This window comes from Nannobrachium achirus, assembly GCF_963921795.1.
Source record: "Nannobrachium achirus genome assembly, chromosome: 22".
Lineage (NCBI taxonomy): Eukaryota > Metazoa > Chordata > Actinopteri > Myctophiformes > Myctophidae > Nannobrachium > Nannobrachium achirus.
Window position 1 is genome coordinate 19928873 of NC_137829.1, and position 144179 is coordinate 20073051.

At 42.7% G+C, this 144179-nt stretch overlaps 6 protein-coding genes across 12 annotated transcripts; 4 read left to right on the forward strand and 2 right to left on the reverse strand.

The window, feature by feature from the left end:
* Window positions 1-12948: 12948 nt before the first annotated feature.
* Window positions 12949-24222, forward strand: hao2 (hydroxyacid oxidase 2 (long chain)). Of its 3 annotated transcripts, none has more exons than XM_080753101.1 (8): window positions 12949-13150; window positions 14457-14624; window positions 16134-16285; window positions 17356-17639; window positions 18672-18893; window positions 21804-21962; window positions 22728-22797; window positions 23565-24222. In XM_080753101.1, the coding sequence occupies exons 2-8, from the start codon at window positions 14494-14496 to the stop codon at window positions 23618-23620; spliced, it is 1074 nt and encodes a 357-aa protein (XP_080609227.1). In that variant the 5' UTR covers window positions 12949-13150; window positions 14457-14493; the 3' UTR covers window positions 23621-24222. The 3 variants fall into 3 exon arrangements, with proteins under 3 accessions (XP_080609227.1, XP_080609226.1, XP_080609228.1); XM_080753100.1 differs by having other exon boundaries at window positions 12992-13150; window positions 14472-14624; XM_080753102.1 differs by having other exon boundaries at window positions 13083-13150; window positions 14476-14624.
* An 828-nt stretch (window positions 24223-25050) lies between these two features.
* Window positions 25051-40116, forward strand: LOC308308007 (kelch-like protein 9). 2 transcript variants are annotated; one of them, XM_080753359.1, is made up of 14 exons: window positions 25051-25511; window positions 26330-26386; window positions 26763-26893; window positions 27498-27670; window positions 28320-28452; window positions 30434-30499; window positions 31677-31873; window positions 32832-32907; window positions 33350-33597; window positions 34018-34330; window positions 35498-35677; window positions 36171-36284; window positions 39052-39275; window positions 39710-40116. In XM_080753359.1, exons 1-14 carry the CDS (start codon window positions 25492-25494, stop codon window positions 39980-39982), a joined length of 2205 nt encoding a protein of 734 aa, XP_080609485.1. In that variant the 5' UTR covers window positions 25051-25491; the 3' UTR covers window positions 39983-40116. The 2 variants fall into 2 exon arrangements, with proteins under 2 accessions (XP_080609485.1, XP_080609486.1); XM_080753360.1 differs by lacking the exon at window positions 30434-30499.
* Window positions 40117-45785: 5669 nt separating this feature from the next.
* On the forward strand, window positions 45786-55789 carry hsd3b1 (hydroxy-delta-5-steroid dehydrogenase, 3 beta- and steroid delta-isomerase 1). The gene is made up of 5 exons (XM_080752518.1): window positions 45786-46351; window positions 46684-46848; window positions 51723-51916; window positions 54146-54349; window positions 54752-55789. Exons 1-5 carry the CDS (start codon window positions 46201-46203, stop codon window positions 55163-55165), a joined length of 1128 nt encoding a protein of 375 aa, XP_080608644.1. The 5' UTR covers window positions 45786-46200; the 3' UTR covers window positions 55166-55789.
* A 4339-nt stretch (window positions 55790-60128) lies between these two features.
* Window positions 60129-79225, forward strand: pla1a (phospholipase A1 member A). Of its 2 annotated transcripts, none has more exons than XM_080753659.1 (11): window positions 60129-60525; window positions 62453-62678; window positions 63319-63496; window positions 65540-65648; window positions 67181-67282; window positions 68643-68735; window positions 68986-69174; window positions 74251-74340; window positions 74640-74745; window positions 77429-77584; window positions 78355-79225. In XM_080753659.1, exons 1-11 carry the CDS (start codon window positions 60459-60461, stop codon window positions 78443-78445), a joined length of 1407 nt encoding a protein of 468 aa, XP_080609785.1. In that variant the 5' UTR covers window positions 60129-60458; the 3' UTR covers window positions 78446-79225. The 2 variants fall into 2 exon arrangements, with proteins under 2 accessions (XP_080609785.1, XP_080609786.1); XM_080753660.1 differs by having other exon boundaries at window positions 69004-69174.
* Window positions 79226-82796: 3571 nt separating this feature from the next.
* On the reverse strand, window positions 82797-88916 carry popdc2 (popeye domain cAMP effector 2; the record flags this gene model as incomplete). The annotated part of the gene is made up of 4 exons (XM_080752738.1): window positions 82797-82879; window positions 84562-85105; window positions 86895-87003; window positions 88432-88916. The coding sequence occupies 4 exons, from the start codon at window positions 88914-88916 to the stop codon at window positions 82797-82799; spliced, it is 1221 nt and encodes a 406-aa protein (XP_080608864.1).
* Window positions 88917-91205: 2289 nt separating this feature from the next.
* cox17 (cytochrome c oxidase copper chaperone COX17) lies at window positions 91206-94369 on the reverse strand. Of its 3 annotated transcripts, none has more exons than XM_080753283.1 (4): window positions 94278-94369; window positions 93711-93851; window positions 92768-92869; window positions 91206-91401 (listed from the first exon to the last, which is right to left on the reverse strand). In XM_080753283.1, exons 2-3 carry the CDS (start codon window positions 93830-93832, stop codon window positions 92785-92787), a joined length of 207 nt encoding a protein of 68 aa, XP_080609409.1. In that variant the 5' UTR covers window positions 93833-93851; window positions 94278-94369; the 3' UTR covers window positions 91206-91401; window positions 92768-92784. The 3 variants fall into 3 exon arrangements, with proteins under 3 accessions (XP_080609409.1, XP_080609407.1, XP_080609408.1); XM_080753281.1 differs by having other exon boundaries at window positions 92751-92869; XM_080753282.1 differs by having other exon boundaries at window positions 92751-92869; window positions 93711-93847; window positions 94278-94332.
* Between the last annotated feature and the right edge of the window lie 49810 nt (window positions 94370-144179).

Below are 144179 nucleotides of genomic sequence, written 5' to 3' on the forward strand. Positions count from 1 at the left end.
CCAACCAATATAATGTGTTTACGAGCAGGATTGTGGACCCCTAGCATTCCTATTCTGGGGCAAAACATTAGGCAAAAACAGATCGGCATGTGATGTTGTGGGGGAAAAGGAAGGGGCTTAATCCGTCCCTGGGATTGAGCTGTTAGGGCGCTGGGCTCCCCGGTGTGAAAGAGAGCAAAGGCAGGGGGAAGAGCGCATCACAGCTCAGTTGACTTTCCCTGGTGCATGAAATGAAAAGGTAAAATAGGTAGTTTGAAAACAAGCAACAAGTTAAAGAGTGCTTTAACGCTGGGCCAATCTCATAAACAGAATACTGAGGCACGGCACGCTTACGGACTAGCATGACCTCACACCTCACAATTCACAACAATTGGTAGAAAGACATCTATGACCGTGAGTCATACAAGCCTGTCACAGTGTGTGCGTGCGTACGTGTGTGTGTGTGTGTGTGTGTGTGTGTGTGTGTGTGTGTGTGTGTGTGTGTGTGTGTGTGTGTGTGTGTGTGTGTGTGTGTGTTTTTGCTGGGGGACACAAGGAAACAACATCCCCCCGTTGTTGACACGAATTACACCATCAGTCCCTCCTTGTTTTGTGTGTGTGTGTGTGTGTGTGTGTGTGTGTGTGTGTGTGTGTGTGTGTGTGTGTGTGTGTGTGTGTGTGTGTGTGTGTGTGTGGGGTGACTTTTCCACAACACCATCCCATCCATCCATTGTTAAACGTGAAACAAACCGACCGCTGGCTGCGTAGCATGGATTGAATCATGAGAGGGCCTAAAATGGCGTGACTGCGGGCCGTGAGTTATGCTCAGATCTCTCCCAGACATCAAACGCGCTGGACGTCCATCAGTCAGGCGCTACACAACATTTTACAGCCATTGATGTGTTTCCTCGCTTCCCTCTCTCTGCTCTCTTGGCTCCAGGAACAATGGCTTCCACTGACACTGGAGGATACAACGCTTTACACACACTCAGGACAAGACATGTTAGTCATGTTCCCAACGAGCTATAGGAGGATCTTCAACACAGCAACGACATGGGAGTGACACACTTATTAACGGGAACGCATTATTACGCAATATTTTATGCTTTAACGATTGAAAAATAGCAGATCTACAAGCGTCGGTGCTGCGCTGCGAGCTTGTATATCTGCTATTTTTCAATAGCTAAAGTATCAAATAATTCCAGGTTTTAATGGGGTAAAGTAAAGAGCTTCACTTTGTCAAGTTGGAGCAAATGTGTGCTTATAGCAAAAAATACATTTTTTTGGTCTAATAAGGAGTGTGTGTGTGTGTGTGTGTGTGTGTGTGTGTGTGTGTGTGTGTGTGTGTGTGTGTGTGTGTGTGTGTGTGTGTGTGTGTGTGTGTGTGTGTGCGCGCGCGCGTGCGTGTGTGTGATATTGATTGATAAAACACTGGTCCATCATTTTGAGTATGTACATTTAGCCAACATATCCGGCAAACCAGCTACCAAACTCGCTGTATGATGGTGTCACGCAGCTAAAGTAGCCGATCTACAAACTCACTTGATTGATTGGCTTGTCGATGTACTATTTTCACACCAGGGTGAATTTGGTTAATTAATATACTGTATACTCACTGTGTGAACATTAGGTTCACTTAGCTTAGAGAGAGATGAAACAGGGACCCACACTACATATTGTATAAAATGATGTTCCAGACTAAACCTTTTCATAGATTTCATACAGTAGAGAGCTCCATAGACTTGTTAGACAGCACTGTCTATCATCAGAGTTAACACAACACTTGTTTGTTTACACATTATCTTTTCTATAAATATGTTGGATTCATGCTAATGGGTAACAACTTAAACCCTCGATACCAAAACCTCCATAACTAAACTCTTTGGCGAAAATAGACAATTTACCAAGCTCACGACGCCTCACCAGTGCGAGGCATTGGGAGCTTCTAGACAGGGCAGCCCCCCTGTAGTAACTCTGAGGACCCCCTAGGCCAGGGGTTTTCAAAGTGGGTGACGGGGCACCCTGGGGTGCCATGAGAGCAGTCCAGGGGTGCCGCGAGATAATTTGATAATAGTTGGAATTTATTTGGACATTAAAAAAATATATTTAGTAGCATTTATTAAAACTTGAAATACGATATTTTCAGTCAGTTCTATTATCTCAATGTTTTCCTTGCAACATAATCGCTAAAACATGCTATACATAATAAGGTGCCGGGAGTGAAAATTATGAGTATAATGTAGGGGTGCCTCGGATGAAAGATACATTTCTAAGGGTGCCTTGAGCCCAAAAAGTTTGGGAACCCGGTTGGCAGACCCCATGCATGGCCTCCGTTCAAATCTTGACGGACAGCCGACCGTCATGCTGGCTCAGAGCGTGCGGAGTGAAACAAACTAAACGTCTGAACGCGTTGAGACACGGCGTATATCAGCAGTATTTAGTCTGATAACCTAATTAGGCCTAGAATTATTGAATGCTTTAACCAGTGAAAAATAGCAGATATACAAGCTCACAGCGCGGCACCGAGTGCCGCGCTGCGAGCTTGTAGATCTGCTATTTTTTTTAAAGTCGTGAAAATGTGTGCAAATCTTTGAACCAATCTTTGGTATATGTATTTTCAAAGCGAACGTTTGTAACTCAAATGTTGCTTCTGGGTGGTCCCTAGAACTAAATATTTTGAGATGCGGGTCCGTGGCCAAATACATGTAATTTTGGGGGTCCTTCACATGAAAAGGTTTGAGAACCACTGACACAGTAGTCTCTCAAGAACAGACTAACCTTTTCTTTGACGATGGCTGGCCAGATTGCTGACATAGAAACATAGGTTTTTCAAAAAGTCTTAGAAGGATTCAAAAGACACTTATAGAATCGGGTCAAAATTCTAATTTTCACGATTTTTCAAAAATAGCAGATCTACAAGCTCGCAGCGCGGCACTCGGTGCCGCGCTGTGAGCTTGTATATCTGCTATTTTTCGATAGTTAAAGCGTAAAATAATAATACACAATAATGTGTACCCGTTCTAAACGGGATAATAAACCGAGGAGAGTGAGAGGTAGCAGTCAAGTCAGAGAGCGGGCCCCCTCTCTCGCCAGGGCACGATAACACCTTGGCAATTCAACACACATGTTGCTGTAGCCGCGCTAGCCGCACCGCAGCAGCCCCAGGCCAGGGCTTTTCAGCCCCGGCATGTGGAAGAGGTTTTTCACTCAGCTCAATGAAGGGCCCACCCTCCATCAGAAGGCCTGCATGGCCTCGGAGCGGCCCGGGAGCAGAGATCTAACTCTCTGATATTAGGCATCGGGTCCAGCAGTGGATTAACACAATTTGCACCTCCCCTCTCGGTGTAGGTAACAGAGCAGAGGAGGTGGGGCCCTTGCCAACGTGTGAGACTTGGACCCTAGACAGACCTATTCCCAGCCTTCACCTTTCACAGGCTTTTCAGTTAAAGGACAAATAAAACACAGTGCACGCACACACACACACACGCACGCACACACATACACGCACGCACGCACGCACGCACGCACGCACACAAACACACACTCACTCTACACGTACGTCTCGAGGAGGAGTCCGGTTTTGTTACTGAAAACATTACATTTACAAAGACTAAATTCAATTCAGAATGCCCCTAATGAAATAAGAGAGACGGGAATCTAATTTAACATCACTGCGCCCAACCTGCTGTTTTAAAATGCTTGAACAACTTCTCGGGGCGTTTTGTTACGTTCGTGGCGAGTTCACACAACTGTGGCACTGATACACTCGCCCCCCCCCCCCCCCCCCTTTATTTTCTCTTGCACTCTCGCTCACCGTCTAATCCGTCATTTTGTGTGTGTGTGTGTGTGTGTGTGTGTGTGTGTGTGTGTGTGTGTGTGTGTGTGTGGGTGTGTGTGTGTGTGTGGCGGGCAGGGGACCAAGCATAACAAGCCTTAAACAGAGTTATGATATGAAAGGTAGAGGGACATCTGTCTTTTATACAGATAGAGCCGTCATAACACCTGTCAGCGAACGCACACCATCTTTGACACGTTTGACACTTCCAGAGGGGAGAGCCTCGTGGTTGCCAGTGTTACCAGAGTTTGCGGGAGAAATAAGCAACCAGGTCTATGAAAACAAGTCCCCAAAAAAAAGCGACTATATGCCATACGAGCACTTTTAATATTTAATTATAATATATAATAATATAAATACAATTTATACACATCGGCTATTTGAAAATAGATGATCTATAAAAAGCTCACAACGCGTCGCATTGCAACACATGTTTGTTGAGCTGCAAAAAACAGTTTTTAAAATTTGGAAGAAAAAAGATCTGGTACAGTATGGGGGTCCCTGGCACAAAATATTTGTAAATGGGAGTGTCTGTGGACAAATATATATATTAATCTGGGGGTCCTTGACATGAAAATGTTTGAGTACCACTGGTTTAAACATTCAGGAAGCAAGCCCAAATAAGAGACTAAAAAAAAATGCAACCCGCAACTAACAAGCCCACCTGGCAACACTTCTTGGTGCATATTGGTTATTTGCACCACTCTGATCTCTATGTACATGATAATGTAGGCATAAGTGATATTATTTAGTTGCTGTCAGGGCAAAAACCTCTTATCTACATATTTGTTTTCATAAATTAACACCCTACTTGATCATACAACACGTCATGAGTGTCACAAAAGCATCAAAAGTAGCAAGCTTAAAACGCTGTTTTGTGTGACGCTGTAGTGTGATAAAGTACGGCATTCATTTATGGAAAAACACAAAAAGTTAAATATGGAGGTAAGAGGTTTCTGCCCGACAGCAACAATATACTTGTATCCACTTGAGTGAATGACAGGCACATGAATCAGGCAGCAGGGGGCACTGTGGGCCTGGTCCCCTCACAGTGGAATCAATTGATAAGACACTGCAGTGTTGCATTGATGAAACAGGGTTAGATTTCTTTTGACTGCCCTGTTTTCACTGTTTTTGCACAAAATATATTAAAAAAGTATATATATATATATATATATATATATATATATATATATATATTTATATATTTATATATATATAAAAGCATATCTCGATTATTCGATTAATCCAAGAAGTAATCTTACAAAGGTCTTGAAGTCCTTAAATTGTCACTTTAGAAATGTGCAGAAAGATAGCCTGTATCTCATACCAATACTAGACATTGGTTTGTTTACTGTTGTGAGGAAACAATGTTGCACCCCCCCTTTCCAAATCATGTGGGGAAACCGCTGGGGGTCCCGACCCAGAGGTTGAATACCACTGCACCGGGATAGTGGTTCTCAAACATTTCCATGCCATCGCCGCAGACCCACAGCTGAAAATATTTTGTGCCAGGGACCACCAGAAGAGGAGATTTGTGTTAAAATAAAATAGCAGATGTACAAGCTTGCAGACATACTGTAATCTATAAATATACAAAATGAATAGATTCTCATTTTTATGTATTTATGTATTTATTGTCACGCGTTCCTGGATAATACCGTATGTACTGTATGTTGTTATCCAAACGTCAAGTCATGACTGACAAGCTGAGCACATCTGTATGCCGAGTGAGCAGTCATCATGTGTTTAAATAAATGTGTGAAATGTACGATTTTCAACACTTTTACTTCTACTCCACTACAGCTCAGAGGAAAATATTGTACTTTTACTCCACTAGAATTATATGAAAACTTTAGTTACTAGTTACTTTGTAGATTTAGATTATTATTATAAAACGACTTTTCAAAAATAGCAGGTCTACAAGCTCGCAGCGCAGCACTTGGTGCCGCCCTGTGAGCTTGTATATCTGCTATTTTTCAATAGCTATATAATGAAGGCCCCTCCACCTTGGGCCCTAGTAACTCAGTCCCCCCCCCTTGTGACACACCTGGTTGAACAACAACCAAAGATCTCACATTCCATGAAAGAGCTCTTGTTCTTCTCTTTTTGAAAAGGAAGACTGTCTGTCGCCATATAAAATGTTATTTTACACTTGCAAAAGAATATTTGTCTCTTTTACACTCAGTCTAAATCCTTGATGTTTTATGTAAAGCACTTTAAATTGCCTTGCCGTTTAAAAATCTGCTATACAAATAAACTTGTGTTGCCTTGCCTAAAATGCCCTCTAGAAATTGTAACATTCAAGGATGTGGTCTGCAAAAGAAAAAAAAAATGCTTACACAAGCATTTCTATCTGCACCTGTGAAATGTGATTACACGTGCATTTCTATCAGTAAGAAGTTATGCCATATGAAATCTTTATTTATTATCTTTTATAACGATAGTAAATCGCTTTCATAGTTAAAGCTTTAAAACTGGGAAAGCATCTGTGTCATTTTAGATTTTAGCCATATTTTATACTTTGGCTATTCAAAAATACTAGATATATAAGCCAATAATAGCGCATCATTTCTTGCCCACTATGAGCTTGTAGATCTGCTATCATTTTTTTTCCAGAAGTTGTGTGCAAATCTTTGAATATATATTGTTTAAAGCAAACATTTTTTAACTCAAATCTTTGCTTCTCAGGGTCCCTGGAACAAAATATTTTGAGATGGGGTCGGCAGCCAAATGCATATCATTTCGTCCTTGACATGAAATAGTTTGAAGTAGAAATATGTTAGAACAGGATTTAGAAGATGGGTTGAATTAGCTATTGATGATGGTCTTGCCCGCCATCTAATGGCATATAGGAAAATAACTTGTTTGAGGGCAAACGTACTTGCTGAGCCCTTGGTGCCCTTTTTTGCAATCTCAGGGTTAAACTATCACTGCAGATTTTGCTGTGTTCTGCAGTGGGCTCTCTCTGTGAAAAAAAAGAGAAGAAAAAAGCCAGAGGGTGATCATTTATCATGATTAAGAGCTTGTGTTTGTTCAGTTCCATTCGGGCGTCACAGAAACTTAAAGAACAAAGTTTTAAGTATGAAACTGTGGACGGGAGATATTAATATCTACACCCCCCCAGAGTAGACCTCATCTGTTGAGAGCCAGTACACACACACGCACATGCACACGTGCACACACACACACGCACGCACGCACGCGCGCGCGCACACCATACATTCATTCACAGGCTCGCACACACACACAAAATATAGACACAGCTACGGTCTGTACATGCGTTGCCCCTGTCTGTACACACAGTAAAATCCCTGGCGGTTCATGTGCTCATTTGTAACTCAGAGACGTGTACAAATGGTCCCCGAAGGCCTACATTTTGTACACTCTCCGAGTTAAATTAACACTGAGAATTTGTGTAAACTCGCACGACAAACAATTGATGTGATGTGAGCGAGGTGTTACCATGCCCCCCCCCCCTGCTTTTATCACAAAGAGAAGGGCAGGGGGGCCCAGAGTGCTGACAGAGAGGCTTAGCTTAGCTTGTGTTCAGCCACTGTCTGACTGTGGGCGTATCAAAAGGTTTTTGCACCAAAAAGGGCTTGTCCCAATGGGAGGGTCGCAGGGCCCGGGCTAGCCCTCCCCGTCACTGTCCCAAATGCGTGCTAAACGCGTGTCATTTCAGAGGAGGGTCCTACAGTCACGTAGGCCGAACGAAACCACCACCGGTCAAGGTAAGAAGAGTCAACCCTTGATGGATTTCATCCCAAACGGTCACACAGTAACTGTGGCTCGATTCCTCTGTGGTCGGTGTGTATGTGTGTGTGTGTTGTGTGTTGTGTGTTGTGTGTGTGTGTGTGTGTGTGTGTGTGTGTGTGTGTGTGTGTGTGTGTGTGTGTGTGTGTGTGTGTTGCACAGCTGTCTTTTCTTTTTTTTTACCAGTTCAAATGGCAGCCATGTCATGACGATATCTCTGTTAAAAAAGTACTGTTGGGCAGAAACCTCCTATCTCCATGGTTTAACTTTTTGTGTTTTTTTGTCGTAAATCAAAGCCCTACTTGATCATACTACAGTGTCACACAGAAAGTATCCAAAATAGCAGAGCGAAGGCTTGTCGATTTTTGAATTTGAATTATGAAAGGTAAACGTTTTGGACATAATGAGGTTTCCACCCCACAGAGGTGATAACATTGATGATAAAATTGCTTCCAGTTCGACAAAGAGTTATCAAGGAAATTTTTTAATGTTGCTGAAGTGTTTGTGTTTGATTGATTGATTGATTGATTGATTGATTGATTGATTGATTGATTGAAGATTTTATTAGAGTTTGGCATAGGAAAAGGTACAGGACGGTACAGTTCACAGGTCAACTAAAAGGATAAACACCATAAGAAAGCTTTTCACTTGTTTAAATTTTCCAACTCATAAAACATTAAATGACAGACAAATAGAACACAGAACTATGCATTAACGTAGTACTGTGGGGTACTGTGTTATAATGTTCCATACTGAAATATAGATCTTGAGAAAGATATACAAACATAGATATTTTCTTGGATAAATAACAAGTGGCAGATATTCTAGAAGTTGGACAATGCCCTCTCAGCAGCCATTGAGTCAGTCTAAATGACTTACAACCATACAATTACAGCCTTGCTACACAAGACAATAACACATCCAACTGCAATTTGATTTAAAATATTACATGGAGAGATCATTTCATACCTGTGCTGACTGCTTCACTGACTATACACTAAACCCTGTACATGATAGTAGCTTAGTTTTATATTTTTAAACAGCATAATTGCCACAAATGAAACAAAGAAAAATACATTTAACTTTTTTTTATTATATTCTTTTTTGGTATTATATATTATTTAATATTCTATTATATAATATATTATTTAACCCTAAAAAGGGATGGTAAACATAAAATGTAAGAGGTAGCAGGTATTTTATACCTTTGCAGATATAAAATACATTTTAAGGCCAGGTATACTACAGGCAAACATAATGATTTATATATTGTTTCTTCAGTTTGTCAATTTAGATATTTTTTTTTACTTACTAATATATAAATGGTTATTGTTTTTAATGTTTTTATACACACACGTAAACAAGGCCTTCATGTATTGTTGGCATCTTAAAATCACAATGCATCTCTGTATCTCTGTATCTCTACAGTACATTTAAGAAATAATCTTGTCCAGTGTTTCTCAAAGTGGATTCCAGGGACTCTGGGTTCCTTTATGTCCTATAAATTGACCCATACAAGTCTGTAACTCTGAGTTAAGGGGAGACCTTGAGATTTGAGAAACACTGATCTAGTTTAAACTAAGCAGATTTAGTTTGGTTTAGTGATAGTCATGGCTTTTTACTTTGTTGTCGTGACAACGGAGTAGGAACACAAGTATTCAGATGTTTCATTCTGATAGGACACAGACATTTTGGCCTATGCTTGTACCTCCCCTTAAAATAATACGGTATATTAGACTCTTAAAATATGTGTACAATATATTTACATAATGTATACAATTTCTGAAAAATGCTATGTATGTACAGTATGTAGCAATGCTCACATAAATCCATATGCATATTTGTGTGTGGTATCTTTGGTGTGTACCAGAACTTCCCTCAGTGGTCACAAACACACACATGCACGTAAGCACACACACACACACAAAGGATTATACTTTGTACCTACTTCTGTAGACACTGCAGTTGAAGTTCCATTTGAAAAGAGAGCTTTCTTTTGGTATTGTACTGCCCTCAAGTGTTCAGATCTCAGAAGCTTTGGCACACATACAGTATACCACAGCCCAAACTCATTTTCATGAGTTCTGCAGGGGGAATATAATACAGCCATTCTGGGTTTGAAGTTCTAAAAGGGGACAGCGTGTTTTCATAATATTCCAAGATAATCCCCCTGGCTCAAACGCATCTTTATTAATATCCAAAGTAAATCATTAGAAATAGTTTCCCCTTCATTTTGTGCTGCTGCCAAGGTACAGGGTTATGAATTATGGTTCATTCAAGGCTACGGGCATGGGTCCTTAAGTGACCTTGGGTTTATTCTTAGCAGTAGAAATAGTAGTGTAAGTAGTCATGTGTAGACAGTAATAGTGATGTTAAAGCAGAAGAGGTACTGCAGTAAGAAGTACTACAGTAATGGAAATGTATAGAGGTTATTGTAACAGCAACAGAAGTTATAATTGTTTAGTATGTGAAACGTACATCACTGTGATGTCAGGAGAACCACTCTAACAGAATGGGTTTTCCGCTCTGATATCACGCTCTGACATCACTGTGATGTCAGGCGAACCACACTAACAGAATCCCTTATATGCCAATATATGGAGTTCCCTGATGTTCAATATTAAGCCCATATCTAACAGGACTTCATATGGGAATGCCCAAATATGGAGGCCACATCGGCCGCATACCACACTAACAGAATCCATATATGGCTCAGACAGATGGCCAAGACAGCCCATATCTGTGGGGTTGGTTCTACAGACAGGGATCTCCATGTATGGGCATAAAAGGGATTGTATGTATGATGTCAGATGTCATAGATAGACGTCATAGGACTTTCACAGAACGAATAACTGAGTAAGTATGTTTGGGCTCTCACAGCATATCTCCATATACAGCCAGATGGCCAAGACATGGTGCAACCTCACGAGGTCGCTTGTCGCCCTGAGGCGTCTTACTAGTAGTATTAACAGAGGAATTTCTTTGGTCATATTTCTTGCAGCAGCAGAAAGTGCTCTTATAAAATAGAAGTGAATGTTTCACTTACGGAAAAGTATCAATAATGCAATGTAATGTAATGTAAAATACAAGTAAAAGTCTGTAATTCTAAATGTATTACTTGAGTAAAAGTACAAAGGTTTTGGTATAAAATCGTCTATTTTCAAATGACCCATTATCTTTGTATGTATGTTTTGTAATAATAATCAATATCTACAAATGAACCAGTAACTAAAGTTTCCAAATAATTGTAGAGAAGTATAATATTTTGCCTCTGAGATGTAGTCAAGTAGAAGGAAAAGAACAGAAAATTGGAAATACTCCATTAAAGTAAGAATACTGCACAACTGTACTTGAGTACAGTACTTAGTTACTTTACACTGGTAATAGAACAAGCAATGTGATAGTATTAAAAGCAATTTAACCTCTTTGTCCTTTCTTCAGGTTATGACTCAACCAGGAGTGAAGTTCTGTTGAAAGAGAATGAGCATTACAAGTTGTAATCGGTGAGTACACTAGAGTGCTAGCGTATAGTACTGAATGTACAGTAGTTAACAAGGGGTTCCGCTGAATGCTTTGTTAATATTTGGAATTTATCAATATCACTTCAGTTTAAACACTTCGTATAAACGGACCAGTGTTGCACTGTACTTGGTGCAATCTTTTTTAGCCTACAGTATACCAAGTCTCTTCCCCAAAAATAGCAGATCTAAAAGCTTGTCGATGGGCTATCTTTGGTGAATGTTCCCCCCAGAATAGGGAACTGGGGTTTAAGTGGTTAAACCCCAGTTAAACCCAAAGTATAAAAGTTATATTCGATCTGTCCTAATGGAAACAGATATTCCGAGCTACTGTAAAGTAAGAATGTAATTCAGGGGTTGCCGTGGATTAAAAAGTTATTTAGTACAGTACATTTACAGCAGTACAATGTACAGAATTACTCTTACCAAATTAAATACCGTACATATATTTTACCATTATACAATATAATAGTAGAGATATATCGTAGAAGAAGTAAAGTTTTGACAACAAGGTCATATCCCCTCACATGAGAAATGATGATTGGCTTGTCTCCGTTTACAGTAAAATGGGTCTGTTGAATATACATAAATACAGTAAATATTGTATAGTATAACGCGTCATATAGTACTTTGGTCTCTTGTACATACAGTACATGTATATATACAGTATATTGTCATAGTATGACATGTCATACTAGGGTCTCATGTACATGCGTGCATCATGTGCTCATGGCTGTCATCCCCATCAGCACTTTCCAGCCCGGTGTAAACACAATAAGAGTAGGGTTCACGCACAGGTCACACACACACGCGCGCGCGCGCGTACACGTACACGTACACACACACACACACACACACACACACACACACACACACACACACACACACACACACACACACACACACACACACACACACACACACACACACACACACACACACACACACACACACACACACACACACACACACACACACACAGACAGACAGACAGACAGTTAGCGCTCATCTCTCTGAAGGTTTGATTCTGACCCACACAAAAGCTAAAACGGGGAACACGTAGGTTTCCATGGACACAAGCTTTTAATTCTGTTAAAAGGAATAATTACGAAAAGTAAAATGCAAAGTGTGTCTGCTTAACCGGTAAGTCGCTTCAAACTAAATCTCTTCTTTGTTGCCAAACATTCTGAAATGTGGCTGAAACCATTTGATCCAGTGTTGTTATGGGGCTTTCACTATGAATGAGAGGAAAGAGGCCGCACACTCTTCAGCCACGATGCAAATAATTTATTTACCAACGTTTCGACTGTTGCCAGTCTTCATCAGGGTTTAGAGGGGGCTTTCACTATACCTATCTTTCTTATCCATTCTTGATGTGGTAGGTTTTAGTTACTGTAGGCCTGGCTGTCATTGTTTAATGGCAATTATCGTTATAATTGTTTCCATGTTGAAATATTTTCACAGATTTCAAACATTTACCAAAATAGAGAGATAGGAGATCTACACGCTTACAACGTATCACAAAGTGACGCGTTGTAAGCTTGTAGATCAGCCATTTATGCTTTTGTAGTGTATAATGTATAAAATTATTAAATATGTAAATAATTTGTCAAATATGCCCTTTGCAATTTGTGATTATTAAGCTTAAAAAAAATCTAAGTTGTATTCATAATATGTTCTAATGTTTCAATTCCAAAAAGACAATTCAATTGTTGATCGCAATTAATCGTCAACTTATAAGTGTAATCGTGACAGCCCTAGTTTTAGTTGATTTGAGGTAAAGTTAATCAATAAAGGAGTTCAGAGTACATTCTTTCCACACAGCAGATGAACTTTTATCTTATGGCTCAAACTGACTGATTCACAAAGCTGCTCTAAGAAATTATTTTAGGAGGCAGGAGGCATTTGAAAATGTTTTAGACCAGAGTCCAGACCCAAGTGGTATATTGGTCTACATTGCACAACATATTCAAGTATTAAGCTTGGGAAACTCTTTGGCACTCTTCAGTTCTTTTGTACCACATATCTGGATTCTGGAACAAACCCAGACAGAAAACTGCAGGTCTGCTACAACTCTGTTCTTTTAAATCAAAGCTAAAAAACGTTCTGCCTTTTATTGAGGGTTATTCACTTGACTAATTTTATTGTTTTCAAATGTCATATTATTAATGTCCTTTGCTTATTTTTCTCAGCGTCTTCATGTCATAAAGCGTAATGTTTAATCTAAAGCACTTTGAATTGCTTGGTTGTTGAAATTTGAGCTAGAGCTAGACAAAAAAAAAGGCCTTGGTACTGTAAGTGCACCGTGCCGCTTTCCTTATATGCTACGCACCAAACCATCTTGAAGGACTTGTAGTTCATTCATGTATTGTTGATATATTCTTCAAAAGTACAGCTTTGTTGCCCAGGCTGACATAGGTTAATACTTAATCATTGTGGAGTTTGTGAACTAACATCCAATAGATAGTGTTCATGATGTGTAACACTGAAAAGAGATATTATTGTGCTCAGCAGTGTAATAATTCAACAGACTTTCTGAAGTTTCTCAGCAATGGTCGTAGATACAGTTCTTTGAAGCTATACTACAGGGTTCCCCAATTAGTTTTCCCCAAGGGCCGAATTTTGTCTAGGGTACCAAGCCGAGGGCCACAACAATTCAGGGGGCGATGGCGGTGTTCACGCTACTCCAGTGACAGTTCAGATATCGTCGTTGTCGGGTGAAAATCTTGTATGTCCAAAACAGCCGATCTACAAGCACACAACGCCTGGCGGTGCGAGGCATTGTGTGCTTGTAGATTTTTCTATTTTTTTTCTAGTTTTCACTACTTTTGTGCGACGGCCTTGTATGATTTGCGAAAGAACGTACAAATTTTGAGATATGAGATTTCCAGCCGACCGACAACGACGATATACTAGTGTTGTTGCTGCTCTTATACCGCGATTATTACTGGGGTTGGTGTGGGCCAGACAGTAGCCCCCCGTCTAAACTATGTAGAGTGGTTTGTCTGATCAGCTGTTTCTGCCAGTCTGTTAATGTAGCCTGTTCTTCTGACAATTATTGTCTGAATCCTGGCCGTATCTGTGCCTGTGTTCCGGCACTCTTGCCTGTTATGTCAGTGCAGCGCTTCTCAAAGTAGGGTATGGGGACCCCCAGTGGTCATCGAGGGGGTCCCAGGGGGGCCCTGGAACTAAATAGTTTGAGATGGGGGGGTCTGTGGCCAAATATCATTTTGGGGGTCCTTCACATGAAAGATTTTGAGCACCACTGACATAGAAACATAGGTTTTTCAAAAAACCTTAGAAGGATTTCAAATATGTAAAGACTAAAAGACTAAAGAGCACAAATGTTCACGATTTTTCAAAAATAGCCTGACTGTCCACAGAGAGGGTGGTCGCTGCGCCGAGATGTCAATGGTATGCCTCACAGACTTTGAAGAGTACGCAAAGGCACATCTGTCCAAGGCAACCTGGGATTACTACGCCGCGGGAGCAGACGAGTGCTGCACCAGGGATGATAATCTGGTGGCTTACAAACGGTACGGTAAAAAATGTATTTTAAGAAGGTACAGTAAACAGAAACACGTACAAATTAATACAGCAATACCATACAAAAAAGCACTTGAGAGAGCTGGAGATACTGTATCAAGATCTATTCACAAACAGTATGGAGTGTGTGGGCGCTCGTGCGTGTGTGTGCGCGTGCCTGCATCTGTTTCAAATACTTACCGTGTGTAATGTATTCGAGAAAAGATATGTTTACACTTTACAGGTAACTACTGACCGACTTTTGTATATTTGTAATAATATGTGAACACTGAACATACATTTCAAGCACATTTAGCAGAATAGTTCAAACCACTTGACCTGATGTATACTTTCATGGCAGTGTCTCAGACTCTGTAGGTCTGCTATTTCTGTTGCATTCTGCCATCGTATGACGGAGCATAGATTTAAGCATTAGATAGTTGCGGAGCGGTCTGAATGACCCTCAAACAGAACACATCTCAGCAGCAGGGTCATTCTGCTGATACAAAAAATGGTGAGGAATCGGTGCACAGCCAAGGACATAACAACTATTAGAGATACACAAGTTCAGGGACACGCTCACAGCATGATTCAAGGGCTTCAAGATTTCTAAACACATTATTCAACCATTTACGGTATATACACCCAGAATAAGTGTTCACTGCCCTACAAACTGACCGAAAACCAAAGTTTTAAAGGTGAATAAATCAAGTGTTCATTTAACTCATACATGGGCAACTGGCGGCCCCCACTTTCACTTAATGCGGCCCACAGGTTAATATTGGAATACTGATATATTATTGATTTAAGCTGTTCCAATTCCAAACATGCAAACATGACCCGCTCTAACTATAAATGCATTTGAAATGAATGCAGTGCGACACGCTTTGAGCTTGTAGATTGGCAATTTTTGCAACATTTGTGTGACTGTGACATAGAATGACAAAGTAGGGCATTAATTACGACTAATCCCATTAGTCTGAATCTGGTGAATGTTAACCTGGTGAAAAATACTATGCCTAAACCTAAACCTAACCCTAACCTCAGTAAAACTATGCCTAAACCTAACCCAAACCCTAACCTCAGTAAAACTATGCCTAAACCTAACCTTAAAACCTAACCCTAACCAAAGTAGGACTGATGAGATGTAGGGCAGTCCCTGGGGGGGTCTCCAAATTATTTTGGGGGGTCCCCAGATATTTTGCTAAATGTTAACTCTCACTCAACGGTAAACAGACCAGCATACAGTATAAGTCTATTAAGGGTATCTGCACATTTCTAAAGTTACAAATTAAGGACTTTAAAGACCTTTTTAGTACCTCTGGTCAAACATTGGTCAAATTGTCAATAGATCGAGTTAATCTAAATGTAATGCCAAGTCATGCAATTCCAAGTGCTTGCGCTGGGTGGGTGGGGGTCCCCAGTTCAAATATGATTCTTTTGGGGGTCGCGGCCTGAAAAGGTTGAGAACCACTGCTCTACCACTTCATGTTATCTGTTCTGTTCCCTCCCTGGTTCAGGATCCGTCTGAGGCCACGCATCCTGCGGGACGTGTCGGTGAGTGACACCAGGACCACAGTGCAGGGCACAGAGATCAGCTTCCCAGTGGGCATCGCGCCTACCGCCTTTCATTGTCTGGCCTGGCATGAAGGAGAGGTGGCCACAGCCAGGGGTGAGAGAGTGAGAGAGAGAGAGAGAGAGAGAGAGGGAGAGAGAGAGAGAGAGAGACCCTCCAGAAAAATGCATAATCAGCCAAATGCCGCAGATTATGCAGGGGTCACATATTTTCAAAAAGGCTGGATAATCGCATATTTCTGCCCGAATATTTCGGAACTACCAGCATATTTCACAGCAAAAAATCAAATAAACCCCAGCATATTTCGCATGTCACATATTTCACAACTTTTAGCATATTCTGCAACTTTACGCAATTTCACTGCATAAAATCACGTAATACCCTGCATATTTTGCAAAATCAAGGATTTCTGCCCGCATAATCAATGATTTTAGTCCGCATCTACGTTGCAGTATTGATACTTTTACTTGCAGTATGTGAGTACTTTTTCCACCACCAAAAGTCTACTAAAATGAACGTTGCACAGTATGACAGTATTCCAGTTCAGTGGCCTTGTAGTAAGTCCCCTCGACATATCAAGCTGCATCATGCTAAGGAGATAGGCTCCTGCCAGGGACGTGCTGGCCATTGGGAAAAGCGGGACAACTCCCGAACGGCCGGTTCATTCCCGGCCGGTCCAGGCCGGCCATTAGGAAAAAAATCAAAATAAAATGTCAGCAAAGCCCTGCTTCATCATATAAGGCCGTTGCACAAAAGTGAAAACAGCAGATCTACAAGCACACAACGCCTCGCGGTGCGAGGCGTTGTGTGCTTGTAGATCGGCTGTTTTCACTAGTTTAAATCATTTTTAAAATGATAAATACAAAACAAACTTTCCACCCGACAACGACGAAATATAACTCATGTACAGTAATTGGCCCACTGGGTTGTCACTTGTCATGATCTGAAATGGCAAATCTTTGAGTAGCAGCAGCGCTATAGCGCGCAATGAGGGCCTCTCCAACTCTTTTTCCCGGGCTGAATCAGGGGCCCAGCACGTCCCTGGCTCCTGCCATATGGGCCTCAGGGCTTGGCAAGGCTTACTTACAGTATGACAGTAACCCTCACTCAAACAAATCCCTTCCACTTAACCTATCCTATGCCCTCCACTCCCCTCCCTCAAACAGCCTCGGAGACGGTGAACACCTGCTACATCAGCAGCACCTACTCCACCTGCTCGGTGGAGGAGATCGTGGCGGCTGCGCCCAACGGCTACCGCTGGTTCCAGCTGTACGTGTACCGCGACCGGAAGCTGTCGGAGCAGATCGTGCACCGCGTGGAGGCGCTGGGCTACAAGGCGCTGGTGCTCACCGTCGACGTGCCCTACACCGGCAAGCGCCGCAACGACATCCGCAACCAGTTCAAGCTGCCGCCGCACCTCAAGGTCAAGAACTTTGACGGCATGTTCCAGGTATTGTGCTGCGTATAGGCCTGTCACAAATCAAGCAAATAAAAACCCAAGAAATTTAAATTGTATTATGTTCCAATGTTCCAACATCCAATAACACAATCGCAATTATTTGTGTGACAATTAATCGTCAACTTAAATGTGCAATCGTGACATCCCTAGTTAATGGAGCACTAAACATTTTACATTTTCTTTTTTTTTTAAAGATTTGTTTTTGGGCTTTTAGCCTTTATTGGATAGGACAGTAGACTGACAGGAAATGGGGGAGAGACAGGGAGTGACATGCGGCAAAGGTCGCCCGGATCGGGAATCGAACCGGCGACGCCCACAGGCATTGATGCCGAAATGGCAATGCCTATATGGTATGCGCCTGGTCCACTAGGCCACCAGGCGCACACATTTTCTTTTTCACTGATGTAAAAATATTTCTACTTTTACTCAACCACTTAAACCCACTGCCACTGGGCTCTATACTAGTAGGCACACACTCCTGTTTTCGTGCGATACCAAATAATATCGCAACTGAAAATACAGTAGTATCTACAATCTCACGTTGCGAGCTCATGATGCATTTCTAAGCAGGCAAGTGCACACATAGATATCAAAGGGGGCTTGAGCCCTTTAATCCTTCTGTAAAAAGTGCCCTCTCCAGACCATGAATGCGGTTTCTACAATGGTGAAAGAAACTCAAATGCCTCCTTTCCATGCCATACCTGAAGGCAGCATTCAAGAGTCCAAACTCTCCTGAACTTGAATGCAGCATCTTATGTTGAAAGAATTGCCCTCTCTATGTAGAAATCCATGCTGTATGCCACATCTCCAGTATTGACTTGATTATGCTTAGTTCAGTGTGGTATCAAGCACCAAAAAGCTCAAAGCTCACAATGCGTCGCAGCACAACGTGTCGTGAACTTGGAGGTCGGCTATATTTCCATGAAAAGGCCCTTTTAGAAATTTCAGCCCCTGCCTCTCTAACGTTCTCTGCACGTTCCTGTTTCTAAGCATTTCATCTGTCCTGCATGTCCCTGTAAAAAGCAAGAGGCAGCAAACGCAGAGGAGTACGGAATCCCTGCCAACACCCTGGACCCCTCCATCAGCTGGAAGGACGTCTACTGGCTGCAGTCTCTCACCCGGCTGCCCATCATCATCAAGGGCATCCTCACCAAGGAGGACGCCGAGCTAGCCGTGGAGCACGGGGTCCAGGGGATCATCGTGTCCAACCACGGAGGCCGGCAGCTGGACGGAGGACCCGCCACGGTCAGATAACCTCCTGGCAGTAGCACTACTCTTTCTTGCTTCTAAACCAGTGGTTCTCAACCTTTTCAGGCCGCGACCCCCAAAATAATCACATTCGAGCTGGGGACCCAGCTCTAAAGAGTTGAGGAATTTCATTTTGTATAATATGGTTCCATTTTGAAAATAGCCGATCTACATGCTCACAACGCCCGCATTGTGAGGCGTTGTGCGCATGTAGATCGGCTATTTTCACAATTTCAGCTTATAATATTTGACAATTTGGCCAATGTACATTTTGTCATTTAAAAGACCTTAAACTGTCACTTTAGAAATGTGCAGATAGATACCCTCTGTATACACTTAAACTTGATGTTGGTTTGTTTACTGTTGAGTGAGAGAACAATGTTGCACATTAAGTTAATCATCTAGGACCCCCCAAAATAATTTGGGGACCCCTCTGGGGGGGTCCCGGGCCGGCCCACAGGTTGAGAACCGTGGCCGTGACTATGCATGTAGATTGGCTATTTTAAGCACTTTTGCAACTGCTTGAAAAAATAAATATCCCATTTAGGCCTGCACACAAATCACTGTCACTTTAGATTTAAACCACTTTACCCATTATTTTATGCTATAACTATAAAAAGAATAGCAGATCTACTAGCTCACTCTGTGCCGCGCTGTGAGCTTGTATATCTGCTATTTTTGAAAAATCTTGAACATTTGTGTCTTTTAATATTTTTGACCCGATTCTATAAATGTCTTCTAAATCCTTCTTCTAACATGGTTCTCAAACTTTTTTATGTAAAAAAAAAAACAAATATATATATATATATATATATATATATATATATATATATATATATATATATATATATATATACACACACATATATATATATATATATATCTTACATCTTACATATAGTTATTGGAGAAGGGGTCCATGGAGTGCCAAATGGCGTATGCTCCCTATTCCCAGCAAACCACTAATCCTAGAGGTTCCACACTTGGCATATGTACTGATCAGTACTCTGCCAACGTTATAGGCACATTTGCCACTATCAATGTACTTACATTGGCGTACAGTTAATATAAAACGAAATTATTCAGGCGCTTTTTAGCCAGCTATTTTGCCCAATGCCCGCTAGGCCCACCCAACTGCGCATGTGCCAACAGCTGTCGTACTCTTCGCGTCACGTACTCATAGCACGTACTGCTCGCCTGATTATGGATCCCACTGGGAAAGATGGATGGAAACCGTTCTATTTATGCCCAGGCCGTAAGGCCTGAAGTGCACGATAAACGCAATGATTTATTGGGTTTTGGTGCACCTCGCGCGGTCCAAGTGACTACAACGGAGCGCTCCCTACGTCCGGTTCAGCCAATCACAAGCTTCAAAAATGAGTCCGGGCCGTGGTTATCCATCTTTCCCAGTACTGCTATGGTGCAGAGTTATCGTCACACAGACACAACCAGCAAACAGGACTGTACATTATATACATTTAAAAGTAAACACACTGTTCGCTCAGTTCAGCGTCGGCGATGCAATCTCTCGAAGTCAAATTCAAGAAACGACATCGCCTTTATAGGGACAGATCTTCCCGTGTAAAAACATGGGACGAAAAAAAAAGACATCCCTTGGCCGTCATAAACGCAAACACTATTTACGCGTGGTTAAAGCAGCAGCAGCAACAGCATCAACAACAGGTGATTATTTACTTAATTTTGTTCACTTTCTTTCAATACTTGCTGACAGATTGTGATGTTTATTTTTGCTTTATTCACTCTCATTTGTATGACTGTGCACGCGCGCACGCGCACGCGCGCCGACCACACGTGTGTATACTGTGTCGTGCTTCTAAATCCTGCTTGGCAGAAACAGTGAGACAACGAGAAACAATGTGCACGCACGTGTGTGCGTGCTGTTACTTTTACTCCATGTGTGTGTGTGTGTGTGTGTGTGTGTCATTCGTGTAAGTGTTGCATTTGTGCCTTTAGAGAGCGTGTGTGTGTGTGCGTGTGTGTGTGTGTGTGTGTGTGTGTGTGTGTGTGTGTGTGTGTGTGTGTGTGTAAAAAAACTGCATATTTAATGTTGAGCTATCCGAAATTTGTATTGCTTTGCTACCCTCTGGACTGTATCCATCTCTGGGTACAGGGGACTTTTACATAAGGGGCCAGGCCCCCGCAGGGGGCTTTTTTCTAGTATATATGTTACAGTATGTTCAAGAAACCAGTAAAAGTTGTCAAGGAGCACTCGTTTTGACGTTCACCACACACTAATCACCACCAGATGGCGACGTCAGCCACTGCTCTGCCATTCACCAGAGTGTATATAAGAGAGTTACGTCACGCTTTGAACTCGCCGCAGACCGGAAGTGTTTACTCTTTATTTACTAGCCTAGCCTAGCCTAGCCTAGCCTAGCCTAGCCATTAGCTCCATTGTAGTCACTTGGACAGGGCGTTTAACGTGCGCTTGCCCAGGCCGTAAAACGATTGCATTCACCACGGCTTCGTAACTCGCGCGGCGCTCCGCCGGCCGCGCGGCCCTGGCCCGCTCTTCGCGGCCACTCGCGCCTGCGGCGCTCGGGGGCGAAGAGCAGGACCAAGGTCCGCTGGCCTTCGCGCCGCTTGGGGCTTCGTGGACCCAGGGGGGCCTCGTAACTCGTTTGGGCTTCGTGGATACAGGGGGGCTTCGGTAGCCGCTCGCAGTGTCGTGGACAATAGAGCGGCGCACCGCCTGGAGTACGTTGTTGTGGCGACCGCTTGCTCCGCCCCGTGCCGCACCACGAGTGCTCCGCGTCTCGAATGTGCTGTTTCTCTAATATACTATGACATATATATATATGTGTGTGTGTGTGTGTGTGTGTGTGTGTGTGTGTGTGTGTGTGTGTGTGTGTGTGTGTGTGTGTGTGTGTGTGTGTGTGTTCACAGATAGATGCCCTGTCTGAGATCGTGGACACGGTACAGGGCCGGATCGAGGTGTACCTGGACGGAGGCATCAGGACAGGCAGTGACGTGCTGAAGGCCCTGGCCTTGGGAGCCAAGTGTGTGTTCATCGGCAGACCAGCCGTCTGGGGTCTGGCCTACAAGGTAACACAACCAGTGTGTGCGCGCTCACACTGCCCCTGTGCATTTTAGTTGTAAAATATTATTCCCCATCATATTCAACAAACTAGATAACAAAGATTTTTCAAAAACAGCAGATCTACAAGTTCATTGAGCAGCATGAAGTGACGCACTATGAGCTTGTATATCTGCTATTTTTGATGAATAGCCAAAGAAATATAAAATGACAGATTTTAATGGGTTAAATGGTAAATGGTGCATTTGTAGCGCCTTAATCGAAGGCGCTTTACATAGATTGTACATTACATTCATTCACCCATTCACACACCGATGGCAGAGGAAGCCATGCAAGGCACTAACCTGCTCACCCGGAAGCAACTACAGAGTCTTGCTCAAGGACTCTTCGACACTAACTCTAGGGGAGCCCGGGATCGAACTGGGAACCCTTCGGGAACCGTCTGTGTTCTAAGACGGCACCTCTACCCCTGAGCGACTGCCGCCCCAAGGATTAAGTAAGGTGTTCCATGATTTGGGAGCATAAATGTAGAAATCTGCATCTCTGACGTTATGTCATGTACAGCAAATCTAGCAGCCCTGCAGTAGGGAATCTAAGGGCTGGCGAAGGAACTCTCTGATTGCGAGGTCACAGAGAGTTAGCGGCCTAAACCCTTGCCTTGTGTCCCCCTTCTTGCACAAAAATTCCACCAAAATATCCTATCTACAAGCTCACAGCACATTGCGTAACATGTTCAAATCATTGCATCATCGTTTGTCTCCTTCTTGTTCCAGGGTGAAGAGGGAGTGCGAGAGGTGTTGCAGATCTTAAATGATGAGTTCCGCCTGTGCATGGCTTTGTCTGGTGAGTCATGTTAAATACAACACACACACACACACACACACACACACACACACACACACACACACACACACACACACACACACACACACACACACACACACACACACACACACACACACACACACACACACACACACACACACACACACGCGTGCTGTGCAACATGCAAAATGTGTGGCTTTGCGAGTCATAATCAATACAAACGCTGTGCAACGCGCACTTTCCTGCAAATTACGAGGACATTCGGTTCTGTTTGAAAGATATAAGGCAAGAAGGGATTTGAGAAATACCAATGGCTTTTACAGCCGTTCCAGGGAAACCACAAGGTTTTCACGTTTAAGCTATTTCCCCAAACAATGATGCTATAATATATCAATACACACTTCCAAATTCATGCCACGCTCCCTTGTGAGTGTAAGTGAACAGGTACATGAAAATTGCCTTTTTCTGCAAGTGTAATTTACATTTTAGATCTTGCTTTTCAGCGTCTCAATTTAATCTCCAAGGACACCATGACATGGAACATAGTACCGCAGCAGCTATTGCATTTGTGACTATCTATTCTACACAGTCTCTGTATGCAAATAGTTCAGGGGTACAGGGAGATATTTAGTGTCTTCCCAGGATTACAAAAATACATTATGCCAGATTTCAATCTACAACCTCAAATATTTTTAACAAAAAATAAATGCATAAATACACTAGTAGGTCACCCTATTGGTTATGTTTCAAATGATGATGTCTCTATCCGTACCATCTTCAAACAGGTTGCAGGAATGTGGCTGAGATCAACAGGAACCTCATTCAGTTCTCTAGACTCTGAGCCTGAGGCACCAGTAGAGGGCGACATTGAGTGAGAAGTAAAGTCCAATACTACAGAGACACTCAAAAACATTAAGAGCTATTCAGCTTAAAATCATTCAAATCAATCAGCTTTTATTGTTTTACCATTAAGCTGAGTTCCATGGATGAAAAGCTCATAAGATGGACACTACACGTGCAAGTCTTTGTAGCCAATAATCCACTATCTATCTTCATCAAAGAGTGCAAGAGTGTGAGAGTGAATAGAGAGGGCTGACATACTGTCTGTGAGGTGGGGGGGGGGGGGGGGGGGGTGATTTTGGTGGCATACTAAGTAAGTGAACAATAATGGATTTATTTTAGCTTTTTTTTTGCATTTTGATCAGAGAATATTGATAAGTACTGTATCACTAAATCCGTGGAACATTTTTATTTTAAGTGAACAATGATAGATTTATTTTTTCCTTTTTTTGCATTTTGATCAGAGAAAATTGATATGTACTGTATCACTAAATCTGTGGAACATTTGTATTTGATTGTAAAGGCTGTAATGATTGGTGACTTACAGCCTTTCAAAATGAATGCTGCAATGAGAGTGTTTGAATAAATGCCTGCTGACATAAAGTGTTGTTCTAGTGCTCCCTAATGTTTCTGGAGTCGCTGCCTCATACTGTACATCAGTGGTTCTCAACCTGTGGGTCGGGACCCCCAGGGGGGTCCCCAAACTATTTTGGGGGGTCCCCAGATGATTAACTTAATGTGCAACATTGTACCAAAAAAAAATTGTTAAAAAAAAAAAGAATAGCGAAAATAAGCAATCTATAAGCTCACTTAAGGTGTTTCATTGCGATTAAAATTGACCTACCAATGAATACAAAGTGATTTTTTTGTATTCATTCGCCGGTCAAAATGAGCCAGATAAAGTCATCACTGACAAGATGAGATGACAAGTGCATGTGCATTGTGCACACAGCCAATTTGACTAATTCAACTGCCACTTCCTTTTTACATTGAAACTCCCACCACAGTAAAAGGCCAAACCAGCCCGGCAGACTTCAATTCAGTTTTCTTTTATTAACAATGCTTTTGTAAGGGTGCCTGCATGGTGCCTCAGCCAGTGCACACTGCTTGAGCGTGAGGACCCGGGTTCGAATCAGACCCTGTCTTGCAGGTCTCTCCTCGATCTGCTCTTGGTTTCCTGTATATCTATCTAAACTGACCTGAAACGGAGCATAATAAATGCCAAAAAACGAACATAAAAAAAAATAATGCCTTTGACACTTTCAAAAGTTAGTCATTGGAGTTTGTCTTGCTGCATGTTTGAAGTAGTCAAAACACGAAAGAAAAATACAATGCAATACAAACAAACAACAACAACGCTGTCACAATCTTAACTCATCACACAGTTGAGGGCATGTGAGGGGAGAGCTCCGAGATGCAGAGAAGATAAAGGCGAGGCGGCAAGGAAGGAGAAGTGTAACGCAGGAAGTGAGAGTGAGGTGTTGGTTAAGACAAGAGAGTGAAACACCCTGACATGTTCATAGTTGCTCCGAAACCAGCTGCTGTTGCACTGCAGGAGACATCTTCTGTAGCTTTGTATTCTTGGTCTAGTATCTTGGTCTAGTAGTGTCATACTCTTCTAAGAGGTCTGGACTACTAACAGGCGGCATCTAGTGCAGCTTGATATTCATCTGGGAGGTCTAGGCTGCAGGAGACATCTACCATAGCTTCATATTCTTCTAAAAGGTCTGGACTACAGGTGGCATCTAGTGTAACTTCATATTCATCTGGGAGCTCTGGGCTGCAGGAGAACATAACCGTATAGCTTCATAATTCTGAGAGGTCTGGACTACCACGGCCCTCAGGCTGGAGGGGGGACTCAGAAGCAGTCTCATGAGGAGGATCTCTTCAAGGTGAGTTACAGTGCTGGACATTGTGTTAACCCATTTATCTGTGTCACCACTTTAACCATTATTTCAAGCTTTAACTATTAAAATATAGCAGATATACAAGCTCACAGCGCGGCACTGAGTGCCGATCTACAAGTTGACCTTGTAGATCTGCTATTTCCACTACTTTGACTTTTTTTTTTAAATATATGAACATTTTTCAACATGGAAACAATTATGGCGATTATGAAAAATAATCGCGATTAGACGATTATGTAATAATTGTGACAGCCCTACTCCTAATAATTAAAAAGAGAAAACATTTACGCAGCAGCAGAAATCACATTTGCCGAAATCATTAACTCAATGTGTCCCACCACCTCTGATGAGGACAGACCGTTAAACAACAACGTGATAAACTATTTCAATGAAAAACTCAGCTGCGCTCTCAATACAGTTGCCCCAATTAAAAATAAAGCAAAGAAGAAGAAAAAAAACATGGAATAATTATCATATTGACGACCTAAAGAAAGCATGTGGAGCAGCTGAAAGAAAATGGAGAAAAACCAGACTGTATATTCATTGCAATATTTTTAAAGAAACCATCATCACAACAACAGCATAAGAGATGCTCAAAGAGCATACTTTTCAAAGATCAAAGATCGGGCACTAAAAACGATTCAACACTTGTCCATAACTGCACCGTATGTGCACTGAACCCCCTAGAGGCCAAGGAAAAACCTTTGCCTTGCATTTTATTATTATTAAAGAACGTATGTCTGAGTCACACATACATTTGTACAAAAAGATTCAATACATTAAAAAAACATGTCTGCACTCAGGAATTCTCTCCGACGTGAGGCCAGTGGACAGCAGCCACAAGAGGCCAATCGCATGGGGTAAAGTGGTTACGCTTATTTGTCCCTTTTAACTTTTAATCCTGGTGTCCGTGTTTTGGGCTTGTCATTAATAGGCGAAAAAAAGGACGAAAATAGCTAATCTGCAAGCTCACAACACATTGCATCCCTATGCATTGTTAGCTAAAATGAATGCGTAGGACATAGCAACCGTGCTCTGTCTGAAAGGCGTTCATTTATTTTCAGAGAGATGTTTTCTGTCGTTAACTGAAGTAGGCACATGTTTTCTGATTACGTAACAGCTGCCACTGTCATATTTATTGGGGGATACAATATTGAATTTCATCTGATCGAGTATTCTCTCTATCTGGAATGTAAAAGGGTTGAATCAGAAAGCGTGATTGTTTGTCCTCTCCAGGGGAAGTGGGGATGACAGTGGTCCAGGCAGGCTCCACCGGAGGCTGTCCCGTCTGGGGAGCAGGGCCGCGAGACCCCCTGCCCAGCCTGACAGACCCCCAAACCAACCAGCCGACAGGCAGGCTCCCCAAGGTCTGTCTCCAACTGAGATCTAAGTCTATCGAGCTGTATGGACTGAAGTAGAACTATTACATTTCAAACATTTTTTTATTATTCTACAATAAATAAATAATGAAGTGACATTTGAGCATAATCCTTCCATGCACTTGCAGCAGTAGAGCAGAAACATTAATCTGACAACATAAAAAAAAGATGACCTTTGGTTTGTGTTGTGTAGTTAGGCCTACCTTGCCATGAACTTCATAACCTAGTGAGATTTCTCAATAGTTGCTCCGTTGATAAAAAAATATATTATAAGAGAAAATATTCTCCCCGACGATTTACATTGCATATTGAAACAGCTCTCAAAGTCACTCTTCTAGCACACAAACAAACACAACGTGGATTCTGACAATGTTGACATTTTTAAATAAAAATGTCAATTTCCTGTTGTTGAGTCATCTTTGACGCACAAAGTACAACGTTTTGACCAGAAAATGGTCAAAATGGTCATTCGCTGGTCAAAATGTTGTACTTACTCGGAGCAGCAGCAGGTGCCTGTGCGGACAGTTTTGAAAAATCTTGAGAGTGTTTTAAGACATATTCTTCTCTTCTCTTAATATTTATAATCCTGCAGAAGACAGACAACCTCCTCCTGCTGCTGGAGCCCCGCCCACGGGGCCCCCGGCCACCCATGGGCCCGTGGCGGGACCCCCAAAACCTCCAGCAACCTACATGAAGCCACATCTACCCCCAAGACCGCTGGCCAGGGTGTTCTGCAGCACTGAACACTGTGCAGATGTCCTGCAGGCATGTAATGCAGCAAAACAGTATTTAATACATTTCCAATTACAATTTAGGCATTTAGTAGGGTTAAACGTTAAGGGTACCCTAACGTTTTTAGGCCGCTACACCCCAATGATATTTGAACTGGGGAAACCCCACCCTGACAAGCACTTGGAATTGTAGGCAATTACATTTAATTTAATCTCTCAAGAACAGATTCTCTGATGCTAAGGAACAAAACAGAGATGACGATGGCTAGCCAGATTGCATTTAGTTTGACTCGGTTCCACGGATAAATATTGTGAAAATAGTACAAGCTCACAACGTAGCTGTGAGCCTTTAGATAGTCTATTTTCAAAATGTTTGCCTCTTTCTTGCGTAATACAGCATTTGACAATTTGGCCAATTCGGTATTAAAAACAGGGTCACATATACTGTAGTGTAGCGTGCAGAGAGAACAACGTGGGGCCTCAGAGAAACTAGGACACCGGGTAAACATCAAACCTTAAAGATGTTCTTCACATCTGTAGGGAAATGGTGGAGGTTTACTAGTGGCCAATGCAATGGACTATGCCATACTGTACTGTAAATATGGAAGTAACTTTACTGTAAACAAAGATGTATGTGCAGCTACTGATGACTAACTATGTGCACAATATCCTTTTTCCAAAAGGGCTTTGCTACGTTTCGGTTAGATGAAACTCTGTGTGACGTCATCTTGGTGCCTGGGGACAGCACTGACAAGTTTCCAGTACACAGAGTCATCATGGCCTCCGCCAGCGATTACTTCAAGGCCATGTTCACTGGTGAGTCACAGTATCCTTAAACCATTAAGACCTGAGGCTCATTCTACAAGTGTCTTCTAAACCCGTTGTTGCTAACAGTGGTGCTCTGCTCACACCTTTTCATGTCGAGGACCCCCAAAATGACATGCATGTGTATCATTTTTGTGATATTCTATCCATTACTTTTTCGATTAATCGATTAATCCAAGTGTTTTTTAAATAAAATATATCATTAAGTCTGATTAACCATTAGCCATAATTCATGCTTTGTTGTAAAACATGGCCATAATGGAGTTTTAACTCATTTCACAGCACAGTCATCTAGTGTCACAAGACGCTGCTATTTTTACATTCACTTAACATTAACATAAATACACAGTAAAAGACGAGAAGCAGCAACATTGTTAAGACTTCACCATCTGACTATGTGCCGCATTTAACTTCCTGTTTTTGGGGGTGGCAGCAGCTTGCACTTCATTGTGTAATCATCCACTGGCAGTGAAAGTACTAAAATGTTTTACTTAAGTAAAAGTATCAATACTGCAATGCAGAAATACTCAAGTACAAGTTACAAGTAGAAGTCCAGAATTCAAATAAAGTACTCATTATGCAGATTGTCCCATTTCACAAGTTTTCAAATGTATAAAAAATATTTGAAAATAGCAGATCTACAAGCTCACAATGCGTAGCATCGCGACTATTTTCAAATGTATATAGGGTTGAAGTGGTTAGTGTATGTTTTGTAATAATAATCAAAATATAACTTTAACTAACTCAAATATTACAAATGGGGTAAAAGTACACTATTTGCCTCTCGGATTTAGTGGAGTAGAAGTAAAAGTACTGGAAAGTAATACTTCAAATACTTAAAAATTGTACTTATGTACAGTACTTGAGTACATGTACTTAGTTACTTTCCACCAGTGGTTCTCAATCTCAACCCTTTGTGGGCTCATATTTCGACCAATCCTCAAGGACCGCTGGGATTTCAAACTGCCGGCCACGATGTCAGGAATGATTACAGTTTGATGCCATTTGTTATGCATGAATGACAAGCAGGTGCATAAACGTAGCCTAACAAAAGTTACTGCATTATATTTTGTATTGAAAACTATTTAAACTATTTAAAGAAGTAGGCTGGGGACTGCCCATAAGTCCGAAGGTTCACTTCATGTCACCCCAAGTAGATTAATTAGCCACATTACAAATCGCATATGGTATTTTGTATCCGTGGCTGCGTGCATAATCATTTTTTCAACATTGTTTTTCCATGGACCACTTGTTAATTATTCCATTAACCGCTAGTGGTTCGAGGACGGCTGGTTGAGAACCAAGTGTTGCTGAAATGTGAGGTGTGGAATCACAACTGTGCCGAGGTGCTGCTATACGTAGCACTGATGCTGCACTTGTTGTTATTGACGTGCACATTATTGCTATGACGATGCTTCTTGACACACCAGCACAAGATAAAGATCTTGAAATGATACAAATCACTGCTGTGATCTTTATCTCCAGGCCACAGGTATAGTGAAGGGGTTAGGGTTATACAGTACAATTTACAATTTAGGCATTTATCAGACACTCTTAATCCAGAGCGATTTACAATAATCAAGGTACATCAGATGCATTGAGATATCAATCTAGAAAAAAAATAACGTAGCACCTAATCAGTAAAATTGTTATATACCGGTAAAACCTAAAAAACACTATCTGGTCATTGAGGGTAGGTAAGTGCTACGGTAAGTGGAGTCTGAAGAGGTGAGTCTTCAGGCCACGGCAGAAGCTAGGGAGCGAGTCTGTTGTTCTAAGTGCGACAGTACCTCTGTATGTGTGTGTGTGCATGCGCACGTGCGGTGCATGGGCTAACCTCCCAAACTACTTGGTCAATTGCAGCCATATTTCGTGTTCCATGGTCAATGACTGAATATTCTTTAAATGGGCCAACGACCACTATGTCATTTTTGTGAACTCATAACCTCACACCCATGCACCGTCCCTACAGATGGCGGGACATGTGTCCATGAGGCTGTGAGTGGAACTAGCCAATCAGCTGCAAGCTATGCGTCTGGTATGGGATCTGCACTATACTATACACACACAACAGTTCGCTCCCGTCGGCCCCTGGCAGACAACTAAAAAAACAAAAAAAAAACAGCAAATCTCTTAGTTACACCAACGTTGATCTTGTAAAGTATAGTTTTATTCTTATTGGTGACGTTTCTAAACATTGCCATGGATGTTTAGACACATGCATGGAGAGAGAAAGAGAGTGGGAGTGAGAGAGACAGACATGCAGTCTGGTGCAAGCCTTGCATTTGATTAACACCAACACATACCCCTAAACCAGTGGTTTTCAACCAGTGATCCAGACTCCAGGGACCACCAGTGGTCCTTGAGGGGGTTACAGGTGGTCCCCAGCTAAATGATGGAGACCTAACCCTTGTAGATCTTTAACTCTTGAGAGCATAAAATGAAATCACAGGTCCATTGGTGGTTTAATTTTACGCTCACAAGAGTTAAATCATTGTTAAACATTGTTACTTAATTTACAAGAAGTCTACACAAATAAAGAACGTGGAAGAATTGTTATTTTTATCAACGTTTGCCAATGCAGCATGGAAATGTGGACGAAAACAACATATTCAAGTATTTGGTCTGAAATCTCATCAGATGATGGTCTGCGGCTCAAATACTGAAAAAATAATGGTCCTTGATATGAAAAAAGTTGAAAACCACTGCCCTAAACCCCCCAAATTACTCACGACTTAATGTCCGCAGACATTCAACTGTCTAAAGTTGGCTGAAGTGTGAGGAAGACATGAAAAGTGGTGTTATACATTTAGGGCATGGTGCCAAGTTCTTACTTCCTCTTGTTAGAGATTCACCAAGGGGGGAGGCCCAGCGACAACCCCCTCTAATAAAGTACATAATGTTTTGCTGGACAAATCATTTTTGTGTTGACCATATGTCTGTTATTGTCACTTACTGTACATATTCTTTATGATCACTTTGTCCACCGTTTGCAGACGTAGAGTTCAAAACTGTCAAGTGTGTGTCCTCAGTCCGCCCCTGCAACACAAGGAATTAACAATCAGCATCCTTTTATGTCACGTCAACAAAGCAAGCAGCACACACAGAAAACTGTGGAGGGAAGGGCATGCCTCATCATGGTGGAGATGTGCGCCCCACTGAGTGGGGCGCCCCACCTTACTAGTTATGCCTTTGTCTGGTTTTCTTCTGGCCAGGTGGTATGAGGGAGCAGGAGATGAGAGAGATCAAGCTGCACGGGGTCACAAAGACAGGCCTGAAGAACATCATAGACTTCATCTACACGTCCAGAGTCAACCTGAACATGAGCAACCTCCAGGACACCCTGGAAGCAGCCAACTTCCTGCAGGTCCTCCCGGTTCTGGGCTTCTGCAACCAACTGCTCAGCAGTGAGGTGAGACTAGAGATGTACCATTTGTTCCCCATCCCGACGATACCGATTTCGATACCCACACTAATAGGCCTGTCACAATTATTACATAATTGTCTAATCGCAATTATTTGACATTATCACAATTATTTTGACATAATCGTTTCCATGTTGAAAAATGTTCATATATTGCAAACATTTCTAAAAACTGCGGAAATCGCAGATCTACAAGCTAGAGCTTGTAGATCTGCCATTTCCACTATCAATGTTCTTTTTAAAGTATAAAGTTGTCAAATATGTCAGTCATTTCTTGGTATATTTAGGTTATGTGTCATATCTGCCATGTGCAACTTCAAAGCCTACAACCCAAACAGAAATGTAATTGTCAACGGCAAAAACACAATTAAATTGTTAATCGCAATTATTTGAGTGACAATTAATCATCTTGTAAAATGTCATAATTGTGACAGCCCTATGATACTAACTTGCGTATCGGTCAATACAGAGTACCGATCCGACACCGGTGTGTAAGTTAAAGAATGTCTAGGACATATAGTTCTCAAAGTGGGGCCCAGGGACTCCCAGGGTTCCTTGAGGGAGTTCTCCAAATGGACCCTTACAGGTCTGTAACTCCCGGACCGTATGGGGGTCCAGGGTTATGGGAGTCCTTAAAACCACTGCTCTAGGAATAAATAAATAAAATATATAAAACAGTATTCAAACTACAGAATAATTGATTACTGTAAATGACATATGTGATAAATTAGGCTATGTGGTATGGGAATGGCATGGACTGGCATAAAAAATTACATTTTATTCATTAAAAAATAGCTAACCATACTCTAATTAGTCAAAATCTATTATTATATATATTTTTTAATAATCAGCCTGCAGTTGCAGTTGCAGCCTTGGACCCAAATGTGTGTCCCACAGGCTTAATGTACTAAATGTCCTCCATTTCTGCATTTGTTTTATGGTGAAGATCACGGTTGAGAACTGTGTGGAGGTGGAGCGCATGGCTGCTGATTTGCAACTGGACGATCTGAAGGTGAATATAGGTGAGTAATATGAGATGACCCAATTTCATTCCTGGCAAGCAAAACACACAACACACGATACCTACTGATTATTACTGAACAAACCAGGAACAAGTTGTTTCATGCATTTATTAAAGTCTGACTTCTGATTGATTGATTGATTGATTTTATTTGGTGACATTAAAAAAGAGCACAAGAGCACTTTCCGAACATACACAGTCAATGCAATGACAGAGGATGAAAACACAATAAAGCCAGAGGATTTATAGGAAATTATAACATCTAACTAAAACATCCAAACCATCTAAGGCTCTCTTCAACAAAAAACACAAAACAACATGACGAACAACATCACAGCCACAATACATAACAGATATCAATACACTACGTAACATCAAACAATGCAATTTTCACACTTTCAAATTCAACCATCGTTGTCCATCATCTGAACTCTTATGTCCAGGCGACTTTGTGAGCCAGAATCTTGCCGCGTTGGTGCAGAGCGGGGGCTACTTACATCTGTCTGAGAGCTCTTTGGCGAGCGCGCTGTCCAGCGACTCTCTGAGGGGCTTCTCCGAGATGGAGCTGTACCGCATCGCCAGAGCCTGGCTGGACCACGACGCTCCCAAGAGGTCTAAGAGCGTCTACGCCCTGATGCGCCACATCCGCTTCCCTCTCATGAGCCCCACGGAGCTCATCCAGATCTCCCAGGTAGGGATGGAACAATATGAAAGTTTCATATCACGATTGTGACCAAAGAAATCGTGATTTACGATATTATCGCGATAATCAAAATCCATTATCCTGGGGCGGAACATTTGCCAAAAAATAGCACATCTACAAGCTCACGACGCGTTGTGAGATTGTAGATCGCCAATTATTTTGGCAAAGACATTGGTCAAGTATGTATATTTATTATAAGTACCTTTTAGCAATTGTAGGGGGTTTAAGTTGTACCGGATATCCAGCTTGGCAAATAAAAGGTGAATTGATCCCAGTCAGTGCATGAGGGAGGAAGATATCACAATAAATTCAATCCCCACGATACGAATACCGTGAAGTATGTTTTTTTTTTTTATCACGACAAACATCGATAATATCGCTTATCGTCCCATGCATCCCTACTCCCAGGAGGACGAGGAGGGAAGCAAAACGTCTGTGATGCGCGGGGACACGGCCTGCGTCAACCTCCTGCTGGAGGCCAGCAACTACCAGATGATGCCCTTCCTGCAGCCGCTGCTGCAGACGGAGCGCACGCGCATCCGCTCGGACGCCACCCACCTGCTGGCGCTGGGCGGCGTGATGAGGCAGCAGCTGGTGGTGAGCCGGGAGCTGAGGCTGTACGACGAGGACGGGGGTCACTGGAGGGCCCTGAAGCCCATGGAGGTGCCCCGCTATCAGCACGGCGTCGCTCTGCTGGGCGGATTCCTCTACATCGTTGGGGGTCAGTGAATGTTTTCCTAGTTTTTACCCCCTTTTCACCTCAATTGACCCTTTATCAAGTCCTGGTTGTGCCCCTCTTTGCACCCATTTGGTTGCTTTTTGTTGGTTGGACAAAAATCCAATGGTCTCTCCATCCACTACCATTGAAATAAGGTATTTTTCAGTTGCTTCATATTGACGTTCTGTGCATTCTTTTTTTTTTTAAGATTTGTTTTTGGGCTTTTTATGCCTTTATTTGATAGGACAGTAGACTGACAGGAAATGGGATGAGAGATGGGGAATGACATGTGGCAAAGGTCGTCCGGATCGGGAATCGAACCGGCGACGCCAGCAGGCATCATAGCCTAGTATGTGGTATGCGCCTTGACCACCAGGCCAGCGGGCGCCCCACGTTCTGTGTATTTAATTCTTATTTGAAACTTAGTCTCAGTAAAATGGAACATCTCAGGCGCAGAATGGTGAATGGACATATCAGGTTTTTGTTTTCTCCAAATGATGTTTTAGCAAATTCAACATAAACAACCATATAAGGCGGAACCAGGGCAGAACAAGGCAGAAAGAGCCTGCTGGTTGGTCAGTCATTGACCAACCAGAAGGATGACAAATGGTCAATTTAGTTGTTATGGCAATGAATTCCTCTCTCTACTTGCCGTTGCATCCTTATCCCCACTACTTCATGCAACCTCACCACTGAAAGATGCTGCCCCCAACCTGTAGGTGTATGTGCAGTGACAAATATCACCCTTCCTGCCCGGCTTCTCTCCTACGAACATGGGCCAATTATGTTCCTATATAGACCAAGACCAAGCTGTTCGTGAATCTAATGTCCATCTTTAGTCTAATTATAGTTGCTGAAGCTGGACCTAAAAGCTGAACAAACCCAGGGAGAGGAAGGACAAGTACACAGAGTGGGAAGTGATGGCCCAATCCTTATAGGGGAAGGGCAGCTCTGCTGCCATTATCTCTTGTATTTTAGTTTTCAACAACTTCTTATGACAAGAATTCTGCCATCCCAAACTTAGCAGATACGTAGGTTCAGTCCGATATGTCAAACTTCCTCTATTGGTATTGAATACAGTCCTAATCTGTTAAGGGGCAGTACGGCTACGAGAAAAGGAGAAATTAGTTTTTATAATAGACATGTGTTTGTGTGTCTATCCCTTCATAGGCCAGATCACCTATGACACCAAAGGTAAGACAGCAGTGGACACCGCCTACCGCTACGACCCTCGCTTTGACAAGTGGCTTCAGATCGCTCCCCTCAACGAGAAGAGGACCTTCTTCCACCTCTGCGCTCTGAAAGGGAAGCTCTATGCAGTCGGAGGAAGGAACGCCTCGGGAGAGACTGGTGAGGCTGATATTTTACTGCCTCTGTTAAATTTAGGCCTAGAATTATTTAACTTTTGAAAAATAGCAGATATACAAGCTCACAGCGCGGCACCGAGTGCCGCGCTGCGAGCTTGTAGATGTGCTATTTCTTTTTTTAAATCGTGATTTCTTTTTGCAAGTCGTTGGATATATCTTTTTAAAAGGGAACATTTGTAACTCAAATATATGCTTTTGGGTGGTCCCTGGAACAACATATTTTGAGATGGAGGTCCGTGGCCAAATACATGTAATTTTGGGGGTCCTTGACATAAAAAAGTTTGAGAACCATTGATTTAGATGACATTTATATAATCGGGTCAAAAATAGCAGATCTACAAGCTCGCAGCACGGCACTCTGTGACACAGATTTGCGTTCAGGCCTAATAAGCTTGACTGTTTTGTTCATCCAGCATTTCTTTGCAGTGTACTGTGCAATTTTATACATTACATTGTGTCTTTCTCTATGCTTTCAGACACGGTAGAGTGCTACAACCTGAGGAAGAATGAGTGGACGTTTGCAACAAACATGGTGGAGCCGCATTACGGCCATGCAGGGGCAGTCCACGGGGACCTTATGTATGTCTCAGGTACTGTAAGACCTTTTTTTAGGGGATAACACTGAAACGGCCTTCCTTATTTTAAGGGAATGCCACAAAATGGTCTAAGGAAAGTCCCATAAATGAGGTGGTTCTCAAAATTGGGTTCCGGGGGGGTCCCCAGGAAAATGTGTTAATATAAAATCAGTTTAGCCACTTTAAACCTATATACATACATATGCTATCTGAAAATAGCTGATCCACAAGCTCACAACCTGTCACAACTTGCCGTGACTCGTGAGCCTGTAGATCAGCTATATAAAAAATAATATTTTTAAAACATTTAACAACGTCTTGTATTCGGGTCCCCCCAATTTTCAGATGGGGGTCCGCAGCCAAATACAATACACATTAATTTGAGGGTCCTTAACGTGAAAACAGTTTCAGAACCACAGTCCACACACTGGTCTAAGGAAAGTCCCGTAAATGTTTTGCCGTGTGTAACAGCTATTCCCCGCAGTCAGTTCAGAGAGCTGCAGGGGCAGATCGTAACAGCGCTCATGCCTTAAGGTAGTGACTTTCACCACATAGAGCCTGCGTTGTTGTCCTACTTCAACCCACTTCCTGTTCAGCTGCAGACTCTTGCACGTGGTCCCTTTCAGCTTTTTAAATTCTACGAGTTGTTTCATAGCAACCGTGGATGAGAAAACTAGCTCTAGTCACAAGGGTTTCTTTGCCGTGCAACGACCAAGACACAGGAAACACAAAGACCTGCGGTCGAAGTGGGTCAGAGTGAGACAGAGACCTTTCGAACAATGCTAAACCGCAGCTCTCAGAAGTGTGGTTCGGTTTCAGTTTTGCTTGCATGGCATGCCAGCGAACATCTCACAGAAACAACAAGGCTAAATACATATGCACCATCATTGACATTTAACTGGAATAGTACCTCCTTTTTTACCATTATTACATGATGACAAATATTTATTTGATTCCTTTAGCCACTATTTAAACTAAGTCTGCATGGAAAGAATAGCTTTCATACAATATCGTTGCTTTTTATGTCTGTATATCAATGCCCTACTTTGTCACGCAAGAGTGGCACCAAAAGTAGCAAAAATAACTATTTTCGTAATTTCGGAACAATTTTGAAAGTCAAACTGAAAGTGGTGAAGTGTGTCTGCGGGTTCTATAAATATTTAACCAATGAAACAAGAGCTTGTTTGTGAGACTAAATAATAACTACATCGGATCCTTTAGTTCTTCATTCCATTTCATGAAAAGTCATGTTTTTTTTTGTTTTTTTTTATGGACACAGTACGAGATTGACAGCGACAACCTCATAATGCTTCATTTGTTATTTGGTTATTAGCAAGTGAACCTGTCAAATTGTTGAGACAAATAAACTGATTCGGAACAAACAGCAACCAGATATCTAACATATAATTTTCCGAATGTCTGTCTGTCTGTCTGAGTGTCTGTCTGAAACCGCGTTTCTCCTCAGTGGCTGGAGCAATTGATCTGAAATCGGATCACCATCAGCATATGAACACACCTGACATAACTGTGAAGCCCGTTTGTCACTTTCACAAATCGTATGCTGTATAATTGCATTTTTATGGTGTATCTATATCTATTTAGCCTACAGTACCTTTTGTGACCACACATGTTAAGGGAGGGGCGCTGTTGTTCAGGCCATGCACAATCACACACAAACCCACACACACACACACACACACACACGGGGGGGGGGGGGGGGGGGGGTGGTTCTGGCCCTGTTACAGATGTTGTCCAAAATCATGCAGATCGGTACACAGTATCTCTGTAGCCGTTAAATGGAACGGGTATTTCTTACATTGATGCTCCTACATATTAGCATGCAAGCACCAGTTAAAGTTACTTTCCATCCCTCATATACTGTGTGCACAGTGTACATCCCATAATCCACACACTGCACATCATTTCGGAGCTCATATCTTTGACCGGGTAAGGGCTAGTACAAATAATTAACCAAAACCCCAAATCATTTGTATTTGTTGGGTAGTGGTGGGTGTAGGGTTCAGTTTGATAAAGAGTAGCTGATCGATTCACTTATGCACAAATAAAACAAAGAAAGAGCAGATCCTGGAGATGAATGTTGTGTTACAATAGCCATGCTGTCTACAGCTTGCAGCTTGCAACACCTGACCACTTCCTTCCCCTTCCAAACCAAAACCAAACCCACCCTTTGTGTTTCTTGTCAGAGAGTCTTACAATTTGTGTTAGGAGTAAGAACCGTTTCTGGGCCACTGTCTCAAAGTCAGAGCCTCCCACAGACAGACACAGTGACACACACTCACTTTTTCCCTCTATCCACTTCAATTTCTACTGTTTGTTAGTTAGTTTGTTTTTTTGTTTGCTTGTGTATTTTTACGGTCACAGCAAAGTTGTTCCATTACGGTTGGTCAGTGGTTGCCAGTAACTAAACATTTACTTGATGAGCATTGTACATTTCTGAGCGTCATCCTTTACATGCGTATTTGTATTTTTGGATATGTATGACTTTGACTTCACTACTTTTCAAAGACACATATTGCACCTTTGACTCCTTAATTAACCATTTAAGACATATTTAAAATAGTGAAAATAGCAAATCTACAATCGCACTACGCGTCACAATGCATGTGACACTGACCTTTCAATCATGTTTGTGGTGAACAACAGAACTTGGTTTTACTCCTCCCAATTCCGTGTCACTTCGCACCGCGTTTCAAGGATTTTTGCCCATGTTTTTTTTCTGGAGGGTCTAACATGAGCTCACTGACCCTTGTCTGCCTCCCAGGGGGCATCACCAGGGACACCTTCCAGAAGGAGCTGTGGTGCTACGACCCCGTGGCCGAAGCCTGGAGCCAGCGGGCCGACATGGTGGAGCTCCGCGGCCTCCACTGCATGTGCACGGTGGGCGACCGCCTCTACGTCATAGGCGGCAACCACTTCAAGGGAGCAACCGACTACGACGACGTGCTGGGCTGCGAGTACTACAGCCCCGAGACGGACCAGTGGACGGTGTGTAATGGAATTTTTTGAAGTTACTATAAGTAGGTTAAACAGATCAGGAAGATGCAGGACTGCAATGCCAGGATTCAAACTTCATACTTTATTGTAGATTTCATCACAGAAGAGAGACTTGTGCCTCCCTCCAGAGCTTCCCTCATCTGCCCCCCACACCCATGTCCCACACACATTTATACAATACTGTAGGCAGGAGATGTATAGAGAGGTAACAACAGATGGTCACTCCTTACATGGTGTTTATTCAATAGTTACAAACACACACAGTCGGCATTTTTTTTTAAATAGGTTTGTGTGAGTCGGCTGTTTGTAAAGAGTGTGTTCGGGTGATGATGTCAACCCTGCAGAGGGGTTTAAGTTGCATCTACTAATAATACATTTAATAAATCAATACCACGATGATTGTTAAATTATTTTTTCCACCACAGGTGGTGGCGCCCATGCCGCGGGGCCAGAGCGACGTGGGCATCACCGTGTTCGAGGGCATGGTCTACGTGGTGGGCGGCTACTCGTGGAACAGCCGGTGCATGGTGGACGCCGTGCAGCGGTACGACCCAGAGCAGGACACGTGGGACAGGGTCTTCAACGTCCTGGAGCCCCTGGGAGGGATCCGGGCAGTCACCATGACCGTGCACGTACCCGAGGGCTCGGTGGACGATGCCCAGATACCCGAGGGCCTGCTGCCCACGTCCAAGGACTGACTGAGAGAGAGCGTGCACGCACGGAAAACGCCCTGTCGCAAATTTTCATATACTGTCCACTATTTTACTATTCAGGAAATAAAAAATATATGTTTCAATGGATTCATCGCAAGCTCTTGTTAAAGGAGTAGTTCACCCCAAAATGACTTTTTTTCTATTGATTACTCATCCCCTGGAGACTTGAGTTCAATAATATTTTTGTATTTTTTGTTGCATTCCTAAGACAAAATTCAGATTTTAGTAAATTTACCCCCATTGATTTCGGATGGGGACCCAAATACATTTGGGTCTCCATCCGGAATCAATGGGGGTACATCTATTGTAATCAAATTATTGCCTTAGGAATGCGACAAATACAAAACAATATTATTGAACCCAAGTCTCCATGGCGTGAGTAATCAATAGAAGGAAAAAAAAATTGGGGGTGAACTACTCCTTTAATACTGTAATTGTGATTGGTTAGATATAATAGATATTTATAAAGTTTTTAAGATTTAACCACTTTCAAACTGGCATCCCTTGGGCCTGTAAAAACTGTACATATTGGAATAGTGATCTATCAGTCTTCTTACTGACACCTAGAAAATGTAATACTGACATATGACAACATGAATATGAAACAAAAGAACAGGCGACAATAAAATCAGAAAAATAGTCCTAACGTTTGCTCACAGCTGTGACATGGACCACAATTTCTGTCAAAAGCATTAATCAATCTCCTAATGTTGTCCTAGGTTCATCTTCCGTTGCTTTTATTTTGTTATCGCATTGTTCCCAAGTAATGGGTATAGCTGCAGACAACCATGGAGTAGGAACACAGTCGTGTCTGTCAAGTCCAGTGTGCGTTAGGGCATTCACGAATAGTGATTTTTAGTATTCGAATTATTCGACCTCAAAGTGTTCGAATAGTCGAATATTCGACAGGACTGGCCAAACTGTCAAATATTTAGTAAGCAAGAGACGAACATTGTGAAAATAGCCGATCTACATGCTATTTTCACAATATTTATCTGCGGAACCGAGTCACATTAAATGTAATACCTACAATTCCAAGTGCTTGTCAGGGTGGGGGTGCCCAGTTCAAATATGTTTATTTTGGGGGTCAGGGCCTAAAAAGGTTTGAGAACCCCTGGTATAGAGCATTAACACATTCATCCACCAGGGGCATTGACAACTCATTCTTATGACTTCCTATCTAGCCAAACTTTATAAACTATATATTTTTTTAAAGAAAAAAAAAGGCGAATATTCGACTTCGATGAACAACGTCGAATAGTGACTTTGATATTCGAATATTCGAATGTTTGGTGAATGCCCTAGTGTGCGTATCGACACAAGAAGGTGGTTTGAAAGAATCTGTGACAGGTTTTCATTTGGAAATTCCAAAGCTTGTGAAAAATGCTCTTTTCTTTTTCTACTTCCGTCTCGTTTTTATCGCTGACTGTATGTGCATTTTTGTAATAGATTATAACTCATTCTCTGTACGTAACTTGAACGCAGTGTTGTCATGTCTGCTTATTATATGCGACGTTGGCTTTGTTTTTCTATAGCCTGGTCAACCCAATGTGATTTCAAGGGAAGGGTGGTTTACCAGGCTATATATTTTTTTTTGTAAAGTCGTCTACGGACCCCCATTTGAAAATATGTTGTGCCAGGGACCCCCTACCTGATTTGTGTGTTTTAATAACAGATCCACGATCCAAACATGGGTCACACTGACACACTCCCGACCCACTATTTGGGAAACAGCGCCATAGAGAATCTATAGGGTAATGTCAAGAAGAGGGTGACAGATAACAATGCAGATGAGCTGAAGGCTGCAAATCAAAGCAATCTGGGCTTCCGTAACACCTCAACAGAGCCACAGGCTGATGGGCAAACATGCCACACCATGCCAACCATGCCATGCCATATTGATGCAGTCATTTGTTCGAAAGGAGCCCTGACCGAGTACTCAGTACCTACATGAACATACTTTTCCGAAGGTACACATTTCTGTAATATAAATCTTGTTTCTTTTACAGATTTTATGTAATATAAAATATATATATACTGGATTTTTTATATTATATATAGTATATATTTTATATTTGTATGCTGTATTCATCCAGATTAAAACCAAAAAAAGTCTTGAAATATTTCACTGTGTGTGTGTGTGTGTGTGTGTGTGTGTGTGTGTGTGTGTGTGTGTGTGTGTGTGTGTGGGAGGGGGGGGGGGGGGGGGGTGAAAAGTGGGCGGAATTAGAATAATCTAATGCTGAAAGAAGCCTTGGGCTGCCATCCTTCCAGATAAGACGACAGAATGTCCTGAAACCACGGTGTACAAACACAGACATGCACGGCACACAGCTGCAGCAGCAAGTGATGCAACGATGTCCTTGGACCCGCAATATCTGACGAGCACTTCATTAAGTGTCTACCAATGCTTTCATTAGCCAGTGTTTATAGTGTGATAAAAGTGTCTGCCTGGCATTATTTCAACCTCTTGAACCCCATTGCCCCCGCCGGTGGGGGCAAAAGGTGTTGACCTCTGAACAGCTGTCAATAAATGTCAATAAATCAATAGAGACCAAATAAAAGTACAATTTCATTGTTGATTATTGTTACAGTGGTCCTACAGTATAGTAATCAGCTGCCATTGTACTTTTCATCCATACATTACTCATATTACAGTATTATTACTACTTATTGTTACTCGTTTTTATCATTTTTCACCCTATACTTTAACATTACTAATATTACAGCACTACTCTCACTAAAACATCTGTAGAGTTTACATAGTTTGGAATATATTCATACAATTTTGCCTATCAATTGATGACACCTTGGTGAACAATTTCTCTATTCAATATTTATGTTTTCAATGAGGTCTTGAGGCTCATTCACTATTCAGAAGGCAAATTTTCCATAGGCGGAGGTCTTTTTCAATCCTCTTTTCCTAGCTAAATAATCACAGCAGGACAATTTGGTAAGAGAAATGTGATGTTTTACACTGCATTTGTGAATTTTCAGGGGTTAGCTGACATTTGGTGGGACAAGATTAGCCACAATCATTGTAGTTTTGTGTCCACAACTGTTCCAATTTGGGCATACATTTTAGGCGGATTTCTCCCCTGGACCCCCCTGGGGCTTAAGGAGGAAGGATCACAGTTTTGCAAGGAGAAACAAGGAAGTATTCTCCCCCTAGCGTTGTTTTATGGTATCACAGGTTAAAGAGAGAGAAACAGAGAAACATAGAGAGGGGGGGGGGGGGGGGGGGGAGGAGAGAGAGAACAGCCCTATGTGTAGATATATTTGATTAGATGATAATAATAGTTACAGCAAGGACTTGACAGTAAAGAGTAAATGCAATGCAAATTGTATTTACCTGTACTTTGAATTTATACTTCGAAGTCAGAGACGGTAATACAAATTGCAAATAATAGCTGATCTACAAACTCAATGTTCTGCAAATCCCCTGAAGATCTGTTGTCTTGCCAAAGGCAGAAAGTGTGAAGTTTTGAAATGGCACATCTGTATCTAACCGGACAAAATAGAGTAAACACCAACGCAGTTTATTCACCAGTAAGACTCCCTAATCGGGAGATAAGCGACCGTCACGTCGCATACACAAACTTTAGAAGGCAATGGGAATATGGGAAATGGGACAGACAGATCCATGTTGATGACATGACTCTAGAGATAGTATGTACCATTCTGCGTGATTTTAGGCCAAAATCTGTAGGAGCAGTCCAAAAAAATCGGCGCTGGAAGAGGGCCATGTGAGAAATCAGGGGCGGAGGTTGTGATTTGCCATCCAAGGAGTGTGTGCAAAGTTTGGCTTCGATACGGCCAACAGAGGCAGAGATAAGAGTAGGGGCAACAGTGTGACGTGGCATGACAGACAGACAGACAGAGGACGGACGGACAGACAGCCGGTGGAGCTTTTCATAGTAACTTGCGACCTGACGGTCGCAACAAACAGGTGTTTCAGGTGTTGTGCTGAAAGTCGATGAAAAAAATAAAAGTTTTACTGAACCCAAGATGCTTGGATAGAAAGTCAAGCAAGGATGCAATATCCTGTACATCTGCACAGCACTACTGTAGGCCTATACGCAAACTGAAACGGATCAACAAAATGTTCCTGTTTTATCAGTTTCTCAAAGGACTTCATGGTGAGGGAGGACAGGGCAACTGACGTGCAGTCATTCAGGGCCTTTGGGTGTGTGTGTGTGTGTGTGTGTGTGTGTGTGCGTGCGTGCGTGCGTGCGTGCGTGCGTGCGTGCACACAGACTGTATGGATCTTTACTCTCCTCTCAGTGTGATGTTCAGAAACATTTGACTAAAATAAACCAGTGGTTCATTAGGTTAGCCGTCCAGGTTTCATTTGTGTTTGGGATAAACATGTCTGTCATTAATTCTGACCATCGGCCTCTAGTTGGGAGGGACAATGACCATGACCAACTGTGATTCATCACCACTAAGACTAAGGGGAAGGGAAACACACTTGACCTTGACACGTCACATCTTTGGCGGACAGTTATTTTTTATCGGCTGCTTGTCGTCAAACCAATCTGGGAACCCATCGTAAAAAAAGAGAGAAAAAAAGCATGTGCGTTCCTCAGGAGTGTAGGGCTGCAATCCATAGTTTTTTGGGGCATTATCGTATCGTTTTATCAGTTTTTTAAATATATACACTATATATATATATATATATATATATATATATATATATATATATATATATCAACGAATTAACGCAAAAAAATATAATTCGAATGGATTTTGAATTAGCGACTATATTAGTCTGATTAACCACAATTTTTAACTTTGTAGTACCACAGCGTTGTACAATAATTTCTAGAATACTCGATCTACAAGCTCACAACAAATTCTAAAATGTTTCCCAAAAATCGATTAACCCTACATCTACAAGATCATGCGTTGTGAGCTTGTAGAACTGCTATTTTAGACAAATGTTTGCTCCAAGATAGGGACATATAGAGTTCCTGTGGTTAATTTATTATTTATAATAGATTAAATCAATTAATATGATTAACTATTGCACACCTAATATTCACTCAAACACTGTCTGTACTCAAGTACAGTTTGTAACTCTCAAGTCGCTGAGTACATCTCGTTTTTTTATGATAGCTTATAAAACGGCTACACCAGATTCCAAAACAAAGTTGTAAAATATCTCCATCCTTGTAAAGACACTCTATGTTATATTTCAAAGCCACTATCCTCTTTTTATCCTTCAATACATTTATCTTCTATTGGCATTTACGAGTCACTTTGAAGAAAAAGGGCTGAAGCATACAATCTGTTCATAATAAGCAACAGACAGGAAGCCAAAACTGTTGGTGTCTTTCGTCAAACCAATAAATCAGGGTGGTTAAATTCTATATTTTCTATATTTTGTTCAAGGCCAAGAGATTGTTACAGTATGTATGAACTCACCATGTGTTATGTTTTTTTACCCAGTATTTTAGAAGATTCTGTCTATACAAATATTAAATCTTACATTGTGACTGTAAATTAAACATTATCATAAGTACTTTTCATTTGCATACAAGGCTACAGTATTGTGTGTAGTAGATCCGGCTCAACTCTCTATCATTGTGCAGCTGTTTCATTTAGAAGCATGCTGTTATCTCAGTGTATTTCATGGGTAAAGGGCAAAGGCTCTGTGTACTTATTCCAATGCTGGCTGTCCTTGGGAGATAGCAGAATTAAAAATGTTTCCGCTCCCCTCCCCTCCGGTGTCTGACTCTGACTCCTCAATGCATCACATTCCATCTTGGCGTGGCAGAGCCCATCCTGTCATTCACACTTTCCCTCAGAGCTGAAAGGATTGTTGCTGTTTTTTTGTTTTTGTTTCCAAAGTGGAATCCAAACTAATCTGTGACTTATAAAAAGAATAAGGTCTTATCGCAGCGCCACAGACACGCAGAAGCTTATCCAAGCTTATCCATCTTCAAAAGCAATTCTTTTGCTATTCGGAAAAATCTGTGTTTGGGTCCGCTTCTACGCTTTGACCTTGTCAGGTCTTTTCAGGGCTCCGATATGATTTGTACATTGAACATTTCAAGCTCAAGGTGATATTTTTTTATAGCTTTCATAGCTAAAACGACAGTGGTGAAAAGGGGCAGGCAGAGACAAAGAAGGACAGAACAGAAGGCAGAAGAAACCGAGGGAGGTTGTGAGCTACTGTACTAAAACTTAGTTAGTCAGCCATGTCTCTGAGCGGCGAGGTGTGCTTGGTGACGGGGGCCTGTGGATTCCTGGGACAGAGGCTTGTCAAACTCCTGCTGGAGGAAGAGAGACTGGCAGAGATCCGTTTACTGGACAAACAAGTAACACCCGAACATGTCAAGACTCTGGAAGGTAAATAAATCATAAATAAAACGTTTCTTTTCAATTATCATTCACTAATCTTAGGAAACTAACTAACCTTAACTAACTAAACTTGGGGCGCCTGATGGAGGGGAAAGAAACTGGTTGGAATAACGTGTTACAAAATCATGGGATAAAAATGATTAGAGAACTAACTAACTTTAAGCTCAGGTCCATTTGGTCACTCTGAGAGTTATGGACGTTGAAATGAACTAACTAAACTTAACCTCAGGTCAATTTGGTCATTCTCACAGTTATGGGGGTCCTTTAAATAAAAAGAACCACTGGAGTCTATATTGCTGTATATTTGATGTGTTTGTCAGACTGTACAGTGGAGACCAAGGTGAGCGTGTTTGAAGGTGACATCAGAGACAGTGACGTACTGAAGAAAGCGTGTCGGGGAGCGTCAATCGTCTTCCACATTGCATCTCTCATCGACGTCACCGGGGCTGTGGACTACAGCGAGCTCTACGGGGTCAACGTCAAAGGTAGGGCCTGTCTGAAAATGTTACAACTTTTAAAACATGTTTCCAGAAACACACACTCGCCTCTTCACCTAGAAGACTGCAGCGTCGCGGGGTTTGACCCCGACTGCCTTTGCTGCGTGTCGCTCACCATCTTTCTCTTTCCATTTCCTGTCTCAGGAGCTCAGAGGGAGTAAACAGAGTATAGACTATTGAGGTCATGAGTCCCAGGCCTTCTTGTGTTGTTTAGGGGTAATGAACTGTATGTACTTGATTACTGCACAACTAACCTCGCATCACCAGACTTTCCACCTCGGAGGAAAGCCTGGTGTTCGTTTTAAACGGGCTGTGTGATCAGGCAGAAAAAGCGGCGTCGCTTTGTTTTGTTTTTCCCCAATCCCTATTTAAATGCTCGAGAAGTGTAGTCTTGCCAGTCGCTACGAGTTGGACTAAAAGATGGATATGCCAAATGAACCTTTCCAAAATAAGCAAAACTAAATCAAGGGGTTTATTGCATAGGCCCTAAAATTATGCCCTTGAGCTGGGAGAATTATTTGGGGTTAAAACTGTTTCCGGTTCCCGTTTTATGTATTTGGCCATGTACCCCCAGCTGAAAATATTTTGTACCAGGGACCTCCATAGAAGATTAATGTTAAATAAACAATTTCATATTTCTTCTAATTCACAACGTGTCAAATCGCGGCATGTTTTGAACTTGGCTATTTTATGTGCTTAGGGTTAAAGGAGTAGTTCACCCCAAAATGTTTTTTTTCCTATTGATTACTCATGCCATGGAGACTTGAGTTCAATAATATATATATATATATATATATATATATATATATATATATATATATATTTTTTTTTTTTTTTTTTGTATATTTCACATTCCCAAGACAAAAAAATGATTATAGTAAATGTACCCCCAAATAAATTTGGGTCCCCATCCGGAATCAATGGGAGTACGTTTATTGTAATGAAATTATTGCCTTAGGAATTCGACTAAAACTAAAAATCGAACCTCTGTTCGAAGTGGAGCTGTGTGTGTGTGTGTGTGTGTGTGTGTGTGTGTGTGTGTGTGTGTGTGTGTGTGTGTGTGTGTGTGTGTGTGTGTGTGTGTGTGTATTGCAGTTGATGCTCAGGGCAGGCTAGACTCAACAGCACCTCTCTGGTCACCCAGGGTACTACATACAGGCTACATACAGACCCACCCACCCACAAACATACCTACAAACATACCTACACACACGGCCACGTATAGGGAGCTTGTGTTCCACACAGCTCCAAAAATATTGTTGAACTCAAGTCTCCATGGCATGAGTAATCAATAGAAAAAAAGTCATTTTGGGGGTGAACTACTCCTTAAAGTGGTTAAACTGCCTTTGATGCTATCATACTCATTTTGTTGGGGACCCCCTGGAGCACCCTTAGGACCCCACTATGAGAAGCACTGCTGTACAGTATAGGATGCTACAGTATATTGAAACTTGTATGCGAAGTGCGTGATCAGTTGTACCTCTAGTGAAATGCTGTCACTGATTGTAAGGTAAAAAAAATATGTAGAGTAATGACAATGTATATGACCTATTTATGTGGGGAAACTGGACACAACTGTGTCTGCGAGGCTGCGTGCATGCGATAACAACCTTTTCACCTGAGTTTCATTGTCACATCACAGTTTTTTTTTTGCATGTGTAAATCAGTGGATGAAATGTGTTTTTGTGCAAGCTTCATCATTTCGTTGTTTTCCAGGAAAGAAAGAAAAGGGAGGGGGTGGGGGAAGAGAGAGAGAGAGAGAGAGCGCAAGGGGAATATCTACTAATCTATACAGTCCCAATGCTAGTACCAATGAATGTCCTATATCTATTTTTAGTAGTGGAGCGAGTGCTTAAGTTGCTCCTTTGAGCAGACAGACAAATATATAAAAAGTCTGCGTCACGGCAACCACACTTGCAAATTAATTCTGTCCTTGTCCCTTTTATGCCCATATATGGAGATCCTTGATGTCATCAATATTAAGCCCATATCTGTACATGCCCATATATGGACATATTATGTCGTCTTACTGTGTGATACAGTGTTATAAGCAGATTATAATGCCTTATAAATATGTTTATAATGCATCATAGACATCGGACGCATAGCAAGTGTTTTCAACATGAATACAGGTCAAGTATTTTGGGGTATTTTGTATTAAATATATATATATAATGGCAAAACAAGTTGTTGCAAGACACTATTGAGCCGAGACTTGAAGGTGACATAATTATTTGTGTTAAGAAGTTAAGATTGCCCACAAAGTTAATCACTTCGTATTGATGTCTGTGGAAACGCATTGTTTACAGTTTAGGGCATTTTAGATAACTAGTCCTTACCCGTTCAAAGATATGAGCTCCAAAATGATGTGCAGTGTGTGGGTTATGGGATGTGCACTGTGCACACAGTATATGAGGGATGGAAAGTAACTTTAACTGGTGCTTGCATGATGTACTGTAGGAGCATCAATGTAAGAAACCCGTTTCGTTTAATGGCTACAGAGATACTGCCCCCCCCCCCCCCCCCCCCCAGCCCGCCCGCCCACCCGCCTGCACACCCGCCTGCCTGCCTGCCTGCCTGCCTGCCTGCCTGCCTGCCTGCCTGCCTGCCTACACACACACACACACACACACACACACACACACACACACACACACACACACACACACACACACACACACACACACACACACACACACACACACACACACACACAGCTGGTTAAACATTTTGCCTCGTGCTAGATGCAGAATAGATGTGCCTCAAGCTAGATGCAGAATAGATAGTAGATACACCATAAAAATGCTAATATACAGCATACGATCTGTGAAAGTGACAAACGGGCTTCACAGTTATGTCAGGTGTGTTCATATGCTTATGGTGATGCGATTTCAGATCAATTGCTCCAGCCACTGAGGAGAAACGCTGTGACAGACACTCAGACACTCAGACATTCGCAAAATTATAGTATAGATGGAGGTGAGGTTACTTGGGATGTGTGGTCTGTAGCTTGGCTTAACACAAGGAAAACAAAAACAATGTATGTTGCAATGCCTTTTCTCCGGCCTGCAGTAGCCTATTGCAGTGGTTCTCAACCTTTTCAGGCCGCGACCCCCAAAACTCTAAGTGCCCTGACGAGCACTTAGAGTTGAGGCATTAGATTTTGTATAACACGGATCTATTGTGAAAATAGCCGATCTACATGCTCACAACGCCTCGTGTTGCGTTGTGAGCATGTAGATCGGCTATTTTCACAATTTCCACCAATGACAATGTTGGCCAATGTTTAATTTTTCATTTTAGAGGTATTAAAAAGTCCTTAAATTGTCACTTTAGAAATGTGCATATATGTACCCTCTACTTGAACTTTATGTTGGTTTGTTTACTGTTGAGGGAGAAAACAATGTTGCACATTAAGTTAATCATCTGGGGACCCCCCAAAATAATTTGGGGACCCCCTGGGGGTCCCGACCCACAGGTTGAGAACCACTGGCCTATTGCATTGTTGTTGCTTGTTGTTTAGTGTGTAGTGTGGAATTTGGGTATCCAGGTTTTCTCTAACAGAAGGAGCTGTACAGACATGAGTGTATATTGTAATGAGCTTTTATGTGGCCAATGGGAGCAGCTATCAGACGTTCAAGGAGATTAATGGGATAATCTCTCTAAATGTTAGTAAAACAAAAGAGATCATCGTTGACTTTAGGAAGTCTAAAGTCAATCACAGTCCCTTAACCATAAATGGTTCACCTGTAGACATAGTGGACAGTTTCAAATTCCTGGGTGTTCACATAACAAACTCACTCACATGGTCTCAAAACAGCGAAGGTATCCTTATGAAAGCGCAGCAGCGATTGTACTTTCTGAGGCGCCTCAGGAGATTTGGCCTGAGCACCAAGGCTCTTGTTAATTTCTATCGCTGTACCATAGAAAGTGTTTTGACAGGATGCATCACAGTGTGGTTTGGTAACGTGACTGTTCAAGACAGTACACAGTTACAGAGAATTGTGAAGAGAGCAGCCAAAATCATTGGCACAGAATTACCACAGCTACACACAATCTATAACACACGCTGTAAGAAAAAGACAGAGAACATCTTAAAGGACAGCTGTCATCCCGCCCATTCCCTGTTCTATCTCCTCCCATCCAAAAAACTTTACCAGAGCATCAAATCTCACACCACCCGTTTCAGTAATAGTTTTTATGCTCAAGCAATCAGGATGCTTAACGAAGAGATGGAAGCGAGACGTAGGTAGTCATGTGCAATATACGCAGTTTTTAAACTGTACACTGTTACACTGTATGGTTGTTTTGTTGTTTTTGGGTTGTCCTGGGTGACCTGTTGTTGTCTTGTTTTTTTGTGTGTAATAAGGCTGAGAGTGCTCTTGGCACAAGCATTTCATTGTATGTCTATACCTGTATGGATATGCATTTGACTAATAAACCTGAACCTGAACCTGAACCTAATTAATTTGATTTGATTCATTTGAAATCCATTATTTACAGGGTTACAGCAGTTACAAAATAAAGCAGATTAACACAATAAAGTCCTGAGACTTTTTTCATACAAATAAATCATCAATTGAAAATGCGGTATCATATCTCCACGACCACGCGTAGGGAGATTATCGTAACCCTCCGAAAGAAAACTAGATCACACCATAATGTAGTACATACATGAAAACTAGCAGTCCACTAACGTTCCCTAGATGCACTCTCTCTCTCCAGATTACACCATGAGCATTTTGTCTACCGTACCTACAGTACGTGTGACGGGAGTATGAACGTGCATGCACACAGTGTGTGTGTGTGTGTTCCAAAGACACTGAGAGTGTGTTTTTTCCACGTGTGTCATATTCTCCCAGGGACACAGCTCCTGCTGGAGGCGTGCATACAGGAGAACGTGGTCTCCTTCATCTACACCAGCAGCATCGAGGTGGCTGGACCCAACCCCAACGGAGACCCCGTCATCGTTGGCGACGAGGACACGGCCTACGCCTGCTCCCTGAAGTTCCCCTACAGCAGGACCAAGAAGGAGGCGGAGCAGCTCACCCTGAAGGCCAGTGCTCATAATTTCCTTCGAAACGAAAACTAAATAAAAACTATGATGACTAAAACTAACACTAATATATTGACAATATCATCAATAAATAAACTAGACTAAAATGTTAGGGAGGGACTAGTGGAGAAGAGATCCAGTAGAACTAAGGCCATGGCTACACAGAGCTGGATATTTCATACCGGTATATCCCGGTTTTTCAGATATCCACATAGAAAAATATCTAGGTCCACACGACAAAGATATCTAGGTCTAACAAGCACACACACACAGTACAGTCTTCAGAGATATCCGGGTTCCAGGTCTACACGGATCCAGTGAATCGGATATTTTTCAATGTCTTCACTTATTTATCCGGTTTAAAAATATCCAGCTTCGCGGCCGAAATATCCAGCTTCATGTGGCTGCAAGCCCCAACAGCACAAAAAAATGTCTAGCTTCAGAAATATCCAGCTCTGTGTAGCCATGGCCTTAAGAGACAAGTCATTTTATGTTTGGTTGATCTTGGTTGTTGAAAATAGCAGATCTACCATCTCACAGCTGCGATGCATTATGAGATTGTAAATCGTCTATTTTCAGCAAGCAAGTGTAAAATGAGCCAATAGAATCAACTGTAGATTAATAATAAGAATTAGACTAAAACTAAATTACATTTTATTCATAAGACTATGACTAAGACTAAATAAAAATGAACACTGCTGCAGGTGTGGTGGCAGAAATGTATACAACTGTCACCATTATGTGCTTAAAGACAAAACTATGCTGTTCTAACAGATATGAGATTTCCATTAGGAGTTTGCCCACTCTAGGCCATGTTCACACCTGTTTGTAGCCTGTCAGGATAACTGTTTCTGTTTATCAGAAAGCTCTCGATTTTGTTGTTAATAAATATACTGTTTCATATTCACTCTACATTTGTGGAAATTAATTTCTATACTGAAGTAGGGTTAATTTAGGCCTAGAATTATTGAATGCTTTAACCAGTGAAAAATAGCAGATAAGCTCACAGCACGGCACCGAGTGCCGCGCTGCGAGCTTGTAGATCTGCTATTTTTGAAAAAGTTGTGAAAATGTGTGCAAATCTTTGAATATATGTATTTTCAAAGCAAACGTTTGTAACTCAAATTTTGATTCTGGGTGGTCCCTGGAACTAAATATTTTGAGATGGGGGTCCGTGGCCAAATAAATATCATTTTGGGGGTCCTTAACATGAAAAGGTTTGAGAACCACTGACATAGTTGTCTCTCAAGAACAGACTAACTGAGCTCCAGTTAAGTGAAAAGGACCTTTTCTTTGACAATGGCTCGCCAGATTGCTGACGTAGAAACATAGGGTTTTTCAAATAAACCTTAGAAGGATTCAAAAAACACTTAAAGCTATACTGTGTAAGCAGTGGTGCAGTGGTGATTCAATGTTTGGGGGGTCGCGAACGTCGCTCAACACCAACTATACAGGTCTATTGATATACAAATAGGCTCGTTTCTTTGTTAAAAAAGTTGTCGAGGTGTGAACTTGGGGGGGTGCGAGACCCTGGCTCAAAAAAGATATGGGTCGTCGGGGGCGCGCGACCCAAGACCACGGCAACACTGTGTGTAAGTTGCTCAACTAGTGGTCAGTAGCGTTATAGCAAACCGCGGTCGCGTCTGCTTTTTTCGGCCGTTTTCGCCGCGGACCGGGCCTTCAGACCCCCGCGTCCGCCTCGCCTCGCCGAGACCTATCCATAGAGGTCTTTCGTGTCCCTCTACGAGCCTCGGTTGGGGAGCTACATGCTAAACTCCTAGCCCAGTGTAAACACTGCAGTGTATTTCCTGAAGAGCTCGGCAGTGTATGATCTGGGCTTTGATTGGCCGGTAGGGAGACACGTGTACAGAATGATGCATATGATGTAATTTTGCCAGGAAAAACAGCCCCGGTCACGGCCACCAGGGCTCAGTAGAACACATATAAAGAAAAGGCTTTGGGAGCTGAAATGAACAGAGTGCACTGGGTGTTCTAAAACTTTAGCGATTTAATAATTAGGACAATTTTAAGATTTGTTTTATTAAAAAAGTTACATAGTATAGCTTTAATGAATCGGGCCAAAATTCTAATTTTCACGATTTGAAAAAAATAGCAGCCGCGCTGTGAGCTTGTATATCTGCTACATTGTATTTTTCAATAGTTAAAGCATAAAATAATGATACACAATAATGTGTACCTGTTCTAAATGGGTTAATTTCTACTACACAGGCTCATGGCGAGGTCCTCCAGAACGGAGGCCGGCTGGCCACCTGCGCCCTCAGGCCCATGTACATCTTCGGAGAGGGCTGCCGCTTCCTCCTGCGCCACATGACGGACGGGATCCGAAACCAACACGTCCTGTACCGGACGTCGGCCCCGGAGGCCCGCGTCAACCCGGTGTACGTGGGCAACGTGGCGCTGGCGCACCTCCAGGTAGGGATGGGACAATAAGCGATATTATCGTTTATCGTGTTGAAAAAACACTCACGATAATCGTATCGCTGAGATTTAATTGATGGTGAAATTGTCCTCCGTCTGGGATCAATTCACCTTTTATTTGCCGAGCTGCATATCCGGTACCATTTAACCCCTCTATAATTGGTAAAACGTACTATGATACGCACTTGATACAGTCTTTTTTTCACTCTCTACCAAATCTCTTTGCCAAAAAATAGCCAATCTATGCTTTGCGAAGCGTTGTGAGCTTGTAGATCTGCAGTTTTTCTGCAAATGTTCCGCCCCATGATAATGGATGTTGGGGTTGGGGATATTTTGATTATTGCGTAAAAATCGTGAAATGAAATGTTCATATCGTCCCATCCCTACCTCCTCCAGGCGGCCCGCGGCCTCAGAGACGCCCAGAGGAGGTCCAGGATAGGCGGTCATTTCTACTACATCGCCGACGACACGCCGCCGGTCAGCTACTGCGACTTCAACCACGTCATGATGTCGCCGCTGGGATTCCGCATCCAGGACAAGCACGTGCTGCCCCTCCCACTCCTCTACCTGATCTGCTTCCTGATGGAGGCGCTGCGCCTGCTGCTCCGCCCCTTCGTGCGCATCGCCCCGCCCCTGAACCGCCAGCTCCTGGTCATGCTGAACACGCCCTTCAGCTTCTCCTACCAGAAGGCTCGCAGGGAGCTGGGCTACGCCCCCAGGTTCACCTGGGAGGAGGCCCACAGGCGCACCGTGGACTGGCTGGCCTCTGAGCTACCCAAGGAGAGGGAGAAAATATGGGCTAAAGCCTGATTTATGTTCTGTAGTACACTGGTTCTCAACCTTTTCAGGCCGCAACCCCCAAAATAATCATATTTTAACTGGGGACACCCCCCCCCCCCCCCACCCTGACAAGCAGAGTTGAGGCATTACATTTTGTAGATCGGCTATTTTCCCAATTTCTGCCTCGAGCGTGTTGATACGCTCTTTGAGGGAAGCAACACTGTCATGCTATGAGGTATTTAATTTTTAGTAATTACAACTCCACAAAATGCAAGATTCTCATCTATATCTCTGGTCTTTTTAGATGATTCCCTAATGGAAAAACAGCAAACAGCAAGAGATTTTAGTGTCTGGATTTGTAGTTGGGATGAGCCTTTCTGTAATGGGATGGGACCATTTTTATCAGGAGGCTAGCCTGCTGACATGATGAGAGCACAGTGTAGGGCTTTATTTAATGGTTTATGCAGACCATGGTTAACTGATTGGCCCAAGATTAGGATTTAGAATGCAATCTCTTAGTCTTGATGGAATAATTGTTATAATCTTTTTCTAACCCATGTACAGTAAGGAGGGATTGGGTTGCACTGTAGTGATTTTAATACGTAGCATACGGTAGGCTATGTGTGGGCAAAAGTTATAACAACTTGTAACTGATGTATTTTGCTCTGTTGAATGTTCCTTTGTGTAAACTGAAACCTGAATACACTGATGACAACTCATTTTCAAGAATAACAAATTAAACTGTGTGAAGAAAATAGCATTTCTTTCTCTTTAGAAAACAAATACATTTCAAGTCAATTGTCAATCCACCTTGCACAAGTCTAAAGTGAACCAAAACATTTTAGACTGGAAACTAGAAGGGCGCAGCCGCCAGGCCTACATCGCAGGGGTCAGCAATGTGTCCGATTTACTATGACACTATGGCACATTAGTGATGACCCCTGCTACTGGGGCACAATGCAAGTCGTGAATACATGCCCAACCGTTTGAGATGATAAATACATACTTAAAGGGGAACTAGGCAAGTCTGTTTTGTATACAAACACAATCCACCCTCCCATCTATGACAGGCATCAAACTGGTAGTTGTTTTTTATGCTTTCATTGATTAGAGAGATCACTAAAGAACACTTGACACTTATGTCCCAATCAATTACATCAGTGCACAACCCCTCTGAAGTTCAAAGGGAGCAATTAAAAGCTCTGACCAGCTACATCCCCCTAAGGGATGAATGTCAACAAAAACAGTGGAACAGAACCGAAATACATCCAGGGAGATGTGTCTTTCTGCAAGGAAACAGCCAGCACAATAAGGTATTGACTGAAGAAGGGACTGCTAAAAATGTTACAGTATATACATACTGTATATATTAAAAAGTTCTTAAAGTTATCTAGTTTCCCTTTAGGTTTATGGTTGAGCTTCATCAGACACAACATGGTGAGCTCCTAAACACACACATACACTACCACACACACTGTACTGTATATACAAACAAACAGAAAGAAAGAGGCCAGTTGACAGTAAGTCCGGAGTCCAGCAGACAAACAACCATTGAACACCAGTGAGGTCATACCAGTTGAAGAGCTCCAGACGAATCGCGTGTCACCACACAGACACCAGCTAAACCCAAGACTGGCCAAGGAGCAAAGGAAAGGCTTGAAGCTTGAAAAGGAATGCTGTGGTTTGTGTGGCTTTACAGGAAAGTAAATGCAATAGCCGGGCAGATAACAGAAATAATCGTTCACTTGCGGATACAAGCACCAAAATTGGCACACATACTCCTTAGGGATTGCTCTTTTCATAAAACCATCTGGCCAAATCAAATTTCAAGATGGCGGCCATTTTTCAAGATGGCCGCCATAAAATACCATAGACCTGTCCTATTTGAATGATCTTGGTGTCAAATCATACATTTTTCACTATGTAGAATCCAAATTTGGACCCATGGACTTACTCACTGGCTTCCTTGTACCATATATCAGTCCCGGAATCCTAATATTCTGCTAAATTAGAGGTTTGTGTTATGTCTGACTCGGATAAAATGGGTGGTAGTGTATATCTTAGTATTGTTAGAGGTTTATAGTGTGTGTGTGTGTGTGTGTGTGTGTGTGTGTGTGTGTGTGTGTGTGTGTGTGTGTGTGTGTGTGTGTGTGTGTGTGTGTGGGGGGGGGGGGGGGGGGGGGAATGTAGTAATGTAGTAACTCAACAGAGCGGATTTCAATGCACAGCGGCTGACGCGGCTAAAATGCATGGTAGATATAATAGCGCCGTGGGATCACTCTTTGTCTAGTCTCTATTCTTCGACCTTTTCGACTTGGGTAACCCTGCCAGGAGTACAGGAGTACAAGACTCCTGCCGACATAGCTCTGGGGGTCATGGAGACACGCAAACTGCCTCACCACGATAAGGTGATGATCCCGTCGAGGCAGGAGGTAGTTTTTTTTTTGTCTTTTCTTTTTTTTTTTTCTTTTCTAGGGCCTAGGCAGTATAGTACAATAGTATAGTAGGCCTATACTACAACGCTTCTAAACCTCGCACCTGCAGCTGCACAGTGCCGTGCAGGTCAGACCAAAGTGGTAGCATTTGCATCGACTGCAGCATTCCAACTTGCATCCACACTTGGTCAGCTGCTGGCAACTCTCTGCAATGGGTGGGAGCTCAGTCCAATCAATCTGCCACAGATCTCCTTTCTTGGTCCAGCCCCAGTTGTCAGGAGTCTGCATTTCTGGTTGACATACTGTTGACTGACTCCAGATGCAGGCCGCTTGATAGGAAGCGCGCTTCACATGTTGCTTCAGTGCTGCTTGCGTTGGAGGAATGGCTTCGTATGGCCTCTGCTTCCGAGCAAACAAGTCCAACCTCGCATCATTGACACCTTCAGCTGTGCTCGATCGGTCGTACATCATGACCACAAACTTCTCTTCATCATCCACTACAGGTGGGTAATGGCTGAGTTTGCTGAAGACACCAGAAGCCTCATCACAAACATTCCAGGTTTGCCACGCAGACTTCTTCCCCTTTACGCGGAATGCTGAAACAACATCGCAGCCAGTGAAGGCATGGAAGAAGAGCATCCCTTTGCTCTTTTCTGCAAGAGTGCAACACAGGTCATGAACAGAATCCACTTTAAGTTCTGTCTTTGGCCAAAGGCAACCCACTGCCCAGCCCTGAGGCTCATAGGGCAGGAGTCTATGTCCTGTTTCTGTGAGGCTGCTTGATGTACATTAAGTACCCCTAGTGGACATGATAATAGTTTGTCACAGGGACATACCCCAATCCAGCCTTTGATGCTGAGGTCATAGATTCAAGATGTATGACAAGGTCCATATATGGAGTTCCCTGATCTAACAGGACTTCATATGGGAATGCCCATATATGGAGGACACATTGGCCACATACCACACTAACAGAATCCATATATGGCCAAGACAGATGGCCAAGACAGCCCATATCTGTGTGACTGGTTCTACAGACAGGGATCTCCATGTATGGGCATAAAAGGGTATGTTGTCAGTTGTCATGGACATCATAGTACTTTCACATAACAAATAACTGAGTAAGCATGTTTGGGCTCTCACAGCATATCTCCATATACAGTACATGGACCTCCATATATGGGTACCAGGGGGTCTCCATATATGGGTAAACAGCCGTTTGGATGGCCCCCTGTAGTAACGCTGAGGACACCTGGGGGTCCCGGACCCTGTGGAAGACCCCTGGTATTAGCTACAGAGCCCAGGTACAGGTACAAAAGCTTTTATGCTTCAAGTATGATCTAATTGTTCTGGAGCAGGAGCAGAGCAAGGACTGTACTGAGATAGGCTCAGGGGTCATTCCGGGGGTCCCAGGTGAGGAGAGACCCCCACCAAAAGTCATAAAGGTTATTCTGGCTGCTTCAAAAGTGCAATATATGAACTTAGAATGTTTTAAAACCTTCAAAACAACTCTAATATTATGAGAATTGGACATTAACTGGCTGACATACTGTTCTGCAAGGTCCTAACATAGATGACCCCCCAGAAAGGGGGCTGGGGTCAGGAAAATCTGACACCCATCATTTTCTGACAGTTTGGTCCCTATAAATGCCAAAGCAGTAAAAAAATACATTTTAGCAAATAAATCCTTAGAAGTACACTTCTTATCACACTAGGTAGTAACTCCGAGGACCCCCAGGGGTCCCGAAGCCCCTGTGGAAGACCCCTGGTATTTGTTACTACTTTTTTTTTGTTTTCAGAAAAAAAGTTTATGCTTCAATTATGATCTAATATGACATTGTTCTGGAGCAGGAGCAGAGCGAGTACTGAGATAGGCTCAGGGGTCCATCTGGGGGGGTCCCAGGTGAGGAAAGACCCCAACCAAAAGTCAGAAAGCTTATTCTGGCTGCTTCAAAAGTGTAATAAATGAACTCAGAATGTTTTAAAACCTACAAAACAACCCTAATATTAAGAAAATTGGACATTAACTGGCTGGCGTACTGTTCTGGCATGCAGGTCCCAAACTAGATGACCCCCAGAAAGGGGGTGGGGGTCCGGAAAAGTTGACACCCATCATTTTCTCATAGTTTGGACTCTATAGAACCAGGATCTGCAAAAAGATCAATTTTAGCACAACAATCCTACGGGAGCTGTTTTTTGGACGCATCGCACCACACTATTAGCAGAATATTAAGATTCCGGGACTGATATATGGTACAAGGAAGCCATTGAGTAAGTCCATGGGTCCAAATTTGGATTCTACATAGTGATAAATGTATGATTTGACACCAAAATGATTCAAATAGGACAAGTCTATGGGATTTTATTGCGGAATGCAAGATTACTGTATATTCAATGGCGGCCATCATGAAAATTGGCCGCCATCTTGATTTTTTTTTTGGCCAGATGGTTTTCTGAAAAGAGCAATGCCTAAGGAGTATGTGTGCCAATTTTGGTGCTTGTATCCGCAAGTGAACGATTCACCTGTAATATGCACTTTATCTGCCTCGCTACAACCAACCCGGCCAATAACATCATTACAAACAGGAGCTGCCTGCGACAAAGCTGCGTGTGAAAATAACCTCCCGCTGTTATTTACTTAATGGCTTTACACAGATTCCTAACCTGCTAGTGCCAACTGTTGGCCAGGGTAATAGAACTGAATAATCTTTCCCAGAGGTACCACAATGTTCCATAGAGCTGGGATTTGCACCAGCCAAGAGGTCCATTCACCAATCCAGAACTAAGCAGTTAACGCTGCTGAGCAGCTAAGCACCGCTAAGCACTGCTGAAACCTCACTCAGCCAGCGCGGCTCTCCTCATTTCAGCATTCTACCCGTCTTAAGACAATGTCTTGGGAACTGAGAAAGATTTTCCTCAGCCTTCTTCTGACCATCTACATCACATCAGTGGTGGGTAAGTAGCATAATCCTCACTCTGGTAAAGACTTAAAAGCAGGTAGCCTATTTCTTTTTTTGCTTTGGTTAATGATTACTGTCCATTGAGAGCCTTTAAGTAAATTAATGTAAAGGGATACATTAAGTCTCAGTGACACAAAGTAATAACTATTTCAAAATGGTTCAAAAGGGCATGCGTACAAGTGGCAAAATACATTTTCAGACACATTAAGCCCATTCCCAAGATGCACCGTTATCTTTCATGGGAAGATGTGACTTATGGGAGCTAGTGTTACTGAAAATAGTGATAAAGAAATCGCTGGCTTATTGAGTCTAAAAAGACATATTTAGCCACTTGTACACATGCCCCCACCCACTGAAATCAAAATGGCTAAAATCACTAAAAAGATAGAAAGCAGTAAATAAAAACATTTTAACACTCATCTTATCTTTTCTCTAATTACAGCCTAAAATCTGAACCTTTCTTGTAAAAAAACAAAAAACGTCCTTTAAAGACAACTTTAATCGCTGGAAATTAAAATAATGTGAAAAAGAGTGCCTATGTTATAATTTGCTATTCTCATAAACAACACATACCGGTATGTTATATACATTTTGGAAATCGGTGTTTGACCAGCTAAATCCTTCTATGCCAACATTCAGAAAACATCCAGTAAATAATGTTTTGTCAGAAGTGGAAGAAGTCAACCGTGATAAACTCATTCAAGCTCCATATATACAGTATATATATAGTACATTTACATATTATGATTTTTAAAAAGTAACTGAAATTCTAGTTGAGATAATTAGTGTATTAATGTATGTACATTTCTGAAGTTGTCCCTTGTATGTCATCTATCATCACCAGATAGAGATTGATTGATTGAATAGTTTATTAGACATACATGCAAACAGAACAAGGTAAAGTCATACAGTATATTTGGGCTAAAAGAATAACACAAAACATTCCTGGGGACTCGTTTCCATTGTGGTCCTATGTATTCAATTCATCAACATGACATAAGAAATAACACCAAAATACAATATCACCAAGAAATATAAAATACAGATTAGAAAGGGGGGATAAAATGGGGGGATATAGGCAGTGAATGCCATCACCTTTCTATGGGAGTGAGATATGAGGGTATTGAGGGCAGAGCCCCTTTGACCATCTTGAAAGCCAATACCAGATAGATGATGGCTTTACATTTACATTTTCCTCACAATCAGTGTCTACCAATTGCTAGGTAGGATGTATAACTATCTACTGTCTGAGCTTTTGAGGATAGGCACACATGTATACAACAGTTGTTAGAAGAAACGTAAAGTAAGTAAAGTAGAAGTAAGTAAGCCTTGCCAAGCCCATCTCCTGTTTCTGTAGCGTGAGGCAGCTTGATGTACAAGTACATCCCCTGGACATGACACCAGTATGTCGCTGGGACTCCCCCCCCCCTTTCTTTGGTATGACACTCTAACCACAAGGCCACTGAGCTGGTAGAAGAAACATATCCTCCCTTATCCACTCTTTAGTTTCCACGTGTGCAGTTTGTGAATGAAGACACATAAATCACAATACTGTGTTGTGTGTCGTATACTATACAGGACATGTCCTTCCTTTACCTATTAGGATTGTGAATGCAAAGTTTGACATCAATCAGTCCAGCACGCACACACGCACGCGCACACACACACACACACACACACACACACACACACACACACACACACACACACACACACACACACACACACACACACACACACACACACACACACACACACACACACACACACACACACACACACACACACACACACACACACACACACACACACACAAAAACCTACCTGCCTGTAAACCATAAATGGAATGAATATTTACTAACTATAATAACGCTGGTACAAGCCACAAAGAACCTGCATAATATCAACTATACCCTCAACAGGAGAAAGGGACCAGCATGCAGATGACTGCGCCGACTTCAACAACACTGTTTGGAGGGAGTACCGTCATCAGGGGGCCAAGCTGCAGATCCAGTACCTTCTCCTGACGCGCAGGAACATGGACTGTGCCAGCGTGTTCAGCCACGACAGTCTCAACAACACCGCCGCCCAGGAGCCCTCGCTGTTCAACGCCTCCCTCCCCACCAAGATCATCATCCATGGATACAGGTAAACGCCTGATCTAAACTTTCAATGCGTGGCATCTGCGGCACGTTTTAAGCTTGTACGTCTGCTATTTTCACCGTTGTATGACGGAGCATTGATTAGGTACAAGCAGAACAGGAGTGACAGGGAGGGAGATTTTTACATAAATACACTACATCTACATATCAACATCTTCATCTTAATTTATACCTGTCCATCTGACCATCCCTTTCTCTCTGCCTCCTTTCCTCCATTAATCCCATCCATCATTTCAATCCCTCTGTCTCAATCACTTCTGTCTCTCTCCTTTATCTACCACTCCTCAATTCCTCCTTCATCACTCGCTTTCTCCCTCTATGTGACCCTCTCCGTTTCATCTATCCATCCATTGAGTAGCTACGTCACCCCCTATGACCATACATGAAAGCTAGATAGTGTTTTTTTTAGAATTGATATAACGTTTTTTTACTGATTAGGTGCTTGGTCTACCTACGTTAGTTTTTCTAGATTGATATTTCTATGCATTTGATGTGATGATGTTGATGTATTGATTATTACCTTGCTTATAGTATTGATGTATAAACCTTGCTTATTGTAAATCGCTCTGGTTTAAGTGCTAAATGCCCAAATTGTAAATTGTAACCCATCCCTCCCTGTGTGCTAGGGCCTTGGGCAGTAAGCCGTCCTGGGTGAAGGAGCTGGCTCAGGCCCTGCTCAGGGTTACAGATGTGAACGTGGTGGTGGTGGACTGGATCTACGGTGCCTCGTTCGCCTACAACCTGGTGGTGGAGAACTACAAGGAGGTGGCCGTCCAAATCTCTGTCCTCATAAACCAGCTCCAGGTAAGACTCACACACTCATGACCTCTGGACAATGAGGTCATTTCTTCACCCCTGTCTGTCTGTCTGCCTGTCTATCTCAACTTAAGCAGTTATGAGTGGATTTGCACACACTTAAAAAGGAAGGACGAACTGATTATCTTGGTCAAAAGGGTCACGTTTGTCAGGGTCGGGGAGAAGCTTGAGACTGGCAGCTGAAGGTCGACCTAGCTAGACAGCTCAAATATCCAGACACCACCATTGCACGCTCTGGCCTGACATGGTTCTTGTGTCAGAATCAGCAAGGTAGGTGGTCCTGCTGGAATTGGCCCTGAGAAGAATGAATGGAAGAAGCATCTGAGAGAAAGAGGGCCAAGGAGGTCAGGTGCAGAGGATTCGCAAGCCAGTCACTCTACAGGGCACGCGAGATGCAGGGGATGAGGGGACTGCACACTAGAACATAACTGATGCCACTGAGAAAGCTATGGATCATAAAGACGGATGGGATGGGTCCACGGGTTGATCCGTGGACCATAAACTTGACACAAGCCGGGGACTGTTCACTGGGTCATTTGGGCGAGGGCGTCTGATGTTGAAAGACCCAAAACACCTGATGACCTCAGGTTACAACACTGATGATGTGTACAGGTTGTTGAAAGGTGTGTGTTAAACCTGGGTGTGACCTGACACAGAAAGAACTTCTAAACTGATTAACATAAGACGGTAAATAATATAGCACCATTTTCCAAAATACTTTGTGGACTGCATTCATCCATTCACACAAAGATGGTGGAGTAAACCATGCAATAGTTTGGGTGCCGTGCTGTCAACCACAACACTTTGAAAAAGGCTTACCACGGGTCCTGGAAGAAGAGAATAACTGGTCACATGCATCATGACGTTATATTGGTCAAAAGGGGATGTGCTGCCAGAAACACCACAACAGCTTATCAAGAAAATGCCACCCTCGCCTCTGCTAGTCTCTGTGGTGTAACTTGACCTTATCTCTGGATCTGTCACAATGATTACATATTTTGCCTGATCGCAGTCATTTGAGATAATCACAATTATTTTTGCTGACTCATTTCCATGTTGAAAAAGTTTCATACATATTCAAACATTTTCAAGAAATTGTGAAAATAGATGTAAGCCTATTTTTTTTTTTTAATGTTGAGTGTGAATATATTATTAATGTTCAATGGAAAAACACAATTAAAATAATGAATGGCAATTATTTGTAGGAAGTAAAATCTCATGATCGTGACAGCCCTTCTTTTCTCATCATCGAATTGTCTTCCAGCTTCTCAGAAATACCAAGCAGAATACGTAGGTTGCACTGACTGGAAGCTATAGGTGACCACAGTCTTCCTGTAGCTTCATGACACCTCTAAATTCACACACAACTGTCCATCAGATAGCCTATGAATGATGACACATTATGAAGCCAAAAATGTATGTTCTTCAGGTTGGGGATTCAACCAATCATAAGCATAATGTGACAAAGGTCTTAATAGACGATAGATAGATTAGAGAGTGTGTAGTTAAATCATGCAATATGATATGCGTATTTAAGTGCCTGGTTTTAACTAAACACTTTAACCCTGGAATCCCTATTTTGAGGCGAACATTCTGTGAAATTAGCACATATATGCTCAAGTCAAGGGAGACATAAATACAGGATGGGAAAGACATGTTATACACTGTGTTTGACCCTTGGAAGTTTCAATGATGCAGTTAGCTGATTAACCACTTACGTAAGCCCTATTTTAATAATAATAACGGATCGCATTTTTATAGTGCTTTTCTAAGCAAGTTGTGAACTCAAAGCGCTTTACAATGGTCCATTCATTCATACATTGAGAGGTATTGTACACTTTGTCGTATGATGAAAAAAGAGAAAATAGTGAAAATAGCCCAAAGTCTGACAATAATAACATAACATATAGTGTACTAGAATGCCAGTGGTTAACTGCTTGTGACAAGAATGTTGCCTATATACTTTAAAATGATATTTAAATCATTTCATGTGACACTTTGACATCTGAAACAACTGATATGTCCTGACAGAATCATGGCTGCAAACTGGAGTCCTTCCACTTCATCGGGGTCAGTCTCGGGGCACATGTCTCCGGGTTTGTAGGAACCCTCTTCGAGGGCAAGATTGGAAGAATCACAGGTGAGCCCCAACTACAATAATGTATCTATTTGTTTATACTTGTATCTACTGGGCGGCCACATACTGTACAAACAAACTGCAGTTACAGTATAGCTCGTAGCTAAGCTACCATACATTACAACGGTCAACGTCAGAGAGTATACCAACACAGAGAGACATGCTCTCAAATTCATACCGTGTCTGCAATCTGACTCCTCTGCTACATGTGCAGAAGCACAACAGCGGTGCACGCCACGACTCGAGGCCAGACAATAATCAGTCTCCACAGTGGAGAAGTCACTCACAAAGCCTCTTGTCTCAGACGGTTTAATTTGAATGAGACTTTCAAAGAAAACTAGCACGGCGTTCCAAAAATATCACAATGCCACTTTGATGAGGGAGAGCACCCCCTCGGAGCTGTGTGGAGTGGCACAGGCCTTCCTCTCCGCCCCACACCAGGCAAAACAATGTGCAGCTGTTTGCTTGTTCATATGTGATGTTTGTTGTCTGTCTGACTGGCTAGGGCCTGTGTGAGCTTTTTGTAATGTTCAGATGTAGTGAGGCACCATAAGCACTGTTGACAACACTATCTTTAAAGAGGTGGTGCCATGATTTCCCTCCCCTATAAAACATGATTATCAGGTATTATGATTATACTAGGAGGAAGATTTTTTCCAAAAAAGTATACAGAAAGAGTTAATGTGGCCACACCCCCAGTTCATTAAGTATGCATGGATGGCATGGTGGGTGGTGACCCAGCTGATATAGCCACACCCCACAGTGTTGGGTGAATGGTAAATAGGGGAGGAGTTGATACTGTGACATACTTAGTATCTGTGTTTTTTTAACTGACACTTTTCACCACAAGGTGGCAGCCTCCAAGAGAAAACAAACAAATACTAAGAGAATACATAATTTCTCAAAAAAAACACATAAGGGGGTCTAATGAAGTACTTTCAACCTCCTAGACACATGAAAAACAGAAAAAGTACAAAACTATGGCACCACCTCTTTAACTAGGACGAGTCTAGAAGAATGTACAGTATATGCAAAACATAGTTCTACTGACTGGAAACATCCGCTGACACTGGTACTGTATGAGTGAGTGAAACACATGAACCCTTGCATCCCTATTCTGGGCGGGGTCATAATGGCATTTGGCAAAAATGGATGAACAAGAACATTAAGACACATTGTGAGCTTGTACATACAACTAACAATAGTCTCCCTATCTGGCTCCATACAGTGCATACCTGACCAAGGACGGAATCTTTCTTGACAGATCCCAAATAAATACATTTAAGTGTTCCCTTCAGAATGCCACGAAACGTGTGCGTGTGCGCGCGCGCGCGTGTGTGCGTGCGTGCGTGCGTGCGTGTGTGTGTGTTGTAACTGTACTCAAAAAGTATTGTTAGCCTACCATCACCTTGCTACTTCTAGAAACGTATTGGCCTTATAGAAAACAAATGAATCTTAGCTCCATGACGTTAGTCTTTAAATTGACTCATCTGTGTTGAAATGATAAAGAGTGAGTGTTTTACCTCGTTGTGCAGGTCTGGACCCCGCCGGGCCTATGTTCAAAGGCAGGGACAAGTTCGACCGCCTGGACCCCTCGGATGCACTGTTTGTGGAGGCCATCCACACCGACTCAGACTGTAAGACAACAAACAAAGCAGGGCTTGACATTAACTTTTTGAGGCACTTGTCCTTTGGACAAGTACATTTCCCATTCTCTTGTCCGGGCACAAAAGTGACTTGTCTGGATAAAAATGAGACCTTTCACAGTCATTTCTTTCTTAAATGCATGCATAGGAGTCAAACATTGAAATAGAATGAATAACAGTAAGGCCCCTTGCTCCCTCCTCCCTCCACTCCATAGAATGGGCAGTCTGCATACAGCACAAAGCTGCCAGGAGCATCACAGAAAAAGAAACTAAGGGCCACTTTTAAATTTTTAATGAACGTATTAGTTGTCCCGGACAACAGGACAAGCCTTAATGTCAAGCCCTGGAAAGGACTCTTAACTCCATGCTAATATCATGCTGTATAATATGCAGCCAAATCAGTTTCCCACTTGAAATTATATTGATAATAAATTAAAAAATAATTATAATAACGTGAACTTATTTTCAGATAGGCTAGGTCTAAAGTTAAAGGTGCGTGGTGTAAGTGATATCTACCTATCTTATGGTTCAACCAAAAGCTGTGTGTGTGTGTGTGTGTGTGTGTGTGTGTGTGTGTGTGTGTGTGTGCGCGATTGGAGAAAGTCTGTAGGCCTATTCAAATTATTTGAATAGGCACTACAGTCTTTTTACTATTTGAATCAAATAGTAGCCTAATCATGCTATAAACATTTGTTCAATAACAGAGGTCTCCATCTCTTCAGTTATTTAATAAACAGAAACTGGTGGTATTGGTATGCCAATTTCATCCATTTACCAGCTTAAATGTTACAGTGCACATTTATTTCCAATTTGATCTTATCTTTTTTGTGTCTTCACTTCAAATTTCACTTCTTTATCCTGTATTCTCTCCTGGTTGTAGTCTGAAACAAACATTGGTATCCCATTACCGACCCACCTGAAAATGCTTTTTTTCTGTTTACTAATAGGTAACCAAAAGGCTGAGGTATCACAGTCTATCCCATTACAGAACAAACACTCATTTATTTGGCTATTTTAACTCTGCTTTTAACAAAGAAATATCACTAATTGCACCAGCTTGGTTAGGCCCACTGTACTAGATGATAATGAACCAATTAGCCCAGTGTTTCTCAAAGTGGATTCCAGGGACTCTGTGGGTTCCTTTAGGGGTTGAGCGCTTCCCGTCTAAATGGACCCATACAAGTCTGTAACTCTGACAGCGTACACATGTAACCAAATGAACGGTTACGTGTACACTGTCATAGTTAAGGGGAGACATTGACAAGTTTGAGAAATGCTGAATTCGCCTACTGGTTCATTGGGTTCCCACTTTCCACCATGAGCTTTAATAATATTGTACCTTTTCCATCAGATTTTGGCATCTCCATCCCTGTTGGTCACGTTGACTTTTTTCTGAACGGAGGCATGGACCAGGCGGGATGCGCCAGGTCCAGATTTGCGTCAAGTAAGTTGTTGAACCCAGCCGTGTGGAGAAGCAGCAGCAGGAGGCCTGGTGTCTGTCTGTCTCTGTCTGGACTTTGGCACAACGTTTAAGTCAGTTGTTGTAGCATGAATGCTAATTGCTAATAACTGATGTTGTAGCCTATGTATCTGCTGGTAAAACAAAACCAACAAAATAAGCAAAAAAAGAAAAAGAAGGGAAAAAAAGCCCCCGGCATTTCATTTGACTCCTTAGTGTGAGCGTTTGTTGTCAGTTCTTGTGTATTTCCCAGTGTACGGCTATGTGATCTGCGACCACATGAGGGCAGTGCACGTCTACATGAGCGCTCTGAACGCGTCGTGTCCGATGACTGGCATCCCCTGCTTTAACTATGAAGACTTCCTATCCGGACACTGTCTGAACTGTGACAACGGCCTCTTCAACGGTGTTTGTCCAACCATAGGTAAGTATAAGAGGACGGTCATGGGATTCTACAAAGAAAAAAGGTTACATGAGATGACGAGATATTGATTGATTGTTGATTGATTGATTGATTGATTGATTGATTGAGTTTGATTGATTGAATACTTCATTAGAAGTTTACATAGGAAAAGGTAGTCAATACAAGGTCAACTAAAAGGATAAACACCACAAGAAACCTTTTAGGCTTGTTTACCCATTCAGGCCGGGAACACATTTTGCTGTTTGGGAGGGGCTTACAGTACATGTGGGTGGGTGACGTGATGTAACGTTTTCGCTGTCCTCGGTGTCAAACATGTATAAATAAAAAATATATTTGTCAAAAACCTTCTGAATATTGTGCAGGACATTAAGCTTTATGTGAACTTACTCAAGATTAAAACATTTCATTCCTCATTTCTTCAGAATTTTCAACCAAACATGGCAAAACTCATATGGTGTGACTGTCCTGACCTTGTTTCTCAAAGTGGGAACTTGAATAAAACTAAGAAAAAGAATTGCTAAAAATCATTTGAAAATGAATTTAGGCTAAAAAAAATGTCTATTTGTGAGCCTATATCTTTTCAAAGTCAAAGCATAATGTTTTCAGTCATTTCTGATCAAAAACATTTTGTCCCCCAAACCAAAATCATTTGGTGTGACACTAGTTTGGACAAATTAAACAGGCAATTATTTGGACACCTATTGGCTAGAGAGGTCCTTCTTCTGTAAGGCTATTCAGCACTCCCAGCACAACTGCAAGACAGGTGTCTGAGGTGAGTTATGATTTTAACATTTTCATGAAATGCCATCTTGTTGAAACTTTGACAAACTCACCACTTTGGATGTCTGTTGGTGTGACACCTTTTCATTAAAAAAAGCTTAAGTTATTTGAAGTTTTGGTCATATTTCCATGTAGATCTAGGTTGCTTTGTTATAGCTAGCATGCTGTTAGCATGCTAATGTGTACATAGTAGCCTCAAGGTAAACCTAAATGCAGAAAACGTAATATGGCGTGACACTTAATCATAATGGTGTGACATGTCTGCTTGTCACGCCATATGACTTGATTGTCACACCATATGATTTATACTGTATTTAACTACAGATATAACAATAAATAACAAAGTTCCATGTTTATTTTGTACATTTAAACATTTGTTTTAAACATTTTTACATAAAATGTAATTTAGCTTCATTCAGTGATACTTCAAATTCATCAGACAGAGCAGAAACCCCTTCACAGAAACCTTAACATATTGTTTCAATCTAAACAATATTTTCTCTTTGTCTTAAACTATACATTCCATTTTCTTTTGTCAGCTGGAAAATGACAAGTGCTGAGAGAACGAGAAAGTACAGGGAGAAACTAAACAATGACCCAGCAAGGAGAGAGGAGCCAAAGGGGCGAGACTGCATTTTCTACGAAGAGCAGGAGGTTGTCTGTGGCATAGCAGAACCGCAACAAGGCAGCCGGTTTGCTACCCTCACCAAATACGACTGGCTGATGTACAATACAGTCTAAATGTATAATCTAATCTGATCTAATACTTTTGTACTTTCACTCACTGGACTGGACAGTGGACAGTGTTAAGGTAGGACCCGAGACAAAACTAGCGAAAATAGCTGATCTACAAGTCTCAACACGTTGTGCTGCGAGAGCTTGTAGATCAGCTATTTTCGGAGTTGCGCAACCCAGCACTCTTTAGCTAGTGGAGATGTGGTGTAATGTCATGATTCCTAATTACATTTGTTCAACACAAAATGCTGTGTTCAAGTTCAGGAGACTTCGGAAAAAAGCAATTTACCTGAATGCTGAGTTCTGTTTCCACTAATTGGTGTTAATAAAATGTTGCCTTGGCTCCAAGTGTGGCTATGCGCCTTATTGTCTCTTTAGGATCCTTCTGCCGTGGGCCGGCAGAAGACTTAGGTGTGCGTAGCATTCCTGTGCACATCCTCATCATCCATCTACTACTACAATTCTTTCTTATCCCATGTTAAAGCCCTACAATAATATCCTGTTCAGAAATATTAAGGCCATGTTATCCTGGGTAATTGTTTAATCAATCAGTAAAGTTCAGTACTCACTAATAGGTAGGTTAAAACACAGTTTGCTTTGACACATGAAGATATGATCATACGGTGTGACACTAAATCATTTGGTGTGACATTCCAAATAGTGAAAAATCATACCTTTATTAATGATTAAACCAAAAAAATGTTTATGGATTACATAGAGAATATTATCAGGAAGAGTCACAAATATTTGTGTAATTTTAGAGAAAGTTTTGACAGAATACATTTAAAATATGTTGTAAGATCATGAACATGGGCCTCACACAGAGTGTCGATTATGAAAAAAATATACAGATATAATTAATTTTCAAAAAACTATAGTGCATCACTGGTTAGTTATGATAAAGGACTTTGATAAAGTGAGTTACTTAAGAAAGATGTACTCCATTTTCATTTTATGAACAATTATTTTCATGTCACACCATATAACGATTTTAGGCACAAGTACAACAAACTGCTGAATAAAGTCTGATTCCAATAAAATATCTAAAAACAAAATGTATTTCCATAAGGTTGAGAGTGAGTAGAACAAAAGTAAATAACTTTTATGCCTGCAATTTAAAGTTTTTTTAAAAACACATTTTTTGGGGCGTCACGTCACTGACCCACGTACAGTATGTAGCAACATATTTGTTTTGTAGGCTAATTTCTGATTTAGCCCTATTCTATAGGTTAGGCCTAAATGGGTTAAATTGGGGTCCCCGCTTTTTCTCAATTCATACAATCATAAATTACAGACAAATAAACACAGTGGTAGGCCGACTATGCAAAACATAGTAATTATACACTTTTAGTGTCAAATAGGCCTGCATTTAATTGAACTATGCCTGTATAGGCATGTTTTGATTGTTTGTTTCACATGTGACATTTAAAAACACACACACACACACACACACACACACACACACACACACACGCACACACACACACACACACACACACAGACACAGACAAAAAAAACAATTAATTAGACCTATAGCCTTATTGCGACTGTATAGGTCGCTATTTAGTATGAAAACTTGCAGCTCATGTCCGTCTGTCTGTCTGTCACACCTCATGCTCCATATATGGCCAATTGCAAATTGACATCTGACATCATAGATGTCTGACGTCATAGACCACAAGAGACTGACACAATATGTCCAGTCCCCATAGTTTTAGACCACATGAGACTGACACAAAATGTCCATATACAGGCATTCCCAGATGATGCCCTGTTAGGGAAACCACACTAATACAATCCCTTTTATGCCCATATATGGAGATCCCTGATGTCATCAACATTAAGCCTCATGTGGTCTATGACATCAGACATCTATGATGTCAGATGCCCATATATGGACATAGTGTGTCAGTCTCATGTGGTCTATGACGTTAGACATCTATGATGTCGGATGTCAGTCATCTCCATATATGGCCAAAATGGTAAATGGTGCTTTTATATAGCGCCTTTTATCCAAGGCGCTTTACATACAGTAGATTGTGCATTACATTCACCCATTCACACACACATTCAGGGCGGAGGAAACCATTCAAGGCACCAACCTGCTCACCGGGAGCAACTAGGGGTTCAGAGTCTTGCTCAAGGACTCTTCGACACTAACTCTGGGGTAGCCCGGGATCTAACTGAGAACCCCTCGGGAACCCTCTGTGTTCTAATGACGGTATCTCTACCCCTGAGCAACTGCCGCCCCCAGACACCAAGACACTTGCAAATTAATTCTGTCCTTGTCATATCAGGGAATGCCCATATCAGCGCACGCCAGCGCCACGTCCCCAGCCACCCATGCCCATGCCTGAATTCTTTTGGTCAAAGTTGATACCATGCCAAAGTGCCAGCCAAGGACGTGCAGAGAGTGTTAGAGAGGCAGGGGCTGAAATTTCTAAAAGGGCCTTTGTTGAAAATATTGAAAATAGCAAAAATCCAACCTATTGTCAGTGCTTGATACCACACTGAACTAAGCATAATTAAGTGACTACTGGAGATGTGGTGTATAATAGAATGGATTTTGCCTTCAGGTATGGCACGGGAAGAGGGCATTTGCATTTCTTTAACTATAGTAAAAACGGTATTCATGGTCTGGAGAGGGCACTTTTTACAGATGGATAAAAGGGCAGGGGCTCAAGCCCCCTTTGATGTCTGTGCGTGCACGTGCCTAGTGCCAGCGCTCACTCGCCCAGCAGTCTGCGTCACACAGGCGGATGTGTGCACTCGCCCATGTGCGTGACCTCGCCCTTTAGGGCGTTTTACTAGTTTATTTACTTACTTAGGCTCTACTGATAAGTAAGTAAGTAGCACTTTCTTATTTCCCCCATGGTGGTCCATGAACCATTAGTTGTCCTCTGCTTGTGCAGGCATGAGGTTGCACTCGGTGAGTGCATGATCAGGCCTCGTTGTATGACTGGCCTGGAGACTACTTATCACTTATCACTACATTTCACGTCAAAGCCCTGATATAGTGACAGACACTGATACAGTAGAGAGCTTGAATGATATGTCCTTGTTGTGCGCAAACCAGACGGTCACATGCTAGGGCCGGACGGCGACCTAAATTCGGCCCTGGCATCTTGGCCCACCACAACCGGCACGAACCGAACATACTGTAGAAGATCTACAAGCCCACAATGCGTTGAGTTAACAGCCACAGCAGCCTGTGAACAGACTACTAGGCCAGTATTCAGATGATAGACAAGCCAGTGGGCCGTATGTGTCTCTCTGTTCTGTGGGCCAGTGCTACTGCAGGATTGGCCCTCTCCATTTCGTTACTGTAACTATCCTAAAATGGTGGCAAAAAAATAAATAGAAAATAAAAAAAGAAAAAAAATGTATCCCAGATGCCCAGTCCACCCCTGTCACGTGCTGTGTTAATTCATCTTCAATCAGTTAATGTACAGTAATTGATTTGCAATATGAGACAGGCCTGTGATTCTCAGTCAGTGTGTGTGTGTGTGTGTGTGTGTGTGTGTGTGTGTGTGTGTGTGTGTGTGTGTGTGTGTTTTTCAGGTTTATCAGAGAACAGTGGGATAACAACATCTCCACTTCCAAAAGAACAAAAGCTATTCCTCCTCACAACCTCCTCTCCACCTTATTGTGGTGAGCGACCCTGTGTGTGTGTGTGTGTGTGTGTGTGTGTGTGTGTGTGTGTGTTGTAGGCCTGTGGTTTTAATCATACATTCCTCCACTCTGACACTTTCATGGTCAGTTTCTGCTCACTCATTCTTCTGTTGTATCTTACTGTACATACATACTGTACGTTCTTTCTGTTGTGGTTTTGTATTTAGTTTTATGCCTCGCTGCAACCCAAAATGTTCCAATTTCACCCAATTAAGTCCCAATTTAAATTGAATGTGGTCCTCTTCTCCCCCTCCTCTCTGTCTGTCTGTCTTTCTCAGCTCACCACATCCTCTTAGTGATTGATGTGTCTCCTCTTGATAAGAGTGCAGAGATCGAAGTGACTCTGAAGACAGAGAACCTGGAAACGGTGCAGAGACTCAGATTGTAGGCATGCGCGCGCGCACACACACACACACACACACACACACACACACACACACACACACAAAGAACTTTAAAGAGAGTGTTCATTCCACAAATTAGGTCCCTATGGCCCCATTCATCAGAAATAAGTCATACAGTACCTATTGTCACTGACCAATAACAAGAAAATTGGTAGGCATCCCCTTAATCCCCAGAAGTCCTCACTAGAGCCCTTAACGTCAATTGTTTCTACTTTGGGAGTAACCTGCTGTACAGCGACCTCACACAACGACAGAGCCGTTGCTTCCATACTCACTTTAATTAGAAAGAGTCTGGCGGGTGCTCCTATTTTTGGCTTCATTGTATCTTGTCCTTTTGTCTGCGAAGCACATTGTGACAACGCTATATGCCATACTTTTAAGAACTTTAGCCCTGTATACATTGCTGTAGGAAGAACAGCGGAAACAGCTTATCTAAAACAGTGGTTCTCAACCTGTGGGGGTCCCCAGATGATTAACTTAATATGCAACATTGTTTTCTCTCTCAACAGTAAACAAACCAACATAAAGTTTAAGTGTATAGAGGGTATCTGCGCATTTCTAAAGTGTCAATTTAAGGACTTTTTAATACTTCTAAAATTACAAATTAAATATTGGCTAAATTGTCAAGTATTAGAGGCAGAAAGTGTGAAAATGTCAAGAGGTTCACTTTGCAGTGCATAAGGGTGCATTCATGCCAAGTTGGAAATGTTCTGAGTTAACATGAATGGTCCCTCCAACTCATAATTCCTGGTCAGAAACTCTGGGCTATGTCAGAGCTCTGATGTAGAGCTGTTATGTCACAAACGCAGGATGCGATGCGATGTGGTGGTATTTGTGGAAGGTTTGAATAAGAAATAACAGCGTGTTTTACAGTTAAAGTTTATGTTTATGCAAAAGAGCTGCCATTTCACAGATTCTGCTCTTGTGAAAGCAGCCAAACGGACGCAAGTTTCTTTCGGATGTAAATTTTGTTCTGACGCCAACCCGAATGCTCTGGGGGGAGGGGAGTACTGTAGCCATATGAATTGTGATATTGTCTGGCAATGCAAGGCTAGAAGTACTGTAGGAAGTTCTAAGTGGGAAACTCATGGCATTGAAATGTCTGTATCTACCTTCAGCCAGCCTCCACAGGGGGACTGGTAGCTCAGGGTTAAGACTTTCTACAGTTTAACCATTTAAACCCCACATGAGCAGAGTCTGTCAGGGCTCTATACTAGTGACCTTTGTGTTCCCTCTACATTCAATATTCAATAATATAAGTGTTGCAACGCGTTGTGAGCTTGTCGACCTGCTATTTTCTGCTGTTTTCCCAGGGTTTAGCTATAATTAAAGAATAGTATATGAATACACAATTCAAAACCAATATATAATTTAAAAACTGCATGAAAAGGATAAAGTCAATGCTGAACAGAGGTGAGAGAATACATACTGCACCCATGTAGAATCTCAAGTATTCAACTTCTGCAAAATTAATTGCACGGGAGATCTTTTCCCTGCAGTCAGCATCGCCTGACAGACTACGAGACATGTTGTCGACCCAGAACTGGAGCCATTATGTATACTGCTTTATATAAATGGAGAGTTGGCAACTTCTATTTTGAGAGCAGACACGAGCAGTATACTGTGTGTTCACATGTCCCATTGGCCAGGTGCAGGGCACTATACTGTACTTACAAACTCACTGCATGTCCCATTACTGTACGCACATACTGTATGTCCCACTGGCCAAGTGTAGGGCACTAGTACTGTATGAATATACTGTAGGCCTATATCAGAGCTAGAAAATATTAACTTTTCTGAAAAAAAGAAGAAAAAAAATGTGTTTTTAAATACTGCCTCATCAAAGTTGGTATGGTGACTTTATACATTGTCAGACACTTGGATGTGTCCTTCCTTATGTTATCATCACTTTAAACAAATACAGCTCAAGTGGAGTTATGAGGTTTTTGACAATTCATTTTCTCTGTCTGACTTTGTCATTCTAATCAATGATGGGGGGGAAAAAAACCATCTTTCTCCAAAGTTGGAGCTACTGTAGGTGGTTTGACTGACTGTTTGAGGATCCAATGGAGTTAGGAGGTTTTGTTTTGAAGCACGTTTTAATACTTTATATTTGTAAAACTCACACAGACCAGGTCACTACAGTACACACTGTCCCATATATGTCCCATTGCCCAGGTGCAGGGCACTACTGTATGTCCCAGTGCCCAGGTGCAGGGGCAAAGGGCACTACTGTATGTCCAAGTGCCCATGGTGCAGGGGCAAAGGGCACTAATGTATGTCCCATTGCCCAGGTGCAGTCCAGCTATAGGGCACTGGGGCAGAACAGAAAAAGATGTCCCTACAAATAAACAATGGGAAGGGGGTTGTGCTGTATTCTTTCCCTCTCCAGTTTATGCAACTGGGTTTGATCAAAGTACACCAAAAACCTTATATACTGTACCAAGTTAATATTAGTCAGGTGTTTTCTTTCTTTTTTAGATAGGGAAATTAGATAGCTGCAAGGTATAATCTTCATATTTCAATCTTTTTGAAAGTTGTTCTTTCCTTCAAATTGAAGATCATTCCATATTTTAGAATTTCAGTGCAGTATGACAATTATGTTAAATCTAAACCTGTGTGTGTGTGTGTCTCTGTGTGTGTGCGTGCGTGCGTGCTTCCAGTCAGAGAGACAAAAACAAGTACAGAAGGGTCGTGGCTCACCCAGCCGCACTGTGTGAGATAGACTCTATCAAGCTGAAGAACACAGGATTCCGGTTCTACAGGCAGGGAGACATCCACATACAGTCTATGTGTCTGTCTGGGTTCCCCTCACTCACGTAAGTACCAGTACAGACCTGTCTGTGTAACACACACACACACGACCAGCTGCTAAGGTTGGGCGATATTACGAAAACCTTCGACATTCGATAACATTGTTGAATACCTCGATATCGATGTTACTCACGATATTAGTAAAAACAATTGCATTAGTTTTTCTGCTATAGTTCCACTGCCTACCTGCCTAAGATGATGAATAGCATATCCATGCTTGCACATTGCACAGTACACATAGAATAAAGAAATTAAATGCCTTATTTCCATTTTCCAACAATGGTTTTATTTAAATAACCTCACCTGGTTACAGATGGACTGCTTTTTTGCATGTGCTACGTGCATGCATAGTGTGTCTGTTAATTAATTTGACACATACAGTGCACCACCAATACCTCATTTCAAGCCATATTTGTCGGTATGTATACCTCGCATGTTGATACCTCGATGAAGGTACATTTTCGATATATTTCCCAGTCCAGGTCTCCCACATGTGTAACCAAAGCACTCATCCAATGGGGAATCCAGAATGGCCGAGGTATTAGATTTCAGGCAGGACTATTCTGCTGCTTTGCTACTCTGCTTCTTTTTCTTTATTTTTATCTCCCGGGAAACATAACTCGGGTCTCCTCCGGCATGCAAGAACCATAACTACCACTATCTACCACTCGGTCAAAGGGGAATTCTCTCCTCCCCTCCGGCCAAGGGAGATATTAGGCTTCTCTGAGCACAAAATACTGTGGTACAGTTCCTGCATGTTGTGTCTGTGTTTCAGGCAAGAAGAGCCGCTGTGTGTAACCAACATTGACATCAGACGAGGAGCTCCGTGGTCACATGACTTCATACAAGTGTGTGGAAGAATCTGAGAGAAACACTTCAGTCAATAAACACTCACTGAAAACTCTCTCTCTCACAGACACACATACATACACATGCACACACATACACATGCACGCACGCACGCACACGCACGCACACACACAGTTATGTTAGCTGTCGATAAACCTCTGGTTTAGCAAGTTCCTCCTTTATGGATAAAGTTAAGAAAGTAAGGGCAAAGATGATTAAGTTACTGCATCTCTACCAACTTTCTCTCTCTCGCACGCACACACACACACGCACAGAGTACACTTCCCACCGCTGGCTTTGAATTTATTATTCAACACTGTTCTTTGGTAGCTATTATTAACAATCGACTTGACAAGAGACAGAAAGAGAAATGAAAAGGTGAATTTGTCCCAAATCTGTCTTTGGTTGTGAGGGGAAAGACATTTAGGAAGGATATGATAGGGGCCAGGCCAGGCCATCCCTGACTGTTCCATAAAATACACAGGCAAACATATAGACTATTCCCAGATAGAAACATACAACATGTATGTATCTTTTAGGAAACATCCTGATGCTTTGCTTTTACTGCGATTTTACTTGATTAAACAATATTTGTATTTGCTCATATTATGAAATGTTAGTCAATGTAAATGCATTTCTGTGATAAATGTTGCAAAATGTCCATCATTCGGTTGATTAAACAATATTTGTATTTGCTCATATTATGAAATGTTAAGTCACTGTAAATGCATTTCTGTGATAAATGTTGAAAAAATGTCCATCATTCGGTAGAGCAAAGCAATAAAAGGACAACTGTTCACCCTGTCTGTATATAAATGTTTGGCAGGGATGTTCTAGACTAGAGTACGTGTTATTTTAGGCATTCTGGTGACAGTGCTCAGACTGACAGGAAGTGTGAAACAGACTTGTTATCGAGGAAACTTCAACAAAATGTCCTGTCCCGGGACAGAGGAGACCGCACTCGTATCTGCAAAGGATCACTTTAATGGTGATGACATTTTCGGAGAAAGCCTTGGAGCTTACAGGAAGGGTGGCGTAGAGGTCTATATATAAGATACCATATACTGCCACCCATAGGTGACCTGACCATCATCATCTGGGCATTATGGCATACTAATATATGGAGGAGCCTCTGCAGTCCTCACCCAATCTTTATAATGTATTGGTATTATACCAATCTCTCGAGACACGAGTCAATGATGGCTATGCCATCACAGAAAAGGGACAAGTGGGCGGTCCCTTTACGTGACGATGGCTAGCCAGATTGGTATTATACAGACACAGGGTTATCTTTCTCATAGTGCTTTGCTGTGGCACAATCCTTTTTCTTTTATTTTGGTCATGTCGGTTTTCTGATATACAGTATGTTGTTACAGAGCTCTTGGTTTATTCAGTATCCTCATTGTTATTGTATGAATTCGTTTCTCCTTGAGTGTACAAATGTAACCTTGTACACTAATATCTATGTGCATCCGAGTGTAAATTGCTGGACAGATGCAGGAGATGGATAATCTCATAATGAACACATACTGTAGGCCCGGGGTGGGCAACCTTAGGCACGGGTACCAGCATTGGCACAGAGGTGGGTAATCAAAATAGTTTTTAAATGTAGTCAATTAAAGTCTCCTCACATCCTATATAGTTTCTTGTACACCTCAGAGCATGTAGCCTACGTCACAAGGCAGCTCACAATGATTGTTGGCTAAGTTCTGGCTAAAGCAATGGCAATGGGGAATTACAGCCCTCATAGGCAATAATTGTTGTTTATGTTCGTCTTGAAAATGTTTGAAACTCCAGTGTTAAGCAGCACTTTGGGACCAAATATGAGGGGTCTTTCGAAGATCAAGCAAGACAAGGCAGAGTTAATCAAACGTGATGTGTCCAAGTATGCAACATCTGAAAAATGACTGCAGAATAAGATGGGGTGGGATTCTGGTAGATTGGTGGTTTAGTCATTGCAATGTCCTTAATAAAGGGTTCCTTAAGAATGTTATTACAATCATACTGTATATGGACGATCAAAAAGCGATTTGGTGTCGCAACAATACTTAATGTTGATATGGCACACTGACTATCAAGAAAAGAAAGACATGGCACTACATCTCCAAAAGGTTGCCAACCCCTGCTGTAGGCAATACACATATAGGCCTTCCACAACAAGAGCAATACGTTATGATAACTATAAATATGTTGTTTTAAAAATCTTTCCAACTCAAGTCGAAGTCAGAGTCCACATTCCAACTGTGATGACATTGACACAGTGGTGAACAATATTGTTGGGATCACTTTCAGAGAAATGTCATGAACGACAGACACACTGACAGCCAATCAATCAAAAATCCATACGGATTTACAGGACATCACATTAAACACATCACTGACATTCAACATATTTACAAAATGGTTATGGTTCATCAGTGTGGATGCTCACACTGGTGTGGACGGCATTTTATGACATTTTAGTGATGGCAAAGGATGCAAAACAAACAGAAGACAGGCGATTGCATTTTCACCGCACACAAGAATTTTATGGAAATATTGGCCCCATGACATTGTCGTCCCCCATTTTATTCTGGAAATAACCAAACACTAAGCAGCAGACATTTCACAGTAATACCCTTGTGTATGCATTGCTGACTCAATCAAAAGCGGTGCGAAAGCTTCCAAGTGTCCTGTGAATAATAAAGAACGGAACCAATGATTTTTATGTTCAAGTCACTCAGATTGAGTTACAGTAACTGAAGGTGCAGTTACATACACATGACAAAAACAATTTAAACATGCCCTAACAAAACATGAACGTGAAATAGAAAATAGTTGTCTGTTACAGTACCACCATGAAGGCATATAACACAATCTGACCGTATTACGTTTTGTAACAAAAAGTGACAAATAAAGAAATAAAAATGGTCACATGCAATCTAAAGTCAAGTCCACATAATATCTGGACTGGTAATTGGATCACATCATGATCCAATTTCCAACCTCAAAACGGGGTGAAATAAAGGCAAATTGCTACTATCATATTACAGTGACCTAGGGTGGTCCAGACTTGATTTCTTATAAATAAAAACTTGAGACCAAATTTTGAAATTCTAACTGACACAGAGGATATCCTGCTGAGAAGACTGTAATGATGCTGTCCGTTATGTTCCTATAAGTTCCATGCTGCAAGGGGCCTGTCACAGGACGTCTGGAATGTGGATAGCATTGAGCTGATGATTTATCATCATCAACATGGCACCATTTTGTACACGTGACAACAAAAGGAAAGACATCCAACGTTCATCACCTTCCTCCTCGATTTCCCTTGAACCCCCTGACATTAATTTTAGATCTGAAACTGTAAACCGGGGGTAGGCAACCTTAGGCACGGGTGCAAACATTGGCACCCGTGTTGAACCTTGACTGGGGAGGGGGTCAGGTGGGTTATTTCTCTGAGTCTAATATTTCTCTGAGTTATAACAATGTCCTGACAATCAAAATATGTCATAATGTTTGATGGCGTGTCATTAAACTTTATGTTGACATGGCACACTGACTATCTAGAAAATAAAAACATGGCACTTCATTTCAAAAAGGTTGCTGACCCCTGCTGTAAACCATGCACTTAAACCCTTTAGGCTATACTTTGTACCTACCCAGCAAAGTATACGAGGCATGGTTTTTGTTTGTCAGGGAGAAAGAAGGGATGACGTTACAATTACTCTTTGAGCACTGGTAACCAATATCCACGTAGTTCATGACAGACATCAATTAGGATAACTGTTAAGTGCAGTCCAAATACCCAAGGAAATTAGCAGGTAAATACTCTCAACTACAGTGACGTTTCAGACTAAAAAGAAAGTGAGGTAAAGTAAGTGAGAGCAAGGAGAATGAATAGTGGCAGAGGACAATTGGCAACAATTGGCAACTCATGCTCAATTTATACGGTACTCTGTTGAATGACCGTGTCACTCACCAAAGACAGCCGATCTGGAAGCTCACATGTTGCATCGTGACGCGATGTGAGCTTACATATTGGCTATTTTCGACACGTAACACCATCATACGACAAAGAATAATGAAGGCTTTCAGACAGCACAGGGCAAACATGGTTGCATTGTTTGTGTTACAAGGTGGCCCTTATACAGTACTATAAGAACGTAGCATGTAGAGTATGTGCTAATGTACTCAATGCTCAATTCCTAAAAGTCTTATTTGAGTTCAGTGTTGTATCTTTCTCCCTCTTCCTAGCTCACATGAGCAAGGTTTCCCTGTACAATGCATTAGTGTAGCATTCAATGTTGACAAAAAGAAAAAAACTGCTGGAAATTTAGAATTCACCAAGTATTTCCGGGCGATGTGCTCCTCCAGGAGATACCAATCTCACAGCTTCGGGGTGTCTGTGGGGGCCAGCGGGGCCCGACCCCTCTGGAATCGAGGTGGTATGCTCCCATTGTTGTCAGCTCCTGTGGGAATCAACAGAATCATTGTTGGGTATGGAACAGGTCGGTTAATCTTCTGTGAGCCACAAAAAAAGAAATAGCATACCATTAATTTGAAGACTAATTTGAAATCAAGCTTGAAAATGTGAAATAATCTTTGAAACACTGACATGCTATACAATATGACACGGTTCTGGTACCATAAGGTATGGTTCAATATGGCAAGATACTATTTAGGCAAAAATGCATTCCTTCCATAATTCTTCCAGAGTTCTTGGGACGCCAGGCCAGGACTGGAGGCAACACGGCTGATTTTAACCTAGTATCTGCGGTGGCGGGCAGGAACTTTACCCCTGCACCACTCGAGCACCAGCGATAATCTTGTCAGGGGACCCATCCCAATATAGCATCAGACCTCATACGAGTACATTTCCCTGGAGGTGTGAAGTCATATGCAGACTAATAGCACTGACTCCACACAGACATAGTAAAGTAAACCATTCATCTTTGGTCTTCTTCTTCTAACTGATTAGGGGAGCACGTCAAGCACTTGTTGTGACAGATAGGAGGACCGTGTTGACGTGTTGCATGGATCTCTGACTGGACGAGAACTAGTCAATCGTATCTGCCGCTGTCTCGTCCCGCCACCATCCGATGACATTTCCTAGCAGCTAGCCACATAGCCACCCACCCACGTCTGAACAGCGAAGGTCAGCAGGTGCTTCCATGATAGAAAACAGTCCACCAACCCACAGTTGTCCACAAAGTACCCCACTACCCCCCCCCCCCCCCCCCCAGCCCACCCCACTACCTCTCCACACACACACACACACACACACACACACACACACACACACACACACACTCCTGCATACCTCCCCACCCCCCCACCCCACCCTCTGAAATATGATCTTCCCCTCGTGATTGGATGAGAGGTAGGTTTGGAACGACAAGGGGAGGGCCTACAGTATATGATAGGGGGACAGATGGAAAGATGAACAGATGACTCTATGCAGAGAAGGGGGTGGGGCTAGTTGGATTAAGAGCATGACACCCGGGCTTCTGGATATCACAGAAGTTTCCAAACCATAATCCTCATCATCAGACACAAATACACAGCTGTTGGTGCCCAGGCAGCTACCATTGCTGCTCTCTCTCACTCACACACACACACACACACACACACACACACACACACACACACACACAATAACAATGGGGAAACCCCCTCATTCCACCCTGGCCAGACTTGCTAGCTAACACCACTCAGCTCAAGGTCATGTGAGTACAAATACAAGCAGAGGGAGTTTACAGTTTCAATCCAAACCCAACGCTGCTTCTCTAAAAGCAATGCAACTCTGGTAGAACAAAATGTCAGTGTCTCTTTTCTTTGCAAAACAGAGCAAGTGCAAGAGAGCAGGAAGACAGACAGAACATTACCTCCGGATATTAAATTATGAATAATTACTGTCATTTGAAAGTATTTCATGGTAGTTCTTTGGCTTCCTATACTTGCAACACAGATAACATCCCCCTCTGAAGCCAGGTTAGTAAGAGCTGTGGACCCGGCAAGCCGTACATGCACACACACACCCAGCCCAGACCACCCTCCATCCTCCATGTGTACGGTGTACTTACATGTAGCTTAAGTGGTGACCCAGTGTGTTAGCTTCAGCACCCTGCCCCTCTAACTCAAATCAATTCACTCCCATAATCCATTAAGGAGCCCGCCACGTCAGCAAAGTCCTCCAGGACCAGGCTGGTGGAGTCCTCACCAGACGGTAGCTCTGTGTCTGGGGCCCAGGCCTGGTGGTGGTGGTCATAGTGCGGAGCCTGGGGCTCAGCTAGAGGGCTCTTCCTCGCTGGTCCTGGAGGACTGGGTTGGAGAGGCTGGGAGGGCAGGTTAATTGACACCTGGGAGGAGGTAGATGCCGGCTCCTGCTGTTTCCGCGGCTCTCCTCCGGGGATGCCCGAGTCCTTGGCATTGGCGCTGCCACTGCCCCCACTGCCCCCCTCGCTGCCCTGCGAGGAGGGTGCCAGCACGTGGTAGAGGCTGGGTAGGCGGATGTCCAGGCGCACGCCGCTCTTTATGAAGAGCTTGTCGTTGAGGGTGTAGAGCTTCTCGGCGATGTCGTAGCCCAGCATGATGGAGAAGATGCGGGCGATGTAGCGCTCCTTAGACAGCAGCTGGTAGAGGCGGCGGCGACGCCACGAGATGTAGCGGGAGTCCTCCTCTGCCGTCAGGGTCACCTATAGGGGTCAAGGAAATACACAGATGAATAGAGTTATGGGTCATATACCTCTGTTTTATAAAGATCAATGCCCCAACAATGTATGATTGATATTTGTGACACTTGCTTTGGCAATGTAAACGTATGTTTTCTCATGCAAATAAAGCTCCTTTGAACTGAATTGATTGAGTCTTTTTTGCATTCCTCAACCCAATATAACCACTATGCTCTACTGGTGGCTAATGTGTTCCTCCACTATGACTCACAGTATGCTTAGCATTACTGCTGTCCATTTTCCAAAACATAGGCTATCATGGTTTGTTTGATTTTTTAGGAAGTCGTTGGACTCCATTCCTTTCAGTACGTAGAGCTGTCACGATTACAAATTTAAGTTGACGATCAAATGTCACACACATTGGCATTGAACATAATACAATTTAAATTTATGTTTGTTTTTTATTTGCTTCATAAACACAAATAGTTTATGAAGCAAATAATTAGCAGACTTGAAACTTGCTTGAGATAGGTGATACAAAATACTAAATGTCATTTGCACTATCATTTTTTGGTAAGGGTTATATTACAGTTACAATTTAATCCATTGTAAAGTAGAGACTCATGTGAAAGGTCTATCTGAAAACAATCCTGAAGAAAAGACCAACACTGATACAAGTTCATCTTAATGACTTTGTTTGAAAATAGGAAATGACAAAAAAAAAAAAGCTATTAAATATATGTTTCTGTACGATATTTGACCTAAAATGTGAGTTGTTGAAATGACATATTGATGCCGGTATGGTCCTTTAAAGCTGTGTAAAACATGTCACAATAAATGTAATCAAATAATTGACCTTTGGTGTCCTACCTTCCTGTCTACATTTCTCAATGGAAGAGTAAGGACACCGCTTTCAACTACTGCAGATCTACTAAATACATTTAACACACTCTACCACCAAACTCTATCTAGATTGGTCAAAATCTATATTTATTTGTTACATAAAGTCCCCGATAATTATAGCTCTAAGTACCTTGCTCAAGAGCAGCCCAACAGCAGCTGCCCATGGCAGAAATGATTTCTCATTCATCCCATCCAGGGAAACAAACTGGCCTTCCAGACACACGCCAACCACTCCAAACTCAAGGCAACTACAGTCCCTGGTGACAACACTCTCTTTCTCTAATTAAGCCCTAAAATACCCTGTGTTCATTTATCCATTTGTAACCCTGAGAGTGTGGGCTGGACCCTGACAAGGTCCATTTGGTTCCATTTGTACAGCCTCAGGGCTAACTGAGGATTTTACTGTGTAACTGACGCTACAGGATAGGCCTGAGGGGCAACTGCTTTCTCCTGTTCAATTGATCCCCCTGATGGCGGGCGCAATAAGACGCAACTCGCCGCAACCCAAGGATCGTCCTGGGTTTCTGTTTCGGAGTCCTTGAACGGCACTGCACCAAATTGGTTTTACCACCACACTCAGGTAGCTTCCAACCTCTTTATTATGTTATGGCCAAAAGCAAAAAAAAAGACAATCTACAAGCTTCCAACGCGTTACGAAGAAATAAATAAATCGTTAAAATAAAATAAAAGCAAGAATTAGAATTACATTATCTCTAATGTACGATGCATAAACTAGTGTCAAGTGCATATCAAGGGCAGGACCCAGCACTGAGGCTTATTTGTGTATGATGATGTAATTATTGAGCATTTTGTGGTTGAAAATATCAGTATCCAATATTTTGTCCTAACCACCTTGGCTGCAATGGTATTGGCAAAATGGGAACAGACTATATGAGTGTTGAATGTTTACCTGGAAGTTGCCTTCCTCGTTGGGCCTGAGAGACTCCCACTCAGGGGAGTCCAGGAACTGGTGTGGTTGGATGTAATGTAAGAACTGTCCCTCAAGTGACACACTGATCCTGATTGGACAAAGACAATATTATAAACAAAAGGGGGTTGGAGAGAGACAGCGAAAGAGTGACAGATTGAGCAAATCTAAGAGTCAAAGAGAGAAGATGATAAATTAGCAGCCGCAGGTGATAATAAAGAGAAAGGAGGGTTATCCTTTTAGCATCCTTTTGTATACATCTGTGCCACTGTATCTTTATTGCAAACTGTTAATAGTGTTCAATCAAATGATAATATTGTAGAAGAATAAATTAAATAACAGCTGTTGACGGCGACGCTGTGATCAACATTTAAGAGAGGAGGCTCTTTGTATTGTGTACAGTCCTGTCTCGAGACAGCTCTGTGTGTTGGAGGAGGGAATACGAATGGTGAGTCACTGATTTAAAAATATTAATAATTATACACTGTCTGTTCACAACATCTCTATGGGGGAAGCACTGCAAATATATGATAAATGTATTTGTATTGGGTTTTGTACTGTATGAGCAAGATTCACAGATCCACACCCTCCAGTCACAGATAATTATCTATATATGTAAAATAAGTTATACAGCGCACCCGGGGAAGCTCTCAAGAGTAAAGCCCTTTGCACACAGGACAGTTGCGACAGTTGCGTTTTTTGTTTGCTGCATGAATAAAACGCATTGGATTTGGTGTGCAATGCTGTGCGGAATCGGCGCTGCGGATCCCAAAAGGAGTCATAAAAGGAGTGATGAGTTTTTTACCGCATGCGACAAGACGCACGAATCGAACTGGGTTCGATCGAGAAAAAGACGCACGGCCGCAGCCACTCGTCGCACGGCCAATTCGGATCCGGTGTGCATGAGGTCGTAGAGAATCATTGTTTTCTTTTAAAAAAATGAAATTGTCCGTTTTATCTGTGCGGATAAACGCGCCTGTGTGCAAAGGGCTTAAGAGTGACCCGGGTTCTAATCCGACCCAAGGCACTTTACTGCATGTCATCCCCTCTCCTGCCTTTTATTGTCTCTGCTCATTGTATCCATCTGATAATAAAGGACAAAATGCCCAAAAATACCACATAGCCTACCTATACAGTAAATATGGAACAGTAGAAGCTTTGTTACCAAGGATCCCAAAGTAATTTAGACCTGGAACGCATCTGTGTCACATTCGATTTTAACCACTTTAACCATTCTTTTGTTTGAGTTATTACAAAAAATAGCAGATAAACAAGCTCACAGCGCAGCACCGAGTGCCGCACTGAGAGCTTGTAGATCTACTTTTTTGTGTGTGTAACGCATTGTGCAATTGTAACGCAAATCTTTCTTTCTCTTGGTCCCTGGAACAAAGTATTTTGAGAGGGGGGTCTGCGGTGAAATACCTATAATTCTAGGGGGTCCTTGACATTATACTTTGAGCTCATGGATAAAGAAACATACGTTTTTTCATAAAACAGACACAAACAACACTATACCCACCTCCCATCCAGCAGAAACGACAGCTGGTCAATAGGAGTCTTGCCTTCCAGGGCGTACGTGTCACCCGCCTTCAGCTCCACCACCTTGTTCTCGAAGGCTCCGGCGATCTCCTTGAACACCTGGACTGGCACGCCCAGGGGCAGGTACACCGCCTGGTACAGGGTGGTGAGTTCCTCACTGTGCAGGCCCTCCTGGTGCACGCGGAAGATGAGGTGGCAGATCTGAGCGGCGCACACCACGAGCAGGAGCAGGTTCCAGGTGAAGACGTCCAGGCCGCACATGGTCATCCAGCCCCACAGGGTCAGGCAGAGGAAGGACGGCACCATGAAGCCAAAGATGTAGAGGCAACCGTAGGCCGTGCTGCCCCCCATGTAGCCCAGGAACAGCATGGTGTTGCCCAGGTGGTAGAGTGCACCCTCCGTGTTGTTGGTCCAGCCATCGCAGAGCTGGTGGCCGTAGATGATTGAAGAGTTGTACACACTCATACTGGAACCTCTTGAAACAGCGACTTTGTGCACGGATCCAATAAGTTAAAGGTAAAAGTTAAAAATAAAAGGTGTTTGAAGTATGTGAATTATGCACACACAAAAAAAAACCAGAAAGTAACTAATGCCGTGCTACCGATGAAGCTCGTCTGCTCAAGCGTGTTTCTGTCATCCCATCTGCAAAGTTCAAAACCGATTCTTTCTAGCTTTTATTGATCATCAACTTTCTATAAAAAGTAACAGCTAATACCGACCCAAAAACAGAGTTTTTGTTCCCCTGCCATACACTTGGAAATTCCTCTTCATTGAGAAATTGCTCCTTCTTCAACCACTGGACTTAACAGTCAGAATAGATCTATTCTCTCATCTTCTCTTCTGAGTACGTTGTTCTGTTGTCTGCCTTCTACTTTTCTTTCTATTTCCCTCACTCATTAGTGTGCTCTGGAGAGCTAACAGCTGGTGACAGAGAGAGAGAGAGGGGACAGGAAGAGGGGGAGAGGGAGCGAGGGAGACTGGGAGAGGATAGAGCCCTAGAAGGATAACCATGTTTGGAATTGAAACCCAAGGAGCAGGGGAGTCACTGATAGAAAGCAGACCAGCTACTTAACATAACAGACGGAGAGGGAGAGAGAGAGAAAAGAGGGATGATGGCAAGTGACAGAGGGAGGTTGAGTGACTGTGATGCCGGTTGAGCTGCACAAAAATCTCAGTTCATTCCATTTCTTCCAGAGTTACAGCTCAGAGTATCCAAAAACAACATAGAGCCGCATAACTTCACATGCCTGGAGTTCCGCCAATGGCCCCGAATTCGCCAGTGCATATTTAGGGACACTAAAATACTGTAGTGACTGAGCAGGTCAGATTTCAGCAACGAACCACCTACCGACCGTACCACACACATTTCACACAGCCCTCTGATACTGACATTCACAGGGACCAGTGGCCCCCGTGGCTTCCATTGCATGCCCCGCCATACTGTACACACACCTTTACTAGTTCACTCAAATGTATACAAACACCATTTCACAGTCAAATCTGCATCATATTATGTAAATAACACTTGGCCAATAAAAACCTCAAGACTAATTAAAGATGAGGAAAGTGAGAGTAAGTCAATAACCAGCAGATAACTGAACTTTTCCACATTTCAGTTCTTCCCTCCGAAGACATTGACACCCAAAAGTAATTTCTCATAACGCCATTGTCATCATTCTACCACTATTTTCCAATATGGGTTGCTATTCATCATGCAAAGTTAACTGTGCTTAACCAACTGTCATTGCCAATAACTTGCTGCGACCGGTGTCTCTTCTCCAGGTGACCTGCTTGGACATGCAAGAAAACATCCACTATTTATTTCTGTATGTTCTAAAGTAGTGTACATTATGTATGGATCAATTACCCATATAAAAGCAATCATAACCTCCACTTGGTAGTATAAAGGCCTTTCACTGACATACTCCCATAATATAACATGGTGTGTGCACACATAACATGCCACACCTAAACATGTCCTGGCACTCGTAAAAGTGGGAAAGGTCACACAGCAGAGGCCCCCCAGCATGGCGTCACATCCATACAAGGAACAGAGCCACAGAGAAAACGCAACAACACTCATGGTAATGACATTTAACAGGCAATCACAGCAAAAAGATCCTTTGTCAATTTAACTCATTGCACAAATTGGTGTAGAGTATCTCCAAGTATACAAATGGAACACATTTGATTCCAGTGGTACACTCCGTTAAATTACTCAGAGGACCTTCAGCTCAAATGGTACCGTCTGTCTCACACAATTATAGTGGTTAGACAGATTGCATGCAGGGACATTATCCCAGTTTAATTTGTGTGAATTTTAACACCAGCTAGGATCATTGCACTCCCAATTCCAGTGGGGGACATTTCTGCACATTTTGCAACGAGCTTGGCTCAGGTCCATCAGAGGTGTACCGTCACCAAATACAGCTCATGCTACTTACAAAAAAAGAAAAGTGCCACACTATTGAGGGAAGAATGCAGATATGTGAAGTGTTGGCTATAGCAGGGGCAGTTATTTTAAGCCGAGTGCATACCAGGGACAGCAACTGTGGCAGGCAGGCAACCCTTTTCACAGGAAGATTTAGAACCAGCCTTCATTCTGGTGAGAACCTCTAACGATGAAAGGAGGTTACCATAATAACGTTGTCAATAATGGACATTGCCGTAATTCTTTACTTGTCAATGAAATATTTGAGTGCCAGTTTCTCAACAGAAATAACCACTTTGAGAATTATGTCAAGCACAAAGAAGTGATTATTGCATTGGATACATTTTATTGAATTTCTACAAACATTACAGGACACATTCACAGGATTTCTTAAGTTAAAGTCTTGAAAATATTAAGAACAGCATACAGTCTCATCATCTCCAATGGCTCATTCCCTTCAGGTTGGTATAAATAAGACAGGAATATCCATGGTCCACTTCTCAGTCAGTCAGCAACACACTGCAAAAAAAAAGCGAAAGTGTATGAACAATTAAGCAATTTAACAATTTGAATTAATTAGTCAAATTCCCCTTTCAGAGAAGAGTGAGGTGGGTGGTTGGCAGGAATGGGATCAAGTGAGGAGAAGAGCTGCAGAAATCACAGCACGCATGCTCGTTCGTGCATGCGTACACGGGCGGCGAGAGCTGGATTGTGTTCATCTTTGTGAAATACCGCGCAGCGTTTACTTGCAGAGCGAATGTTTTGTCTCACCGCAGCGCAGTCCCCGCTGATCCTAGCGCGAGCCCCCACGGCAACCACTTCCCGTCTGTAGGGCCCTTTAGTTTTTTTTTCTTAAAGTACGATTTTCAGTTATTCATGCATTGTATTCTGCATTGATATACCAAGCATAGCTCAGGGGTAGAGAAACCGCTATTAGAGCACGAAGGGTTCCCAGTTCGAATCCGGGCTCCCCGAGTTAATGTCGAAGAGTCCTTGAGCAAGACTCTGAACCCCTAGTTGCTCCCGGTGAGTAGGTTGGTGCCTTGCATGGTTTCCTCCGCCACCGGTGTATGAATGTGTGCGTGAATGTAATGCACAATCTATGTTAAGCGCCTTGGATAAAAGCGCTATATAAATGCACCATTTACCAGTTAACATGAGACTAGGTTTATTTTGTAGTTTGTTTTCCTTTCAGGATCAAAACTAAATGGGGTAAAAAAAACATTGCAAGCTGCAGCACATCAAATTAAGGGTGGATGCGTTAGATTTAGGTGTGTAATTATTGACAATACCGTCATGTTTTAGGTGTGCAATTATTGACAATACTGTCATGTTAGCACTTGAAAATGTGAAAAGTCTCCATGACTCAGCATTAAGAATTACCCAACCTTTATTAAGACCCCTGATGAAGGGTCACGGAGCAGAAAGATGGTACCTGGGAGGTTTTTAATTTTAATTTAAACAAATCCATTTGGTTAGACATGTACACTTGATTTTACAGGGAGAGCATCAGACGTCTGCAGTGATAAAAACGTCATGCTAGCCTGGACTGCCGCATACAAGTAAACATGGATGGAGATGCATGTCCCATGGGACACAATGGATGGATGGATACACAATACTGACATGCATCACTACCCCTCCCAACTCTACGTGTTTCCATGAACATGATTTTCCAACTTAATCCACTCAATTGTTCAATACAATGCCATGCCAGTTGGACCAGCAATGGTTTAATTATGGACCAACAGGAGCCATTATTGTTTGCTAGAAATAGTTGTCAAGTCTGCATGTTTACAAATGTGGTAGCACTAGCAGTCACTGTTTGGAAGTCTGGTGGTGACTATATACCGGTAGTAGCTACTTACCAAACACTCACACTCACACAATAATGGAGTTAAGTTAGATCTTGAATCCAAGCGCCCTCATGCATTCTTTGTGAGCTTCGATCAGGTCTGTGCAGTTCTCTTCTCCCTTTTCAATGATGCTAGTGATGGAAGAGAGTAGAACAAACACAAAAATGTGTCTACAACACCGAAACAAATGTCATTCCAACCATTACCGTCCTCGATACAACTATGTACTCCAGTGGTTCTCAAAGTGGATTCCAGGGATTCTGGGTTCCTTCAGGGGAGTCTAAATTGACCCAGACAAGTCTGTAACCCTAACTTAACCCGGTTCCATTTTGTACACTGTCACAGTGGGGTCCAACTTATGTTCCCCAGGTTCTATGTTCCCCAGGTTCTATGTTCCCCACCTCACAGCATTAGTTTAGTGAGGTTATGGTTAGGGTTATGGTTAGGGTTAGGGGACCTCTGGTCATGAAATAAAACGCACACACCTCAGGCCACCTAGCGGCCACCGCAGATACAATGGTTCACAACCCGGAAATAAGCGGCGGTCGAGTTGGATGCACTTTATTTCATGGCAAAAATAATGTATTTTACAGAGTAGGTGGGGTGCTGAGGGGTTCACCACCGCGGAGAATAGACTTTCAACAACGCAAAACTACCTTTGGTTTGGTGAGTAGTGAAACAGTTTTGTTTATTTTGACTGATGTTGAGCGCTCGGAGGGGCCGACAATCTCGAGTCTAGCCATTTCCCGACGGGTCTGTCAGAGCGTCTCCGGGAGGAGACGCGATGGACCAGAGCTAGGTTAGGGGGTAGGTTTAGGTGGTAATAAAGTGGGGAATATAGAACCTGGGGAACATAGAACCTGGGGAACATAGGTACGGTCCCGTCACAGTTAGACCTTAGTTGAAATGTCTAAGTTTGAGAAACACTGATGTACGCAATAAATAAGAGTATTGCAACATCCCCTTACTTACCAAGCATCCCTTGGTTTCTTGGTCTCAGGACAGGCGCAACAAGGTTTGAGTGGCTTCTTCTCAGCACAATCGGTAGCTGGAGCAGCTGACTCGACGCTGGCAGCAGACAGGGTGTCCGACATGATGATGATAATGAACTGTCTGGAAACAACAATACAGTTTAATCAGTCACTGGTCAGTGGTCACTGGTTCCCAAACTTTTAAGCTCGAGAGCCAAAAGAGAAATTAGACCTTTTTTCCGGCCGGTACCCAAAATAGTGAAAACAGCAGATCTAGAACCAGTGATTTTAAACTATATTCCACAGCTGGAGGGTGTCGCTTGCCTTGTTAAAGCGTGTACTACTGATTACATGTTTCGATGATGCGCTAATGTTGTTGGCTAAGCTAACCACAGCCATCATATACTAACAAACTGCATTAAACCTATGCATTAAACCCGCTACAGTAACAGCTAGGCGTTATCTATCAGCGGATTGATAGACAAACTAAACGTTCTCATCGACGGGATGTTTCTCAGCCGCATCGCATCATTATTGATAATATTATTATCCATGTTATGTAACTCACGTGATAGCCGGTTAGCAGCAACACGGTGCTTCTTGTTGCCACTGTCACTTCAAGATCAAACAGGAGAGAAACCAACACATGTGCTCTCTTCCTTATATGTCACGTGGCCTCAACGTGCAGACTTCTGGGATATGTAGTCACGAAACGTACCCAGTACCAGTGGTGTAAAAAGGTAAGTACAATTTTGAGGTACTTTTACTTTACTGGAGTATTTAACATTTGCAATACTTTTACCTCTACTCCACTACATCTTTGAAACCTTTAGTTTGAGCTAGTAGATCTGCACAGTTTAGTATTTTACTTTTAAGTGTATTTTGATCAGATTTTGATTGATGTTTATTTACTCAAGTAACATTTTGAACAGGGTGAGACTTGTGAGTATTTTTATATGGTGTATATTGCTACTTTTACTTAAAGGAGCTATAGTCAACTTTTTCTTGAAAAACGGATGCTAAAATAAAAATAATGTTTCGAAAATATTTTATAAAAAAATAAGCTTCATATATGTGTTTCAATAAAAAAATGACCACAAAAAGCGGAAAAATAATGATAACATAATCATTTTGGTCCTTTGTTTACATTTACAGGGTCCGAAAAATGTAAACAAAGGGCCAAAATGATTATTTTATCTTTATTTTTCCGCTTTTTGTGGTCATTTTTTAATTGAAACACATATATGAAGCTTATTTTTTTATAAAATATTTTCGAAACATTATTTTTATTTTAGCATCCGTTTTTCAAGAAAAAGTTGACTATAGCTCCTTTAACATTTGAGTACTCCCCAGGGGAAGCGCTCACTATCCCGACTATCCGCTGTTCCGACATGGTCGGCAGGTTAGTTACTTAGCGTCGGCAGGTTAGTTACTTAACGTAAGGCAGGTTAGTTACTTAGCGTAAGGCAGGTTAGTTACTTAGCGTCGGCAGGTTAGTTACTGAGGTAAGGTTTACTGAGGTTAGGTTTAGGGTTGGGGGTAGAGTTAGGGTTATAGTTTTAGTGTCGGAATACCGGACCGTCTGTTGAATTGGGCTGAATCTGCAGATGCATTGCAATGAATTGGAGGCTGTTGAGCTGAAATGGACATATTCTTGCAAAAGTAAACCCAGCTGAGCTCACAACATGGGTCGTGTGTGTGTGTGTGTGTGTGTGTGTCATCATAATAAGGTAGGAGTTTCTAGCGCCACCTAAGGGCCATAATTATGCTGAGTCCGACTGCAGGCAACTCAAGGGACAACAGGAGGACGAATGCGGTCATTTCAAATTACATAATATAAACAAACTATTTGTGTTAATAAATAAACGCCAGCAGTGGTTAGTATAAAAGTCTCTCTTGCTCATACACAGTTTTATTTTTTCTCTCTCCTGCTGGTTCATCGTGATAGCATATCACAGCAGGTGCCCTGACGAGATTTGATGTGACTCCCGTAATCCTCATCCTTACCTCCACCACCAGGCCTCAGGCTGATCCCCAGGCACTAAACCTAAACCCCAGGCAAGGTAAGTCAAATTTATTTATAAAGCACATTTAAAAACAGCCAAAGGCCTACCAAAGTGCTGTAGGCCTACTTGGTTCTCAAACGTTTTCATGTCAAATTCCTGCCAAATTGACACTTACAGTACTAGCCCGCAGATCTCCATTTGAAAAGATATAGGCCTACCCCCATTAGAGAAGATGTTTATGGCTCTAGGCTCTAGCAGTGATTCCAACTATTAATTTCAAGACCAGTTTGACCTGCATTTTAGGCTACGGCCCCCCATTTAATGATATTTCTAACTCTGAGGCCCCAATTTATACTTTAAAATCAATGTTCATTTAACTCTGAGAGTGTACAAATAGGTCCATTTGGTTCCATACCCATAAGGGTCCTTTTGGTTCCTAACTATCATTTAGCTGGGGACCCCCTGGAACTCCCTCAAGGGCCCCTGGAGGTTTCCAGAACCCACTTTGAGAACCAATGCTGTACAACATGACATTTGTATACACAAGAGTGGGACCCCCCCACCAACACCCCCTTATCGTTGTCCAGCTATGGGACCCCCCTCCTCTCCAGGCAAGTGGGACCCCACCACCGCAAGTGGTCAAGGTGGAACCCCCAGTGGTCCAGTCCAGGTGGGGTGAAAGATGCTGTTGAGTGCTGAGAAGGAATCTGCAAGGTGAGTCCATGGCATGGAGTCATGTATGACGATCCTTGCTTTACACATGGTGACTGTTCAAATAGGTAAATAACTTGGAGAACTTGACTTGTAAAAAAGACCAACTCTTTAACCACTTTGAACCTGGGCATGTCAATTATTGGCAGAATCTATGAATAGAAAATAAAAATAGAGACAGCCAGGGCTGTCTTCCTGATGGCTAGTAAAGTTTGTGTATGCGACCTGACGGTCGCTTATCTCCCGATTAGGGAGTCTTACTGCCAGGTACTACCTGATGTGCCAAGCTTACAATGATCTAATCAGCCACAGACAAAGACATCATTATTATCAGCTACATTTTTTTTCCCTTTTAAAAAGAAAATAAGGGGTGGCTCTTTGATTCAGCCTGGCCTGTTCTCCCCTAGGCTACATTGTTGTCTGTCCATCCACCGGCTGTCTGTCCGTCTGTAGGTCCGTCTGTCCATCACGTCACGTCACACTTTTGGCCCTATTTTGGCCCCTATCTCCGGCACCGTTGGCCCTATCGATGCTAAACTTTGCACACACACTCCTTGGCTGTCAAACCACAACCTCACAAGGCCCTCTTCTAGCGCCACCATCAGGTCGATTTTTGCAAAACACATTTTCTCTGTATTTTCTCTGTTTTGAAAGTGATTTGACTAATCTCCCAAATATTTGTGTCCTTAAGGGTGTCGTTCATTAGTGTGGTTGCCCAACAGGGGCAACACATTATAGTTCTAGAACTACTTTTTTTCTTTCTTTCTTTCTTTCTTTCTTTCTTTCTTTCTTTCTTTCTTTCTTTCTTTCTTTCTCTTTCTTTCTTTCTTTCTTTCTTTCTTTCTTTCTTTCTTTCTTCTCAAGTCCTTAAATTAGATCCTATTTCCTTGTTTTCCTTGCTTGACTAACATACAAGCAAGGAAATAGGAGCTAGGAAATAGGATTTGATTTAAGGACTTGAGACGCAGCTTATATAAATAGACTATCCAGACTATAAATAGGCTATCCAGACTATAAATATAGGCAACCACTCTCCCAATCTTCCAGAATTGCATCTTTCTAGTTATTATTATCCATCTACAACACCTTTGAATAGACACAGGATAAACGTATTACTGTAACATGTCAGAATCTGTGCATTTATATCTGTTTATATAAATAACCATGTGTATGTGGGGGATATGAATGTGTTTACATAAAGCACATGCTCTACTGTGCAGTTACAGTAGAGCAACGTGCACAATAAAATGCTGACTCACTTATTCAAGGTTTTAGGGCCAGCTGTGTGCCACATAAACAAGCGAGTATAAGCACATTATTTCTGCCGTCGGCATAATCTGTCCCTTTGACAAATCTGCATCCACATCTGAAACGCATTCTTCACTGTGCATGTGTGAACTCATCAAACATTGCTCTTTAAAAACCAAACAAAAGTCCCTTTTGTTCCAGTTGATTTCCACTGGTTCAGTAGAGCAGGGGTCTTCAACCTTTTCAGGCCGCCACCCCCAAAATAATCATATTTGAACTGGGGACCCCCCTACCCTGATGAGAAATAAGAGTTGAGGAATTACATTTTGTATAACACGGTTTTATTGTGAAAATAGCAGATCTACAACATGCTCACAACACCTCGCATGTAGATCGGCTATTTTGACAATTTCCGCCTCTAATATTTGACAATTTGACCAATGTTTCATTTGTCTTTTAAAAAGTCCTTAAATTGTCATTTTAGAAATGTGCAAATACCTTGCACATTAAGTTAATTGTCTGGGGACCCCCCTGGGGGTCGACAGGTTGAGAACCAGTGCAGTAGAGCATCCCTGATGGAAGGGGAAGATGGAGGCGGCAGCACCACGACAGTGTCGATATACCCTGAAGTAAGCGTCTCTTTACCCAGCACTTTGTCCAGCACCTCCTACATGTACAGTATCATCCCATGTTGTGTCAGGTGAAGGGCTAAGTACTTTAACTAAAGTTGTCAGGTCAATGATGTACCGGTACACTTTACACCACAAACATCACAACATACAGTACACACATTCCAATGATCCTGTAAAACCGCGGCAGGTCCAACATACTCTGCGAGCTGCGTAACATATTCCATTTGATGTAGGCAGCTTATAGCAGTGGTTCTCAAACATTGTCATGTCAAGGACCCCAAAATTGGCAAATATTTGGCTGCAGTCCCCCATCTGAGAAGATTTTTGTTCCAAGAACCCTCATAAGAGAAGATTTTCTTTTTTTAATTAGTCCAATTATTTTTTAAATAGCCGATCTTGAAGCTCACAACTTAAGCTCAAGCTTGTTGATCAGCTATTTTCGAAAAGCCTAATAGGGTTCAAATTTAGCACATGCATCACGGTGCCCGGCACAAAAGGGACACAGGCAGACAGACAGACAGACAGACAGACAGACAGACAGACAGACAGACAGACAGACAGAAGACTGACAGTAGGCAACAGGTATTGCATAATTGGGTTGAGCATACATTTCCAACTTGCTTTGTTCCCAACCTGCATCGTGTCCGAGTAGGTCAGTGCCCAACAGCCACACATTTTGCTGGAGACCCCCTGGAACCCACTCAAAGACCCCTGGAGGTCCCTGGACCCACTTTGAGAAACCACTGCCTTACTGTGTTACTTGTGTGTACTGTGAGTGCATAATGTTGGTGCCATGCTGGACCCCTTCAGATATACCGTAACTGGAATTGTGTTGAAGGTTTTCAGAAGCAAAGCATTATGATGGCATTATGTTACCAATCGATAATCCTGTATTATTTATTATATTTCTTTCATAACTGGTCGCCTTAGCCACGCCCTCTACACCCTGAGCTGACTTATCCTGACTATTATATCGTTGTTGTCCAGTTGACACCTTGTATGTCAAAAAAAACGTTTGTTTTGCATTTATCATTTTAGAAATGATTTAAAATAATACACATATTTCAGCACACAACGCCTTGCATCACGAGGCATTGTGTGCTTATAGATCTGCTATTTTCTCTAGTTTTGTGCCACAGTCTTGTATGATGAAGCAGGGCTTTACTTTACGAAAAAAACATACACATTTGAAACTTGGAGATACAAGGTTTCTGCCCGACAGTGACTATATACTAATTTGGGAGATGATATTGGGAGACATCGTTGTTAAAAGGTGTTTAATCTTGCTCCTGCACAGACTGCACATACTGATGGCTGATTATCAGTTGATAGTTTTGTTCTTCACCTGCATAAGAAGAAATAAATCGACCATTAATGGGCAAACACATGAATGAATAATGAAACATTATAGCCCTCCCATTGAAGAAGACGGTCGACTTGGTAATAAATGCAGCTCTTTGAATTGTGGTTGGACACACATCTTGTTTATGGGCTTTTATGCCTTTATTAATAGGACAGTAGACTGACAGGAAATGGGGAGAGAGATGGGGAGTGATACGCAGCAGAGGTCGTCGGAATTGGGATTCGAACCAGCGACACGCTGATGTCAGGCATCATAGCCTATGTGGTATGCGCCTGGATCACTAGGCTAGTGTGTGCCCCAGTAGTCAGGGTTTTATGTTTATGTGAGTATTTTGAGTCCATGCCATAAAATAACACTGATAAATGATCAAATCTGTTGTTCAGTTAACAAATTCTATCTCTCTCTCTCTCTCTCTCTCTCTCTCTCTCTCTCTCTCTCTCTCTCTCTCTCTCTCTGTCTCTCTCTCTCTCACACACACACACAGACACACACACACACTCACACAATTGCTCTCTGCCTCGCTCTATTTCTCTCAGTCAGTGCATTACTTTTCTGGTTCGCAACTGGGCAAAAGCAAGAGAGGACTCTCTGTCCCCCTCTCTGTTGTCAATGCAATCAAATTGAGTGACTGATCTACACAGATGCCTCGCTAGTCGCTACCAACACATTCTACATCAGACCCGACGTCAGCTAATACGTAATACACCTGCTGTTGCCATCCCTGTACCTACTGTAAATACGACTATTGTCATCAATCTCTATGATAAGGGTTGACACTTTCATTTTCCAAGATGATCATTGGCATTTCAGATTTTCTTTTTAGTGACACTTAGTGAAAAGAGAGATACAGTAACGGCAGGAGAGAGAGGGGAGATGACATACAATAAAGCGCCTCGGGTGAGATTCGAACCAGGGTCACGTGCAAGAAGGACTATAGTTTTATTTACGTGGTACAGTATGTGCCTCTACTCTGTGAGCCACTGGGGCGCCCCAGGGTTGACACTTTTTTTTTTTTTTTTAAGATTTGTTTTTGGGCTTTTTTATGTCTTTATTCGATAGGACAGTAGACTGACAGGAAATGAGGAGAGAGATGGGGAATGACATGCAGCAAAGGTCGTCCGAATCAGGAATCGAACCGGCGACGCCAGCAGGCATCATAGCTTAGTATGTGGTATGCGTCTTGACCACCAGGCCAGCGGGCGCCCCAGGGTTGACACTTTAAATCCTTGGCACCGCCATATGCCAGACCAACACCGGCCGTATAATTAACAAAGGCCCACGGCCAGTGGAGGCTTCACTTCCTGTGTCAGCTTAAAAAGTTTGGTGTGAGTGGAGCGGCAATGCAGCACTTAATACAGACCTCCTGTGGAGAGTGTCCTCGTCTTCTCAGTCAAGTTGTGGTACGACAACACACCTGCCCTTGAGCAGGAACGGTTGGATTTGTACGCACAGCGTCAAAGCTTATTGGCTGTGACCTTCCTTCTGTCTCCTCCATGTACGCTACATGTATCATACGCAGGGCGCAGATGGTGATGGCTGACTCCTCTCACCCTACTGGCTCCCTCTCTCCAAATCCGCCCTCTCTCCAGAAGGAGATTCCAGAGTTTTAATAAATGCAGGACAACCTCGCGTCAGGAACAGCACATATATCCTGAGGCTGTACTATACTGTACGTGAACTCTTGACGCACAAGCCGTTTTAGCAGCAGAGCAAGCATTCACCAACAAGCACTTTAAAAAGTAGGTACAGTAGGTAGGAGAGAAAAGTACTTTAGGATTTTAACAAATTAAATCCCATATACTTCACTGACCTGTGTCCCCCAGGGATCTATACTTTTATCCACTCTACACCAAATCTCTTTGCTGAAAAATAGACGATCTACAACAAGATCACAATGTGATCCATGAATGCTGTCTGTTTTTAGAAATAGCATTACCTGCCTTTAGACTTAATATTGTGCCAGATTATAGATGCTAAAGTCTGTGTTGGCTACGTTACATCCTGTCCTCCACTACATTCACAATGACGCAGGAGAGAGATAGGACAATGGCAGGGTTGGGAATTATCCAGCATCCACAGTCTGGTGAATTGGGCTGTGGCTTATCGAGGTTGTCCGCTCAGTTTAGCTCCCATTAGCAATGAGCAATTTAATCTCCCCCAAAGGTTTTTGGGGAGATTAAAATGTATTGCTAATGGGAGCCAAACTCTGTGTTCTGGTCTCAGGTATGACCTCTGTCCTCCAGCACTTATGTTTTTTAGGTCTGGATGTGCTTGCGTGCCCTTTGGTACTTCACAAGGTTATACCGGCTCTGCATCTCTTTGGAGCAGCCTTTCCCACCAAGTTTCGTAAACACATTTCCGCATTCAAGTTGGTTATTAGTTCTTATGACTAATACCATAAGAACTTAATCAGCTCGTCAGAAGCAGCCTACTGATCATTTAATAAAATCTGCCCTTTTGTTCTCCGGTTATTTTGCTAACAAACAAACACACAAATAAACAAGCAGGCAGACTAATAAATACTGCATATGGGATTCAAATCCATACCACACAGGGAACCTGAACCACATGAAAATGGCACAACAAATTGAACTCTGACGTAGTTATGGGACTTGAACCCACACAATATTCAAATCGATTCTAATTGAAACTGTAACTGTATTAGTTATGGAACTTAAACCCACAACATCAGGGGACTCTCCAACCCCACTAATCGAGGATTATGGAACTAAAACCCATACTGAAATTGATTACCGTATACAGTAATTGAGACTCCTCCAAGGAATTATGGTATTAAGGAATGTCTTCACAGGATGCCATGGTGGCTCCTACAGTTAGTGCCTGTAGGCTACACTGCATACTGTAGCACACATTGGCATGGATTTGATGATGTTGTGGGTTCATGGAATTCAACTTCCGGTCATCACCCTAGTCAAGCATATGACAGTGAATTACTTGAGCCACTGAATTACTTTATTGGTACAAGTAGTTGGTGCCCATACAAGACACAGTGTTGCCCTTCATTTTGAATCCGACTGAGCTGTCATGTCACACTTATCACAGCCTCTCTTTACAGTCTTTCTCCACTGTACTAAAGCAGAATTGCATTAAAAAAACATCTATCCACCTGTAAATCACACTCGGCTGCGGCGACGGAAGCTCGGTACAGCGTCTGCGCAATGCACTATGGGGCGTTGGAAACTCGTGGATAAGAAAGGAGCCTTTTTAAGATAGTTTACTGTCAGAACCGGCACAGCTTGTCCGTGCCCGTGCAGGTAACGCCTGACACTGTCCGTCCGTCGGTCGGTCACACGTCACACCTTTGCCCTGCTCATATCTCCGCATCAGTATGACATCACACTGCTGACATCAGTATGACATCACCCGTACACAAATGACCCTTATATAAGACCGGCATTATCTACCGACAGATTAGTAACAAGATGTCAAAATCGTCTAGGAAGGATGGTGTGAGTCATGCTGGCACCCTTCGCGGCAGGAGGAAGCTGGTGCAATCGACCCCTTGGCTTGTCGGGACCCCTGCCTACTAACGGGGTGGCAGGCTATCACCTCAGACTAGAACCCGTACGGGGTGGCCGACACCAGCCCATTGACAAGAGAGAGGCCTTGATGTCCCTTTACTCTTTGATGGGGTGGCCAGTTGACTAAGAGTTTCCGTTCGGGCCTTCTCGATATTGTACAGATTTCCACGGGAAATCTGGGGGTGGCTGTTACAAAGACCCTCACTCACCTTCACGTCATGTGGCTAGTCGTTAGGTAGCCATAGTTACACGTTGAAGGTTGAATCTCCAGATATGGAGATAACCAACACATCCCTCCATATATGGAGATAACCGACAAATCTCACTAAGTCTGACCTCACAAGCCCCATATTTGGACACGAACAACATATAACTCCATATATAGAGACATAGCTGCTGACATCAGTATGACATCACACTGCTGACATCAGTATGACATCACACCGTACACAAATGACCCTTATACAGTATAAGACCGGCATTATCTACCGACAGATTGTGGAGATAAGCGACCAACGGTCGCTTATCTCCCGATTAGGGAGTCAGTCTTACTGGTTACTTTACTGTGACACTAGTGACTACTGACTAGTCTCACCTTGCCAGAGAAACAGAGATCGAGAGATCTCCACCTACCGATACGTCTGGGGCCTTCTAATTGCATTGAGTTGCTAGAACAGAGGCAAGAACAGCCACAAAAAGACCTATGCCTACTGCTTTGAAAACCAATCACGTCATCGCCCCAATATGCAGGTCCCCCCTAAAGACTTGGATTGGTTCTGCTCGCAATGCAAGTGTTTTGTTTCCACACAGTTTTAGTCAATGAAAGCTGGGAGACTGGCCTCAGTCTCCACTTTAGTGAAGCATTTGGAGACTGGCTTTTGAGTCTACTGTGTAGGCCTATGTGACGTTAATCAAATGCCTTCTTATCCTTTCCTTAGAGGTGTCCTTGAAGTGTGTGACGTGCAGTTGTGGAGAGTTGCCATGTCCAAAGTGTCCTCCATGGCTTGCCCACTCATGTGACAGCCCCATCCACCTCTCCACTGCCCTCCGTGTAAGCTAATCGTCTGACTACATCCCTTAATCTTGTTTCTTGTTTCTCTTTTCTCTGGTTTCATTGCATCACATCGCTCCTCCACAAAAGGGTCCCATGAAGGAAATTGCACAAGGATAATATTGCAATCCTCACACTGAAACAGTTATGTCAATTTGTTTTTATCCGGTTTTATAATTGGATGTAAAATAATGCACTGTGGAGATCGCCTTCAGCACCAAGCATATGTACAGTATCACATAACGCAGTCCCGTGTTTAATTACATCCCAAGTATAGATGGCCGAGACTGAACTCCACCCTTTGTGCCCTGCCAGATGTCTTGTTCCGATGACGATAATTGTGACATTCAACCCCCCACCACCCGCACCACCATGCCACCATCCTCACCCACCATCCATTGTGTTCTATCTTAATGTGAGCCGGTGCCCTAACCACCCCTTTGACACGGCTTGATTCATGTTGGGGGGATGAGGCAGTTACTGAATAGTTGATGAGCCAGGAGAAAAAGAAAAGAAAAGGGGAGGCAGAGAGAGAGAGAGAGAGGGAGGGAGAGAGACAGAGAGAGAAAGCACTCAGTGTGTGCGACTGTGCGTGTATGACACAGACTTGTGTGTGTGTGTGACACAGAGAGAGAGAACGTGCGCGAGAGAGAGAGAGAGAGAGAGAGAGAGAGAGAGAGAGAGGGAGGGACAGGGTGAACGGAAAGTCTGGTATCCACTCGGCTCCCCTCCACATAGCCTCAATACGCACCTCTTGCTCACGGAATGCCGGTGATGGAAAATTACCTTGTGATCAAACGCTGAGGTCAGGACTGGCAGCCGAAGAGCGAAGTCGGACTCCACTCCTTCAGGGCAACAACAACACGGGCAGCCAAGCGCAAAGAGGGAGCATGGCCCGTGCTTTCGGCTGAGCAGAGGGTACGCAGCGGAGGAGGAAGAAGAGGAGGAGGAGGAGAGGAGGAGGAAGGGGGGGGGCGTCGGACATTCTGGGGGGGATGGAGAAAGTTAACCGGCCGACTGGGGGCTTCACTAGGGCCACCTGTGGATGGAGAGTTGTTCTTCTCCCGCAGTTGAACCGGCAGTCCCTGTACGTGTACGGCAGCGAGGTAGCCGTGGAGAAGGAATGCATCCGACAGCTCAAGAGCAGGGTTCTGGTCATTCACCCGTTCAGTCCCATGAGGTAGGGCTAATAACTTGACTTGACAGATCTAGGCCATTGCAGAATCTGCAAAAGTTCTGCAGATTCAGCAAGTTTGGCGTTCTTGTCATCCTCTCCCCTTCCAAAATTGGAGCTGTTTGCAGTGAGTCAGGCAGGGATGTAGATGCAATAGTTGGTAGCTTAAGTCTTTTGGTGAAATGTTTTTTAATGTTCATCACCCATGTTATTACGTATTTTGAAGTTGACTGTATGCAGGTGAAAGTCGAGCAGGAAGAATTAATTGCAGAACAGTTACTTGAGAGCAGCATCTCAGCTGGAGAGTTACATCAACAAATTATTTGTTTGCATAAATCAAATCAATGAAAGTACATGCTGTGGTAGCATAACTTGGTGGCAGCTTCTGCAATGTGCAAACAGGAGATCACAATTCTCAAAACAAATTAAAAATACAAAGTAAACTCTTCAGAGTTCATTTATCAATTTGTAACTCAGAGAGTCCTTTGTTTCCCCTCTTTTTCAGGAGTTATTACATTATGGGCATGATGGCCATCACATTTCTGAACCTGATTGGGATTCCGATGGAGATTGCTTTTCTGGATGGAGATAATGGGCTTGGATGGGAGGGCTTTAACGTGTTCTCAGACACGCTGTTCCTAATAGACGTGGCCCTGAATTTTCGAATGGGAATCATACCAGAGGATGCTGAGGTGAAAACGGCTGCCATATTAGGCTACTCTATTTTCAGCAACAATCTGGGGGATTATAATCCCTGTGCAGCCCAGCACATGCAATCTCTCACTTCCTCTATATGTAATCTAAGCAATAGCTACAAGAAGGATTGGATGAATAAATCCCCACAGTTGCCTTTGGCAAAGTCGGCACCTGTCATTTTATTACAATGCATCGGGGCAAATTACAAATGCTCAGAAATATAACATTTGCAATCAAGTTTTAGATTATAGAATGTTTGTTTTCCTCTAGCTTTACTTAGGCCTACTCGGCTGTGTCTCTTATCCAGCGTATATTGCAAGCCGTCTGTGCTGTGGTTTAACAGTGACCTTGAACATCTGCTTTGGTCAAATTAATCTGTTTTGATCCTGTCAAAATTATATCCAAGGCAGAGTTGGTTTGAAAAGTGTAATTAAATATTATTACATCTGACTCACATTGCTGTCCTGTGCCTTTTCACAGATGGCTATCCTGGATGTCAAACTGATCCGTGTGAACTACCTGAGGTCATGGTTCATACCGGACGTGATAGCAGCTTTCCCTATAGGATACATACTTTTAATTGCGGTAATAAGGAATGCATTGTTGATGTAGTTCACTGCTCAACCTCTAATGTATGGTTTGTTTAGCCGCATGATAGAATTATGCGCTTACCACTGATAGAATCTGTGCTCCTCCTTACAACCAACTTGGATTTGTCCAAAGGGTGGCTGGCGCTAGAGGAAAAGTCATGGGGTCCCCAAAATCTGTAGATCTTATCCTGGAGGCTGCCTTTTTAGATTTGAGATATCATTGAGGTAGCCTATGTGTATATGCGTACATTAAGAAGGTTTGTAAGTTGACATTCAGAGAGGGAGGGATGGGATGCGAGGAAAGGTGGAGGAAGAAGAGAACTGGAGAGTGGGAGAGGGGGAAGTAGGGAGAGAGAGAAGTAGGGGATGGGACATGGGACAATTTATATTTCTTGGCCTGAGGGTGGCACTCGAGGATAGGACACAGGGTCCCTCAAATAATAGTTGCAATAGTGGTGCATTCACAATGGATGCCTTAATGGAGGAGTCGACAGATCTCCTTCATTTTCAATGGAGAGCATATGATGTGACGATGCAGTGCATGATAAATATAACATGGCAAGGTTTCTTTTTTTTTATATATATATATATATATATATATATATAATTTAAATATAATATACATTTTGTAACCCATTTTTCACCCGGTGCCAATAACCTAAACTGTAATCCTGGGCTCTGCTCTCCCTCTGCCAACCTGGGGAGGGCCCCGAACTGAGCTCATGCTTCCTTCAATGCATGAGGAGTGAGCAGGCCGTTCTCATGGCAAGGTTTTTGATCAGCCGCTGTGTCTGAAATTTGCATAGAGTTTGACCTTATGCAAATGAGGTCCCGGGTACAAATTAAACAGGGTTTGCGTGTTTGCATGAGTTGCATGTTTTCCCCATGTTTGCATTGGGTCTGCTCTGGGTACTCCGGTTCCCTTCTATGCCAAAAGACATGCACGCTAGCTACTCTTCCTGACAGTGCCCTTGACCAAGGCTTTAGTTTACCTTGTCCCTGTGCAGCGTCCGGGGACCAACTTGGTCCCGGAGCGCTTTGCAGTGGCTGCTCACTGCTGCTTATAGGATGGATTTAAAGCAAAGTAAGATCAAATCAATTCAAATTACGTCTGATTTATACTTTGTTGCACGCCGGTGTCTCTCACCCAAAATAGCAGATCTACAAGCTGTAATTTAATTTGATTCGATTTTGCTTTATTAAGCTCACAAGTGCGATGCATTCTGAGCTTGTGGATCTGCTATTTACAGTGTGAGACACAATGCGCAAGTTGGCGCAACCAAGTATAAATCAGGGATCATAGCCCTGCTGGTAGCAGGTCTAAAAAAAAGGTCTAAAAATGGAACAAAATTTAAACAAAATGTGTATTGTTTATTGAATGTTTTAGGCCTATTTACCAAAAGACACCAGCGACTCCAAGACCAACAAAATGATGAGGATCCTCATGTTTGTCCGAATCCTCAGCCTCGTGAGGCTGGTGCGCGTGTCCCGGCTCGTCAGGTTCTTCAACGAGGTGGAGAAAGTAGGTTTAACCACGTTCAGACAGAGGTTACGCTTGAAATCCTACCAAGCTGTCTCTACCAGGCAGATACTCTACCTAGTCGGCTCAAATGACTATGTGAAATTGCAGTGAGTTCTGACACCACGTGCATCATTACACAGCTTCTCTGTGGCGGTGGTTAAGAGGCCCGTGGTTAAGAGTGTTCTCGTTACCTTCGCGACTACAGTTTGAATAAAGATATAAATATGCGTAATAGGTAGGATAATCGTACATACAAATTTGCATTAGAGGCACTGTGTTTACATCAGGGGTTCCCAAACTTTTTTGGCTCAGGGCACCACTATAAAGACTTTTTTTCATCCGAGGCACCCCTACATTATATTCATAATTTTCACTCCCAGCACCTTATATTTATATCATATTTTAGTGATTATTTGCAAGCAAAACGTTGAGATAATAGCCATTTTGGTTAGAACTGACTGAAAATACTAAAATAAAATTTGTACTTCAAGTTTAAAATGATACTAAATATTTTTGTTAAGTGTCCAAATAAATTCCAAATATTATCAAATTATCCCGCGGCACCCCTGGACTGCTGTTGCGGCACCCCAGGGTGCCCTGTCACCCACTTTGAAAACCCCTGGTTTACATGACAAAACTGAATGAATACATTTTTTACCCATCATTTCGCTCCATACCAGCAGTAATCAGCCACGGGAGTAGTGAGGTGTCGTTGACCTGCAGAAACACAGTGCTCTCTCGCTGTATTCTGTTGTTTTCACGGTTTGTTTTGGTTGCCCCAAAAACCTCCACGAGAACAAACAGTGAAAACACCAATACACAGCGAGAGGGCAATGTGTTCCTACTGCAGTGGCTGATAACTGCTGGTTTGTTATGTAAACACGGGGCAAAGTTACATAATGTGCCTTTAAACAATAAACTTTTATTGTCACATAATCTATTCGTACAAGCCTCCATCATTGTAGTTTTCCAGAAAGGTAAGAAAGAGTAAAGATAGGAAGAGAAAGAACAAGGAAAGAGGTCGGATGTTCAAATGTTCCTGACATGAGTAGAGTGAAAATACATTTACAAGCAGGTCAGAGATGAGGTTAAAATAGCAGCAGACGCAGATGTGTACATGTATATAGCCTGGCATGGGCATACTACAGTAGCTCTGGTAGATGTGTCTGCTTTCCAGGATAGTCCTATACATTACATAATATAATGTAAGGTGCAGCAATAGAACAGTAACAGATGTAGAACATAATAGGCAAAAATAATGTTGGAATAGCGGCACTGGCGTTATATAAGACAAACACACTTGGAATGGGAAATAGTGGGGCGGGGGGGGGGGGGAGTCTTCATCCCAATCTGTAATCTGTATGGGAGTGGTAGCTTTTCGGGTTCTTTGTACTGACTCTTGAAAACAGCCGTGAAGGGAGCTGACAGGCCCTTCTTGATGTCAATCAATCAAGTCAACAGATGCCAAAAAGAGGGAGTTTTCAATATTTTTCAGGGGCATGTCATGTGGTCTACTTGTACAGCCTTTGTGATCTACTGGTAGATCAAGATCTATCTTTTGGGCACCCCTGAGCTACAGTATATACAATATATTTTCTATCCTACTGTATTGGTATATCTTATATTAGAATGGTTTACTCATCAGAGACAGATCACATAATGGTCACATGTGTTCTGCGGTCGCAGGTGTCCAACGCGAACCTGGAGGTGGTTCGCATATTCTTCCGCGTCCTGTCCCTGTTCATGATGATCTTCCTGCTGTGCCATTGGAACGGCTGCATCCAGTACTTTGTTCCTATGCTGGAAGAGTTTCCGTCTGACTGCTGGGTGCGGAAAGAGAACCTGATGGTGAGACGCACTCCACAACACTTTCATCATGTGTAGTTCCGGACCGTAGGGCATGGCAGATGATGAGAGGGAGACGGTGTGTACTAGGCCATAGGGGGAAAGGAGTCACAAGGGGGTGGAAAGTGGGACTGAGTTACTAGGGCCCACGGTGGAGGGGCCTTAAAGGGCCAGTTCACCTCTGGGACAACCAGATCTTATGGACAACCAGATCTTATTTTATTGTTGTTTGGGACAAGATCAACACAATCCTGAGTTATTTTTGGGGTTCAATCTGTGTTTTGAGATAGTTTAGTATTTCAGCATGAATGATGATGCATTTTGCATCATATGAGTCATCATGCTGCATCATATGATGCAAAATGCATCATCATTCATGCTGAAATACTAAAATATCTCAAAACACAGATTGAACCCCAAAAATAACTCAGGATTGTGTTGATCGTGTCCCAAACAACAATAAAATAAGATCTGGTTGTCCCAGAGGTGAACTGGCCCTTTAAGTGTTTGATACTTTTGCTCTTGAAAATAGCAGATATACGTTTTATATATATTTTTTGAAAAGTCGTGAAAATGTGTGCAAATCGTGCGAACATTTGCAACTCAAATTCTGCTTCTGGCGGGTCCCTGGAATTAAATATTTTGAGATGGGGGTCCGTGACCAAATACATATAATTTTGGGGTTCCTTCACATGAAAAGGTTTGAGCACCTTTCACACTGGTTCCGGGAAACCGCATATCGGGTCGGGTCGAGGCATAGCTATGAACGTAGGCAAAGATCAGAGCTATCTGCTTGCAAAATGTGGAGTCTGTAGAACCAACCATGTGCTGTCAGGACTCTTTCATGTGATTCGGGCCAATTCGGCCTCGGCTTCAATTAGTAGTAAGGATATTTTTCAATAGCTAAAGCACAAAATAATGCGTGATAATGCGTTCCCAGTCTAAATGGGTTAACTCATTAAGGCCTGAGGTCCATTATATGAAATGTCTTCTAAATCCTAACATGATGTTTTATAAAATGTTACATCAGTCGTTCTCAAACCTTTTCATGTCAAGGACCCCCAAAATTATATGTATTTTGCTGCGGACCCCCATCTCTAAATATTTTTGTTCCAGGGACCCCCAGAAACAAAATAATTAGTTAATGTATGTCATGATTTTCTTTTAAATAGCAGATAATCTTACAATCCTATTTATATAGAATATATATATATATATATATATATATATATATATATATATATATATATATATAGAGAGAGAGAGAGTATACTTACATAAAATGTATTATTTCCCCCCACCTATAATGACATACATGCACAAATTAGCCCATGGGGGGGGGGGGCGAAAAGAAATTCTGGTTGAATGAGTAACAATGTAAGGATTTCTTATGCAATGTGTTTGTTGTAGCTGGGTGTAATTTAAATGTTAACGCTGTTGTTTTACAGTGGATTAATTAGCCTACTTAAACTGTGCTCCACATGAGTTAGCTGACTACGTAACAGGTCTAGATCTAGTTTGGGGTTCCTGTGTTATGGTAATATATGTTGCGTTCTTCATTTAATTATCTCTCGTTGAAACTGCAATGCAACAGAATTTCGCCGAAGGCATGCAAAAGTAAATTTTGTGGCTTGTAGTTGTGAAGCAAACTGAAGATGCAATCTCTCCCAGAATGCCTCAGTGGGAGTGAAATACTCGTGGGGAGTGTTCCGTGCTCTGTCTCAGATGGTTGCGTTGTCCTATGGCTCCATGGACGCACCAACAAGTAAGCATCATTGATTTTCTTTGTTTGAAATTCAATCGCTGACCTTCACAAGCCAAAGATGCATGTATATCCTTTTCCATAGAGTGATAGCGCTTGTTTGAAGTCCCTATTCATACATGAATCCTGTAGAGTAGACCTCCCTGCCCTTCATTAGTGCAGCAGTCAGTTCTCTTAATTTTACTTGTAAGCTAAATCAAAGCAAAGTATATTTGCAAGAAAGAATCTAGGGTTATCTCAGCCCATTAGAGATCAGAGCATTCTCTGTAACTCCTAATCGCTGTGAAGAAAGTAACAAAATATATATATTCTGTTTGTTGTTTTTTGTTTTGTTGCTTCTCAGATTACGTTGAGATGTGGATCGTCATGGTTAGCATGGTGTCTGGCTGCATGATGTACACCGTGCTGGTGGCCAACACTACTACCATGATAGCCAACGCTGACCCGGCAGCCAAAGAATACAAGAGCAAGGTCCTTTAATGGGTGACACTTTAATGACCTCTCTACCCTTGTGTTAACTCTGAGGGTACGTTCAGATATCTGGCTTGTATGGCTGTGAAACGCATTAGCAGCATTACTCCCTTGCCTTTGAACTTTCACACTTGAGCAGGTAATGTGAGTGTCAACAAAGTGACGTTCTTCCTGCGTTTAGGTGCTGAACCATGAACCTGTATTGAACCCTTGAGCTCGTGACCCCACAGAGGCATAATGCGTCTTCGATCAGAGACCTAACGCCTCATCCGGGTTATTCTCTTAACATGGGAGTGGATGGGGGTCAATGCATCTGCCTCTAACTGTCTGAACGTACCCTGAGAGGTTACAAGAAGTTACCAAATGGACCCGTAAGGTTCCATCTGGTTCCAATTGGCACCCTCTCAAAGTTAAATTAACACTGAGGATTTTACTGTGTAAGCTGTTCACATGTAAATAGACAAATATCTTAATTTATCAATCAACTTCACTAGCAAAACACTGATTTGTATTGAGGTGTCTGTTACTGTATGTGTTATATGATTTGGACTTTTAGCACCTTGAAGTGTAGCTCTGTTTAAATTGGGTAGTGCACAGAACGAATGCCACCAACATTAGGGGTTCCACATGCATTCTCTGCGTTGCTCTGCGGGTAACGTGGAAGTCACACTGCCAGAGAAAGGAGTTCCATTCCGCCTGCTGGATGCCTGGGGCAGAAGGTTTCCGGCTCGAACCCCGGCTCGACCACTATACATGTAGAAGTGTCCTTGAGCAAGACACTTATTCCCCATAACGTGCTCTAATCAAAGCCGTCTGAGCAGTTATCAGCTGGATGACGCTGTAAAAGGCATTTGATTGATTGACTGATTGATTGATTGATTGAATGATTGATTAATTGACATTCTTATTGACAAAAATGCATGAACTTATTTTACATATCTTTTGAATGGACAAAACACAAAGAATGTTGAGAGCTTATTTCCAACATTGTGGTCTTTTTGAGTATGTGTGTGTAAACAGAGTGCCACATGTTGTGGGGAGGTATACAGAAAGATAAAATCAATAATAGATACATCCATACAATTTCCAGAAACAACAACATGTATATGGAACCTGCTACAACTCGACTAATTGATGGTTAGGATTAGGCCCAGCTGCTATTCAGTCAGCTCTTTTTTAAGTAAAATACTTCCCTGTGCCTGTCCGAGTATTTTTCAGAGTTACATGCAGGCGTAGAAAGGCAAAAAAAAAATAGGTTTTGTGGGTTCCTCATGTGTGTCAGCAGCAAGCTTATATACATCCATCGCGCGACGGTGTCACTTGTCAGTGATATTCTGCTGACCAAGTACAAGTTTGTCAGCCGTTTCTAACCGCCGAAGAAATATTACGTCCCTTTTCCATTTTATTTGGAGGGAAACATGTCGACAGCAACTGAATGGGGCGCGCGGTGTGATAATACAGTGACAATATAAAATGCAAGAAAAGCCAGTGTTCAAGTTTCAAAGACTCAATAATTCATATGATATCCATTTCAATGAAACATTGATTGGAATTTCTCTTGGTGCGTGCTCTGCCTGGAGTAGACAAAACAATACACATCAGCATAAACATATATAACAACACAAAATAATCCAAGAAGAAAGAAAAAGTAATACATGCTGCCACCAGGCTCTTCTGAGTCAGACCCCGACCCCTCAGTAATCTGCTCAATGAATCTGCTCGAGACACTGTAGTAGTACTTTTCTCTGAAATTTCTGTGGGTCGGCAAGCTGAAAAGAGTTTGGTTGAATGGACTATTTTGAATTAAGGCGGAGCGATATTAGGAAAATCTTCGATATTCGATAACGTTGTTGAATACCTCAATATCGAGAGATATATTTCTCACGATATCTGTAAATACAATTGCATAATATATTTTTTTTATGTTTTTTTCTGCTGTAGGTCCACTGCCTGCCTAACCCAGATAATGAATAGCATATCCATGCATGCACACTGCACAGTACACATAGAATAAAGAAATGAAATGCCTTATTTCCATTTTCCAACGATGGTTTTATTGAAATAACCACACCTGGTTAGAGATGGATTGCTTTTTTGCATGTGCTACGTGCTACATACACCAATACCTCATTTCAAGCCGTCTTCGTCGGTATGTATACCTCGCATGTTGATACCTTGATGAAGGTACATTTTCGATATATTGCCCAGCCTTATTTTGAAGTATAAGTATATTCTTGCTATGAACTAAGAATAGGAATCAACCATCCCTATAGGCAAGCCAGTCCAAGTCCTTATCCAAGCATTCACTACAAATGTGACTTGATGTCAGGGAAGTTTTGACTGACATGACAACAGCCATATGTTTCTCCACAGGTGAGCCGGCTGGAACACTATATGACCTTTATGAAGCTGCCACCTGAGCTGCAGATCCGCATCAGCAACTACTACCAGTTCCGCTACGGAGGCAAATGGTTTGACGAGAAAGAAGTTATGGACACTGTCTCCTCGGCATTGAAAGAGGTATACACACACACACACACACACACACACACACACACACACACACACACACACACACACACACACACACACACACACACACACACACACTCTCTCTCTCTCCCTTTCTCTTTTTTTAGAGTAGCCAATTATTTTTACACCTTTTTTGCCCAAATTTTGTCGTTAAGCCAATCAATTCCTCTACTTGCTCCACCGCTGTTGTACCCAACAGGAGGACGTAGCAGTACGTAACCTCCATACTAAGTTTCATTGTGCAGTGACAAAGATTACATTGCCCTTTTTTATTACCTTATTTTTAATGTTATTTCTATTTCACAAATGTATGATATTGTGGTTATGACTATTTCATTTGTTATCGCTTTTGTTGCTTTCACATAGTTGTGTTATTATTGTACTATTATCATTAATAGGACTCCGTCCTTTTGGGGCAGACCTATTTGGGGTCATGCATGCATGTCGGGTATGATGCAGGTTGTTCCATTTATACTGCTATGCAGTACAGATGTTATGTAAAGCTCGAGTTAAGGGTTAGCGTCAGCCAATCAGGGACTTATCCTGGCTTAGCAGCACATAATATAGATTACAACTGGTTCAAAAAGCCACTGCCAGGCTCCTGACCGGCACCCGTAGGTGGGATCACATCACCCTTCGTTTTATCTTCCCTCCATTGGCTGCCAGTCAGGGGCATAGTTCTGCCGATTTAAAATGACTCCAATACGGAACTAAAACTTCCTATGATTGGCCGCTAGTTGCGCTGTTTCCCCCCCCGGCCGATCGCAAAAAGAATTGCCCTCCATTGGATCCCATTCATTTTCCCCTTTCGTTTTCTAACCTTAATTAACATTTTCATGAATACTGTATGGTTCCTATCGCTAGTTAAAAATTGCCTTTCAATCACCATCATATTCGTTTTGTCGAAATGTGGTCCAATGTATTTTAAAATAAATGATAAAGTTGCGGGGGGGGGGGGGGGGGGGGCGTGGCCAACTAAACTGATACCAGCCGGCTGTGTTCTTCTTCGTGTGCTGTATTTCGGGAGGCTCCGACCACATTCTCCCATGTATCCCTGCGTTGCACGTGACCGTTGACAGCCAATAGCATCTCTGATGCCTTTACAATTCTATGATGGCGACACCCATTCCAAGGGGTAGAAAGGGCCATTTGCGCTGCATAGAAACCAATGGCTTCGCTTAGTCCATATTTTTCTACAGTCTATGCTGCCAGTCAAATTCAGATTACATTTTAAAATCCTTCTGTTTGTTTATAAAGCCCTACACAGTCTTGCACCACCCTACATAACCAACCTAATCGAACCCCCTGATTCCACTAGGCAACTCAGATCAGCTGACCAGATGCTTTTAAAGGTCCCACGCAAAAATGTGATTGTGCTCTCTCGGTGCTCTCTCGGTCGCTGCACCGAACCTGTTGAACACCCTGCCCATGAGTGTAAAGACTGCATCTTCCCTGGTCATTTTTAAAACCAGATTAAAGACTATTTGTTCTCCCTGGCCTTTTAAATAACATTTCTTGTATATATGTTTTGTTTGTGTAAAACTGTTTCTTTGCACTGTATTTTATCTGTAACATTGCTATTTTTTCTATTCTTTGGATGTTGTGCAGCACTTTGGTCGACCCTGGTGTTTTTTAAATGTGCTCTATAAATAGAATTGACTTGACTTGACTACAATCTGCAGAACACAGAGAATGTCTGGCTCTCTCTCAGACCCGTGGGCCAACAGATACAGATCCACAGGCAGACAGCTAGGGCACACCCCACTGTCCGCAAAGCAGTTAAGGGCAGTGGTTCAGGTTGTCAAACCTTTCAGTCCGTGTCCCTGTCCACCTGGAGCAATGCCTCTGACCGGGCCGCAGTGCTCTCTGCTGCGCAGTAGTCTGTCTCTGTCAAAGGCCTCTTATAATGGGCTGCCACTCCCGCACCCAGGAGTAGGTGCCTCAGTTTGGCCAGGTGCAGGTTTTTACTCATAGGCATTAGGGACTTTAAGCAACGACGGCTACGGCAGTCCGTTCTGGCAACCGGAAATGGAATCAGTGCTCGATAGATAAACCTGCCTGCCGTCGCAGCCCTCGGCAGAAGCTACCTTTCCACGTTAAAGTCTACAAAGTCTGCTGCATAGACACGTCACCATGGGAACCAAAGAGTCCATTAAAAGGGGTGGGAACCCGTCGCCGACGACTGTTTGCTTAACGATGTTGACTGCTGCGGCGATTGCGTCAGAGCAGCTGTACTTCCGCCTATAGCGGAGCCGTCCTGAAAACGGTCTTTGCTTAAACTCCCTACTAACTGACAGAAAAAACACAAGATTAGCAAAAACATGCTACTCAAATAAACACAGCACAGTAACATAATGCAAACCATGCAAAAATACAACAAACTAATAAGCCAAAATCTAAGTAAAATACAAATCAGAATTGAATTTAGACTGATTGGCTAAGACTGGCATCTAAAGTTTGCAGGGGTGGCTCGTTTTGACCAAAATGCCTCAAATCATGAACACAGCATCCAATTTCCGTGACACTTTGCACTCACATTCCCTCTAGACCAAGGAAGAAATACCACCCTTTTCACATTGGCCTATTATAGTGCCCCCAGCAGGCTGATTTTTTTCAATTTTTCAATTTAATTTACGTTTTGTCTGTACAGTAAGAGGGGGTGAAGCATAGGGGCGGAGAAACATGTTAAATATATTAAGCTCCAAATGTAATTTATACATTTAACATTCAGTTCTCTCCCATATATACTTTGTCTCGTCAATGTCTTACTTCATCATGTTCTGTGTGCGTGCGTGCGTGCGTGCGTGCGTGCGTGCGTGCGTGCGTGTGTGTGTGTGTGCGCGTGTGTGCGAGCGCGCGTGTGTGTGCTTGCAATGTGCATGCATGCATGTGTGCGTGTGTGTGTGTGTGTACACATGCGGCTGTGTGTTTCAGCAACTCCTGACAGTGATGTGTCTTCGCTTGCTGGAGAAGGCGCCGTTCTTCCAGAACAGGGACCCAATATTCCTCAACGCTGTTCTCCTCAAAATGGAGTACAACATGTACCAGGAGGGTGATGTCATCGTCCACCAGAACGCGCCCGGAGACCGCATGTTCTTCATAGACCATGGACAGGTCATCATGGAGACAGCGGACTCCTTCGAGAAGGAACTGTGTGACGGAGACTACTTTGGAGGTAACACACACGCACGCACACACAGCCAGTCAACTGGAAGAAGTACTCAGATTTCTTACCGAAGAAAAAGCAGCCATGCCACAATGTAGGAATACTTAGTTACAGGCACATGCACACATAGACATCAAAGGGGGTTTGAGCCCCTGCCCTTTTATCCGTCTGTAAAAAGTGCCCTCTCCAGACCATGAATGCCGTTTTTACTATGGTGAAAGAAATGCAAATGGCAAATACCCTCTTCCCGTGCCATACCTGAAGGCAAACGCTCCTGAACTCGAATGCAGCATCTTATGTTGAAAGAATTGCCCATGATGTTATACGCCACATCTCCAGTATTCACTTGATTATTCTTAGTTCAGTGTGGTATCACACACTGAACTAAGCTGAACTATGAAAATAGGGCTTTAAAACTTAAGTGGTGGTTGATTTTGTGTTATGTAATAATAATAATAATCTTTTTTACTACTACTACTTTTTTCTGCTGTACTTAATTTGACTTCACTTGAGTATGTACATTTTTGTAATACTTCTTTCTACTCCATTACATCTCAGAATTTAATATTGTAGCCTAACTTCTACTCCAGAGCTTGTAGATGGGCTATTTTCAAATGGCCAAAATGTATATAGGGCTGAAGTGGTTTAATGTATGTTTTGTAATAATAATCAAAATCTACAAAGTAACGAGTAACTAAAGTTTTCAAATAGTTCTAGTGGTAAAATATTGTAGATACTGAGATGTAGTGGAGTAGAATAAAAGTTTAGAAAATTGGAAATACTCCAGTAAAGTGAAAGTACCCTGACATACTTTTGTCCTGTACTTGAGTAAATCTACTACTTAGTTACTTTCTACCACTTCTGCCAGTCTCACCACAAAAGTCAGTGTCAAGTCCACACTGTAGGTATTATCAGGGGCATCACAAGGGGGGGAGGGGGGGGGGGAGTGGGACTGAGTTACTATACTTTAGCTATTGAAAAATAGCAGATCTACAAGCTCACAGTGCGGCACTCTGCCCCATTTTCACATGGCCCTCTTCTAGCGCCACCATGAAGCTGATTCTTGCAAAACAAATCTTTGGACACTGCTCCTACAGATTTTGCCCTAAAATCACGCAAAGCGGTACACAGTATATCTCTAAAGTCATGTCATCAACATGGATCTGTCCCATTTCCCATATTCCCTCCTGATTGGCTACCATTGACTTCTAAATTTGTGTATGCGACCTGACAGTCGCTTATCTCCCGATTAGGGAGTCTTACTGGTAAATGGATACTCTCTCCTGATTGGCTGAAATGTTGCCACCCACCTGAAAATTTATTTTCTGTTTATTAAAAAGCTGGAGAGACGTGGAGACATCTATTGCTGAACCAACACTTTATGACAATGATTACTATCAGAATACAGAGCTTTAAGTTAACCTTTTATTAGGCAAAAAAACCTGATGTTGTCCGGTCATTGTACAGCAATATAACTGTCAACTCTAGCAAGAAGCAGACATTACTGTGTGTGTGTGTGTGTGTGTGTGTGTGTGTGTGTGTGTGTGTGTGTGTGTGTGTGTGTGTGTGTGTGTGTGTGTGTGTGTGTGTGTGTGTGTGTGTGTGTGTGTGTGTGTGTGTGTGTGTGCGTGCGTGCGCGCGCCTCTTCTCACACAGAGAGAGAGAGAGAAACACCCCTGCTCACATTATGAATGGCCACACCACACATCCAAATGAAATCAAATACATCTGGGGCATAGCTGGAATAGCCGTTCCGAACTTATACTGTTGGTAACCTTTTGCCAATGCTGAGAATACTCAGAATATGTTCTCAGAATATGTTCCCTGTTGTAAAGTGAGGTCTTGCTCATAACTAATTCACTTGTAATTTGACACTTATTAACCCACACATCTTCCCGCGACCGAGTATTTCCTGGTGAATCTGTGCGCAACGGTGGGGGCTTGGGAGTGTGGGGGACACGAACCACTGACTATTGCTGATGATTGTGAAGCCTTTTCAGAAGTTAATTTAATGTTTTCCATTTAATGATTTCCTTTATCCTCATCTAATCTTGCGCTAATGCACGCAACTGTTTTTGCCATGTTTTAAGGCCGTGTATGCTTTTCAGAAGTTAATTTAATGTTTTCCATTAAATGATTTCCTTTATCGTCATCTTCCGCTAATGCACGCAACTGTTTTCGCCAGGTTTTAAGGTCTTATTTTAGTTGTTTCTCATAAGCTCGCAACCCTCCTTGCCCATCGGCCCCCACCTTTGCGCACAGATTCACCGGGAAATACTCGGTCGCCATCTTCCCTATTCTTAAGTTGCCTCCTTTTCACACCTTGTAAATCCATTATAAGCAATGGATTCGTTCATTCATGAATTATATATTATATATCGCAGTTAACAGACCCTAACCACTTAAACCCTACAGTATATACTGTACCTCAATTTCCCAAACACTCAGGACCCATTTGTGTGGGTCACGAGTAATATCCCTTTTGTTTTATTTTTTTCACTACTTTGGGTCCTAGGGAGTCTCTTTTGGGTCTCGAGCTAAAACGTTTGGGAACCACTGCTATATATCGTTTATGGTTAACCAGGGTCTCTTATGGGGAGCGTGGCGATATTTCGACGTCCCATTTTGTTCAACGTCCCATTTGTTCGACAATGAATGCTAACCTGCCGACGCTGGTGAATGCTAACCTGGTGAATGCTACTATGCCTAAACCTAACCCAAACCCTAACCCTAACCTCAGTAAAACTATGCATGTGCCTAAACCTAAACCTAATCCTAAAACCTAACCCTTAGTCGAACTATAATGGGACGCAGAAGAAAAAATCTGCTATTTTCACACTTACTGCCTCTAATATTTGACAATTTGGATAATATTTGATCAGAGGTACTAAAAAGGTCTTAAATCCTTAATTTATCACACATTTTCAAAATGTTGTAATAGCCAACCAGTGTGATATCTAGCTAAAATGACACAGATGCTTTACCGGTTTTAATAGGTTAAAAGAGTTTTTTCCTCAAATGTCTTCAAGGTTAAGAACAAAATGTGTTGCCTAGACTTGCTGTACAATTTTCAGCTGACAGAGCTTTTTACCTGTCAGCAGTACTGGGGGATTATGAGGAGCAGGGTGTGTGGGGGGTTGGGGGCTGTGAGTTGGTCTTAATCAAATTGACAATTAGTAATGCTTAAGTAACACTGAGAAGGCTTCATAAACAGGTTCCAAACAAGTTATTATACACATTTTTTCGCATGCAATTTCAGTCTAGTTTGTGTTTTTAAAATGGGTTTGCTTAGTTTAGATTTGTTTTAGGTTTAGTTTCAGTTTTTTATTGTAGGCCTACTACTCACCTCAGGGGCAAGACTGAACAAGGACAGAAAATAGCAAATTCACCATTTAAGTTTTTTGGAAAATTCTAGTTTTCATTTTTATTTCAGTCATGTGATTCAGTTTCAGTCAGTTTCCCCTGCTGTAGGTCATCATGCACCTCTTGTGCCACCATGAAAAAAGACAAACAAACTCATTCCATGATTCACATACAGACAAAGAGTATAACATCAGGTCTTTAATAACCTGTAACACGACACATGTAATGTATCTTCTACATTGCCCATGTAATAAATATTACATGGGCCAAACATCCCGCAAGCTCAAGGTCAGGCTCAATGAACACAGAAGTAACATTAAACGGGCAGACGTCCCGTTGCCTGTGGTGCGTCACTTCTGTGAACATGGCCACAAAAAAAGGACCTTTGCAGAGGTGGTAACTATGAAAAACTACTACTACAAAGGGAATGCTTTTGGATACGACGTTTAAAAACTCTCGTTCCCCTGGGCATGAATGAAGAATGCAACATGTCTCCTTTCTTGTGATTGGCACCAGCACAGTGGCACCGCACTGCAATTTTCAAAAACACTTTTGTACATTTATTGTTTAAAATCTAAAAAAATAATTAGAAAAAGTGCTCATCCGACCACAGGTCTCCGCCAGGTCAGGTCGGTTATTGTGGGCCAGCAAGGTTCAGAATTTGACAATCAGGATGGAATCAGCCTCCTGGTGGGGCTAAAATAGGGCAATGTTAAAAATGCATGCAAAGTTTCACCGCAATCAGAAGCTGCGTTCATGATTTGCGTCATTTTGTTCAAAATGTGCCACTCCTGCTAATTTAAGATGTGAATCTTAGCCAATCAGGATGGAATATAATCTTAGAGATCACGTCTCTATAGAGATCATGTATACCAATTTATGTGAAATTTGGATAAAATCTAAAGGAGTAATACCAATAAGACTCCCTAATCGGGAGATAAGCGACCTTCAGGTCGCATGTATACACAAATTGGCCTGTAAGTGACATTGGTTGGTTCCTATCGGCCACATGGTGGCGCTAGAAGAGGCCCATGTGCAGGTAGAGATCTATCTTTAGACCAAGCCCCCAGAACCCTGAGGGCGCCCTGAAACCAAAAGGACATGTTGGCCGTTTTGAGGTACTGCAGTTGGGTCTAATCTCATGAACGCGCATTTTGGCTCCACCCCCTCCACTCCAGACAGCTGAATCCTCTGTTCCTCTCCGGAGCGGAGAGCACCGCACCGCAGACCGCATTAAACCAGGAAATAACCATAGCGACTTCTTCTTATTACTTCTTATTCTGTGTTTATTAAATATAGATACCTTCCCGAATCTCTTAGTTACAACAATATTGTTCTTATAAAACTGTTGGTTTACTCATTAGTATTAGTTATTACGATTTTCGCGTTTTGTCATCTTGACAGAGGCTGTCTGCCATTGACTTTGCATTGGGTTCTGAAAAGTCAGATCTTTTTTTTAAATAGAAGCTTTACGTGAAATGTTAATGAAGATTTACTATCAAAATGGAATTTAAATGCGATACATACATGGTTTGATAACCCACAAGTAGGCGAAAGCCATTTCTGAGTAGGCCTGTCTGTCTCATAGTTATAAGTGGGTCTGTCTCATGGCCTGTCTCCATCACTCTGTCTGTGACACTTACAAATGCGTAATTAAATGTATTCATTTTGGACAAAGTGCATCTAATGCATAGAGTATATATATATAATATCTAATGTGGATTTCAAAGAATGTCTCTATATGTCAAGACACTGTCATCTAATAAAAATACTCTATTTCAGACTGTAGCTATATGAATTATATTTAAACTTGTTTCTGGAACAGAACACAACTCTAGGCTTGTCTAGAACAGACCAGTAACTTTAACTATGACTCGTTTCACCCAAGGAATCCATGCAAAATGCTAAGATTACCACACTGAATGACAACACAGGTTCATATTGTAAATCAGGGGTCTTCAACGTTTTCAGGCAACGGACCCAGATGAGATAGAGATGAAGCAGGGACCCCCACAACCTTTTCATAGATTCCATATAGTTTAATCGCCTGACCGCACAATCATCAGTGTATTTTGGATTCATGTCAATTGCGTTTTCAGATATTTAACCACTTGAACCGTCAATACTTAATAAGCTTCACTTTCACTCTGTAATTAGTCTGCTCTTTTTCCCCTCTACACCAAAGCCCTTTGCCAAAAATAGCAGATCTACAAGCTCACATGTGAGCTTGCAGATCGGCTATTTTTGGCTAAAGTTCTCAGAATAAGGACACTAGGGTTCAAGTGGAATAGAAAAAAGTTTCTATCACACAAAGATTTGGAGGACCCCCTATAGTAACTCTGAGGACCCCCTAGGGGTCCCGGACCCCCTGTTGAAGACCCCTGTTGTAAATAATGGGAGAGTCCAAAATACCACTTCTATCCAAAGCAAGAACTTATGTCATGATAGTTGATAAACAAGTGAGCATGCAACATTGGAACTGGAGCACTCACTGTACACTCAATCAGTGTACAGTGATACAATTGTCAACCCACCTAAAATCATTTTCAGTTTATACAGCTGGAGATACAGACACCTGTTGCTGTACACATACTCTTATGGTAATGATTGCTATCAGAATATAGAGCTTTATTATAATTATACATTGTTCATACCATGTTGAAAATACATTTCTGAAACAACAGAATACATTCCCAGCCAATTCCCAGCCAGCCAGATCATCTTTTTGATCATATTCCATCACATTATTTTAACACCTGTGCAGTCAAATATCTGTACCTGAAAGATGATGAAACTACAACTACAGCTTGTAGTAGGCAGTAGGCAGCTTGTACTCAGAGCTGAGAGGATGAGAGCTGTCCATACCAATGGACTTGGCTTTCTTAAGCACCTGCCTTTGGTAGACTTGATCCAGGCTACTGAAGTCTACTCCAGCTATCTTTGAAGCCGTTCTCACAATTCTCCTAAGGTGATTTTTGTCCTTTACGTTCAGGTTTCCATATACCAACAAATGATGGAGAAGGAGAGTATTGACTCAATAAAAGCACTGTAGAACAGTTTCATTAAGGATTTGTCAACCTGAAATGTAGCAAGCCTTCTTAAACAATAGAGGTGTTGCTGACCTTTCTTGCAAATGTTTCACAGTTCACATCGAATTTAAGCTTACTATCAAACATAGTGCCTAGATGTGTTCACCAGGTCAACTTGCCGACCATGGACAACACTGTTCTGGGGAACTGGGGGGGGGGGGATTTCCTAAAATCAACACACATCTCTTTTGTTTTTGAGACATTCAATTTAAAAAATGCATCCTCGCACCAGGAAAGAAAGTCGTCAAGCACTTGGCCATGACCAACCTCATCCAGCCCAACCCAGCTTCAGATACTCAGTCCTCCTCCATCCATTAATTTCATAGAGGTATACATTAACTAATTTACCTCAGAAACTTCAAGCAATGGACTTGGTTATTAATATGGATTCCACTTTGGTAATCTATTCCAGTGTTTCTCAAACTTTCACATTTTCAAGGTCTCCCCTTAACTCTTTACAGCATACAAATGGAACCAAATTAACCAAATGTTGGTTCCATTTGTACACTGTCAGTATACACTTGTATAGACCCCACAGAGTCCCTGGAATCCACTTTGAGAACCACTGATCTATTTGAAATGCATTCTGTTTGTTTGTTTACAGTGGTCTTCAACGTTTTCAGGCCAGGGACCCCCAAACTGATGGGGAGATGGAGCAGGGACCCCCTACCTTGGGGGTCCCTGCTCCATCCAACATGCATGTACAAGTGCATGGCTGTACCACTTCCATTTATAAACATACCTTAATAACTGAGAACCAATGTCAATACTATCAATCTATCACTAACAATCTGTCAATTGCACAATAATCATGTATACAAGCTATTCAAAAGAGACAGAATCATGTCTTTTTGTTATATTTAAAGACAAATTATTATTTTTCTTTTTTTAAATAAAAATAAAAAATATATAACGTTTTTTTTTTTTTTCAACAATTTCGCGGACCCCCTGCAGTGTCCCCGCGGACCCCCTAGGTTAAACCATGAAATACACAATGGTTAATTAATTCAACGTGGAGTTACACTTCCAGGCGATGCCTCAGTCCAGCGGGACGTATCGTAAGATCGAATCCGAGCAGAGTGCTTCTCAACCGGGGAGAGGAGCTGTACTGGGCGGCGTTTCCCTTTCTTCCCCACTAGAGAGCGTTTCTCAACCGTCTACTCTAAACCAACAGAGCTCGTACTCGCGGCGCTCGTTCATGACTTGAGCCCCAGCGCGTTCACAGTGGCAGTGCTCGTTCATGACTTTGTGCCCAAGCGCGTCCATGAACAAATTCGATGACGCAAAATGCGTCACAGTAGACCCACTACGTCACGTTTTACTACCCGGATGGAGGGGTGAAAACGCCTCATGCGCTGGGTGAGCAACTCAATGCAAGTGGACGGGCGGGGATATATGTGTCCTCTCTATTAATATTATAACTCTATGCTTTAGACTCCTTCACCCGAGAATATGTTGTTGTTATGTTGAGGCAAGCTACTTCCTGAGAAGTCAGCAAGATGCGCCTGTGATTGGCCGGTAGTGTACCATGTGTTTATGATCGGCGATATGATTGGCCAACGTATACACATGATGCAGATGACGTCATTTTGCCGCGAAATTCTCCCCCCCTCACGGCTCATAGAAACTAGACCAGGTCAACCTGGTTGTGCCAGACCCCCTGTCTGTCATCATCATTTATGACATCATGCCTTTTGTAGGCATGTCATCATCATGTCATCATCATATATACCCTTTATATAGAAAACCCGGACAGACATTTGCTTATGTAGGCCTACCCATTTCATGGGTCTGGCAAACATATAAAGAGAAGGCTTTAGAAGCTGAAATTAACGGAGTGGGGGTTCTAAAACTTTAGCGATTTAACAGCTAGGACAATTTTAAGATTTGTTTTATAAAAAAAGTTACATGGTATAACTTTAAAGCCAACAAATCATTATTTCGAATGGTAAAGTAAATTATAATGCTTTGTGCCTTTTACTATCTTGTGTTCTTGATCATGCTAGTGTGATGGAGAGAGTCGTAGCCCCAGCCTTGAAGCCTCAAAAGTCTAGTATCTCCCCCAGGCCAAAGAGATGTCTCTTTGGTCTAGTGGTTAAGATATTGGACTTTCACGCGAGAGACCCGGGTACGAACTAGCCTGGCTCCAGCCAATAGACTCGCCCACTCTCTGAGTGAACTGCATCTCTTGGTCTGGATGTGTCATATGACGCGTCTCTTGATACGGTGTCTTGGCGAACCGAGTCAACCGACCAATGAATTCAAAGCAAGAGAGGGGGGGGGTCTAACAGTAGGCTCGCACTCGCAGCACTCAGAGAGTGGGAGGGTCTATTGGCTGGATGCGACGGAAGTGTAGTCTTCTTGTGATTGGGGATTTCAAATTTGAAATCCCCTCCCCTTTTCAATCAAATAGAATGGAGACACGTTCAGACTCAAGCCCCAGCGTAGAGACTGAAATCAGGCTAGGTACCCAGGTGGGGAGGTTCGGACCACCACCGTTAAACTAGCCGTATTTTATACTTTACTATTCGGAAATTGCATTAAAGTTGCGATTTCTGTGTTAACTCTATGGGCTTTTAGTAGGGTTTCCCCTTCAAAGCGTGACTTCAGCACCAGGAAGTTGCTGAGTGGGCGGTACGTGAATAGGGTCCATCCACCAAACTTTAGAAGGCTATCGTTGCCTATCAGGAGGAATATGGGAAATGGTACAGATGCATGTTGCGAGATAGTATGTACCACTTTGCGTGATTTTTAGGCAAGATCTGTAGGAGCAGTGTCCATTAATGTTGTCAGCAAAAAGCAGCCTCATGGTGGCGCTAGAACAGGGGCACGTGAGAAATGAGGGGCGGAGAATGTGGTTTGCCAGCCAAGGAGTGTGTGTGCAAAGTTTGGCATGGATGGAGCAACGGTGCCGGAGATAAGAGTAGGGCCAAAAGTGTGACGTGACGTGACGTGACGTGACGTGACGGAGGGAGAGACAGACAGCCGGTGGAGCTTTCATTGTAAATATAAAAAAAAAATGTTTTACATAGGTCGGCCTCCTAGTGGCACTGTAAAAGGCAGATCTGAAAAATACAGGGCAGAGGTTTTTCCTTGGCCTCTAGGGAGTGCACTTAGAAAGGTTTTGAATGTTTACATATTGAGAAGTCAGTTAATTAACATGTCTATCAGTCTTCATGATCCTCAATCAGCTTCCAGGTGTGGGGTGTCATGTCATCTTCACTTAAAGTGATCAGTAGTGATGTTGTTCATCTGTACACTGTCACCTCCTCCTCAAAAGGAAGCAGATGTGTGACACCCCTTATTCTGCACACTGACGAAGGCTGGATAGCCCAAAAGTTTGTTCACTGACTCGACATGCAAGAAATAGTAAAAGAGGAAACTCACTCTTGCCAGTCTGAGTGAGACCCATTACTTTTATAAAGGTATTCCGCCCCCCCCCCCCCCTTTTTTCTTCTTTTTTTAAGTTTAGGATTCAATCTCTTACATCTCGTCTCTGTGTGTGTGTGTGTGTGTGTGTGTGTGTGTGTGTGTGTGTGTGTATGTGTGTGTGTGTGTGTGTGCGTCCGTGCGTGTGTGTTTTAATTGGTTCTCCCCCTTCCAGAGATATGTATGTTGACCAGAGGGAGACATCTGGCCACGGTGCGAGCGCTTACGGACTGCCAGTGTTACAGCTTGTCCTCGGAGGGCCTGCACGATGCCCTGGAGTGCTTCACAGATGTGAGGAAGGACCTGGAAAAGCTGATCCTACACGAGGAGGACGAGAGTTTAACGATATGTTAGTTAGACAAAGCGCTGTTTCTCAATGTCTGGTCTGTCCGGGGCCAAATGGACCCTTACAGGTCGTCTTTTTAAATTATTATCTTTGGGACCCCCAATCTACACTGTAATTCTCTGTGTTCATTTAACACTGTACATGTAACATGTAGTTACAGTGTTTTTGAGACCCAGTGAGATTGAGACCAGGAGCGTTTGTTTTCTAGTGCAGCTAGTCCCTTTGAGCGGCAGTCGGTCGCAGAAGCAGTCCCCACAACAATATTTACTATTCTGTCCCCCTGGTTTACACATTCTAACGACGCTGAGTCGGCTCATGCGACCTTCGCAACGCTCGACACGGTCGACTCGGTCGCTGCCGCTCGCTCGGAGGTGTCTCACGTGGCTCAAGGTCTCTTGAGACGGCACGCCTCTGTCATGGTTAATAGAAAACGAGCGCTCCTGGTCTCAATCTCACTGGGTCTCAAAAACACTGTGACATATATGGAACCAAATGGATTATTTGTTTCCATATACACTCTCCGAGGTACACAGACCCACTAGGGTTCATTTGGACCCCCTTGTCGTATCCCAAACCCGACGCTGAGAGACGGTGTGGTAGAACCATATAGCGATAAGAAGTCTGATGGTTAATACATCTATGTGTCTCCATGGACATTAATTACCGCAGATGTTCTACTCCAGAACAGACGGATACGTATGACTGTGGACATTATAGCCAGATGTTCTACAGAAGCCGGTGGATGGATGCGTATGACTGTTGGAACCCCAGCAGGACCAGACAAACGTGTGACATGGGGACATTACTTGAATATTTATCTACTGTATTGTAGAGAATCGGGTGGACAATAAAGCTGTGTCGGGCTAAAGAACATTGCCCCCAATGTTGTACAATATTATAATGGCGGACAATATAGAGTACTGAAGTCCCTGACGTCACTCCTGCTACCCCTGCATGGGTCACGGGAGTATATATTTCTTCAATTGAAAATCCCATAGGAAAATCTTAGATTGCGTCAGATAAGAACTGTGTTCCAAAAAATAAACAAATCAGCCCTTGATTCTGTCAGGTATGTGTCGTTTATGATATTGAGTTATATATATATATATGAGTTATATTTGATAACGTCTGTGTTTGGAGAAAATGTATTTATTTTCTTACTCTTCGGATAAATTTGTACATTTCACTCACCGTCGGTGAGTAAAATCGTGGGGCTGATTTGTTTATTGAAACACAGTTGTTATATGACGTGATCTAAGATGACCCAATAGGGGGGAAAAAACTCTGTGACCCAGGGGGATAGCAGCCTCTAGCAGCAGTGATGTCAGACATCGGTTTTCTCTATAGTTGTGTGTCACACCATATCCTAGAGTAGATCATATACCAATATAATGATCTTATATATTACACACACAGCAAACTAATCCTATAGTGACGCTGTCTAAGAGCTAGAACATTTACCTAATGTACAGAATGAAGTGGATGCAATAATGTTATACAAGTTCCATGGATGTTGCACAGAAATGACATGGATACTGATCTTGTATAAGACCTATGGGCATTATTTGGTTATGCATCTATTGTACATAAGTTATGCTAAGACTGTATAGATTACCCTGACAAATACCAAATGTACAGAATATACGATGGACAAATAAAGTTATATGACACCATGGATAGCACCTGGACATTTAGTCAAGTGGGCATTAACCTGTCTGTCTGTCTGTCTGTCTGTCTGTCTGCATAAAGTAGGACATGTGTAGCAGGGTGAATCACTGCCTCGGCCAGCCATGGTCTAGTATTTCCCTCGGTCCATAGGGATATCCCTTTGGATCAATGGTTAAGATATTGGACTTTCACGCAGAAGACCCGCGATCGAATCCCGGGCGTTACATTGGTGCCGTGACCCGGATCGGGTTTCCTTGTGAGAGGAGGTCAAAAGGAGGGTGAGTGTAAACTCACTGCCTCAGCCTGATGGCCTCAAAAGTCTAGTATCTCTCTCGGTCCATAGGGATATCCTTTTGGATCATTGGTTAAGATATTGGACTTTCTCGCGGGAGACCCGAGTTCAAATCCCGGGCGTTACACATGTAGTCATGAACACAGGGAAAGACAGTGAGAGAAGGTATTGCAGATGACAGTGAAACATCGGTTGTAATGTTTGTTGCATGAGAAAGATTCGGATGATTTGGACTCTTAACTGTATTCATCACGGTTATCTCATAAAAAAGAGGCATTCTTTTTTTTTAAATGGCATTTAATTTGATGCAATGTTTATTTGACCTTTATATATAATAACCTGGAGGTAAATACAACATAAAGACAACAAGATTTGTTGATACATTGATACCTGTGATACGACAAAAACACAGCTTTGTTAAGCTTGAGTTGAATATGAAAGATTGCTTCCTGGAGAGTGGAGAGGAGGTATATTCACACTGTACACAGCACCTTGGATTTATCCGTTTGTAAACCTGAGAGTGTACAAAATGGAACCAAATGGAGCCTTACGGGTCCATTTGGTTCCATGGGTAGACTCTCACAGTTAAATTAGCTGTACTACTGTATGTAACTACTGAGTATGTTAATACAATATAACTTATACAACTGGGGTGGTTCTATTTGGTCTCCCTGCTCTTCTACTCAGACATTTTGATCCTGTGTTCTGGTTGACAAGTGTAACTTGCCTTAAGGACAAAATTAAATTCCTCTGCTGAGCAAACCGGACATGCTCTATTTAGCTCGGCTGTAAGAAAAATTCAGCACTTGTGCAATGGACCTGAATTCAAATGCGGGGCAGGACCTGAAAGTTACAGCTTTAACACAGACGATTTTATTGTGTATATTTAAGAACAACTGTGCTGACCCCACCAACTAGAAGTCCTTTCCTCACGCACCTGTTCTCTGCCGGTCTCTCTCTCATCATCTCTCTCCCTCACTTTCTCTTAATCCCTCGCTTTTCTTTCCTTCACCTCTCTTCCAGTGGTGGAAAAAGTATTCAAATGTTTTTTACTTAAGTAAAAGTATCAATACTGCAATATAGAAATACTCTGTTACAAGTAAATTACCGGAATTCTAAATGCACCTGAGTAAATGTACGAAAGTATTGGCATCAAAATGTACTTGTTGTTTGAAAACAGCAGATCTACAAGCTCACAACATGTTGCATCAGCCTAGGTATAAAATAGGGCTAAAGTGGTTCATTTTATTCAATTTATATCGGCAAAGTAACTAGTAGCTAAAGTTTTCAAATAAATGTAGTGGAGTAAAAGTACTATATTTGGATCTGAGATGTAGTGGAGTAGAGGTAAAACCATTGGAAATTGGAAATACTCAAGTAAAGTACAAAAAACTCAAAAGTGTACTTAAGTACAGTTCTAAGTAAATGTACGGAGTTACTTTACACCACTGCTTCTCTCCCTCCCTCCCTCCCTCCCGCCCGCTCTCTCTCTCTATCTATCCAAACACACACACGGTTCCCGAGGCCAGGCGGTGCTTGTACTCGTACAGGTAGTAGGACGCCTGCGGGAAGTTGCACTTCATCTCCATCCGGCCGGGCACCACGTGGACGGACACACCGGGCCCCAGGCCCTCGCGCAGCTTGGTCTGCATGCGCGCGGCCAGGTAGCGGCGCGCCCTGCCCGGGTCCTCCTCGATGGAGGCGTACACCTCGGGCGGCGGGTTGGGGATCTTCCACTCCAGGTCCACGATGAGCTGGTGGATGCGGCTCTTGTCCAGTGAGGTGGGCGTGTCCCGGTAGCACGCCACCACGTGGGGGCTGGGCGGCTCCGACGCCACCGACAGGAAGTGATTGGTCGTCGGAGCGGCGGGAGCGGCGTTCGCAGCAGTCGCGTTGGTGGAGGTGGTGGCGGTGGTGGTAGCAGCCTCGGCCTCGCTTTCCTCCCCGGCCTCGCCTTCCCTCTCCTCTTCCTTCTTGTCTTCCTTGAGTTCCTTCTTGTCCTCCTCCGTCTTGCCGCTCCCCTCCTCGTCCTCCAGGGGGCCCACAGCCGGGTGCAGCATCACCGCCCAGCGCAGCCAGTCGTAGTTCTTCTCCAGGGTCTTAAGGATGCCGGCCGCCGCCTCGTCGGGCGCCGCGCGCTTCCGCACGGCCTCCTGGAGGTCCCGGCATATGTCCTCCTCGGCCTGCTCCAAGAAGTAGCCGGAGCAGCGGCATCCCGTGGCCTTCATCTTCCTGTAGAGGGCGCCCATGCGCTCGGACCAGGTCTTCATCAGCAGGGCCTGGTCCCGGCCTGTCAGGGAGGCCTGTGTGAACAGGCAGAGCAGCCCCGTGCCCAGGACAAAGTTGATCTAATAGGAGAGAGCAGATCATGTCATGATCTTACATACAAATACAGGGAGCGTGTCGATATTTCAACGTAACATTTGTTCGACGTGGGTGAATGTTAACCTGGTGAAATGCTAACCTGCCGATGCTGGTGAATGCTAACTTGGTGAATGTTAACCACTATGCCTAAACCTAACCCAAACCTCAGTAAAACTATGCCTAAATCTAACCCTAAAATCTAACCCTAACCCTTAGTCGAAATAACGACACGTAGAAATAGCGAGAATTTCCCACAAATACAAACTAGAAAGGGGAAGTTGCAAGTGTTGTTGCCGTGACGCGAGTCACGAGGAATCCGCTGGGAAATGAATTCCGTCTTAGCGTTTATATTAGGTATTGTGATGTCAAGTGAAGCATGACCAAAAGCTTAACCTTTTTTTTTTGAGTCCCAGAGGGTTTTTAGCCAATTTGTACCCCTTTTTGTACCCCTTTTAGTCGTTATACCAATTGATTCCTCCCCACACACATTTCTGTGTTGTCTGCTGTTGTATCCTACTGACTCACCTGCCAGTGAGGAGCCCCCGCCAGGAGGACGTAGAACCTTCGTCCTACTCCTCCCGCCTAAAGCCTCTATCAGAGTCCAGGGTGAAGAGCTATTCACCGCGGTGTAGTTTTCTAGCTATCGCCTAAAAATACATAACAAAGCCTAGGTGATAGCTAGGAAACTACAACGAGGTGAAGTGAATAGCTCTTCACCCTGGACTCTGTTAGAGCCTTAACACTCCCTGCTGACAGGTGCCGTCCCAGCCCGTAGGAATACATGCAACGACCAGTATCACCCTCCCCGTCTGGCTTCCCTCCCCCGAACACGGACAAATTGTGTTCGCACAGGCGCCCGACAAAGCCGGTTGCACCACAGGGGATTCAAACCTACAACCTTCTGTGGTGGTGGGCAGGGACTTAACCACTGCGCCACCAGAGCATTAAGCTTAACCTTTTCTGTTGTGCAGTCGCCCAACCCAGATAACATTACTCCGAAAGTTTGCAAAACACAGGTTCACTTTTCTCTGACCAAATACAATAGTGTGTTGCCTATGGCAACCACACTCGAGACCCACATGGGAACCACATGGCTTCATTATGGCTGTGTGACATCAGTGTTCTATGAGGTCAATCATCTGTGACATATCTATGACGTATGACTCAAATTCTGGGCAAGGTTTCAGCCCGATTTGAGTCCCTTGACTGGCAGTGTACACACGAAATTTGGCACTGATCGGTCCTGTTGTTTGCAAGATTGGCTCCGCCCGGACAAACACACAGGCTGCAGACTGACACACGTACACACACACACACACACACACACACACACACACACACACATAGACATACACGGCTAGCCTCCTACAAAACCACTCTGTCAAAGAGGGAGGATTAGTGCCCCCGAAGAGAGAGAGAGAGGGAGAGCAAGAGAGATCGAATGCAGTGGGAGAGAGAAACAGAGTGAGAGAGAGAGATTAGGCAAGAGGAAAACAATAAGAGATGTGAGAGCAGAGAACATATATTGTTTCTATTAAATTATTAGTTTCATTCCTGCAGATATATAATTCCTGAGTTTCAATTTGAGAAAAAGAAGACTGGAGTTTGGTGCATTTGGGGAATTGTTTAGCCAAAGTTACAACAGGACACTGACTATTTTAAGACCGATTTGGCTCACTCAGTTAAACAGGAAAGCACACTTGGCCTCATGAGACTATATCCACAAATCAAATCAAAAGATGTAACGCTGCAACTGTCCTTTATCAAGTGCCATGTTTTCTTTTTGTTTTATATAATCAGCTTTTCTGTAAGAGTGGGTGTAGCTTCTTACCCCCAATATCTCAATTTGACCTTTAGGAACACACACATGGCCGCACGCACGCACGCACGCACAAGCGCACGCACGCACAAGCGCACGCATGCACGCACGCACACACACACGCACACCGAGTGAACTGCAGGTCTACTATGACGTGTGAGCTTATCAACTCTAGTCCATGTTTGTAGCTGATATAAGTTCTTAAAGGTTAACAGGCCTCATTGTGCTTCAATGACTTCACAAGGTCAAGCTCGTTCCCTTTCCAGCCATTATAGTTTACCTTTATTTATTTGTACAATGATAAACCACTCAAAAAGGGAAAAGGAATGCGATGAAGGATTTTATTCACGCGAGGTGGAACTATTAAAGTTGTACTATGTAACTTTTTTTATAAAACAAATCTTAAAATTCTCCTAACTATTAAATCACAAAAGTTTTAGAAGATCCGCGCCGTGAATTTCAGCCTGTAAAGCCTTCTCTATATGTAAACTGAGATCCTTGCCGTGGACCGGATCTCGCGCCAAAATTGCGTCATCACACTACCGGCCAATCACAGCGAGGGTTATACAACTGCCGGCCAATCACAGCGCATCTTGAAGTGGGGTCGCTATGGCAGCCATATTTGTTGTCGCCCGTTTGTACCATCCCTTCTCTAGGTAATTTCGCCTACCAGGCAGGGTGAAGGAGTCCGTATCTCTGGAATTACTGAACGCACAGGAACAAGGGACCCCTTAAAAGATAGATCTCAGCGAGGTGGAGGCAGACGCGGGGGTCTGAAGGTACGAAAAACGGACGAAAGACGCGGACGCGACCGCGGTTTGCTATAGGGCTAATGACCACTAGTTGGGCAACTTACACAGTATGGCTTTAAAGAAAGTCTCACATGGGGACAAACGAATGACTGACTGACTGACTTAATGAATTACTGTCTGTCTGTCTGTCTGTCTATCTGTCTGTCTGTCTGACTGACTAACTGAATAAATGATTACAAGGGTGGGTTGTTGGCCTGTAAGCGTCTGTGTTCTGACCTAGCATCCTGCTCATTCATTCACATGATGTGTCACATTTGTTTTGAGACAAACGCCTGGGTTCCCGAGGCTACATTTTGTTTAGACAGAAAGCAGTTATTTTTGGCGAGCTACAGTCATTCAACGACAAAGTGGTTAATAGACTGGAAATGAGAGGCGCTGCAGCAACGCAATACCACAGCTTTATTATTGCCCCCCCCCCCCCCCCCCCCCACACACACACACACACACACACACACACACACACACACACACACACACACACTTAATTTTCATTTTCTTTCATTTGATCGTTCTTTCTTCTTCTGGACTATTTCCTATCCTGCCATAAAAATAGTAGCTTTCTTGGGCTGTATGTGTGTACGCCACTTCTTCTCTCCGCCAGGCTGATGGCATGGCCGAGACTATGATGAGGCTGAGGCCCCTCCGAGGTCATAAAAAGGCCATTAACATAATCCAATCGGGTCCCATTCAAAACCAAGACCGAGTTCATGGCCGAACTCACGATTTTCCCGGGGAGGTCATAAAATATAGCCTGAAGTCTGATCTTAGCCGATTCGGGCCCTATGTGAATGGGCCTTTAGCCCCTGTCCGTCTGTCTGTGTGTACAGCTAATCTCTGGCACCATTGTTCACACTAACTAGACCAATTGGCATGGAACTTTGCACGCACATTCCCTGAATGCCAGACCAGAACCTCTGCCTCAAATGTTTCACATCGGCCTGTTGTAGCGCAACTAGGAGATTTTTGTTGCCTCCTACACATTTTCTTTTATATTACTCCGACAGATTTTATCCAAAGATCGTTCAAAAGTCTATAGTCATGTGATCAAGGCGCATTTGTCTTCCATCCTAATTGGCTAAAATTGTCTTCCTATGCCTTTTTTTTCACAAAATGCCTCAAATCATGAACGCAGCGTCCGATTGATTTGAAACTTTGCACGTACATTCTCACTAGGCCAAGGAAGAATTTCAAATCAGCCTCATGGTGGCGCTATAACAGGAGGATTTGCATTTTTAATTATAACTAGAACAATTGGCATGGAACTTTGAGGCAAAGGAAAAACCTTTGCCACATATTTTTCATACCAGCCTTTTATAGCGCCACCATGAGGTTGATTTTTGCAAAACACCTTTTTTTATATATTAGGCCTACTGCTACAGATTTTGTCCAAAAATCATGCCAATCGGTACACATTATCTCTAGAGTCATGTGATCAAGGCGGATGTGTCCGATTTTTCATATTCCCTTCTGATTGGCTAAGATTGGCTTCCAAAGTTTGCAGGAGTGGCTCATTTTGAACAAAATGCCTCAAATGACGAACAATTGCAGTGAAACTTTGCACACACATTCCCACTAGGTCGAGGAAGAAATCCATTTCACATTGTCCTGTTATAGCGCCACCAGGAGGTCGATTTTTGCAAAACACCTTTTTATATTACTTCTACAGATTCTGTCCAAACATCACGCTAATCGATACATATTATCTCTATTAGTCATGTGATGAAGACGAATCTGTTCGAATTTTCATATTCCAAGATAGATTGGCATGTAAAGTTTGCAAGTGGCTTGTTTTGAACAAAACGCAGCCTCCGAAACTACACATTGGCCTACAGCTTCACCTCCAGAGTTTGACTTGACTTCTACCTGGCCTGGCAAAGACCTGGCCACTTGAGCCGTATGACGAATAGCAAAAACAGACAACCTCACAAATGGGAGCAAGTGTCTTGCTCACAGACACCTTGACACATAGCAGGGGCCAGGAATCAAACCTGGCACCTCCTTTTTCCCAGGTGCCCACTCTACCCATTCAGCTACGGCTACCCCAAGCCTTTAATGACATGCCCAAAACAGTGACAGGGGTTGAAAGTGGTTAAGAGCAACGTATAACCTTTGCCAGCTCTGTATGCAAGAAAAAGATAATAGTAGGTCCCAACTCTGCAGAATTAAATATTTAGTTTATTTTCATACTGAGAAGATGAATGCAGCACGCAGTCCCCCCCACACATGGGACTGGGATGCGTTTCTGTTGCATTTATCATTTTGGACAGACTGAATATTTAATCCTGTACAGCTGTGCTCGTCTCCCTCTCTTTTTCATCTGTCTTTTTTTTAAATAGACACTGGGATTGGATTGGGCATATCTGCTCCCTCTTTATGTAAGACTGTCTGGCATGATGTTCATGTAATAGAGCATTGCAGTGAGGTGTCGGAAGCAAACTGGCCATTCATTTTTACCATAGGGTTTTTCATTATCAGCCACAAAGTCGTAGATTCAATGTAGCCTACACTTACCACTAGGCTGGTGGTTGTAAAATGGTTCCATATGCTCCTTTAGAACCCCCGAGTATGTATGCAACCACTCTAGTTTTAGTAAAAACACGTTTTAACCAAGATCGCATGGAGAAGAACTGCATTACCCATACTGCTAAAACTATACATCCGGTGAAATCGACGTCTGTGATTGGTGGAGATTCTTCTTCTTTTGAATATCTTGCGGTTGCCGCGAAAATAGCTACTGCCACCTGTCTGCCCGGCAGATTATTGCACTTAAGCAGAACTCCGTGGGCGAGTGTCTTTCTTTTACAAATATGATGCACTGTGTTAAAGATGACGATAAGAGCGTCCACAGAGATGACAATCACTACTTTTTTTCAGCTTTCTAATTAATTGTTGCATTAAAAAAAAAATGAATATTGTCATGATTCCTCACCAGCCAAGGTGGCTTTGTCCAAGGCTTAAAAACGTTTAAATAAATACTTTATGAAATGTCTATGGAAGAAATGAATGGGGAAAACGCTTCCGACACCAGAGTGAAGACGGGGTGGGGCTTCAACTGCGATGCTCAAGCCGGTGGTGGAGGAGGACAGTAACCAAGTAAATTTACTTTAGTACTCTACTTAAGTACTTATTTTATATATTTTTTTGTTGCTCATGATTTGATCACAGAAGAAATATTGTACTTTTCACGAAAAGAAAATGTCCTTGTCCACAGAAAGTAGCCTATTCTTAGTTTTAAAACGTTTTGTTCTGTATGAATACAAGTCTACCTTTGTAGCCTACATACAGTAGAGAAAGAATGTGTGTGTGTGTGTGTGTGTGTGTGTGTGTGTGTGTGTGTGTGTGTGTGTGTGTGTGTGTGTATGTGTGTGTGTGTGTGTGTGTGCGAGCGTGCGTGCGTGCGTGCGTGCGTGTGTGTGAAGGCCAAACAACTTGGATTCACCATTTCACCCAATACACACTGCAATACCGGTATATAATAAGCCTAACCCTAACCCATGCATTTGTAATACATATCATCATTTCCACAATATTTAGCAAGGAGCCTTGTCTGTTGACTAGGTGTAGGTTTAGACAGACAGACAGACAGGCAGGCAGGCAGGCAGGCAGGCAGGCAGGCAGACAGACAGACAGACAGACAGACAGACAGACAGACAGACAGACAGGCAGGCAGGCAGGCAGGCAGGCAGGCAGGCAGGCAGGCAGGCAGGCTGACGGGCAGACTTTCACCGCCTGTCCAACAAGTTCAGTAGTTTATTTTGGTCAATATTTGAAGTTTTACAATACATTCACTTAATTTTCACATGAATTTCCCATAATTTGACCAAAAAGTATAGGATGAAACCCATGGCTTATTTTGCCTACCCTTGTCACATCACTTTAAGATAACACGCAGAGGAAGAAATCATAAATACAAGCCAACAAGCTCCCCCCACCCACCTTCACACAGAACTCCTTCATCTCCCTCCTCCACCCACCTTCACACAGAACTCCTTCATCTCCCTCCACCTCCACCCACCTTCACACAGAACTCCTTCATCTCCCACCTCCACCCACCTTCACACAGAACTCCTTCATCTCTGCAGTAGATTAGAGATTATCATGATTGATTATGTGTGACGTTATGGAGTAGATAAAGTGTTCATTGATTATATTAATATCTATCTATAAATGCGAGAAGTCTCTGCGTGTCTGTGTGTCTGTAATCCGCGTATCTCGAGAACCGTTCGTCCCACCGGCTTCAGATTCGGCACGCGCGTTCCCCGCCGCGGCACGGAGTGCAGTGCCGGGTCTCGACCCGACCCGACGCGCGGTTTTCCCGAACCGGCGCGAAACGTTCGGAATCTCCTTATGTGGGGTTGATTGTTGACATCAGGCTGTTCCGGAGGAAATTGGCGAAAGCTCTGACTCATTGTGACATCACTTCATAAAAGGCTCTGACATCACGTACGCCACATGAGTCAACAAAAAATCTCTGTGAGTGTGTATGTATGTATGTAATCCGCGTATCTCGAGAACCGTTCGTCCCACGGGCACGCGCGTTCTCCATATATGGGCGTTCGTCCCACGGGCACGCGCATTCTCCATATATGGGCATAAAATGAATGCCCCCATATATGGGCATAAAATGGATTGCAGACAGACAGATACAGATATCTCCATATATGGACATAAATGGACAGAGGCAAACAGATGGTCAAAGATCTCCTAGCCTGGCGGGGCCCGACGTTATCTGTGTTCATTCCTTCCACAGTATAACGTCTGGACTTCCGTTGATTGGCAGCGAGTATACCGATTATTCTGTGATTTGGGCCAATCAGTGACTGCTTCCGCACTATGCTTCCGCACAACAAACGTAGTCTTCCTGACAACAAGTGAAAAGATTTCCCTGATTGGTCCATGTGTAGACGGTGACGTAGATGCATGCTGCAGGCTGCAGCATTTTCAAAACAACAATGGCTGCCCTCGCGATGCAAAAAGTGTAACAGTTAACGCTCTAACCATAAAACAACCAATAAGTGCAGTTATTTCAGAGTTGGAATCAATTACAACAATTAAAAAGCAACACAGAGGATGCGCTAGTGGAGTTTATCGGCCGAAAAGACGTGTTTGTTTGCCGTTCTTCCGACTGGCTGAGAGATGGTGATTGGTTAGAGGAGTCTGTCTGTCAAGGCAAGTACTCCCGCCCACTTTTCAAGCTGCCAATAGGCTAAAGGCCAGACCTTATACTGTGGAAGGAATGAACACAGATAACGTCGGGCCCCGCCAGGCTAAAGATCTCCATATATGGGCATAAAATGGACGCAGACAGACAGATACAGATATCTCCATATATGGGCATAAATGGACACAGGCAAACAGATGTTCAAAACGGGTCCTATGACAACAGGTATAATGAGGTTTGCATTAAAGGGGGAACCGGCACTGTGTCTGCAACACAGTTGGAGGCACAGACAGATACTCCATATATGGGCATAAAATGGACGCAGATAGACACATATCTCCATATATGGGCATAAAATGGACCCAGAACTATAACTGCAGTGATCTCCATATATGGACATAAAATGGACGCCGACAGACAGACAGACAGATACAGATATCTCCATATATGGGCATAAATGGACACAGGCAGACAGATGGTCAAAACGGGTCCTATGAAAACAGGTATAATGGGGTTTGCATTAAAGGGCGGGGCATTCATTCCCTGGCGGCCCAGCTTCTAGTCTAGCCTAATGACACATCATTGATACTGTAAAGCTTGTAAGAGTCTAGATGTCTACCTAGGACTGAGTAGTTATTGTTTTGGTAAAGCCTATCTTGTTATGGTACAGCTCGTTCCAGAGGCCTTGAAGCCACAGTATAATTCTAGTGGTTGACCATTCTTCTTGGCAGAACTCTTTTACCACTGTCCAGAGTGTTAATTGTATTTCTGTCCATGATATCATGTTATATAAACTTGACCATACCACCACCTAATATAATTGTCTTGTCTCCTCATTCTCTCATGATTATTGATTGATCTGAATTCCACCACAATCTCCCTCCACCTCCACCCACCTTCACACAGAACTCCTTCATCTCCCTCCACCTCCACCCACCTTCACACAGAACTCCTTCATCTCCCTCCACCTCCACCCACCTTCACACAGAACTCCTTCATCTCCCACCTCCACCCACCTTCACACAGAACTCCTTCATCTCCCTCCTCCACCCACCTTCACACAGAACTCCTTCATCTCCCTCCTCCACCCACCTTCACACAGAACTCCTCATCTCCCACCTCCACCCACCTTCACACAGAACTCCTTCATCTCCCTCCTCCACCCACCTTCACACAGAACTCCTTCATCTCCCACCTCCACCCACCTTCACACAGAACTCCTTCATCTCCCAGCGCCTGGGCTTGCGGCTCTGCACCAGTACCTCCAGCAGAGTGGGCTGGTCGGTGAGGGTGGACACGCCCATCAGGCGGTTGTAAAGCGCCGTCAGCTGCCTCTCCAGGCGGTAGTCCTGCACGTACTGCAGGAACACCTCCTTCTCCCGCTTGGCGAACTCCGCCTGGGCCCGAACCTGAGGTGCATACATATACATTATCCTTGTTGCTATAGGTGTCCAAAACCAGCTCAACATGATCTACTCATCCCATTAATTTTTTTCACCTGAGGAGGCTTTGGAATAGCAGCACTGGTGTTACATATATATAATAATAAAAATAATAATAACTTGCATTTATATAGCGCCTTTCATAAACCCAAGGCGCTTAAAATAAAATGTAATACTCTGAAATAGCCGATCTGCAAGCACACAGCGTAGATCTAGTTTCTATTCTCACTTGTAGATCTTCTATTTTATATTTTATAAAGGTTTAGGCAAGTTTTAGAGAAAAAATAACATTCTACACAATCAGTACCACGCTCACTGCTGTAAGGGTTGCAACTTGATTATGTATTAGTAATAATTATTGTATAGATTACTATAACAGTGTTAGTCCACTAACTAACAAACACACTTGGAATGGCAAATAGTGAGGTGAAAAAAAGTCTTCATCCCATTCTGTATGGAAGTGGTAGGATTTGGGGTTCTTTGTAATGCTACTGACTCTTGAAAACAAAGCCTTGCATTGGGGGGCCTAGCTAGAAGCCATGAAGGCTCCCTCATGACAGGCCCTTCTTGATGTCATTCAATCAAGTCACCTTAATTGAAGTGACAGAGTCATGTGGTCCAGCCGCACAGTCTTTAAGTGTATACTATAATAGAGGGTATCTGCACGTTTCTAAACAATTTAAGGACTTTTTAATACCTTTAAAATGACAAATTAAACATTGGCCAAATTGTGGAATATTAGAGGTAGAAATTGTGAAAATAGCCGATCTACATGCTCACAACGCCTCGTGGAACCGTGTTATACCAAATGTAATGCCTCAACAGTGCTCATCAGGGTGGAGGGGTCCCGAGTTAAAATATGATTATTTGCAGCCTGAAAAGGTTGAGGACCACTGGCTTAGGTAATCGTGTAATTAAGGTTAAAGTAAAAAAAAAAAAAAAAAAAAAAATTACTTTTTACTCAAAGAGTAGTTTTTAAATAGGCTACTTTTTACTGTACGTTTGAGTAATTTCCTAGACCAGTACTTTTACTTGTACTTGTGTATTTCACTCAAGTAACAATACTCTTTCTTACTTTGAGTAGGATTTTTCAGTACTCTTTCCACCTCTAATCATCACCCACTGCTACTATTGACTTATCTCACAAATAAAACTATGGATAAAATATGAGAAAAGATGCTTAAAATGTCATGACTCCATCTTTCTTAAATGGGCCATTGATATTTTCCAAACATCTGGGTCTATGCTCAGTAACCTACATATTCTACTCTTTGTGTGTACAGTTTGCCTGTAGTTGGCGTGGCTTGATGTCCTAGTGTTCTGGGGGGCTTGGTGTCCTAGAGTCTCCCATAATAGAAGGGTCACATGTTCAATCCCCACTGCCTTGGAGCAAAACAAATGCCCTAAAAGCTCACTCAATGTAAGTCACTCTGAGTAGTTACAGGTCAGTCAAGGGCATATAGTGCAATCCCAAATGTTCTCACTGACACATGTGTGTCCACAGGACAAATGAATACACAGCGAGATTCAGAGCGTTAGTTCACCCCTTTTGGGTTCATTTGTATAGGCAACCTACAACATACAGTATACAAATGGCATGGCATTAGAGATCTTAGAGAAGGCAGCATTATTATTATTATTACTATAAAAAAGTAATCTGTCAAATAGTTTAAATCAGCATCACAAAACAACGCAAATTAAAACGTAACGTTTAATTGACATCTGAGAAATCTTCATATATCTTTATCAAATGAGTCAGTTTGAACAGGCTTACATGCTCCTGCTGTCAGTCAAAAGGCCTTCATAAACTCAACCTAATCTAATCTGGAAGTCCTTGTTGGAGGGCACCTTCACCCTGAGTGCTGTTGGCATGCATCATGCCACCAACCACTACCGCTGTTGTAGTCAAGTCCACCTAAATCGAGTCAAAGTCAAGACCAAGTCCGAGGGGGGGGCGAGTCCGAGTCAAGACCGAGTGCGAGAGGGGATCAAGTCAGAGTCGAGACCAAGACCAACAGGGGTTGAGAGAGACCAAGTCAAGACCGAGACCAAAAAACAAAACAAAAAAAACAGTAAGACTCCCTAATTCGACCACATGTATGATCGGCTACTTTTGACTATTTTCCCATATTTTTCCCCGGTGGAGCGGGGGTCCCGTCTCTCCCGGTCGCTCGGAGGCCGAGTTGCGGCCTTTTTAGCGGGCTGCAGTGGCGGGGGTCCGCCGCTAGGTGGGGCTCTACGCACGGCTGTCTCCGCAAAATAGAAAACTATGGGTTTTCTTACTAAACCATTTACACACATCATCTAGTAATTCATCAATGAAAAGCACCAGATAGCTCTCTTATAATGTTAATGCGCATGGGCTCCTCATAAT

What these genes read in the sequence shown, in the direction of transcription:
- hao2 (XM_080753101.1), top strand. Translation starts at nt 14,494, where the DNA reads ATGTCAATGGTATGCCTCACAGACTTTGAAGAGTACGCAAAGGCACAT. An exon ending in AATCTGGTGGCTTACAAACG is followed by an intron (nt 14,625 to 16,133) that starts GTACGGTAAAAA and finishes TCCCTGGTTCAG; the next exon opens with GATCCGTCTGAGGCCACGCA. An exon ending in ACTTTGACGGCATGTTCCAG is followed by an intron (nt 17,640 to 18,671) that starts GTATTGTGCTGC and finishes CCCTGTAAAAAG; the next exon opens with CAAGAGGCAGCAAACGCAGA.
- LOC308308007 (XM_080753359.1), top strand. Translation starts at nt 25,492, where the DNA reads ATGAGGAGGATCTCTTCAAG. An exon ending in ACTGTGCAGATGTCCTGCAG is followed by an intron (nt 27,671 to 28,319) that starts GCATGTAATGCA and finishes TTTTTCCAAAAG; the next exon opens with GGCTTTGCTACGTTTCGGTT. An exon ending in ACCAACTGCTCAGCAGTGAG is followed by an intron (nt 31,874 to 32,831) that starts GTGAGACTAGAG and finishes TTTATGGTGAAG; the next exon opens with ATCACGGTTGAGAACTGTGT.
- hsd3b1 (XM_080752518.1), top strand. Translation starts at nt 46,201, where the DNA reads ATGTCTCTGAGCGGCGAGGTGTGCTTGGTGACGGGGGCCTGTGGATTC. An exon ending in CTACGGGGTCAACGTCAAAG is followed by an intron (nt 46,849 to 51,722) that starts GTAGGGCCTGTC and finishes ATATTCTCCCAG; the next exon opens with GGACACAGCTCCTGCTGGAG. An exon ending in TGGCGCTGGCGCACCTCCAG is followed by an intron (nt 54,350 to 54,751) that starts GTAGGGATGGGA and finishes TACCTCCTCCAG; the next exon opens with GCGGCCCGCGGCCTCAGAGA.
- pla1a (XM_080753659.1), top strand. Translation starts at nt 60,459, where the DNA reads ATGTCTTGGGAACTGAGAAAGATTTTCCTCAGCCTTCTTCTGACCATC. An exon ending in CAGGTCCAGATTTGCGTCAA is followed by an intron (nt 68,736 to 68,985) that starts GTAAGTTGTTGA and finishes GTTTGTTGTCAG; the next exon opens with TTCTTGTGTATTTCCCAGTG. An exon ending in TCTGGGTTCCCCTCACTCAC is followed by an intron (nt 77,585 to 78,354) that starts GTAAGTACCAGT and finishes TCTGTGTTTCAG; the next exon opens with GCAAGAAGAGCCGCTGTGTG.
- cox17 (XM_080753283.1), bottom strand. Translation starts at nt 93,832, where the DNA reads ATGTCGGACACCCTGTCTGCTGCCAGCGTCGAGTCAGCTGCTCCAGCT. An exon ending in AAGAAACCAAGGGATGCTTG is followed by an intron (nt 92,870 to 93,710) that starts GTAAGTAAGGGG and finishes TTCCATCACTAG; the next exon opens with CATCATTGAAAAGGGAGAAG.